Source organism: Bacillus rossius, chromosome 6 (assembly GCF_032445375.1).
Source record: "Bacillus rossius redtenbacheri isolate Brsri chromosome 6, Brsri_v3, whole genome shotgun sequence".
NCBI classification, from domain to species: Eukaryota; Metazoa; Arthropoda; class Insecta; order Phasmatodea; family Bacillidae; genus Bacillus; species Bacillus rossius.
In genome coordinates, this window is record NC_086334.1 from 66,490,674 (window position 1) to 66,634,852 (window position 144,179).

A 144,179-nucleotide genomic window follows, 5' to 3' on the forward strand; every position below is an offset into this window, starting at 1 on the left:
TCCCTGGCCGCGGTGGCCAGGGAGGCTAGTCAGTCGTCATCGGTGACTCGCCAGGGCCGGCAGCCCCGCGCACGGGAAGCACTCACCTCTCGCGCCAATTCATCATTAACTACAATAGGTAATTATAGTCAAACCATTTCAACAGCTTCCCGGTCGACCCTAACCGAACGTATGAGATTTCGTACGGTTTATAAATATAATGTGTGGCTCGCCACCGAGCCTTTCTTGTGAGACGTAAGTTAAACAGGCGACCCACCGTGGCGCCTGCGCCTCACGCTATCAAAATCCCCATGGGGAATTAGTTCATCGCCCACGCGGGGCGGCACTGCGCCAAACGCGAGAATAAGTTTATGGACGATTCATCAACTGGGACGTGCGACGGTCACGGACGTGATATCCCGCCGGATTCCGCCGTGCCCGTGCCCAGCATAACGTGGCCCTCGCCACCACGCGGAGTATACGCCATTGTGTAACCCCCTGTGTGGGACACCCGGACCTGGTCCGAACCCGGGACTAGCCCTAATGACTTTAGTGTATTGTTTCTGTGTTAGTAACTTTGTGTAACCCGCCGTAAGCGTACTTCATTTCACGCCCCACCCAGACTCTCTCTGGCGCAGAACCAGGCTTGCCGCTCACCAGAGCATTCATCTCGCCTCTCGCCGGGTAACTACCCCTCTTAATGTACTAGCTGCTGGGCCACTGAGCGGCCGTAACGAGTACCGCCAAGAGAGGGTGGTGTAGGTGGAGCATAGGTCGACGATGAAGCGGCCAGTCGCGTGAGCGTGTCAAGTGTAAAGTGTGCGACGGAATAAACCAGTTAAAAGTACGTGTGTGTTTTTACTAATACGGCGTCCTGGGAGGCCATAACAGCCCGGGGAGCCCTTTGCCGACGCATCCCTGCCTGCAGCCACGAGGCCAGGAACCCCCCCCCTTGAGATCAAAATTAATCAAAACATTTCTAATTCACGTAAAATTCAAATCAGGCAGCGGGGACGGCGTCAAATTGTCGCCCAACTTGTGTGGCTAAAACATAATCAAACTCTTTCGACAAACAATCCACGAAAAACGAGACGAAAATTAGCAAACAAAGGGCTCGAGTAGGGATAAGTGCAACAGCGCGCAACGTGGCAACACCGCGCGGCGGAGCGGCGCCGCACCAGCACGATGAGCCGGGCCGAGACCAGACATCACCCTTCCCTCGCCCCTCCACCCTCGCTATCCACTCGCCTACCACCCCCGCTCGACACATCTGCCCCCACCCCCTCATCAGCCTCGCTCTTCACCCCTCACCCGTCCGCACAGCATCCCCGCTCCCCCACCCCGTGCCCCACCTCACCTACCGGCAGTCAACTGTCAACAGACGTCATGCAGCCACGCCGCCACGGGCTACCACGAGGCAGGAAGCGAGCGAGCATGGAAAGGAACTCTGTTGGTGAGGGGAGGCGAACCACCCCTACCTGCTCGCGCCCAGCCATCGACGTCCCCACCCGCCGCTCGGGTCGGACAACCGCGAGCCAAGCACAGTGGAGCAACAAGGTCATAAGTCACCACGAGTCTCTGAAGATGAACGACTTCCAGGAGGCCTACGAGGCATGGGCAAGCTTGGGCTACCCATGCCCAGGGTACAACTGGGAGTACGAGGAACAGGACGAGTGGGAGGATGACGTCACCGCAGAGTACACTGAGGGGCCGGAAGTAGACTGGACGCCGCCACGACTGTACCACATGACACAGCATGCATCGCCGCTTCCACACACGGCCAACAACCACGCCGCTATCGAGGCCAAGATGCCGCCCACTTTACGAACAACCGAGACTTCCATCTGCCACTCATCGCCGCCCCCGACATCGCCACCAACGCCGCCCCCGCCATATGGGGTGGAGACATCACCACAGGCGGAGGGAGCCACACCCTTCCAGCCATTGTGGTACAACTGGCACGCGGGGGTCGGGTGGAAACGTCAGGCAGATGCAGACCCGCCGCCTCCGACGCCGCCCCCTGTTTCCGCTCAGGTGCCAACCGAGACCGCAGAGACCAACGACACAGAGCGGCACAGCAAAGGGGGCGGATATGTGAACTGGGCGGAGCTGACGCGCTCCACCGTTACGCCGCCTACACTGCCACCAGTAATGGGGTGGAGACCTCGCCGCAGACCGGGGATGCCATGCCTGTCCAGCCCCTATGGTACAATTGGCACACTGGGACCGGGTGGACACGTCAGGCCGACACGCCGCCTCCGACGCCACCTCCGATGCCGCCACCTGTTGCCGCACAGGTGATAATTGGGCCAAACAAAACGACCACTTTGCGACTCAGTCGGCCAGATCACCAGGTAGCGGATCACACGCAGCGCCACTGCAGATCCTGAGCACCGCCTCCAGCACCACCGACGACGCCGCCCCCAGCCACTGAAGGAGCAACTGGCGCGGCCGCAAGCCTCAAAACGGCCACTTTGCGACACAGTCGGCCGGATCACCAGGTGGCGGATCACACGCAGCGCCACTGCGGATCCCGAGCACCACCTCCGGCACCACCGAAGATGCCGCCCCCAGCCACTAAAGGAGCAACTGGCGCGGCCGCAAGCCTCAAAACGGCCACTTTGCGACTCAGTCGGCCGGATCACCAGGTGGCGGATCACACGCAACGCCACTGCGGATCCCCAGCACCACCTCCGGCACCACCGACGCCGCCGCCCCCAGCCACTGCAAGAGCAACTGGCACGGCCGCAAGCCTCAAAACGGCCACTTTGCGACACAGTCGGCCGGATCACCAGGTGGCGGATCACACGCAGCGCCACTGCGGATCCCGAGCACCACCTCCGGCACCACCTACGACGCCGCCCCCAGCCACCGAGATCGCAGCTGGTGCGGCCGCGTGTCGCAAACCACCACATCGCGACCTAGTCCGGCAGATAACCAGGTGGTGGATCACACGCAGCGCTAAAGCGGATCCCGAATACCACCTCCGACACCTCCGACGTCACCGCCCCTAGCCACTGAGGGAGCAACTGGGGCGGCCGCAAGTCTCAAAACGGCCACTTCGCGACAACGTCGGCCGGATCACCAGGTGGCGGATCACACGCAGCGCCACTGCGGATCCCGAACACCACCTCCGGCACCACCGACGACGCCGTCCCCAGCCACCGAGAAAGAATATGGCGCGGCCGCTCGTCTCAATAACGCAACATTTCGACCTAGTTTGGCAGACCACCAAGTTGTCAACACCGTGCCACAAGGCACCGAGGCGGAATTGACAGCCACGCCGCCGCCCCCGATGCCGCCCCCAACTGCCGTGAAGGCTCATGGGGGGTGGGCGCGGTGCAAACCGGCCGTGCTGCCACTCGCGCCGCTGAGGGCGCCACCACGCGCGCCACCTCGGGTGTGCTGCCGCCTGCCGCTGAGGGCGCCACCACGTGCACCACCTGGGGCACGCAGCCGCCTGCCGCTGAGGGCGCCACCACGCGCGCCACCTCGGGCGCGCCGCCGCTTACCGCTGAGGGCGCCACCATGCGCTCCACCTCGGGCGCGCCGCCGCCTGCCACTGAGGGCGCCACCAGGCGCGCCACCTCGGCCGCGCCGCCGCCTGCCGCTGAGGGCGCCAACACGCACGCCACCTCGAATGTGCCGCCGCCTGCCACCGAAGGTGCCGCCACGCCGCCGCTGCCCACCTCGGCCGCTGCTGAAGCTGACGCACAGGTACCCGACGCCGCCCCATGGACAGCCGCCCCGGGTCTACCAGGTCAGTGTGCCGGCATATCTTTAAGTGTGTGCGTAAGGTGTTGAGGCACAGAACGGCCTCGTCGAGGGGGGGGGGGGCATTTGACGCTGTCGTCGGTGCTCCCTCTGAGAGCACAGGCCGTTATGTGTCCTCAACACCTGATCAGTGCCGTGCCTCGAACACGCCCGTGCGTGCAACATAGTGCAGTGCCCGAACGGCGTGACGTCAGTCACGGCCTCCTACGTGTGCAAAGCGCCTGGCCGGGTGTGGCACTGCGCAACTAAATAATTTGTTCATGCATTCGATAAAACAAACAAAAACTAATACTTTTAAAAATAACTAATAATTAATGTTAATTCAATAATCATTTTGTAAACTAGTATCATTCACAAAACTGGCCAAAATCATCTACCCGCGCTCCGCTGTTTCCCGCGTAATTTCCCCCCTCAGTCGTCATCGGTGACTCGCCAGGGCCGGCAGCGACGCGCACGGGAAGCACTCACCTCTCGTGCCAATTCATCATTAACTACAATAGGTAATTATAGTCAAACCATTTCAACAGCTTCCCGGTCGACCTTAACCGGCCGTATGAGATTTCGTACGGTCTTTAAATATAATGTGTGGCTCGCCACCGAGCCTTTCTTGTGAGACGTAAGTTAAATAGGTGACCCACCGTGGCGCCTGCGCCTCACGCTATCAAAATCCCCACGGGGAATTAGTTCATCGCCCACGCAGGGCGGCACTGCGCCAAACGCGAGAATAAGTTTACGGACGATTCATCAACTGGGACGTGCGACGGTCATGGACGTGATATCCCGCCGGATTCCGCCGTGCCCGTGCCGAGCATAATGTGGCCCTCGCCACCACGCGGAGTATACGCCATTGTGTAACCCCCTGTGTGGGACACCCGGACCTGGTCCGAACCCGGGACTAGCCCTAGTGACTTTAGTGTATTGTTTCTGTGTTAGTAACTTTGTGTAACCCGCCGTAAGCGTACTTCATTTCACTCCCCACCGAGACTCTCTCGGGCGCAGAACCAGGCTTGCCGCTCACCAGAGCATTCATCTCGCCTCTCGCCTGGTAACTACCCCTCTTAATGTACTAGCCGCTGGGCCACTGAGCGGCCGTAACGAATACCGCCAAGAGAGGGTGGTGTAGGTGGAGCATAGGTCGACGATGAAGCGGCCAGTCGCGTGAGCGTGTCAAGTGTAAAGTGTGCGACGGAATAAACCAGTTAAAAGTAAGTGTGTGTTTTTACTAATACGGCGTCCTGGGAGGCCATAACAGCCCGGGGAGCCCTTTGCCGACGCGTCCCTGCCTGCAGCCACGAGGCCAGGAACCCCCCCCTTGAGATCAAAATTAATCAAAACATTTCTAATTCACGTAAAATTCAAATCAGGCAGCGGGGACGGCGTCAAACTCTACTTTGATAATTATGGAGTAGAAGGGCACCATAGAAATAAAATAATCATTTGAAAACATTTATTACTGAGTTACATTATATCTAATCATTCTGCAAAAATGCATTTCAATATTTCTGGTAGTTTGCATATAATTACATTTTTAACGAGTCTACAGTATAAGTTAGCTAAATTTGAAATAGTGATAAATCGTGTGAATAATTGGTTTGGTTAGGTTAGCTACATTAATAAAATATTGAAATCATGTGGACAGTTGATTAAACTAGGTTAGTTATATTTAAAAAAAACTTTAATATTGTGTGGACAGTTGGTTTTCAGATTGTTTTACTTATTAGTGGTGCTTCTCTTCTCCATATTTACCTCCACTTTCCTATATAGTACCAACTTTTGTTTTTTATTGTTTGCCGTCTGCTAGGGTCTCGGGTTCGAGTCCCGTGGCGAGTCTAAGGGGCTGGTGGTGCTTTAGGGTGTGTTTTTCCGGGAGAGCGCCAGGTTAAATTGTACGTCTAACCAATGGGGTGGGTCGATTGGCCCCAGCGTGCTTCCCTAGACTCGGTGGTATTAACTGCTAGTAGACAATGGTGACACTCCCTGTTCAGCATAAGGTGGCTGGTACCTAACTACAGATGTAATACATGCACTGGAACTGAAAATGTGTGGTACACGTATTTATTAATAGACATATTTGGGTACACGTTATTGCACGAAACTACTCTTGGTTGATAATTTTGACATAATTGATACACGATATTACACGACACTACTCTTGATTAATTATGATTGTCTCTCCCTAAGACAGTCCGTTAGAGGGGGGAGTTCGTTGGTTGTCCTGGAGTCGGCCAGGTCCGTAAAGTGACTGACCTTAAGGCGGCCCTGTAGTCCGTGGCCTTAAGGCAGGAATTACGATGGCTGGGTTAAGCCCTGCACCGTAAAAACCGACCCGGTGTTGTGTAGGGAATTGATGTTACAAAGGATTTGGTTCATGACTATATTTACCAGAGTTAAGAATCGGTGAGTTACTAATTTGAAGGATCCCCACGGAACGAAAACACGAACACATAAACCCCGGGCTGCGAGCTCATCTGGACTGCCGAAGGGGGCTTTTGCACGGGGGCAAAACATTTCCGCCGCACGCCAAACCACGAGTCAAGAAAAGAAATTACAGTTATTCGGTTTTTAATTTGAAAACATATTTGTTAATTGTACATGACCCTTGTATGATTATTAATGCTGACATTAGATGTATAATGATATATTGATTAAAGCTTTAGTTTAAGAAATTGAACAAATATTATTTAAAAAGATGAGTCAACTTAAAGACTACTGACAATTTGGTAAAAACCACTGGTTATGTTTATGTTTGTGGGTTTGTTCTGGATATTGTTTCAGCACCTTGTTTCTTACTTAAATTAAGGCTCTAGGCCGCAATGAGAATTAAGGGCGTTCATTAAACACTGTGCCCAGAGGCAGGGCCGCCGAGAGGGGGGGGGGGGGGGGGGGGGCAAAAGGAGCAAATGCCCAGGTGCCCGGTAGCCTTAGGGGCCCGAGTGCCAGGCTGGGAAGTGGAAAATAAATGGTTGGAAAAATATTTTCCCCCTGCTATTAAAACATCTTGTACACACACACACACATATATACATATATATATATATATATATATATATATATATATATATATATATATATACATATATACATATATATATAAAAAAAATTGTTTTGTGTGTTCCTAAAACTACAGTCGATAACCAATAACCTAACCGAGCAGAAGGTACTTGTAACATTCAGTTCACACCAAAATAGTAGCAGAAATGGGAACGTTACAGGGACGTCGAAACAGGGGAAGGGGGGGGGCAGCAGGGGCGAGTCGCCCCCGTGCTGTTATGCATGGGGGGGGGGGGGGCGATAGTAGCATTTCGCCCCCCCCCCTCCTTTACCCAGAATAAATGTTTGGTCCTAGTAGTATTTTTCTCAACCAGTAGTTACAAACGTTGCATTGGTGATCACATTGATTAGAAAATAAAATTTATTATTGTCAATATACTGTAAAATGATTGCAAATTCCTAGATGGTATTTTATTTAAATTGTACTACACTTACTGTCAGAGTAGTATTTAATACATACTACGTCATCAAATTCTTGGAATGGTATATTTAATATTTTGGTTCTGTAACTCATTAAATAGCACAATTTTGCATCTAAAATTCCAAATTTTTCCGGGGGAGGGCTCCCGGACTCCACGCTCTATGACTGAGGTAAGTGTGATACATCTTTTCGCCCCTCCCCTCCCCGACTCATGAAAACGTTCCGACGTCCCTGGAACGTTATAAATAATTAATATGTATTACAAATTTTTCAATGTAATGAACGTGGTTCAGTGTGTTTGATGTTTTCGAAGTAATAAAATTGATTATTACTTTACATTATTTTAATAATAATTACATTCAGAATAAATTATTATACTTATGTATTTTAAACACTCATATAATAATGCAAATTCTGATTACTGATTTTTTGTTTTTTTTAGCAATATATACATCAAAATTAATTATTATTTGTATTTTGATGGATTAACAATGTAAAAGTGCACTGAGATAATACATGCAAATGCTCTCTTTTTTTGCCTAACTAGGAAATCGTTATGTATGTTCAAATGAAGGATGCAATTTTACGATACCATATATATTTATGGCATAGGCCTACGTAGTAGTGGTATGCAAAAAAAAAAGGAAGGGGGCCTACTACCCCAGCTGCCCAGGGGCCCACAAATTCTCTCAGCGGCCCTGCCCAGAGGGGGCTAACACCCGTGCTCTACGATGCACATGTTAATTTAAGGGGATTGCTTGATGAGCTTACTCCTTGAATTATTATCGGTTGTTTGCTCAGGTGCATTTCTGTGACAAAATTTATACACTGGGAGTACTTGCGTATCTACTCCGCGTTTGACCCAGGTTGAGTTTGCGAGGGGTGCGTTCCACCAGCGGGAGCCAATACTGGCGGGTCGAGGCCGGGCTTAATGGCCTCCGGTCGGTACGATGTCAAGTTTGTCATGTTTACCACTTTAGGCTTGGCCGACACGACATCACTGGCACCGAGTAGGCCTCATCTGCCTCCCTTATCTATGGGAGGGATAGTGTTACAGCTGTCAACAGATGACCTGTCCAAACAATATATATTATGCAGTCTCATAACTTCACCTGTGAACATCTAGGGTAAATGTTATAAGTATTAGTACTATTATAATGTAGGATATATATTTGTCGAGATGCACAAGACCTAAAACCCTTTCTGTGAACATACAGTATAAATAATATCCCATACAGCACACAATGTTTCAGTAACTTGTCTGTGATATTGCAGTAACATTACTATGTTTCGAATAGATTACATTTCATCTGTCATGTTTCTGGAATATTTCATAAACATTTCATTGGAAACATAGTACTCATGTTTATAAATGAAGTTTCAGATACATTTCAGCAAGATTCGTTTGGCAATATTACATTGTGGTTGATTCTGAAATGTATCTGAGACATTATATTGAAACTTCCCATCATGCTTGTTGGCACTGAAGTTTAGAAATCTTTGTCTTTGTGTATTATTTCTTGTTTTGGCGCAGTATTTTGGTACTTGGATTTTTATATGTGGTGAATAAATTGTAAGTTTTAACATTATTTATTTCATGTTAGTTTACTTTTTTTTTGTTTTTACTTTCGCACTTAAGCAAGTACCGGTATAGAAACATTCTTTTATGCGTCTTCGAAATGTGTAAAGCTGTAGGTTAAGGAATTATTATTATTACTTATTAACCTGCAATTGGGCTTTCACCCGGTGGCAAGAACTCCCACTCACTCCCCTCCCCCCCCCCCTCCATCAGCTTTCTCCTCAGCTCCCTCCCATCCCTGACCTCCACCATTTCCTCCCCCAGCCCATTCCACTCCCTCCCCGTCCTCACCAGGAAGGTGTTCCGCCCTCTCTCTGTCCGCCTCCACACCCTCTGGAGCTTACATCTGTGGTCTCTTCGTCCTCTGTACTCCCCTCTATGTACTTTGCTTCCCAATTGCCCCCATCCCCCTTCCCCCTTCAGCACCTTGAACAACCTGACCAACCTTTCCACTCTTCTTCTCCTCTGTAACGTTTCCCACCCCAACTCCTTAATCATTTCCGTTGGGCTATGCAGTTTCCCATCCTGCCCCTCCCTCCTTCTCCACATTCCCATCACCCACCTAGCCGCTCTGCGCTGCACCCCTTCCAGCTCCTTCACCTCAGTCACCAGGTAGGGGTCCCAGACCGCCGCCGCATACTCCAACATTGGCCTGACCAATGTGGAGTATGCCTTCTCCTTTGTCCTCCTCCCAGCTCCCTGCAGGGTCCTACCAAGCAACCCCAGCGCCTGCCTTCCCCTCCTGACCACCCCCTCTATGTGCTCCGCCCATCCTAGGTCATTTTTCAGTGTCACCCCCAGGTACTTATATCCTGCTGCCTCTCTTATCTCCTGCCCCTTCCAGTAATATACATTTCGTGTGACTTTCCTCCTCTTTGTAAATCTGACAACTTTTGTCTTACCAACATTCAAGGACATTCCATTTTTCTCCGTCCATTGCTCCAACCTTATCAAGTCCTCTGCTAACCATCCCCCTTCCCCCACAACCTCATACACTACACAGTCATCTGCAAATAGCCTCCATCTGGCTTTCATGCCCTCCCCCAGATCGTTTATCATAATTGTGAACAACAGAGGCCCCAGCACACTCCCCTGTGGCACCCCCGACGTCACTTCCCCCTCCTCGGAGCTTTCCTCACCCACTCTCACTCTTTGTCTCCTATTCCTCAGGAAATCACCCACCCAGTTTACCACCCTTCCATCCCTCACCAGCAACTCAACCTTTTCCATTAACCTCCTATGGGGGACCTTATCAAACGCCTTTTCAAAATCTATAAAGATTGCATCTATCTGCTTCCCCCCGTCCACCGCTTCCACCAGGTCTTCCAACAGCCCAGCCATCTGGGTCTCGCATGAGAACCCCATCCTGAATCCATGCTGCCTGTTATCCACCCACCCCAGATCTTCCATTTCCCCCTTTACGTACCTTCCTACCAACCTCTCCATCACTTTTCCTACACAGGACGTCAAACTGACCGGCCTGTAACTTCCTGGCTCCGCCTTATCATTTCCCCCCTTGTAGATGGGAACTACCACTGCCTCCTTCCATTCCATTGGTAGTTTCCCCTCCTCCAGAGACTGCTTGAAAACCTCCAACAGGTACTTCCCAATCTCTCTATCACCCAACTTCAAATGACTATTCCCTATCGGTATGCTTAACATTCCCGTGCCATATTTATATGTGCGCTGTTTTCAGTCTGATTTTTTAATTTATGTGATGCATTAACAGGATATTCGCGATTTAATAAAATTGCGAAAGCATCTAACAAGTTTTCTACTTACTGTAGCTATATATGGTCGTTGACTGTAGAACACGAATGCTAATGTATGGGTTATTTATTATCTTTAGTTAAAAATCACACAAATATAGGCTTATAGGTTCCTAAATATTTTGGTTTTAATAGCATTTGATTAAACCAATTTATTTTATTCAGTTATCACCTTCGGGCTTTTATAATATACTTAAGTAAATATATTTCATAACCAATAATATGTAGTTAAGGGTAATTAATGTTTATTTACTGTGCACAACACATAAATTAATTATGTTGTGTTTATTTTAATATAAATATTGAAGTGTTTCATTTTAAATAATTTACATTTCTGCTGGTTAAGTAATTATTTTTATTATTTTCTGCACTATGTAGTAGTACTTATTGTATGTTGTAGGCGTACGTATTACTATTAATGGAAATTTAATAAAGCCTTCTATTATATCTGGCTTGTCATAAATGTAATTTATTGTAAGTGAATGCACTAGGCCTACACATATAATTAAACAGCGGTTTCATTAATTGCCATTTCGTTTTAACAAAGTTATTTCTGCAATCTGGCCTTCATGTTATTGGTGGGCTGGGATTACAGCGCAAAATAATTGAAATAAATTTTATCCTTTCCCGCAGAGAAGGTACAAGTCTTCGAGTTGTGTTGTACTAAGCATAAGCATCATTGGTATTTCTATTTAAATTAGTTTTTCTTATGCTAAATTATAGTAGTAACAAATTATGTTTGATTTGGAGAGTTTGACAAAACCTAATTCCATCCATTATATGACAATAAAGGAAACACATTAAATGATGATTTATTAGATTACATGTGTATAGTTCTGTAGTGGTAGCAATTTAAATAATGAAAATAAACATTAAATGTGCACTACAAAGGATAATATTGAGAATCTGCTCAAAAAATTACTAGAAATTTTAGAGTATTATTGCACAAAAACATGGGCTGAATTGTAATGATGTAACATCACAGGCACTATTTACACACACACTTATTAGGAAATCATTAGGATTTAAATTTAAGTTTTCTTTTAAAACTTTGCTTAAAATGTGTTATTATACAATGTCATGGGCCTCTTTGCATTAACCAGACACCATTAAATTGATTATTAGAAATGTAAATAGCATGTTAAGAAATTCCCAGTGAAGAAGTATTCCTGCTTAATAAGTTTGAAAAAAAAAAAATGTATAGGTTGCAATACCAATTTGTCAATTTGCCGTCGTCCGGGGTCTCGGGCTCGAGTCCCGGTGTGGCTCCTAGTGGGAAAAGGCGGTTCTTGATCTGTGTTGTCCGGGTGGGCGCCAGACTAGCTCGTTTCTAGTCGTGAATTTGGGGTCGTGGATGTATGTGCCCCTGCGTGGCCCACTAGGGCCGGCGGCGGTGTTGCGTGAGATGATTTTAAATAAGAGACGTGGAGTTGAGGTGGCGGTGTCGTACCTTTTATTCAGAGGAGCGAGTCGTACACAATACAACACTCTACAGAGGTCCCCGGGGGGTTTTTACTTGTTATTCCGTGGCGCCGTATTGTTTGTGTTCCGCGTTACGTGGCCTCGGATGCTGTTATGTCTCAGACGTCTCACTGGGAACGCAGGTAACGTAATTTCGTAACACAAAGGCGGGACACAAAATACACTGAATTAAGGGGGCGCGCACAAGTTACGTGGCACTCGTTACTCGGGTAACGTAAGTTAGCAGTACAAAATACGGGATACAAAAATATACTGAATTAAGGGGGCGGGCGATTGGAGACGGCCAATCCCGTATGCAAATGTCTCGGCGCGGGTGTTGTGCCCACTGTGGTGAAACACGCACCGCAATTAAGTTTGTCCAAGTTCCCTTGCGGGTTTGTGGTCAGCGCCGTGCGCGTGACCTTAAATAAAGTTCTGTACGTTGCGGGAGACGGCCCGTGCCGTATGCTGAAGAGCAGCCCCGTTGACCAAGTGTGGTGCGGGGTGTCCTTAAGTTGATGCGGCCGGATTAGGTCCTGACCGAAAAAAGGGACCGGGTACTCACGGAGAGGTTAATTAATAAAAGGGGTTTGGTTAATTAGTGACTATATCTACCGGACGTTACTTTCAATGTAGACAAAGGATGTTGCCTCTCCGTGGGACGTAGGTCCGCCCCGGTCCGTGAGCTGCTCTGAACTGCCGAACTGGCATGGCGTCCGAGGGAGGCTCGGCCTCTCTCGCGCCAGGCGTGACCTCATTACGCTAGACTCCAAACGGGTGTGTCTGGAAGAGATTTTATTGTCGCTAAAATCCTAATTTAATGTTTCAGGAGGAATGGGTACGGTTCTTCTCTTGTCTACTCAGGTTTCCGCGGTTTTGCCTTTAATTGCTGTTCGGCTCGCCTGACTCGGGTGGGCCATGGCCAGGGGTGTGTTCCGTTAACGGGAGCGTATACTGGCGGGTGCAGGTCGGGCTCTGGGGTGGTCGTCGGCCAGACGACGTCAAACGCCCCCCCCCTGTGAAGCCCGACCTTGCGCCGCTTATGGTCCCGCTAACATGGGGCCACCCCTAGCTCCGGCTGCTCCATCCCGGCGTGGTTCGCGGCTCAGCAGCTGGTTGGCTCCGCGTACTGGACCTGGTGATCGTAGCCGACTGGGCTAGCGTGCGCGCCGCCCCGGTTGCCGTCGTGGCAGGCGTGCCGGGGGCGGCGTCGCGGCGCCTGTGCGGGGTCCGCGGCTGATAGGGTCAGCGCACTGGACCTGGTGATCGTGGCCGACTGGGCCAACGTGCGTGCCGCCCCGGTTGCCGTCGTGGCAGGCGTGCCGGGGGCGGCGTCGTGGCGCCTGGGCGGGGTCAGCGGCTGATAGGGTCAGCGCACTGGACCTGGTGATCGTGGCCGACTGGGCCAGCGTGCGCGCCGCCCCGGTTGCCGTCGTGGCAGGCGTGCCGGGGGCGGCATCGTGGCGCCGGTGTGGGGTCAGCTGCTGATAGGGTCAGCGCACTGGACCTGGTGATTGTGGCCGACTGGGCCAGCGTGCGCGCCGCCCCGGTTGCCGTCGTGGCAGGTGTGCCGGGGGCGGCGTCGCGGCGCCTGTGTGGGGTCAGCGGCTGGTAGGGTCAGCGCACTGGACCTGGTGATCGTGGCCGACTGTGTCCCTCAGCGTCTGGTACGGCGTGGATGGGTACAGCCTCCTCTCCCGTTCCGGTGTGCCGGGCGGGTTTGGAGTAGAGGCCTCCTCGTCCCCGTCGCCCAGTTCCATCATCATGAGGGTGGTGTCGGCATGGTCGTTGTGCGGTTGTGCCCTAAGCCCCTCCCCGGACTCATTCGCGGGGGGTGACGGTGGTTCCGAGTGTGGCTGCGGTGTCTCGCAGCGTGCGGCGGTGCGGTGGTGGCCAGGGTACCGGCCGGCAGGGGCGGCGGCGACCAAGGTCAGGCGGCTCTCGGCTGGCGGGCAGCAAGCGCGGGCGGCGCTCGGCACGTCCCGGCTCAGCCATGTCGACATGCGGGCGTTTCGCGGCCCGTCGTGCCATACGGATGACAGGCGTCATCGTCTGAGTGACGGTCACGTGCGGTGGTGGGGCGGTCGGGGGTCCAGGTGCCGTGGCGTCGACCTGCATTGCGTCAGGCAGATGCTCGGGCGACCCGGTAGCCGCGGTGTCGTCACGGTGTGGCGTCGTGGCGCCTCTTGAGGGCGGAGTGCGCGTCGCCTCGGCAGCTGCTGTGGCAGGCCGGCCGAGGGGCGGCGTCGTGGCGCCTCTTGAGGGCAGAGTGCGCGTCGCCTCGGTGGCTGCTGTGGCAGACTGTCCGAGGGGCGGTGTCCTGGCGCCTCTTGAGGGCAGAGTGCGCGTCGCCTCGGTGGCTGCTGTGGCAGGCTGTCCGAGGGGCGGCGTCGTGGCGCCTCTTGAGGGCAGAGTGCGCGTCGCCTCGGTAGCTGCTGTGGCAGGCTGTCCGAGGGGCGGCGTCGTGGCGCCTCTTGAGGGCAGTGTGCGCGTCGCCTCGGCAGCTGCTGTGGCAGGCTGTCCGAGGGGCGGCGTCGTGGCGCCTCTTGAGGGCAGATTGCGCGTCGCCTCGGTGGCTGCTGTGGCAGGCTGTCCGAGGGGCGGCGTCGTGGCGCCTCTTGAGGGCAGTGTGCGCGTCGCCTCGGCAGCTGCTGTGGCAGGCTGTCCGAGGGGCGGCATCGTGGCGCCTCTTGAGGGCAGAGTGCGCGTCGCCTCGGTGGCTGCTGTGGCAGGCTGGCCGAGGGGTGGCGTCGTGGCGCCTCTTGAGGGCAGATTGCGCGTCGCCTCGGTGGCTGCTGTGGCAGGCTGGCCGAGGGGCGGCGTCGTGGCACCTTTTGAGGGCAGTGTGCGCGTCGCCTCGGCAGCTGCTGTGGCAGGCGGTCCGAGGGGCGGCGTCGTGGCGCCTCTTGAGGGCAGAGTGCGCGTCGCCTCGGCAGCTGCTGTGGCAGGCCGGCCGAGGGGCGGCGTCGTGGCGCCTCCTGAGGGCAGAGTGCGCGTCGCCTCGGCAGCTGCTGTGGCAGGCCGGCCGAGGGGCAGCGTCGTGGCGCCTCTTGAGGGCAGATTGCGCGTCGCCTCGGTGGCTGCTGTGGCAGGCTGTCCGAGGGGCGGCGTCGTGGCGCCTCTTGAGGGCAGATTGCGCGTCGCCTCGGTGGCTACTGTGGCAGGCTGGCCGAGGGGCGGCGTCGTGGCGCCTCTTGAGGGCCGAGTGCGCGTCGCCTCGGCAGCTGCTGTGGCAGGCTGTCCGAGGGGCGGCATCGTGGCGCCTCTTGAGGGCAGATTGCGCGTCGCCTCGGTGGCTGCTGTGGCAGGCCGGCCGAGGGGCGGCGTCGTGGCGCCTCTAGCGTTTTTGATGTTTCAGGTGGTGCCGAAGACGGCATCGACGTCGATGTCGTGCGCGTCTGTCTCGTTTTGGTGGGCTCCATCCCCTGTGCCTCGAAGCCAGGCGGGCACCGCGGGGCGAGTCCCGGTGGCGGGGCCTCGCACAGGCGTCTCGGCGTCGTGGCCCTGGGCATTCCGTTTTCCAGCGTCCCTTTTGAGACCGCGCGCTCATGTGGCAGTGACGACGGCTGCATGTAATTGAAGCTAGGCGGTGGCGACGGTGTGGCGCGACGTGTCGGTGCCGAGTCTGGTGGCGTCCCGGATGAGGCGTGTGTCGTAGACGACGCGGGTTGCGTCGGAACGGTCCTTCGCGGCACTGTGACAGTGGTCAGGTGCGGTGGCGAGGCCATCCCGGCGTCGTGAGGTGTCTCCGACACGCTGCGGATTCGGGTCGTCGTGGCAGACTGCGGTGGGACGGTCGGCGTCGTGCGTCGTTCGGTCGGCTTTGGCGGGTCAAGCGTCGTCGCAGTCATGTTGAGTGGCGTCAGGTCTGCGAGGGGTGTTGAGGCTGGTGGCGTTGGGCCCGGAGGCGGAGGGAGCAGAATTGGCGGCGAGAGGGTGACGAGCGTCGGCGTCGGGACGGAAGGCGTCCTTGGTGAGGCGTAGTGCGTCGGCGTGAGTGGCGTCAGGTCGATGAAGCGTGGACCCGCTGGTGACTGTGTTTCCAGACTTGGTTCGGGAGGCGTCAGGTCTACAAGGGACGTCGAGGTTGGTGGCTCCGGGACAGGAGGCGGTGGGAGCGGGATTGCTGGCGTCAGGAAGCCGAGCGTCGGCATCGGGACGGAAGGTGGCGGGAACATGGTACGTGACGGTGCGGATGTCGTCGGGACGTGCGTTCGTGGTACGTCGTGCGTCGGCGTGGGTGGTGTCCGAATGTCGTGGATCGTCGCGGCGTATCGTCGGGGAGGAATTATTAGCGTCGCTGCCCTGTACTGCACCTGGGTGGCTCGTTCTGCGGTACATCGCGTGCACGTGAACGTGAAGGACTCGCGCCTCAAAGTCCCTTCACGCTCGTTGGTGCAGTCACGATGCCACAGGCGGTCACATTCGTCGCAGTGGTAGCCCCCGCTACTTCCTCCGGGACACGACCGGCTTCCACACATCGTCATCCCGTATGTGCGGTACTCTTCACAATAGCCGCACTCGTACCCAGCGGCGGTCCTGCCGTATAAGTACCCACTCGGGCAGGGGTGGTAACACCCGATGCATCTGTCCGCATCCATCTCTGCGCACTTGGTGCTCCTGTTATCGTGCGTGTTCAGCTGTGTCGATGCGTGTTTTTCACTCGCGGCTCTGTGCGCGCTGTGCAAGTATGTGCGCGGGGTCGCGTTCTCCAGCTGGGCAGGTGCCCGGATAGCCGCACAAAACGGAGGCGAAAACGGTCCGCGCGGAGTGGGGGTATCAGGATGGTTGCCCGAAGCGGAGAGCGGGAAGAGGGGTGGCGAGGTGGGGGCAGGTGCCCGGACAGCCGCACAAAGAGGAGGCGAAAACGGTCCGCGCGGAGTGGGGGTGGTGACGTCGCTCCGTTGCTCGCCTCGCCGTGATGACGTGCGGGGGTGAGGGTGGTTGGAGTGTCCTTTGTCCGCTTGCCTCGTCGCGCCGGTCTGTCTGGCCTTCGACCCTTCCTGTGTCCAAAATGGCTGTTTCGTGTCTCCGCTGTCGCCTGTTGGTGAATTTATCTCGAAAATGTCCAGAAGGGGGAAAAAAAAATTTTTCACGTTATTTTCTGCCCCACGCAGCGGGCGCCAAATGCCGTCGTCCGGGGTCTCGGGCTCGAGTCCCGGTGTGGCTCCTAGTGGGAAAAGGCGGTTCTTGATCTGTGTTGTCCGGGTGGGCGCCAGACTAGCTCGTTTCTAGTCGTGAATTTGGGGTCGTGGATGTATGTGCCCCTGCGTGGCCCACTAGGGCCGGCGGCGGTGTTGCGTGAGATGATTTTAAATAAGAGACGTGGAGTTGAGGTGGCGGTGTCGTACCTTTTATTCAGAGGAGCGAGTCGTACACAATACAACACTCTACAGAGGTCCCCGGGGGGTTTTTACTTGTTATTCCGTGGCGCCGTATTGTTTGTGTTCCGCGTTACGTGGCCTCGGATGCTGTTATGTCTCAGACGTCTCACTGGGTACGCAGGTAACGTAATTTCGTAACACAAAGGCGGGACACAAAATACACTGAATTAAGGGGGCGCGCACAAGTTACGTGGCACTCGTTACTCGGGTAACGTAAGTTAGCAGTACAAAATACGGGATACAAAAATATACTGAATTAAGGGGGCGGGCGATTGGAGACGGCCAATCCCGTATGCAAATGTCTCGGCGCGGGTGTTGTGCCCACTGTGGTGAAACACGCACCGCAATTAAGTTTGTCCAAGTTCCCTTGCGGGTTTGTGGTCAGCGCCGTGCGTGTGACCTTAAATAAAGTTCTGTACGTTGCGGGAGACGGCCCGTGCCGTATGCTGAAGAGCAGCCCCGTTGACCAAGTGTGGTGCGGGGTGTCCTTAAGTTGATGCGGCCGGATTAGGTCCTGGACCGAAAAAAGGGACCGGGTACTCACGGAGAGGTTAATTAATAAAAGGGGTTTGGTTAATTAGTGACTATATTTACCGGACGTTACTTTCAATGTAGACAAAGGATGTTGCCTCTCCGTGGGACGTAGGTCCGCCCCGGTCCGTGAGCTGCTCTGAACTGCCGAACTGGCATGGCGTCCGAGGGAGGCTCGGCCTCTCTCGCGCCAGGCGTGACCTCATTACGCTAGACTCCAAACGGGTGTGTCTGGAAGAGATTTTATTGTCGCTAAAATCCTAATTTAATGTTTCAGGAGGAATGGGTACGGTTCTTCTCTTGTCTACTCAGGTTTCCGCGGTTTTGCCTTTAATTGCTGTTCGGCTCGCCTGACTCGGGTGGGCCATGGCCAGGGGTGTGTTCCGTTAGCGGGAGCGTATACTGGCGGGTGCAGGTCGGGCTCTGGGGTGGTCGTCGGCCAGACGACGTCAAATTTTAAGATGCTTTCAGTTTTGAAATTTATCATTGGCATCAGAAACTTTTTTTTTCTGTTTGCATGGTAATTTAAAAATAAATAATGTAACAACTTAGTGTCTACATGTTTAAAAATCTCACATACATGTCATAATTGACCTAAAACAAGTTAAAAATAATTGTTTTTTCTTCTTTTTTTTTCCAGCAAAAATCTCCAAGAACATCTGCATAGAGAGTCAGTTAAAAGTTTCATGTATTGTATATATTATTTATATATATATATATATATATATATATATATATATATATATATATATATATATAGTTTTTTTTTTATTAAAGTCTACTTCTCAGACTACGTTGTTATTTGTTATTGAAAATACCCCTTTGCATCTTTGCCTCTATTGTTAAGTATTCAAATGGAAAGAACCTGGTTTGACCTGGTGTGGCTTTCTGATTATGGTTATACATGGTTCTTAACTTACTTCAGGTGCATTCTTGGCTGGTTTCATAACATAGATCATAGAAGTTACAATCCAAAACCCTATTGTCTGTTTGAATAAGTTTCTCTATCTCTAATGACTTCATTGTTGACGAGTTAGGCCAAACTAGCTACCTTCTATTTTGTACAAAGTATAACTCGCCATTCATATTATTTTAAAATTTTGTACTGCATATTATAAAATTATTTATATTATTTGTTTACAATAAATTTGTGATCTCATTTGAATATAGTTTGTGTGGAAGTACTGTTGTGTTTATATTATTTTGTGTATTTACTTTGAAAATTTGGATTTTAGAGACCCTATATACTATTGCCATATTGTATTTGTTGTTTTATCCTTAGGCTATTTAGTCAATTTGGTAGTATTAAAATACAAATATAAAACCTAGCTTAATCCACGAACTTTAGGTAGATTAACATGCTATCTATAGAAAAAATTAAGGAAACCAGATTTTTTATGGACTGCCACTATTTATCTTCAGCAAGTCACTGGCCACTCAATGTTAGGGAAGCTGGATCAATTTGAGCTCTTGTCTGATACAATAAGTCTTTCAATTAGGGAAAGTGACATTGCAATGTTAAAGAGTATTTCTCATTGCACATTTGTTTCATTCCCATTTATATTCCACTACTACACCACCATCTCACTTCATTTAGGCTGGTCAGACAAGTTTTTTGTTTAGTGAGGACAGCCGATTCTAGTCCCGTCTCATTTATGTTGATCTTGTGTGAAATGGAAAACAATATGTCGATTATAAAGCTATATAATGAAATTGTATTAAGACTGCATTGTTTCATATTTAGACCCTCTGTAAATTAGTATATGTGTGTTTAAGAAGAAAAAGACATTAATTATAACATAAAATTGTTACATGTCTTTTGAGGGTTTTCAAGCGCACATTTTTTTCTTGCAAATGTCCAAAAAACAAGCACCAGCCATATATACTTACTATAGCATTAAATAAGGAGAAAAGTACATCACAATACGAGCACAGGTCAAGTCTCATGGCTGTTCATTATGTTAATACCGGTTTCCTGTGCAACATACAAGTAGGAATTTTCTATTATAATATGTTAGTGTATTGTATATAGGTATATTATTTTTTTATTTCTATAACATTTGTTTGAGGTTGAATGCGATTTTTTTTCTTGTGTGTATCAAGTATTTTAAGTTAATGTAATACCACATGATTATCTAGACCACTGATACCGTACACAATAACAGTGTCGTGATTTTTGAGAATGTCAACATCTGGAATGCAATAGAAAACCATACCCAAATTCTCAAGACATTGTTCAAATACAGATAAAGACATCGATGGACAAGTGCTCATTTATGATACTCAAAAACAAACTTGAAGTGGCCATAACACATTGGGTTGTGAAAATTATATTTTAAAATTCTCAGTAATCATGTCTCCTATGCAAGTGGGGTTTGGTTGTTATGGATTAAGTAAATATTAGCATACTTTCTGTGCTGAGCATAAGGAGATCACATCCAGATAGCTTGGGGAGCCTCAATTTAATTTATTCATTACAAGATGACATTGTCATTGTATTTAATAATGGAACCTTTGTGCATTAGCTTGTCCCTTTTTCCCCATGTACTGATGTAGATGCATGCCTGCCTGCCACTATATCACATTCAAATTCCCCATTAAAATAAAATGCAATGGACAGGAACCATGGACACCAATGCTGGGCTACCTATTACATTCATGTAAGTTTCATTCACTTTGCAAGCATACTGAAGACTTATTTAAATTTTACTTTTATAACCATAATTTGTTTTTAGAATAATAAAATAGTTTGTAAAATTAATGTTAGGCAAGTCTGGTATGCTGACCTGGGAAAACATCTGATGTCTTTATTAATTAAATTATTTCTTTAACTTGGTTCATATATATATATATATATATATATATATATATATATATATATATATATATATAAATTATAAATTAAGCTCAGTAGGGTAAAGAATATGGTTTCATTAATTTACCTGAATTGTTGGATTTTGTCGGCAGGCCTTTTTAATCTTACATTAGAAATTATAAGTAAATTTTTAATTATTGTACAAGCCAAATTATTAAGTAATATAATCAATTATCATTACATTAAAAACGACAAAAATTTACATTCTATGCCCTACCAGAGCACATCTTTAAAATAATTTCAAACAAAATAATATTACAATATCTATTTTTTTATATAATCAAAAAATGACACATTACTATGGACAAGCAAAACTTGACGATAACAAGAAGATACGAACAAGATCATATCAATCCACCGATTAACACTTTCTAAGGGTGTGGTCAAGGGGCATTATGCAAAAAGTGATCAAGAGGAAGTGTACGAGGGAATGCTGTGATGAATTGGAACACAGTCACTGCACTTCACTGCAAATAGCTGACCAATGCAGCTGTAACATTATGGTATCTGTTAAAGTGCAATACTCTTTTAAATTATAAATATACCCTCAGTCATCCTAATTTCCAGAGGTATTTTGGGTCACATGATACATTTTATATGTATTTCAGAACATTTATGGAAATATTTCGGTTAAATGTTTCAGAAATATTGATGGGACATTAGTGGAAACATTTCAGAAACATTACCATTTGATGTTGCAGGGAGGTTTCATTGAAACATTTCAGAAACATTACCATTTGATGTTGCAGGGAGGTTTCATTGAAATATTTCACAGGGCGGACATTTGGACGTTTCTGAAATATATCCGAGATGTTTCAGGTAGGTTGCGAAATGTTTCAAACATGTTACAATGTTTCAAAAGTTATATTTCTGAAACATATCTGTAACATTTTGTGCTGTATGGGATATGTATACATATCCATGAGGTATGGCCAACATCTTTCATTATTCTTACTTAATGCTTTATTCGTCTCAATAGCAAATTTATAATATAATCTGTAAGTGTATGAAAGTTTAGTAAGAGTGAAAAAGTAAGATTATAAAAGTGTGCTTTAGTATGCGGGCTAGTTTGTATCGTGCTGTAGTTCTGGTGTAGTGCTGCAGGGTTAATGTTCTGGGGTGGTAATTATTTTAACGATAAGAATAAACAATATATCACTCTGGAACATGCAACATATAATTGGCAGTGAGAAAAGCATGGATTTTCTCTATCTAAGCCCAAATCGTCAAAGTTTGACATTGTGACTTATTAATAGTCTGGCTGCACGCACGAAAAATTGTCCCACTACGGATGTCCCACTACGGAGGTATCCTGTTTACGCATGCGTGGCATCTCTCTGGTATTTTGCGGACGGTACAGAGAACTCGGCCAGGGCTCGAGGTTATTGTTGTGCACCCCGCCACGGGAGTATATTCGCAAAGAAATGGCGTTCTTACAAGTACGTATTATTATAATTACTATTGTAGATCAGTATATTTAAACAGTGCTGTATGAGTATTGTTTTAGCTGTGTAACTAAATATTTATTGCTGGTATGATACTTTTCACGCTTTAGTTTGACATTGGTAATTATTTGTCATGAGTTATTATTTGATCAACTAAATCACACACCGTATTATAGTTATGAGCCCACGAGCGTGTAAATATTTCGAGTCCAACAGAGAATATGCTAGTTAAAAGAAATTCTAACACATATCGTGCGTGGAATATTATTAATTTTTACCATGTGAAAGACTTATTCTCAATATGGTCTCGTGGCAGTGTGACTAGCATGGATGACTTCCAGTTCAAAGGATATCGATTCGAATCCTGGCAGCTGCGAATTTCTTTTTGTACTTGTAAAAATAAATACGGCGGACGCAACATTTCAAATGTAATAAATATATTTGAATTAATGAATGCAAATAAAAGTTAATTTATGAATTAAATTGTACATTTCATTTCAATCCTTTGTATCCATAAAAAATAGTGATAATTCAATAAAATTGATTCAATTTTATTCATAAAAGTATGCAGAGGTAGATTTTATCATACAAAAGATAGAAAAATTTAAAAAAATTTGGTTTGGTTGCAAAAACCTATTACGGCAGAGTCTCAGGCCGAATATGATATTTCCTTTTCTTCTGGATCAATCATTTCATCAATGTTTTGTTATGACATTGTCACGTTAAACTATCGTCCGTAAACCGACTTTACAGACAACCAATTATTTTTTATGAACAATCGCGTGCCATTACACAATTTTGGTGAATCCAAATTTCGAAGCAAAATTATAGGTGAGCCATTCTTCAATCGCAAGTTATGTGGTGGCAATCCAGGTAAATCCAGTGAATTTAAATCTCTACAGAATAGTTGACAACTTCATCAGGATCAACAACAGTGTAAATAGATTTAATTGTAATTTCATTACCAGGCAATGACTGTTGTATTTTGAAATTGATGGCATCAAAATCTAATTTTTTTGCACCTTAAATAGCATGCTCACGTATCCATGCATGATTAGTATAATTCTGTCGTAAATCTGGAAAGATACTTTTTATTAACTTGCCGTCGTCCGGGTTCTCGCGTTCGAGACCGGGCATGTATCCTAGCAGGAAATTGGCTCTTATTGAAATTATGTTCCGGGAGGGCGCCAGGTTATCTCAGCGTCTAACCAAATTGGGGTCTCGTGGGTGCGTTGCCCCTGCGTGGCCCGCTAGGACCGTCGGCGCAGCTCGTGGTTGGAGGGGTCTCTAGCTGGTATCACATCACAGGCCCTGTGCAGCATAATACACTGGTTCCTAGCTGGGATAGGGAGACTCAATACAATAACAAACACGAACTCGAGATTTAGATGGTCGGGGGCACGTCGCGCACGGAGGGTGCGGAGTGGCCGTTTAATTAGATAAATGATTACAGTCGCAAATTACACTTACATTACACTTGCACGTCGCACAAAGAATTACCATACAAAGTTACAATTAGTTCAATATGAGTGTTCTGTCGCATTATCCCTAGTTAAACCCTCACGCCAATCGAGGTTAAGGGGGAGGTTGATTGGAGGCGGCCAATCCGGAAAATTGTTAACTGGGTGGCGTCTGGATTCACTTGTGGGAATCGCGGCCCGCAGTTAAATTAGATACAAAGTTTACTCGTGGTTGTAGTTGGTGCCTGTGCACTCGACATTAAAGAATGTTCACTGTTAGTGGGAGTCGGCCCGTGCCGTAAAGTGGACTACCCCGTGTAATGTCTCTTGTGGGGAGTTTACAAATTAAGTGGCTGGGTTAGGCCCTACACCGTAAAAGGACCGGGGACGCACGGGGAGTTAACTTAACGAAGAAAAGAGGTTTGGGTTGAATGACTATATTTACCAGAAATACTGTTCGGTGTGGACAAAGAATGATGGCTCCCCGTGGAACGCACGTCCGCCCTGGAATGCGAGTCGCTCGGTACTGGCGTTTGCCCTTGGCGCGAGGGAAGGTCTCAGCGTTCTCTCGCGCCGAAGTTGCTAAAGTTCCGTTATTCGGAAATTATTTTAATAATAAGAAGCTGAGAGCAGCTCTTAATTCACACATTAATTATTAATAATTAATCTGATTGGCAGATACTCTTTAATAATTATGGTTAACAAATTTACGTAAATTAAGTTTAAATATTAAGAGTCACACCAGAGAATGTTCGTCACTTACTGACTGCTCCAGTGGCTAGTTACACATAAAAAACAGGAAGGTAATATTAACATTAACACAACACTATAATTAATTAAGGCTGAAGGCCGCAAAGAAGGCACTCAAAAACTTATTAAAGTAAGTTCACACATGAGTGACTCGGGCACTCCTGCGTCGAACTTTCCTTAGGCGGGGGTTTTAATTAATAGTGGAGTTATTATTAATTTATGTTTGATTGTTAGTGTACTGGGGTCGAGGTGTTTAATTATTAGACACGGCCCTTGAATCTACCTTGGCATCGAAGGCTCGCCTGACTCGGGTGGGCCATGGCTAGGGGTGTGTTCTGTTAGCGGGGTCGGATACTGGAGGGTGCAGGTTGGGCTTTGGGGTGGCCTTCGGCTGGACGACATCAAACTCATCTTCGGTAGCCACCATGTATTGCAAAAAATTTCTGGGAATCGAATATATTGTGTATTTTCATACAATTGAATTTTACCTTGCCAATGTTTAGCAATTTTTCATAGAATCCCGACGCGAATGGATCGTTTTGAAGTTGAAAATGCATATTTATGGTGAGGCATACTTTACTGACACTTCGCCATGGAAATGATTCTTTCAAACATGATTTTATTTCGTCCGCATATGTAGCACGTGGAATGACGGGCAATGTCTGTCTGAAATAACCAGACAGCAGCAGTAAAGCACCAAGAAAAGCCTAGAATTATTTTTGATGTCTTTCAGAGACCTGTCGAGAGCTTCAAGTAAATGCTTGTGAGCCATTGTGCATTCATCCCAGATAATAATTTTGCATTTTCTCAAAACTTCAGCCATGCAAGAATGCTTCTTTATGTTACACATTGTGTCGGATTTGTATGAATATTCAAAGGTTATTTAAGTGCTGAATGCATAAAATCTAATTGTGAATAATCTGTTTAGTTTGTTAATGGGGGAATTTCCTAAAAATAAGGGGATGAATGCAATAAAACGGGACATACGAAATTGCACAATTAATCCACAATAAAATTTACCAGTGTTAAAATTCCAACTTTGCATAGTTTTATAAGGAATAAAACCTTATACATATACACTTGACATTTTATTGCACGTATTGCAAGTATATGATATAACTAATTGCCTTAAGCTTCAGTTCATGTTTAAATAATGTATTGAATACTTACATTAAAAAATGTTTATCGTAAGGAGATAATTTTTAATGAGGTATTATGCATGAAATCAGCACTATCAAGGAATTCATTGCAGTATTTTAATTGCTATTATTTACAGTACAGAAAATTGAAATCAGAAACTTTTCACCGTATATACATATTCCATGTACGTGCCATATTCAAGTCATAAATAACAATAAAAAACTGAAATATTTAAAACTACGAAGTTTCATCTTTCTTGCAATTTTTGCATTCCTCACATTTATCACGCTGTCGCTCGCAGTACACAGAAGATGCGTTCCTCTGGCAATCTTCCTTCCACCCGTAACACGTGCTCAGACATTTACCACACCCTCCCTTCTCTTTGCTGTCTTCTTCCTCAGTGCTGCAGACAGAGATCATGGCCACAGTGACGAGCACCACACACACAATCCACGCACGCATCTGGAACAGAGAACATGTTAATTTAGTCATACCTAAGTACGCATAGGTTTCACTTTGTACCATCCACAGTCTAACCAAGTGACAACATTTTGCAACCGAGCGGTCATCATCTGCAAGAAAGTCAAGAGTTTCCACTTTTTTTTTCTCAGCCCAAAGTTTAAATCCTTATACAGAATATTAATATGATATCTTAACTTCCTTTTTACAATTATGTATCACGGAGTCAAACAACATGTACATTTTTATATGAAATATAGTTGTCAGTATATATATTATGTACATTTTTCGCCCTTATGTATTGGTATTAGAACACTCATACTGTTATATTCAAATTGAAATTTTAATATTTTATTTGAATTTTTTTACATTTTTTTGTTAATAAAGAAATTTAAGAGTAATACGTTAAAGTTTCATAAAGAAATACCTTATACTGGCGAAGAATCCTGTAAATAAATAAAGTTGAATAAAATCAAAAAAATTATATTCTGAAAAGTAACCTTTTTTTGTGACACTGTATCCTGGACCATTGTGTTACTGAAATTATTTTAATTTTACATTAATGGATAGGCTATTAAAGAAACACAACTCTTGGATAATGGGAAATCAGTGGGCGATGGCTTGTTGCAAGTAGTGGTCTCGGGAAAAACAGAAGAAAGCTGACACCAGGATCTCCTCGACAGATAGCTTAGTTTCTACACCACTGTGCCAGCTCGCCCAACAGTGCCAGAGAGCACTCACTAGCAGAGGACAGCTGGCCTTCGTCATCCATGAAACGAGGCTGTGTGACGGTCGTACTCCGAAGTAGCTTGGCTTCTGGGTTGTAGCAGCCGCGTCCTTGGCGAATAATTTACTAGACGTTTCGGTCGACATTGCAGTCGCCATCTTCAGACAACATATACCTATTTAGTTTCTTACAAGTTATCCTGCCTTTATTATAATCTCGCCTGAGGAGAAGCGTGAGTAGTATCGGATAGTTACCAGTAAGTATTTATGACAGTTCCTGGCTGCAGCTGTAGGCCAATCAGACCCTTTCTTTCTTCTGGTTGGCTGGGCTGTTTTGCCAATCAGGGGCGATCTGTTTGATGTTGGATGTGGAGCTATGTATTGAGGATTTCTAAAGAGTGGGATCCATATTTTGCTTAATTTGTAGCCATCTTCTCTATTAATGTTTGCGGGGTGTTTGAATATTTGTACATACTGATTCTCGAATGTATCTTTTCTTATATTGTCGGATGTTGGATATGGTGTGGCATTGGTCGTACTGCGATTCAAACTTATAACAAACATTCTGGCTGGCTACCGAAAATAGGGATTTTTGAAGTTATACTTCATTAGGCGCATTATGAATAAAATTATGAGATTGAATTTTCACGATGCGCACGCACCATGCCACGAAATATTTACAGGATAAAGAAAAAGACTACATACAAAAAAAAAACTGCATTAAAATAAATATTATATATGTTTTTTATATCTTATGCTTTAGTGATTTATATTGCACCTTGTTCACATGATTAAAAAATTTATTTATTGTAAATACTAGTGATAGAGATTGTGTTTATAATCATTTTTAAGTATATTTATATAAATGATATTATATTCTTGTATGTATGATTTATATGCGTTATAAATTTTAGGTACATATTTATTTAATAAATAATTCAAATTAACAAATCAGAATAAACATATAAAATATTTAATGATTTTCAATATTAATAAAATTTTGTCTCGATTATTTTTCTAAATTAAATATTTTTTTCATACAACTGTTTATATTTATATTGAATTCTGAGTATTAATTTTATTATTTTTAATTTGATTTAATTTTTGCTTTGCCAACCGTTTTTATATTATATTACTCCAGAAAATGTATTATTCTATTTAAATTATTTTCTTGCATGCAAAATTAAAGTTAGTTTTTTACCACGCCATGTACGTATAACATCTAACGCGCGTACATAAATAAGTACAAGTAAGTTACCCTTTTTTTCTTAGTTGTTACAACCAGTGCTGACCAGTGAAATGGGAACACGTCTCTTAACAGACTTATTGGATTTGGTCCTGGGTGAGATAGGTTTGGGAGCAACGTTAAAATACGAGAAGTTCGGACTTTGATCCGCCTCAGAGGACCAACTATCGAAATGAGTGGTGTGAGTATTGGGATTGAACAACCGCGCAAACTTCCCCAGAATAAATCAAATCAAGAACTGTAGATAAAGTACTGACTGATTTTGCAATACCTCTGCAACATTAGTTAAATCATTTATTTTAATACATATATTTTATTAGATGTTACAAAAATAACTATACAATTGCATACTTCTCCTACGGACCCTAAAATTATGTTTGGGGGAACAGGAAACGGCTCAGGGTTAAACATTCTTAAATAATGTTTATTAATATGTTGAATTTTTAAAATATTTTCGTTACTTGTGCGTTCTCACTACGTTAAGCATACGTTATAATGTAGGGAAAACAAATTATAGGTGCTATTAATTTTTTTTTCACTTTGGAGAACTTAGATACTTTACCTAAGTTGCTACATACGATAAATCGTCATGAAAATTTAGTGATAACTTGCATTAAAAAGCTATATATATATTTGAGTGTAAAAATTATGTGCAATCATATGATAATGTCTACATGTCTTACATAATATAGCCTATAGTTTTAAGAAAATGGAATTTAACTTTCTAATCCTTATTCCCATTTATTCTGTGACAGTTAAATTTACTTGTAACTGTAATAATCCGAAAAGCTTGAAACTTTTCGAAGCATAAATTGGAAAACAGTTTTTCATATCCATTATATTTCTTATTACTTATACCTATACGAACCTAGCAGTAAGTTATTGTCTTTGAACTAACGAGTTAAATTCACAGTATGTTTTATTCATGCATATAATTACATTAATATATAATCATACATATACACACATATATATTTACTACATACATAAACTTCGTTTTTATACAGTCCCGAACGGTAATTTTAAACTTACTTTCTAGCTGGTTTCGGCACAAGCTCTTCGTGTATGAATCTCCTCTAGTACTATGCTTTTGTACTTGGCTGCGTAGCCTTTATATATTTCACACGGAGGTAAAAAATGTGAAAGTTTATTTCGACATTTGGACGCCGACAGTTAAATGATAAGTTCTGCAACAACAACGGTGCAAGTTTATGACATTTTCCTTGGTACGTCAATCACTTCATAATTGCGCAACATAGTTTATGTGGTGTACATTGTACAAATAATGAATATTTTTTTCAAATAAAACATATTCTAAGCATTTAAGAAAATCTAAATATGTTTTAGGTTCGCAACCATGTGCAAAACTATTATTCTGAATAAATATTTTGCGATAGCAAAGGTGTAAAAAAGTAAATTTCTGCTTGCCAATTAAAGTATATTTTTTTGTTTCTTAACACTTAAACCAAGGATTTTTTAATAAACCAATTTACACAGAAGTGTAACATTTTTACTGCAAAATTTTATGTTAAAATGTTATCAAATTACTATACGCTAAAACATGTACATCTCAGCAGGGGCGAAACAACTAAATTTCCTAAAGGGGGGGGGGGGGCAATATACCTCTTTATAAAGAATAATGATCCCCCTATTGAAGCGGGGGGTCCGGGGGTTCTCCCCGGGAAAATGTGTATTTCAAGGTGGAAAATGGTGCTATTTAAGCAGTTTTATTATCCAAATATTGATTACACTGCATTTTATTTGCCCCCATTTGCCCCCACTTCAAGGTTTCAGGGGGAGGGGGGGGGCTAAATACCCTTGGCCCCCCCCTTTTGTTGCGCCCCTGCATCTCAGTATAAGTTAAAATATAAAACTACAAAGTAATTAAGGTATATGTAATTATTTATCATAATCACGTATTAATTTCACTGGTTAATGAAAAGAACAATATATTGATTTTAATGTGTTTTTCCTAGTTTATAAATAACTCTGAATGCACTTAAATTCAATTTATAATATTGCCACACATAATTTATGTTTAAAATAAACAGGCGTAAGGTAAGAGCAGAAGTAGTTGACACTTTAAGGAGCAAAATTCTGAAGGAAAAAAAATTGTAAAAAATAAAAAACTTTACTAAAAAAATGTATGGTATGAGTCATATTTGTTGATACTTGACGAAAGTATGTATATGGTTAAATCAGACATTGCATACTATTTTATATATTTTTTAATGATATTATGTTGATGCATGTAAATGCACCAGTAGTTGACAATAGCGAGACTGCTGAATTTTAGCAGTTGACATATAGTTGCACTAGTAGTTGACATCCTTTACAAACACTATGAATTATGTATTTAAAGTCATGTTACAGACAGAAATGACTAAATGTAAGTTTCATTTCATATATAGTTTACACATCGCATGACACAGAACAGTGAAATTCATATTTTACTAGGTCATCAGACCCAAAACACCGTGGTTGAGGTAAGGAAGAGGTATATATCTTTTTTGCACGAGAAAGGGATGGAAAAAAGTTTGTGATGAATTCAAAGAAAAAAGGAGCAGTCATCCAACCAGTCTCAGATTTTCCAATTCCCCAGTGTTTTAGAACACTGTCAGCTAATTCATGAGGCACTCTTTCATACTTGAAAACCACCAGTGTAGGCGCCAAATCTCCATTTGAATTTCCAGTAACCAACACAGTTAAACATTTTTTTTTCATCAGAATTCACTTGTTGGTATGTTTGGATGACGTTTCAAAAATGCTAGAAACCATGTTCGTCCTGGCCGATTGTCTACAAATGGGTTTTTACGGTTAAGTTCCTGAATTATGTGCTGTACACAATCTAAAAGCTCAGTTTTCGTTATTGCAAACCCTGCTTTTGCCACTGTAGTTATCCATTTCACTAAAACATCTTCCTATTCTCTTGTGAGCACTGATTGTGGACCCATCTGGCGTTTTCTAGGAGTCTTCCCTGTCACTTTGTAGAGCAAAGTGACTCGAGGTACAGAGTGGCGCTTGGCTGCTGTAGCAACTGCAGTTCCCCTAAGGTCATCATCCATTGCAGCATTCATTTGTTGCTCACTGTAATTAAGCATTTTTCCTTTCACAGGAGGCATTGTGGTATCCTGAATCCAAACATGAAACACAAAAAGATTCCAGTTCTAGTAGTTAACATGTAATGTGTTAGTGGTTAACAAGGGGTGTCAACTACTAGTTACAGATTAAATACAGCCATTTTGACCATTTTAATGAGAAACACTACTTACAATTTGTATACATAATATTAGTGTATCTTAGGGTGATGCTTAAAAATGAAGGTTAAAAAAATTAATGGTTCACCCTCTCATTTTATTCTCCCACATGTAAAATGGTCTAGAATTTTTTTTGGCTGTATTTAAAGCGAATTTAGGGGTCGCTACCAGCATTTAAAGTTTATAAAATTACCAATATTGCAGCACATGAACTTTTAATATAAGGAAATAAGTAATTTTAAAATACTTAAGCAACCAACCACCACTTTACACGTTAAAGGGAACATTGTCGTGCTGAGACTCCCCTCCAAGCAACCTCACCCCTCACCCCTCCCCCCTCCACAACCCCCCCCTCCCCTTTACACCCCTCCAACCAACCCACAGCCGAGGTCATGTTGTGTGAGTTGCCTGTCAGTACCTGTCTGGGCAGCGTGCCTGTCTGATCTGTGCAGTTGTTCATGTAGCTTATCCAGAGTGTTTTTAAAAGTAATTATGATTGTGAGTGTGGTTAAAGTTGGTTATTGAAAGTGATTTTGGTTGGTGAATTCATAGTAAGTGTTTTTGTATTCATTGTTCAAATAGTAAACCAAATAATTACACAACAAACTAAAAAATATTATTTACTTGAAAAGTTTTTATCTATGTAGGCTGCAAATTTATGAATTTAAACTGAAAAGTCATATAATTTATGGTTACTAATTTTATAACTATTAGTATTTACCATGGCACATAGTAAAAACTCTTCTGCAATTTCTACAAGGAAAAAGACAGAAATATGGTTGGTCGGACAGATGTCTGAAACGTTCATACATACCAAACTTCCATCTAAACGGGAAGTACTGTCCGTATTTTTTTATTATAAAGAACAAGTAAAGCAAAAGATTCGTGAAGCTGCTTATTCGACCTCTAAAGATTTGCTAGCCGTTTGGAATAAGGCTAGGATACCTACCAGACAGCAAATACATGTTGTTGATAAAGTAGAAAAGTTATTCAAAGAGTGGCAGAATCTGAAGAAAAATAAAGAGAACAAATCTAAAAGATCAGCAGTATTAAGGCTAAAAGAAGAAACATGGAATTACAATTTAGATTACTTATTTGATGTAGCGCATGCAAAGGCACTGGAAATGATTCAAATTCAAGAAGATAGAGACTTTTTAGTGTTGCAGCGTGAAAAAGGACGTCCAGGGAAAATAGGTGGCATTGACAAGAAACTATCCAAGAAGGAAGAAGAGCAAGAGCGTAAAAAGGCTCGAATGGAAGTGCTTAAGGCAAAAGAAAGTGACAGTATTAAGGCAATCATGTGTAAATCAGAAATTCCTAGCATTTCTTCCGATGATGAATCCTCACATGATTACGACAGTGACTTTGAGGGGCCTTCAACATCTAAATCTGGAGAAATACAAAACATAGGACTAAAGAAAAGAGGAAGAAAAAAGCTGCTTAACAGAGAATTGACTACAAGCTTGGATGTTGCAAAAATAAGTGATCGCAAAGCAGCTCTTGTCCTTACATCCACTTTAAATCGGCTGGGATGTGATCCTGCAAAATATAATCTAAATTTTTCTTCTATACGCCGCCAGCGAGTTGAATGCAGACAGAGCATAGCAGAATATATGAAAAAGGAGTTTTCAGCTGCTGTACCTTTAACTGTGAACTGGGATGGGAAAATGTTAGAAGATATTACAGGACAGGAAGTAGTCGATTGTCTTCCAGTTTTAGTTTCAGGGAAAGGAGTGGATCAGCTCCTTTGCATACCAAAACTTGAATCTGGAGAGGGTGAAAAAACAGCATCAGCAGTTTATGACTCTCTCGTTTCCTGGGGTATAATTGATAAAGTGAAGAGTATGTGTTTTGATACAACTGCATCTAATACTGGATCACGCAAAGGGGCTTGTATTTTACTTGAACATAAAATGGATAAAGAAATGCTTTGGCTACCATGTAGGCACCATATTATGGAAATAATGCTCGAATCCATCGTACAAAACCAATTAGGACCTTCTTCAGGGCCAGATAATTTGTTATTCAAGAGATTCCAGAAATGTTGGTCATCGCTCAATAAAGAAGAATATCTAACAATTGAAAATGATGTAGAATCTATGGGCAGGATAAAGAATCTTAAAGATGAAATAATTGCCTTTTCTCAAAAACAACTAAGTGAATATCAGCCAAGAGATGACTACAAGGAACTGTTGCAGCTAAGCATAATATTTCTAGGAGGAGCTCCAGAAAAAGGTGTATCATTTAAGAAGCCTGCAGGTCTTCACCGTGCTCGATGGATGGCCAAATCAATTTATTCTCTGAAAATATTCTTATTTAGAGAACAATTTAAATTAACGAAGCTCGAAGAAAAAGGATTGCTTGAGATCTGTATGTTCTCGGTCATTATTTACATAAAGTTTTGGTTCCAAGTTCCATCAGCATGTTCGGCACCAAGAAACGATTTAGAGCTCCTTAAAGAGCTGAAGAAATATGAGGAAGTCAACAGTGTTTTAGCAAAAAAGGCATTGAACAAAATTTGTGGCCATTTATGGTACATTTCTGAAGAACTGATTGCTCTATCTTTTTTTGATGATAACGTTGCAAATGCAACAAAGGAAAAAATGGTGGAAGCATTGAATAAAGAAGGAGCTGAATTCTCTCCAAAGCGCATCACTGTTGACCTGGACACTATTAATAAGAAAGGGCTGGAGGATTTTGTCAGCAGTAATACAAAACGATTCTTTTCCATCGCCGGAATCGATTCAAAGTTTATTGGAAAAAAAGTTGAAGATTGGAATAAAGACGAAGAATATGTCAATATGAAAGAAATAGTGAAGTCATTCAAGGTAGTAAATGATACTGCAGAGAGAGGTGTGTCCCTTATACAAGAATATAATAAAATTCTTACTCTTAATGAAGACCAGAAACAGTACATTTTATTACTTGTAAAATCATTCAGGCAGAAGTATCCAGACTACAAAAAATCCACATTGTTGTCTGCCTAGTGGACTATAGCAGTTGGTTAGGTTTGATTTGAATAGTTTTTAAAATACTCTGTGTCTGTACGTATTTTTATTGCATCATTACATTAAAACAAAAATTTATACTGTTCGTTAAGAATCTAAATATATATATATGTATATATAATTTCAGAAACTTTATCACAGTATTACAAGACCATGTTTGATATCTATTTGTAAGGAAATGAAAATAAAAATAATTATTTGCCAAATTGTGTTTTTTTACCATTTACCAGTTATTTTATTATGTAATTAAAAACCAAATAGAGATAATTTTAGCATTTAAATTAGGTTTTAATAACATTTTTATACTGAAAAACCACAAACAACTAGGTTGTAATAAAAAAATATTATTTCCCTACAAAAAAATTTTTTTTTGAAAAATTTTAATTTTGCAATATTTTTTATAACTTCAAAGCTTGGTAGCAACCCCTAAAAATTGTCCAAAAAAATTGAAAAAAATATATTTTGTTTCTCTCATCAGGTAGAACAAAATGGTAGGGTGAACTACAGCAAAAATAAAAATAATTTTTTTTTGGTCTTTTAAGCATCACCCTAGTGTATCTATTAATACAACATCATATAGTTGCACTAGTATTTGACATGGTTTGTCAAATACTAAAAATTTGCAAAATTTTTGTATTAGTAGCTACTTGACACCCCCATTAGTTTATATAACATAACCTAAAATCACTTATGCAGTATGCTATGTTATGTAGAATTTCATATAAAACATAATGTAATTATTAAACATGGGTAACATTAATAACAAAACATCATACATCATTTCATGTACCATTACCTGCTTAACTAATTTGTTAAGGAAATAAGATTTGGTCACAACACACACATGACTTAGTGGCAACAACTCATACTCAAAATGGTGGCAAGGTTGTAAAAGTACTGATGCCAACTTTCATGGGAGACCTAAGATGCACATAAAGTTCTGCCATCCCTGATTACACCCGAATAATTCACCTTCGGCCAACTTCGGGATTTGTTTTATTTTTGCGGAGGAAAAATGAATTCAAATATTAAAAGTGGTCGGTTAGGTTAGCTACATTAAAACCCTTTATAACACTATGGACGGTTAGTTAGGTTAGTATAGCTACATTAAAGTGAACAGAGAAATATAAATATATATAAATAAACCCGAGGTTGGTCGACGGTGAATTGTTCGGGTGTAATCGGGAATGGCAGAACTTTATGTGCATCTTAGGCATCCTAAGTTTCATACCAGATGACCTTAGCAATATTTTTACATAGGTAGCCAGAAACTTGTTAAAATATATTTGGCTTATTATTAAGAATTAAAAATGAAAGTGTCTACTACTAAAGCACTGTCAACTACTGGTGCTCTTACCTTACGCATTAACAATTTAGAAATTCCAATACGAAATTATTGTCATGTCAAAGAATTCCTATTGGACCTGACATTTAATTATGTCTATATTATGTTATATTATGTTTAAAACTGTTCACATACTATTTTTTTTACAATGTTCGCTTCGATATCAGCACTAGGTATTAAGAAATGTTCTGTAGTAAACCTGCGGAGTTTAATTGTATTTAATTATTTAGTCATCACAATTATTAATGAAATTTGTTCTGCTTGTGCGAATATACCAGATGATATTATTTCATTCCCATTACGTAGTACGACAATTAATATTGCCGAATTTTAAAAGTTCAGTAGTCTACTTTACAACCAAGCAGATTTAATAAATTATAATGGCTATTTATAAATGATTTATGTTTCAGAACCACTACCCTTGGCCGCGCCTCAGAGATCAGTGTCATATCCACAAATCAATATCAGTCACTGGTAAAGGTCGCCGGGTTTGAACCATTGAATTTGCGATTTTTTAAATTAAAGTTTATAATTTTTATTTTTATAATTAAAAAAAACTGTTTAAATCGGATAATATTTACGAATTTTCAATATGGCGGACAATTTTCAAAATGAATAGAATCATTTTATTTTAAAATTTTTTTATAAATTTAAAAAATTCCAATTATAATCAGTAGTATAGGAAAGTATGTCCGGGCGCACGGGTTCTGGGTGAGGAGCCTGAGGAGACGGTCCGCCATCTTGGATTGTGACGTCACGGCGGCCATCTTGGATGGTTGTGACCTTGACCTTTGACCTTGACCTTGAATTTGATCCTCAAAATGTGTCAAAATCCGCCAAAATTGGGCAAAATTTGCCCAAAATTCCTCAAAATTTCAATTTCTGTGAAAAAAAATTCCGCCAAAAAATCTCAAAAAATTCCACAATTCAAAAATTCCCGTTTTCGAGAGAAAAATTCCCGTTTCGAGGGAAAATTTCCCGTTTTTAGTCCTTAAAAATCCCAGCGGCTAGAAATGTCCATATGTAGGCTTAAGCATCCATGTCTACAGCCTACGATAAGCCTCTGACGTCATCATGGATTATGACGTCACCGTTGCAATTTACGTTACGGCCGCCATCTTTAACTTTTTTATTTATTATCCGATTTTAATGAAATTTTTTTTTAAATTATAAAAATATTCATTTAATAAAATTTCAATAAAATATTTATAAAAAACAAACATGTACGACACGGACCTCGGAGTCCTCGGTTCAAACCCGGTGAGGGCAAAAAAAAATAAAAATGACGACCGATCCTTCCCCCGTGGTGGCTGCTGACATACTGACTCCCAACACTTTTTTTCAAAAGCATATATATCGTCATCTAGTATGACGTCATGTCCGCCATCTTGTCTTAGATGCTGGAAGCCATCATCAATGTATCGTCGGCTAGAGTGCGCTGACGCCATGTTAGTTTAATTCTTACCCGCTAGAGTGCAGTAATCATTTATTACTGTGACACCCGACATCTTGTCATTTGGCCGCCATCTTGAAAATCCGTAATTATTTAGCTAGAAATTCGGGAAAAATTCCAAAATTCATTAAATAAATTTGTAATCTATATACTGATTGATTAGGTCGACTAAGGTCCTTGGTACGATCTAGGACGATGCAAAAAAAAAAGGAAATATAACATCAATTTAACATAATAGTAACAGGTTCGAAAATAAAAACACTGCAAGTTCTTTTACAAACATAATATTTATTACATAATTTCTATTTTACTACAGGATCACCTGCGAAGGTTAGCAATCTTACAAACATTTAGGTCCGCATAGGCGTGAAATGACTAATTCTTAGCTCCAATCGGTTTATACAAGACAGAGTCCAGCCAGATCCTTTACAGACATAGTCCTCCTCTTCTTGACAGAGTTTCTGGATACCTTGTTTAACAGTTTGCTTGATATCGTTAGAACTGTAAATTACTGCAGCCGATGTCTTGAATGCACACTTCTTCACTTTGTCATCGAACGGATAAGGCTTTCCATATATACAGTCCAACCACAAGTTATATTTCAAAGGTCCGTTTGTTGCTACGTCATCAGTAAGCTGATTGATTATGTCCTGTCTGATATCATCAAGAAAATTACAAATGTCCTTTGACTCACTTAACGTACTTGGATAATAGTAGTCTTTCAATGTTCCACGAAATGCAGACTGCGCCAAGTAGAAGCCATTATCGTTCACTTGTAATGCTCCGATCACAGTCTTATGTTTATTTTCATGTTCAGATGCCACAGCAATCGGTTGCTGCACATCAGTTTTTTTACTTGTACGCTCACGAGTCACCAATCTAAACTCAGGAGTCGTAATTGCTGCAGGTAGTTCAGCAGTAGGCGCACTGACTTCACCTTTACAGTTTATCGAATGTTGGCGTAAATTATCAATTCGAGTAAACCATTTATGACACTCGTCACAGCGAAACTTCATGCGAGAAGGATTCTTCGTACATTTACTCCTCTCATGTCTCCGTACATCATGTGCAAATGCAAACGTCATGTCGCAGTAGCCACAAGGATGCCTAGTTGAAGACAAACCCGAACCAGATGTCGCTGTTACTGCAACTGAATCATTTCCAGGCATACTCTTATGCACATCAATGCATCGCTGTTGTATAGAAACCTTTACTTTCTGCCGCACTGCAGGTCCTTTACATGTCTCCAAGTGATGCTTCAAATTAGCATTTCTTGTAAATTGCTTGCGACACTTAATACAACCAAACATTTTACGATAAGGGTTCTTGGCACATTCTCTCTTCTCGTGTCGACGAGCATTGCTGATGTTTGAGAAAATCTTGTCACAGTAACGACATCGATGTTCGTTAGTTGACGATTCGCCATCCATTGAAGTCTCCATCGAGGGCGAAACAGCGTTCGTCGAGGTTTCCTGTACAGTCAGCACTACCGGCATTAAAGTCTCTTCTGCTGGTGGTATCACATCTGTTGAAATCCCCTCCAATGTTGACGTCATCGTTACCAACGGGATCTGCTCCTTCTCCGTCGTAGCTGTCGATAAGGTTCCCGTAGTCGATGGTACAACCTCCGAGTTCAACGTTAAAGACGGTAAAGATGCCATCGAGTTCGCAAGATCAGGTAATTACGCGATTTATGCACCAGATTAAACAATCTAGGTGATCCTTACACCGCCGTCGTCAGAAACAAACTGAGCGTCCTGCTGTCTAGGACTCGCTTATATACATGCACCGGATGGAATAATACGCTAGTCAAATCAAGAACAATTTATTATAATACTAGAGTCAAAACAACATTAAAAAAATAGAAGCACCATCAAAAAAAAAGGAAGCACACTTGGAAGCACCGACAACGAAAAGGCAGCACATTTGGAAGCACCGACAACGAAAAAGGCAGCACCATCATCGAAAAGGCCGCACATTTGTCATTGGCTCCAATATTCATTGGCTCCAATATTCATTGGCTCCAATATTCATTGGCTCCAATATTCATTGGCTTCAATATTCATTGGTTCCATCAGTCTATTGATTCTATCAGTCTAGTGACTCCAACAGTCATTGACACCAACGGTCTTTTTCTTCATCAGCTCCAATGATATTTGGCTAGAATGCTACGAGTCTAAGAGACCATGAGACTACAATTCTACGAGTGTACAAGACTCCTCCAACTACCTTCAAGTGTATAAAGCTCCAAATGCTCCAACAGCTCCAACACGCAATGTACGCGCAATACATGCAATTTACACGCAATAAATGTAATGATTACACAGTACACACACAGGAAACGGAACGTACACACAGTACACACAGGAAACGGAACGTACACACAGTACACACAGGAAATGGAACGTACACACAGTACACACACAGGGAACGGAACGTACACACAGTACACACAGGAAACGGAACGTACACACAGTACACACAGGGAACGGAACGTACACACAGTACACACAGGAAACGGAACGTACACACAGTACACACAGGAAACGGAACGTACACACAGTACACACAGGAAACGGAACGAACACGTAATATTCACGCAATTGACACACAGTACACGCAGAGTACACGCAATTTACGCAAAGTACACCCAATGTACGCAATGTACGCAATATATATGTAATGTACACACAATGACTATGCTTCGTTCGCGCAGGACAAGCATTTAATGAAAACGAAGCACGTTTGGACGCTAATTCTATAAAACGAAAGCTCATTTAACGAAAAGGAGGCGCATTCTCTCGTTCATTTAACTTGGTAGGATACGATCTTCAATGATAAGTTAGGATATAATCTCTCCAACAGTCTATGAATCCAACAGTTTATATTTCCATTAGCCATCGACTCCAACAGTCATTGACTCCAACAGTCATTGACTCCAACAGTCATTGCCTCCAACAGACATTGTCTCCAACGGCCTTTTGGTTCATCAGCTCCAATGATATTTGGTTAGAAAGCTACGACTCTAAGAGACTATGAGACTACAATTCTACGAGTGTACAAGACTCCTCCAACTACCTTCAAGCGTACAAAGCTCCAACTACTTCAGCAGCATTATGTTATAATAGTACAAGGCTACTTGACTACGAAGCTACAAGTCTACATGGCTCCAATTGCGGCATCTGTCTTCGTCTGAATTTTCTCTTTGACTCCAACTCCGCCCGCCAGCATCTCTTCGATCTGCACCTCGATTATGTTATAATAGTACAAGGCTACTTGACTACGAAGCTACAAGTCTACATGGCTCCAATTACGGCATCTGTCTTCGGCTGAATTTTCTCTTTGGCTCCAACTGCTACAGCAGCATTATGTTATAATAGTACACGGCTACTTGACTACGAAGCTACACATCTACAAGGCTCCAATTATCACATCTGTCTTCGTCAGCATTTTCTCTTTTGCTCCCACTGCTCCAACAGCATTATGTTATATGATTCCATGGATACTTTGTTACATAGCTACAGGTCTACGAGGTTCCAATGCATCATGTTTACGAAGCTTCCAGAACACAGGGTTACGAGACTGCGAGGCTACAGGACTACGAAGCTTCCAGGACACGAGGCTACATGGCTACGAGACTACATGACTCTAACTGATTACAATAGCACCACTCAGTGGTGAGAGTTAGGTTATCTCATGCAAAAGTACTTTATGCATGTAGTTCTGCTTTTCAACAACAGATGTCGCCACATGTTGCTTGCAGGTAAATAATATTTAGTTCTTTTATGCGAGATGCGGGATGCTCACTAACGATCGCAAAAGAAGGATGGCTTCGCTAGACTCCAAGGAAAAGGAAGTTCGTCTTACATGTTGGTGCTCCACAGATGTCTCATGGCGTAATATTAATTTGACTGAGTAATGATATTTGTCAATTCCACCTGACAAAAATATTGCAAGTTTTGATTTAGTAGCAGAAATTATCGAATTAAATGTAACTCCAATTAAAATGACATGTCTCAATAGACAAAAAAAAAAAAACCATGCAGAGAGTGGTTCCTCAGAATAGTCAGAAACACTTGAAGAAACCACAGGAATGATTGCAAGAACACGGGAAAAACCATCAAATTATTGACATTAATAATCAGGAGCACACGGAGAAAACCATCATAATATTGGCAAGAATAATCAGGAGCACACGGAGAAAACCATCATAATATTGACCAGATTAATCAGAAGTACTCGGAGAAAACCACCACATGTTTTCCTTGATATCATAAAATTACAGGAAAAAAATATTTAAAAAAAATAAAAATAAATTAATAAAAAAATTAAAAAAATAAAAAAATGCATAAACAGTTTCTGCTAGCTTGTAAACTTATTATTGTTGAGCAAAGAAAACATGTGGTGGTTTTCTCTGTGTGCTTCTGATTAATCTGGTCAATATTATGATGGTTTTCTCCGTGTGCTCCTGATTATTCTTGCCAATATTATGATGGTTTTCTCCGTGTGCTCCTGATTATTAATGTCAATAATTTGATGGTTTTTCCCGTGTTCTTGCAATCATTCCTGTGGTTTCTTCAAGTGTTTCTGACTATTCTGAGGAACCACTCTCTGCATGGATTTTTTTTTGTCTATTGAGACATGTCATTTTAATTGGAGTTACATTTAATTCGATAATTTCTGCTACTAAATCAAAACTTGCAATATTTTTGTCAGGTGGAATTGACAAATATCATTACTCAGTCAAATTAATATTACGCCATGAGACATCTGTGGAGCACCAACATGTAAGACGACCTTCCTTTTCCTTGGAGTCTAGCGAAGCCATCCTTCTTTTGCGATCGTTAGTGAGCATCCCGCATCTCGCATAAAAGAACTAAATATTATTTACCTGCAAGCAACATGTGGCGACATCTGTTGATGAAAAGCAGAACTACATGCATAAAGTACTTTTGCATGAGATAACCTAACTCTCACCACTGAGTGGTGCTATTGTAATCAGTTAGAGTCATGTAGTCTCGTAGCCATGTAGCCTCGTGTCCTGGAAGCTTCGTAGTCCTGTAGCCTCGCAGTCTCGTAACCCTGTGTTCTGGAAGCTTCGTAAACATGATGCATTGGAACCTCGTAGACCTGTAGCTATGTAACAAAGTATCCATGGAATCATATAACATAATGCTGTTGGAGCAGTGGGAGCAAAAGAGAAAATGCTGACGAAGACAGATGTGATAATTGGAGCCTTGTAGATGTGTAGCTTCGTAGTCAAGTAGCCTTGTACTATTATAACATAATGCTGCTGTAGCAGTTGGAGCCAAAGAGAAAATTCAGCCGAAGACAGATGCCGTAATTGGAGCCATGTAGATTTGTAGCTTCGTAGTCAAGTAGCCTTGTACTATTATAACATAATCGAGGTGCAGATCGAAGAGATGCTGGCGGGCGGAGTTGGAGTCAAAGAGAAAATTCAGACGAAGACAGATGCCGCAATTGGAGCCATGTAGACTTGTAGCTTCGTAGTCAAGTAGCCTTGTACTATTATAACATAATGCTGCTGAAGTAGTTGGAGCTTTGTACGCTTGAAGGTAGTTGGAGGAGTCTTGTACACTCGTAGAATTGTAGTCTCATAGTCTCTTAGAGTCGTAGCTTTCTAACCAAATATCATTGGAGCTGATGAACCAAAAGGCCGTTGGAGACAATGTCTGTTGGAGGCAATGACTGTTGGAGTCAATGACTGTTGGAGTCAATGACTGTTGGAGTCGATGGCTAATGGAAATATAAACTGTTGGATTCATAGACTGTTGGAGAGATTATATCCTAACTTATCATTGAAGATCGTATCCTACCAAGTTAAATGAACGAGAGAATGCGCCTCCTTTTCGTTAAATGAGCTTTCGTTTTATAGAATTTCCGTCCAAACGTGCTTCGTTTTCATTAAATGCTTGTCCTGCGCGAACGAAGCGTAGTCATTGTGTGTACATTACATATATATTGCGTACATTGCGTACATTGGGTGTACTTTGCGTAAATTGCGTGTACTCTGCGTGTACTGTGTGTCAATTGCGTGAATATTACGTGTTCGTTCCGTTTCCTGTGTGTACTGTGTGTACGTTCCGTTTCCTGTGTGTACTGTGTGTACGTTCCGTTTCCTGTGTGTACTGTGTGTACGTTCCGTTCCCTGTGTGTACTGTGTGTACGTTCCGTTTCCTGTGTGTACTGTGTGTACGTTCCGTTCCCTGTGTGTGTACTGTGTGTACGTTCCATTTCCTGTGTGTACTGTGTGTACGTTCCGTTTCCTGTGTGTACTGTGTGTACGTTCCGTTTCCTGTGTGTGTACTGTGTAATCATTACATTTATTGCGTGTAAATTGCATGTATTGCGCGTACATTGCGTGTTGGAGCTGTTGGAGCATTTGGAGCTTTATACACTTGAAGGTAGTTGGAGGAGTCTTGTACACTCGTAGAATTGTAGTCTCATGGTCTCTTAGACTCGTAGCATTCTAGCCAAATATCATTGGAGCTGATGAAGAAAAAGACCGTTGGTGTCAATGACTGTTGGAGTCACTAGACTGATAGAATCAATAGACTGATGGAACCAATGAATATTGAAGCCAATGAATATTGGAGCCAATGAATATTGGAGCCAATGAATATTGGAGCCAATGAATATTGGAGCCAATGACAAATGTGCGGCCTTTTCGATGATGGTGCTGCCTTTTTCGTTGTCGGTGCTTCCAAATGTGCTGCCTTTTCGTTGTCGGTGCTTCCAAGTGTGCTTCCTTTTTTTTTGATGGTGCTTCTATTTTTTTAATGTTGTTTTGACTCTAGTATTATAATAAATTGTTCTTGATTTGACTAGCGTATTATTCCATCCGGTGCATGTATATAAGCGAGTCCTAGACAGCAGGACGCTCAGTTTGTTTCTGACGACGGCGGTGTAAGGATCACCTAGATTGTTTAATCTGGTGCATAAATCGCGTAATTACCTGATCTTGCGAACTCGATGGCATCTTTACCGTCTTTAACGTTGAACTCGGAGGTTGTACCATCGACTACGGGAACCTTATCGACAGCTACGACGGAGAAGGAGCAGATCCCGTTGGTAACGATGACGTCAACATTGGAGGGGATTTCAACAGATGTGATACCACCAGCAGAAGAGACTTTAATGCCGGTAGTGCTGACTGTACAGGAAACCTCGACGAACGCTGTTTCGCCCTCGATGGAGACTTCAATGGATGGCGAATCGTCAACTAACGAACATCGATGTCGTTACTGTGACAAGATTTTCTCAAACATCAGCAATGCTCGTCGACACGAGAAGAGAGAATGTGCCAAGAACCCTTATCGTAAAATGTTTGGTTGTATTAAGTGTCGCAAGCAATTTACAAGAAATGCTAATTTGAAGCATCACTTGGAGACATGTAAAGGACCTGCAGTGCGGCAGAAAGTAAAGGTTTCTATACAACAGCGATGCATTGATGTGCATAAGAGTATGCCTGGAAATGATTCAGTTGCAGTAACAGCGACATCTGGTTCGGGTTTGTCTTCAACTAGGCATCCTTGTGGCTACTGCGACATGACGTTTGCATTTGCACATGATGTACGGAGACATGAGAGGAGTAAATGTACGAAGAATCCTTCTCGCATGAAGTTTCGCTGTGACGAGTGTCATAAATGGTTTACTCGAATTGATAATTTACGCCAACATTCGATAAACTGTAAAGGTGAAGTCAGTGCGCCTACTGCTGAACTACCTGCAGCAATTACGACTCCTGAGTTTAGATTGGTGACTCGTGAGCGTACAAGTAAAAAAACTGATGTGCAGCAACCGATTGCTGTGGCATCTGAACATGAAAATAAACATAAGACTGTGATCGGAGCATTACAAGTGAACGATAATGGCTTCTACTTGGCGCAGTCTGCATTTCGTGGAACATTGAAAGACTACTATTATCCAAGTACGTTAAGTGAGTCAAAGGACATTTGTAATTTTCTTGATGATATCAGACAGGACATAATCAATCAGCTTACTGATGACGTAGCAACAAACGGACCTTTGAAATATAACTTGTGGTTGGACTGTATATATGGAAAGCCTTATCCGTTCGATGACAAAGTGAAGAAGTGTGCATTCAAGACATCGGCTGCAGTAATTTACAGTTCTAACGATATCAAGCAAACTGTTAAACAAGGTATCCAGAAACTCTGTCAAGAAGAGGAGGACTATGTCTGTAAAGGATCTGGCTGGACTCTGTCTTGTATAAACCGATTGGAGCTAAGAATTAGTCATTTCACGCCTATGCGGACCTAAATGTTTGTAAGATTGCTAACCTTCGCAGGTGATCCTGTAGTAAAATAGAAATTATGTAATAAATATTATGTTTGTAAAAGAACTTGCAGTGTTTTTATTTTCGAACCTGTTACTATTATGTTAAATTGATGTTATATTTCCTTTTTTTTTTGCATCGTCCTAGATCGTACCAAGGACCTTAGTCGACCTAATCAATCAGTATATAGATTACAAATTTATTTAATGAATTTTGGAATTTTTCCCGAATTTCTAGCTAAATAATTACGGATTTTCAAGATGGCGGCCAAATGACAAGATGTCGGGTGTCACAGTAATAAATGATTACTGCACTCTAGCGGGTAAGAATTAAACTAACATGGCGTCAGCGCACTCTAGCCGACGATACATTGATGATGGCTTCCAGCATCTAAGACAAGATGGCGGACATGACGTCATACTAGATGACGATATATATGCTTTTGAAAAAAAGTGTTGGGAGTCAGTATGTCAGCAGCCACCACGGGGGAAGGATCGGTCGTCATTTTTATTTTTTTTTGCCCTCACCGGGTTTGAACCGAGGACTCCGAGGTCCGTGTCGTACATGTTTGTTTTTTATAAATATTTTATTGAAATTTTATTAAATGAATATTTTTATAATTTAAAAAAAAATTTCATTAAAATCGGATAATAAATAAAAAAGTTAAAGATGGCGGCCGTAACGTAAATTGCAACGGTGACGTCATAATCCATGATGACGTCAGAGGCTTATCGTAGGCTGTAGACATGGATGCTTAAGCCTACATATGGACATTTCTAGCCGCTGGGATTTTTAAGGACTAAAAACGGGAAATTTTCCCTCGAAACGGGAATTTTTCTCTCGAAAACGGGAATTTTTGAATTGTGGAATTTTTTGAGATTTTTTGGCGGAATTTTTTTTCACAGAAATTGAAATTTTGAGGAATTTTGGGCAAATTTTGCCCAATTTTGGCGGATTTTGACACATTTTGAGGATCAAATTCAAGGTCAAGGTCAAAGGTCAAGGTCACAACCATCCAAGATGGCCGCCGTGACGTCACAATCCAAGATGGCGGACCGTCTCCTCAGGCTCCTCACCCAGAACCCGTGCGCCCGGACATACTTTCCTATACTACTATAATCAGATAAAAATTACGGATTTTAAAAATGGCCACTGTGACGAAAATTGCAACGTTTCTAGAATATAAATTGGCAACTGTAACGAAAATGGCAATGTTAGAGATTGGAACATTCTATTCCAAGATGGCGGAATATTCTATGAAAACTAAATGGCTGAAAGTTCTATAAACCAAAATAGTGAAAAACAAAATGGTGGATCCTAGAAGGCCACCGGGGTCAAGGTCAAGGTCATCCAAGAGAATACAGCTGTGACATTACAATTCAATATGGTGGCCGACAATCCTCAATTCTCGAACCAGAACCATTGCCCTAAGCCCCATTCCTTTAGGGTAAACCGAGGTAAACTGGTGAGAGAGGTAATTCGGTGATATTTCTACCATCGCTGCTCGCTAACAAACCTGTAGAGGAAAAGCTTCCAAATTTTGTCGCTAGATAGGGTATAAGTCTAGCTTCGCAGGTCACTGCGGGCAGAGTGCTCTGTTGAACGCTTTCGAAGACACAATTAAAAATATGTTAGTACCATCCAAATATTGGCTTGTTGTGACGCGCAAGCAAAGTGATTTCTTATGTTTAGTTTTTTTCAGCAGAAATAAAGGTATTTTTTCGATGCAGCAACATGGAAACGTTTAGGTACATATTAATCTTGTTTTTCAGTGCAAAAACTTTTGATGATTGATGTTTACATTTTCACAAAACATTAAGTTTTAAGAACATTTTCTTAGCATTTGAAGCTCCATTTTATACCCATGCTAAAATAATAGTTATGAAATGTAGCTACGTAAGCAGGCCAGACTAATACTAAGTATTTTATTTAAATATCATGTGTATTCTTGCTTACATTTTTTAAATGTGAATGCATTTTTGCGATCAGTCTTATCACCAAATTACCTGTTACCACCAAATTACCTATATCGTCAAATAAACTTAGCTAAAGAAATGCCTCCAGTACTAAGCAAATCAGTGTACAAACATAAAACAAAGGTAAAGTCTGTTTCTGGAATTCAAGTGTATTGATCATACAACCACAGAGACCTTATTGAAGCAGTTGAACTTGTGACTGAAAACAATTTTACAATTTACAAAGCAGCAAAAGAAAAAAATGTCCCTTGGTCCACACTCAAAAGGTTTTTAAAAGCAAAGCCCAACCCAAAGTTGGTCGTTAGTTTGCCTAAAATGGGAAGACCTCATGCGCTTTCCGTTGAATTAGAACAAAAAAAATTATCACCACATCATTGAAATGCAAGAAATAGGGTTCGGACTAACTGTGAAATAAGTAAGAGATGTTTCTTACCGAATGGCAGAAGTGTATGGTCGTGAACATTTTTTCAACCCACAGAAAAAGAGTGCAAGTTTGTGGTGGTGGGTAAACTTTAAAACAAGATATGGACTTACTTTACGTGTACCTGAAAATTTATCTGCATACAGAGCATCCATGGGAAACCGTAAAATGATCGATGACTTTTTCTCGAAGCTTGATTTGGTGCTGACAAAATTAGGAATCAAGAACATGAAAAATTTCATCTGGAATTGTGATGAAACGGGACTAATGTTCGTTGTTAAACCTAAAAAAAAAAAATTGTCGCTGCTGTTGGAAAAAGATACATTTATAAAAGGACATTTGCTGATAAAGGTGAAACTCATACTGTTTTGGGATGTGCGTGTGCTGATGGTTCTTGGATTCTTCCCATGGTTATTTTTAAGGGTGTTCGATGGAATTATGACTTAAAACAAGATGCTCTTCCCAACACACAAGTGCGGCTATCACCTAAAGGTTGGATAACTTCAGAACTGTTTTATGACTGGATGAAGCACTTCATCAACTGTATCCCGCCTTAAAGACCAGTGTTACTACTTATGGACTCTCAAACCTCCCACATCTCACCAGAAGTAATATCTTTGGCCAAACAAAATGACATTTGTTTGTTTACATTCACAGCACATACCAGCCACCTCCTTCAGCCACTAGACGTGGGAGTTAAAATGCACTTAAGGTAGCTTGGGCTGAAAGTGTCGACGAATTTATGAGGGAATCATCAACAAAACCAAACCGTACTTTGTTTCATCGAATGATGACCCCTGCTTTTGTAAAAGCCTTCTCATGTAAGAACATCAGAGCAGGTTTCAGAAAATCGGGAATTGTGCCACTAAATCCTGATGCCATAACACATGCAGCACTCGCTCCAGCCAATTACACCGAACGTGCTCAAAATGATGAAGTTTCCCATTCTGAGGCAACTGATACAACTTCAAGCGGACAAGAAGCTTCATGTTCAGGGGAGAAAGTGCTGGTTCGCTCGATGAATGCGAGCCAGGCATCATTGGAAGAAGCTGTCACTGGCATTTTGAAAAAGACTGTCTTTAACCTCAAGGATCAGCAGACAACCCGAAAAACAAAGAAAAGGGATTCTTCAGCTAAACGTTTAACACCCCCAGGTGAAGATGAGGAATTCAAAAAGAAAAAGTAAGTTGGGAATGAAACAATAAGAAGGAACACGAAACTAAATTCAGCAACACCTAAAACTACGAACATTTAGCCAGAAAGTGATTGGTTGTGTGGGGTTTGTGAGAAAAGTTATTCCTCCGATTGCAAACAAAGAAATGGTGCTAAATGGGTCCAGTGTTGTTTTTGTTTAGTACCATACCACGAGATGTGTCAAATTTCTGTTGATAACACAACCTGTTATATGTGTGACAACTGTGCCCAGTAAATAATGTAGAAATTGGCTAAAACTTTTTTTTTAAAAAGTTTCTTTACGATTGTTTTCTATATAAATATTTTGATACAACGATGATAATTATGACGTTTTATGAGGCGGAGGGGGCGGGGGTTATATTTTCTAATTAATATAACAATATTTTTAGTAATTATGTCCAATTATGAATGTTAATTATTTAAATCCTTGACTGTGTATGTACATGTATGCTTTATAAATGTCAATTTAATAGTGTGCTTATAAAAATTTATATATATTTTTTAATGTCATAGCAATATTTAGTTGGAAGTTTATGTACTACTGTGTGTATATTATGTAACATAAATATGATTTGGCTACTTTAGATAATTATATTTCTATAATATGTTTTGTCACCTAATTACCTTAACTATATCACCAAATTAAATATGTATCACCAAATTATATCAAAAAAGTGTAAATATAAAAAATTCATTTTCAAATTCATTGTGTAGAGTATTAATTATCCATAAGGTTTAACATACGAACGAAAGTCTATATTAAGACATCCTGTTGATAAACAATTTATTTTTCAACATAGATTACAGCCATTTATCAATAACTGTGAAATATCACCAAATTACCTCGGTTTACCCTACGATGTACTTAAGTTAACTAAATATAAGGTGTCCCACAACTCGTCAAGCCGAGAAAATTTGATATGCCAGTAAATTATTACAGTTCTTATTTTTCTTAAATGACAAATTTTCGTAGTTTCCGAATTATATAGAATATTTTTAAAAAAAATTTTAATCTCCACACTTCACCCAATTTTTTATATATTGTATCAAAAAAATTTTGCTTCACAGTCATAAATAACCATAATATTAATAACCATTCAAAATGAAATTAAACATGCTATACTTTAAGGGAAAATAAAAAAGAAAATATTTGGAAGACTTATGCGGCTAAACATTTTTAATAGTGTTAATATGACTGGTCGTACCGTAAAAAAGATTACTTGGCTAACTTAGCAAGTTATTTGAAAATATGGCTAGTTTACCTTTTCACTTTTACAAGAATAGTCTCTGGAAACTTAGTTGCACGTAAATTACAACGTAAAATTGCAAGGCAGAGCTTTGTAAAATTTCAAATGGCACAAAACTCTGCCTTGCAACTTTACAAGTGATATCATTGGAAATTGAGTTTCCGTGTAAAAGTACAAAAAAATATCTACAGTGTACTAAAATTTCACCATCAAAGTTCCTAAAAAGAAATTACTTCGTAGATATTAATTGAAGAGGGGAAATATGGAGGGTTTACCTATTCAAATTTACACAAAAACTTTCTATTTTATTGCAGCATATCGTGTGTTTTAACATATCCTTAGTGAGAAAAATCTCACCGGTCATTCTGGACAGCTTGTCACAACCTAGCAAATTTCGAAAAAAATTTCAAATGCATCAAAAATATCTCTGAGAGGAAAGTTTTCAATTACAAAAATATATTGTTTAACAAATAACATATTCACATATTTAATTGTAATATGGTCTAATAGGTTTTTGATATAAACGAGACCACAATCTACTCCAAAGATTTACTCTTATAGAAATTTAATTTTATAAATCTTCACTATTCCAGCGCTTACGTTCCAAAGAACCTTTCAGAGCAAAGTACACTCACTTTGTTCCCCTAACGCCTTTCATTTTTCTTTTTCAAATAAACAAAGTAATCTCTTCGTAATACTTGACATTTGTGACTTCAAAATAATTTACGGGAAAGAGTGGGATATTTAACAGTTTGGTAGGTAACTCAAATTTTACTAGCCTAATTAATACAAGGGATACTTTTAAAACATATTGTTGTTATTGGTAAATATGTTTTGAAATTAGATGACTGATAATCACTGAATGCATAAAAAAATTATTTTAACATAAAAACAATGCTGCCTGAAATTTAAGTTATATATTTGTTTAACAGTGCTTACTCGATTGCCTGTGCAGTTAGACAACTACGCAATAATAATCTGGACAGACGACAAGATATCGTGACAGGTTTCAGACTTAAAGTCGCAAGTCCTTTTCCTGAATGTGTCCCCGTCAAAGTGTCGCAAAGAGACAGTGAGTAACGACGTACTAGTTAGTACGGTTTTCTATTCCATTGAAGTTATTGAAACCACTGGTAAAACACTTCGAATTAGAATTTCCCGCTTAAGGCATCTCATTCAGCACTACAACAAATTTAAGGTGAAGTAAAGTTTAACGTGTTTTAGCAGCACGTACTTAGATCTCATACAAGAAAGATTTTAAGTGATTTTTAACGAACTTTGCAGGTATGGAGACAAAAGAGTGAAAACAACGTGGGGAAGGTAGGATAGATAATTGTAGCAAAATAGTCATTACGGCCATATGATATAAAAAGTTATCCATTTACATAAAACATATATATTTTTATAAAAAATATTTGTATTTAAAACTCAATGTGGTTTAGCCAGGGTTTGAAATAGGAATAACCTGTAGTTGAAATGATGTAGCTATCAAAAGTGAAATTTAAAGGATCAAAAATAATTTTTTTCAAATATTTCAAAAACATTTACACAGATTTAATTGAATCTAGAATACTTCATTCAATAACCATAACATATACTTGTGATGTATTAAGTTTATTATAATGTTAGTGTAGTATTTTTTTAAGACCATAAGGAAGTAAATTAAAGTGGTTCCATAGAGAAAGTCGTCCATAAATGGACTACCACTTTTATTTTGTTACCTACCGATTTACCTGTTCACTTATAATGGCAAATTTTTGTGTCTCTTCTAAAAGCTTTCAAAATGCAAATAATCAGATTTAGTTTTCCAAAACCATATGTTACTAAATCAAGTTAAAATGTAAATTTTATAATGGTGGTCCAAATATGGGCTATTTGTATAAAAAATAATTAATCACATAATTAATAAAAACTCAAATCTTTGTTCAAAAACTTTATTAACTACTGACTTAAATTTTATATTAAATAAAGCAATTTTCTTTTATTTTTGACTTGCAGAAGTCACATTCCGGCACATTCGGAATATGCCCAGCCTGCGCACTTGTAGCACTGAATCAACACCTCCCCTCTAACATCATCTGAAAATAATCCATCACAGAAAATGAATGATGTATTGTCATCACCAGGTTTATCCCCCAGAGGAACTACTAACTGGTAATCGTCACTGTTGTCATCAAGAGGAGGGTCCCTAAGGTCTTCTTCAGAGTCCGACTCCTCTCGCTAAGCTATACAACTTGGTTTTTTTGGGTTGAACTCTTTATTTTTACTCTAACACCCGATTCCACATATACCACATTTTTGAAATTATTATTATTTACTAAAATGAAATATTTTCGAATAGTCAAGTATTGAATCAAAAAAAGGAATCGACAGAATAAATCAGTATATAAATTTTAGATTTTGGTGATGAAGTTTGGAATTCACCCCATATTTCTAACTTAATAAATACAGATTTCCAAGATGGCAGGCACCAAAGTAATAAATGATTAGTGCACTCTAGTGGGTGAAAATTATACTAGTATGGTGATAGCGCTTTCTATCAGACGAAAACAATATGATGCCCCCAGGAGACGAAAACAATATGATGCCCCCAGCAGACGAAAACAAGATGGCGGATGTGACATCATACTAGCCAGAGATATATATACCTTGGTATTAGTAGTCGGAGGTCTGTCTGTTGGTAGCTTCCTTGGAGGAAGGATCTGTCACCATTTTTATTCATTCCTCACCACGTTCGAACTAAAGACTCTATGTTTAAGTGCGTTTTTAAATTAAAATTTTATTAAAATTTGATTGATTAAATTTTTATATATTTGAAAATTGTGCTCTAATTTTTTTTTGGGTAGTAATTACGGATTTGCAATTTGACGGCCTTGATGTCATAATCTAAGATTGTGGAATGTTTTTAGTTAAAAATTTAATTAATTAAGTTTTATAAAATTTAAAATGTTTCCCATTGATCAGGCATAATAACGGATTTTCAAGATGGCGACCGTAACGATAATTATAACCGTTACATAACAATTCAAAATGGCGGCCATGGCATCCTAATTGTTAAAATCACGACCTCGCAGGCTTATAGCGGCTTGTGGATGTGGACTTTATGTCGCTTTGCGGACTTTTCCATCCACTGGCATTTTCGAGAACTAAAAGTGGGAAATTTTCCTTTAAAACGGGAATATTTCCCTCGAAGTATGAACATATTAATTTTTCTAATTTTTTTGAGATTTAATGGCGGAATCTTTTTTTTTTTTTTCCAAAAAATTGAAAATTTTGGTGAATTTTTGGTAATTTTTGAGTAAATTTCGGCAAATTTTGAAGGTCAAGGTCATACAATATGGCCGTGTGAAGTCACAATAAAGTAAGGCCCCAACCGGCCAATCTATACTCCTGGTAAAAATTATAATATGTATTTACAAAAAATTTGAACGGATTCGATAGTGTACATACAAATGGAGTTAAGAATTTTTTTCGTATCAAAACATATTCAGACAAAAGTGTTTGGCATTGCTCCTACGAGTTATAAAACGTTCAAATGGATGTGATATTTTCCATATTACGAGAGTTAGAACGATATTCTGTTTTTTTAAATACTTCCCCATTTCTACTTTGGTCGGATCTCGCTCATCAACGAATTCGACCGAGATTTTCCAATTATAGATTTTATATATCAGTTTGGAAGTGATTTGAGAAAAATTGCGACAGTAATCGTGTTCACAAAATTTTGATAGGGGCCTATATGTATGTGTGTGTATGTATGTATGTATGTAGGTATGTATGTATATATATATATATATATATATATATATATATATACATACCTACATACATACATACATACATATATTAAAAAGCGACATTATGTCTTTCTATTGTTATTATTTCTACCTCTTGTAGTAATGATTAGTGATGTAAAATTTACTTTGACAAAAGTTTTTAACAATATTTAAAAAGTTAAACAAAAAATCTATTTATTATATTGTACAGAAGTTTTAGTTATTTTCTTATTTCAACCCCAGGTTCTTTCAAAGCTTGCAGTAATGGTTTGTATTATAAAAAATTGTTTCACAACAAATTTTTAGGTAAAAATTATAATAAAACAATTCAAACGAATATGATGGTGTGCCTACGAAGGGAGTTATGAATTTTTTTTTTATTCAATCCCTGTTTATTCCACCCCTTGCAGCAATGGTTGGTCGTACAAAAAATTATTTTAGACGAAAGTCGAAGAAAAAATTATAGTTTTACAATAAAACAGAACAGATTTAATAGAATACGTGGTAGGGAAATTATGAAATTATTAAATTTTACTCCTTTATATTTTCAACCCTTTGCAACAATGGTTTGTTTTATCATAAATTTTTTCCGACAAAATTTTACGATAAAAATTAAAAGATTTACAAACAATTTGAACGAATTTTATAATGCACCTGGTAAGAGAGTTGTGATGTTTTAAGTAGATTTCAAAGAAATACTTTCTATTGTAGCCGTTACCGTGTTGCGAATTCCGAAAAATGTTTATATAGTTTTTCGTTTCATGGCTCATAGACCACAAAACCATCGTCTAATCAAAAGTATATATGTATATATATATATATATATATATATATATATACATATATACATATATATACATATATACATATATACTTTTGATTAGACGATGGTTTTGTGGTCTATGAGCCATGAAACGAAAAACTATATAAACATTTTTCGGAATTCGCAACACGGTAACGGCTACAATAGAAAGTATTTCTTTGAAATCTACTTAAAACATCACAACTCTCTTACCAGGTGCATTATAAAATTCGTTCAAATTGTTTGTAAATCTTTTAATTTTTATCGTAAAATTTTGTCGGAAAAAATTTATGATAAAACAAACCATTGTTGCAAAGGGTTGAAAATATAAAGGAGTAAAATTTAATAATTTCATAATTTCCCTACCACGTATTCTATTAAATCTGTTCTGTTTTATTGTAAAACTATAATTTTTTCTTCGACTTTCGTCTAAAATAATTTTTTGTACGACCAACCATTGCTGCAAGGGGTGGAATAAACAGGGATTGAATAAAAAAAAAATTCATAACTCCCTTCGTAGGCACACCATCATATTCGTTTGAATTGTTTTATTATAATTTTTACCTAAAAATTTGTTGTGAAACAATTTTTTATAATACAAACCATTACTGCAAGCTTTGAAAGAACCTGGGGTTGAAATAAGAAAATAACTAAAACTTCTGTACAATATAATAAATAGATTTTTTGTTTAACTTTTTAAATATTGTTAAAAACTTTTGTCAAAGTAAATTTTACATCACTAATCATTACTACAAGAGGTAGAAATAATAACAATAGAAAGACATAATGTCGCTTTTTAATATATATCCTATCAAATCCCTTATAATATATTTGTAAAACTTCTAAACTTTATTTATAACCTTTGGCAGAAATAACTTTTGAGGAAACTAACTATTACAGTAAAAACAGGAATTTAAAATATAAAAATTAAAACTCTATTTGTATCAAATACGTCGGAATTTATTAATAACCATCTTATTATATTACTTAAACCTTAGTCTAAAATTGTTTTTATACTATCACATATTAGTGGAATGGATGAAAAATAGTGTATGGAGGTAAAAAATAATTGAAAATTTACTTTAGTAGGCATAATATGATATTCGTTAAGATATTCATTGCTGGATACATTAAATTAAAAAGTCAAAATATTTTCACTGCATGGAATATGAGGAAATGTTAAATCTTTTATTTTTTAATATTGGTGATGATGTGTAGGCTACATTAAGTTCTTAAAATCTTCCAGGAGTTTATTAAAGTTTCCAAAATATTTCCAGAAGAAATAGGGCCTAAGTACTTACTTCGAATTATCTACGCCTGTAGGCTGTGCGGAAAGATAATTTTTTTAAAAATATAGAACTCATAAATGGTAATAATTTGGTTTACAGAAACTCTGGAAAACTCTCGCTTAAAGAAATCTGGAAAAATCAAATTTGTATTGATTTATAAATTATATAAAAAATATGATTTGTATGTAGCCTTTGCTACATAAAATCGGTCAAATATAACTTACAATCCACACGAATTCACACTTTCAATTCCTGCTAGGATTAAACATATATATTTTGGTCTAAGTTTCTAAATTTCATAAAATAAACATTTATATGATTGATAAAATATTTTACAAACAATCAACGCGAATTATATATTGATATTATTTTTTAAAAAAATTAGTAAACATTCAGTTAGAGAGGCGTTACCCCCATAACATTTTGCATTTAGACTAACTGGATTAATAGTATGTAGGTTTCATTTGTTTATTTTTATACACGCAAAAGGACATGGAGAAGTAGTTGGAAGAAGAGGAAACTAACTAATTTCTTATTACATTTCTTCGTTTTTCTGTCGCCAATATTCAAAGAAGGAAAAACGTTTCAATGGACAGACAGAATCAGAGAATGTCTCCAATGGCAGACTAATCATTAGCGTGTTCCGCTTGCTCAAGGTAACAGTGCCATCTTGGCAGTTGTCCGAATGACTGCCAAAAAATCTGGACGCAGGGCCTGAATCTCGTCGACCTTGCGTTGGTCGCAGAGGAAATTACTAATAAATGAGCTGACATTATTCAGTTTAGGAAAAACTGCTTGTCATTGTTGCTTCATTGTGCTGAGACTGACCACGAAGTTATCTTTGAAGCACACAGCCGAGGATACATTTTTTTTAACGAGCTGTTCATGTAACAGGATCATTATTTTTAGATAAGTGTATGAATGTGCAGAACCGTCTACACGATTATTCCACACGGAGTTGGCACACCGCTCAGTAATTGCGACGTAATATTCGTGGGCGTCGACTTTGAAACTCGGCTACTCTTAAACATGAATACCGCGGAACGTAAGTTTTCAAAGAAACAACGAACTGTATCGAAAAACTGGTTAAGTGGCAGAGATTATCGGGGTGAAATTTAACAAATTGGCCAAGCCAGTGAGTAAAGAATGCCCACGCTGCCAGATTCTCCCGCTAGATCGCAGCAGCTGTCATACAGAAGGAAGCAAAAAATTGCTACACGATGGCTCATAAATCGCTGCTTGAAATTACTTTATGATACCTCACACAACAGCAGTGGATGGCACTAGGTCTTCCTAAAGAAGTGGGCTTTTATGAGTTTGACATATTCGTGCGTTAGCAAGGATCTTCCTAATATATTACTGTGAAGGAGGGGAAATGAATGGGAAAATGTGTCTAATATTGTACTCATTTTGATATTGAAATTTCATAACAATATTTTATGTTAACAAAGTATGACTGAAGATTTTCTTGCCAAAAATGACCAAAAATTCGTCAAAATTCGTCAAAATTTCCCGTTTTTTATGATCAATTTTCTCAAAAAATCTTAAAAGATCTGAAAATTCAAAAAATACCATTTCCGGGAGAACATCCCGCATAAAAAAATACAAAATTCTAAATTCTGGACTTCTCAAAGTGTTTTTTATTTGTAAGAACTAAATGCACCCAAAGAGGCTTAAATTCTGCATCTACCAATCACCAGTAAATCTGTGGGGACCTGTGTCTTTAACTTTTGACCTTGGGCTTCAACCCAGCCGCCATATTGTATGACCTGATTCCAACCGCCATTTTGGATGATTTTGACCCTAGGGGCCATCTTGGATTCCGCTATTTATAATATATGATGTCTCAGCCACCATATTGGATTACAGAACTTAAAACCATATATAATTATGAAGACACACCCACCATTTTGTTTCTAGAAATTTCCGCTATCATGGATTTCAACATTTTGTATTATTAGATACATATAGTGCACCATGTTTAAAACACCTAATTATTATCCGAAAGAATCGGAAACAAATTACAATTTATAAAACCTAATTTAATTACAATTTTAATAAAAAATATACATCATGAACCTTGGAGTCCTCACTTCGAACCCAGCGAGGACAAAAACAAAATTGGCATCCTGGGAGGCTTCTGGCAGACTGACCCACTGTCATTAATAACATTGTAATAACTACACATATACATATATTTTTTTTTACGTTTTTCAAGCTTTAAAGGTGGTTACAATCATGTTACACAGTTTTGCAGACCATGTTGTGGAGAGAGATTCCCTCGGTGAATCACCAGCCAGAGCAGTCAGGCGCCGTGCCAGCGCGGGCACGACACTGTTATTATTGTTGCTGGCGGCGAGCGGACTGCAGCCGCCTGGCTGTCGAAACAATGCGGGCCTATCATCGCCGAGAATACCGCGGCGGGCGTATTTCCGTGGCGGCGTCACGACGCCCAGGTGCCTGACTGCCCCCGGGGCGTCTCGAGGGGGCACTTGCCCCCCTCCCCCCTCGGAGCGGCCGTTAGTCACTCTAATTTACGAGCCCGAGTCTGCTCCCGCGAAGCTCGTGCCACCCATTCATCTTGGACGCTCGTGTGTTCACAAGAAGCCTGGTTCAAGAGTGCGGTGTTACCACGACGTAGATGACATTGCTCGCTTCAAATACACCATATTTAATTGTAGTTATTTGTAGTCACAAAAACCTAATTTCCAGATTGTTGTTTATTTTACACGAGAAATAATTAATATAACTCAATCTGAGCCTTCTTGAGAATTCTGTATCACGCAATGAGCACTGTTTCACTATATTATTGTGCGTAATTAAACATACAAAAGGAAAACATTTATGCAAAATGTAGGGTGCCTATCTTCTTTGGCGAGTTGCTTCTGGTTTGCAACGGAATTTCGCCTTCCCAATGTGCTGTCCTCAGAGTAATTACTCATACAGGAATTTTTCATATCACTATTGTTGCGTATCGGTCATAGCCTGTTGCAAGGAACCATTCGGGTATTCTCCTAAGTTATTTCGGGAAAGCGTGGAAAACCAAGTCGGGATGAGCGGACCTGAATTAAAACCTGCGTCCTCTGAGATGTGAATGTAGTGCCTCATCTCTGGACTGCATCGCTGTATTGATTCACAGATGCACGTAGTAAAGGTCTGCTTGTAAATATACTTTATTAGACTGTGTAAGGTTAAGTGGTTTTGTTTTTGATACGGTGTTCAGGAAAACAGGCGACATGGACGCAAATAGGCTTGCGACATCTCCCCGGTTGCTGACTTGTTATAGCACCTGGCTGTGTCGCCACCGGGCCGTGCAGTGGGCGATGCAACTCGCGTGACGTCACAGCCCCTGCGCAGTGCCACGCAAGCCTCAGCCGGCCGTATGGACTCACCTGTTTCCTACCGCCACGAAGATACGTTTCAAAATAACACTAAACATACTTATAAAATATCTGTGCTTGTTGCGTAAGTCAAAATATGTGATATTGAACTATTTACTTTTAAAATTTATAAGGGAGATTAGAGACTTTATTTTAAAACAATTACTGAGTTTCCAAAGTTCTAAAGCAGTTAATAAAGCTAAAAAAAAAAAAAAAAAAAAAAAAAAAAAAACTGACTTCAAGAAACCTGATAATTTTCAATCGCGATTTTCTCAAAACTATGATTTTGAACATAACCCCTTTTACGCAACAAGCACAGATATATCCATTGAAAAGAAATATGCTGAATTTGGCATATATTATGGCATACATTATTGTGTATGTTTAGGATGGCGTAGTTTGTTTATTTGGAACTGCTGCATTACACCCACTGTCCTAGCTAATTACGACCGGGTTAAAAGTTTCTTACTGTTTGTTATTGTTTGATGGTACTTTAAAGAGAGTCAAACAAGAAACCATATAAATGACAGAGTTTTCCCAAAATACAAAACAGTTTGCATTCGCACTTATTGTCAAATAATAACGTGAATCCGATGGCAGATTTCTAACAAGTAAAAAACTTTGGGTTGTAAACAATTGGTTGTGTGCGTATTGAGGTTTGTATTCACTAATTAGCAGTTACAAAGCAATGGCTCTGCAATTCGTAAACTTAGTTGTCAGCAAGCTCATGGAGTGTTCGCAAGGGTTGCTGACAGTATCGAGTCAGACAATGTTTCGGCCTCTGCATGAGTGAATCAATGCGCCAGCTGAACATTTTTAACATTTGATGCAAAGTAATGGCGTCTTTGCTGGCAGTTTGCTATCACTACAGTAATGTGAATATGTGAGTACTGAGCAGGTTTATCAACAGCCCAGACATAATTCAGGAGGTTCCTATTCGTGGAAACTATCCAACAAAGAACGTAAGTTGGTTTATAATATAAGCCCAACACCTATAGCTTACATCTTTTTATAAACATTATCACAACTTTACCTTCCTGAATCACTGTAATGTTTATGTAACTTAGTGTAATAATAAAAGTTAGTTAAATTCAATTTTTTTAAATATTGTGCAAATAAAAATTATTTCTGATATATATAATGATAAAAATATATTTTACAAAAAAAGCTTTTTAATGAAGAACCTCTTGAAAAACTACATTGCATGTTAACTGTATCTGGCTATTCAATAATATTCCTTGCTGTGGATAATATTCAATATACACCAGGATGGCAACCATATTGGCAGTGCGATTTGTATGAAAGTGCTTGATTGAATAAAGTTCACAACATAAGCATGCTACAGTTGAAATATGCCTTAACATTTGAGATGATTTTAATAATTTTTTTAATCAGCGCCGGAAATTTGGTGGTTGGTAGATTATTTGAAAGTTGAAGCCAACAACTTGAATTGTATTGAACATATATGCGGGTTTCAAAACGCGGAAAACTAAGACACGGCTCGCTACTTTATCACTGAATAATGCTAAAGCTATCGGCCTCGTCAAAATATGACACTATGCCCCATGCATTTTATCTTTGCGCCACGGTCTCTGCAGCAATGCTATGAGGAATAGGTTAGCGAAGAGCAACGAAAGTATCACAATGTAACTCATGAAAACGAAATTTATGCAGCGTTACAGTCAGTCAGATAGTAAACGATGAGTGTATTATTTTATATTTTATATTTTATGTGAGAGCTCAAGCTCTATTGATGGTAGATTACGTATTTTAAATGAGCGATTGAAACATTGCTGTCTTTTAATGTGTGTATTAAGGCCCGTCTACAATAGCAATGTCCTAAATTGTGTCCGAAGGACACTCGTCGCTGATTGGTCCACGTGACCCTCTGACGTCATGCGTCAAGTGGGCGAAGGTCCGAACCTACCTGGTCCGAAGACATTCGTCAATTTGAACTTTTTGTCCCAACCTGTGTACTTCGGACACAGAAAAAGAACAGAACACTCACGATATTTGAATTTCCGGTACCCGTTTGAAAACGTGATGTTTGTTTTTGTTATTGAAGGAAATGGAAGGTGTTGTAATTCAAGACGAGCAAGACGACAGTTTAATTAGTGCTGTTCGATTGCTGTGATATGAGTTCATTTTTTAGCATTTACATTTGCCACTTTGCATTACTGAATAAATATATAAAATTGAACTACCACAACTTTTAAAAGTTCAATCTCAAACTACAAAGCATCAAAACAGTAAACAAAAAACATTTAGTTTGGCACATTTACTGCGCTCTGGTATCAACTTTAGAAATCAATACATTCGGACATCGGACATCGCAATTGTGCACAGGGCAGTTTTCCGTGAGACAATGTGACGTTACTCACATTCGGATAAGGACACGGACCACGCACAGGTTCGGACTATAGTAGACGGGCCTTTAAACGCCTACAGATAGACTACTCGCAGTGAATATTAGTATGCGGGTAATTCACTCAAATTTAAAGAGGTAACCTCGTAAGGATAAGCCCCCGCCAGTAGCTTAATCGGGTAACCTTTGAATGAGTGATATGGTGCAATGGTAAAACAATTGTGCTTGAATTTGGAAGGCCGCGGTTACGAATGCAAGTCCGGCTATGGCATCCATAAATCACACCAAGAAAATTATAGAACGGTTTCTTACCGTAGCCTTCCTCTATGGTCCTTGTCCTTTATCGGGTTATACGGTTATTTACCATGTCTGAAGAAACAGCTGTCAACGAGAAGAAATTATTTTTACTCTAGGCCTATTCTAAAACAACTACATTCCCTGACAAGAGCTTAACACCACAAATAATTTCATATAGTAGTTTCTCGTTTAAAATTTTGTAAGCATTGTTTTACTATTTTGGAACTGTTTGGAAAATGATACATTGTCTGTTTACATAACTTATTGTTATACAAAACTCTTATTTTGGCCAAACGTTTGTACATTTTCGACTTTATGCAAAAAAAATATGATTACCTACCTATAGAATATTTTATGCTCACTAATACACTTAGTTTATTTTAATAACATTTTCTGACATCACTAAGATAAGAGTAGGATAATTTTGTGAAATTAAAACCAACCCTAAAAGATTAATTTCAAAATTATTTTACATGTTTTGCAAAATATAAAGTGGAGGAAAAAATAAGTATTGATAGAACCGGTACTGAATGAGTCAGAGCAACCGAAGGAGCGACCGTTGGCAGTTATCATGTTTCTCCGCAGATGGCAGCACTATTTCAGGCCGGTCCGTGCTGCAGCGTCGAGGAACCGCAGTTTCCCGCGCGCGGGGTCAGTCCTGACCGCACTGCTGCCCTCTTCCGGCGCGAGCCCGCACTTCCCCGCGTGACGTCATGCAGGAGTCTGTTTCCTTGGCGGTTTCCACGTCCCGCCGAGTCCGCGGGGAAGCCTTCTGTTCACAGACGAGACAGCCAAACTCCCGATCGTGCATCTTCGGTTCTTTTTTGTTCATTGTAAAAGTTTAGGTTAGCTACATTATAAATACTTTAAAACATTGTGGACGGTTGATTTGGTTAGGATAGCTACATTAAAGGTACTGTGAAATCATGTAAACAGTTTCCTAGCCCTGGATCAGTGGCGGTTATTGCATTAGAGCACACTCGCACGTGAACCCCCTCGTCTCATTTAAATAGGTGCCTACTGTAATACTTAAATATCATACACATCGAATAATAAATAAATGCAACCCATTTGGTCTTATAACCATTAGCAATATTTTCCAAAACCGCCGCTATAGAGTAAGCGCAGCTATGCTGGGATCGCACGTGCGATGGTGGCTAGGCGGGCGACGGCGCGCCGCTCGGCTCGGAGCGACGTGGTGGGGGTAGCTCCCCATAAGCCAGCCTAGGAGCACAGTCCAGGCGTGCGCAACGCTATCCTGTGCGCGGTGCGACGTTTCTTGTCCTGTTTCTCCCATTTTTGCTCGCTCTTCGAGAATGATGACGGCGCTGTTTGTCACGTGTTATTGTTCTACTTTAGTGCGTTTAGTGCGACGTTTAAAAAGTTTGCTTTAACTACTAAGTTAAGTTACTCGTTATGGCCTTGAGTAAGTTAACAGTCTCGTACATAAAAACACTGGTGTTCTCTAATTTGTCATTGGAAAGGAAAATCTAAATTAAACAAGCAGGCAGGCCAATGCCTAAACTTACTATAGTGCAAGTGACTAAGTCAAAAAATAGGGAGTTCAGGAGAGAATTTAAGCAGGACATTTACGAGAAAAACTCGTGGATCTGTGGATGCGAAGAAACCAACTGGCTCTATTGTTTTCCCTGCCTGCTCTTCGCGAAACGAAGTGGTGAATCTAGTTCTGTAAGTTTTGGCGTCTCACATTTGTCTCACTTAAGTCAAAAAATAAAGAAGCATGAGAGTGCAGAAACACATTGGAATTCCGTCCGGGAGTTTCATCTTTTGGGGAAATTAGACATTCGCCAACAACTTGATTGTGCCTACCGTTTGAACATTAAACAACATAACGAGCAAGTTACAAAAAATCGTTGTCTCTTGTCTAAAATTATAGATTGTATAAACATTTGCGGGGCGTTTGAACTCGCGCTGCGAGGTCACGACGTGACACAAGAATCTGCTAATCCTGGAATTTTTAGAGGGTTAGTTAATTTTTCAGCATAGTTAGACAAATCTTTGAAAGAACACCTTGCAATTGCAACTGTTTTCAAAGGGACTTGTAAAGAAATCCAAAACGATTTGCTAGATTGTATGCTTAAAGTCTGCCAAGAATACATCAAAAAAGAAATTTCATGTGGAAGTTTTGTTTCAGTGATTGCAGACGAAACGACAAACATATCATCTTTATTCCAATTGGTTATAGTTTTTCGCTATGTGTTACCTAACGGGCAAGCAGTATAACGATTCTGGCAGTTTGTAAATCCTCCAGGACATGATGCTGCGTCAATCGTAGAATGTATTCGCATTGTTTTGGAAAGTATTGTTGACAAATCCGAGAAATTGATATCTCAGAGTTATGATGGGGCTAGTGTAATGAGTGGGCATCACAATGGTGTTCAGGCCATTATTCAACAAAATTATATATATGCGCATTACGTGCATTGTTATGCGCATCAGTTGAATTTAATTGTGGCACAATCTACAAGCCAAAACCAACAAGTCCGTGTATTCTTTTCCAATTTGAGTGATATAACTAACTTCTTTAGCCACTCACACAGAGAATTGCTGTTCTTGATGGCGTTGTTGGCAGGAGAATTCCTCGTGCTTCTTCTATAAGATGGAATTTTAAGAGTCTTACTGTTAACACGGTGTACGAGTACAGAAAACAACTGATTGAATGCATGAAAAAAATTGAGTCGTCATGCAAGCAGTCAACAACAATAAATCAGTCGGGAGCTATTCGGCGTATGTTGAATGATCCAGTGTTTGTATTATGGCTGACAGTTTTTCACAATATAATGGCGCATGTAGATATTTTGTTTAATCAGCTACAAAAAAGGAGCATCGATGCCGATAAAGTCAGGAAACATGTTGACAGTTTTCGACTTTCATTTGAGAAAGAAAGAGAGAATATGGATAAAGTGAGAATGCAAACTGAAATGTCGGTGCCAGAGCAGCATTATAAAAAAAATAAAGTGGAAGATGTTCATGTAAATAGAACTGTTGCAGCCAAGGTAGAATGTGATGTGATTACTAATCAAGTAAAGGAGAGGTTTTCTTTCACAAAATATTATTCTGCGGTATGCCTTTTTGATCACGTCCGGACCACACGCTTCACAAGGGCCGGGGGGGGGGGGGGGGGGTTCGGTGATTCTTTATAAAAAGAGCCTAATGCTGTGAACCCCCATTTTAAAAAGGCACCAGCCGCCACTGCCCTGGATAGCTACATATTAAAAAGTTATTTCCTAAGCGACCATAAAATGATTTTACAGTATTTTTGATGTAGCTACACTTACCTATTATAACCTACCATCCACAATGTTTTAAAGTATTTATAATGTAGCTAACCTATCCTAATCGACCGCAAAATTTAATGCCACACCGGTTTATACAATGAGATAGAACGGAAAATAAAAGCGAGCATGAACTTCGGGGAACTTCGGGTGTGGCTCTCTCGTCTGTGAAAAGAAGACATCCCGTCCGCGGGCCGTCTCCATGCGGCTTCTGGCTGTGGAAGATCCACTACGAGGTGGACACTGTCACTGGGCCGTACGGGGCCGGATTTACTGCCCGTGGGCCCCTAGGCTGAGTCTGCGGTGCGGGCACTCTCATGGGGAAGGGGGGGGGGGGGTATATTGAGTATCCCCTTCCAGTGAAACAGTGGGTGCCTCTTGCCTGGGTCTCGGGGGGGGGGGGGGGGGGTAGTTTTGTTTTAATTGACCTACAAAACTCATATTTTTGATCAATTTTCTTTTTTGAAAACATTAGTTTATTATTAAACTAGACAGTTTAACCAAACAGTATTTAGAGGTGATGGAATTAAGTGACACCAAAACCAATGAAAATAATCGAAAATTATTTATGCAGAAGAGTTTAGTTGGGCGCAATTAATCCACACAAAACAACTGGACACTATTTCGACGCGTATTTTCAGAATATAAGAAGATACAAATCTCAGCATAATTTTTTTTTCGTGTCGTGTGGTGCGGGCCCCCATTTGTGGTGCGGGCCCATAGGCTACAGCCTAGATAGCCTGCGCGTAAATACGGCCCTGGGGCCGTACCTCATTTCAAGAGATCGCTCACCTTCTATGTGGTCCAACTCTCAAGCACTTGGAGACGTTCGCTCGCGGCTAACCGCAGATGTGTGATCACAGTATTTATGCTACAACTAACACTGTCAGTAATACAGATATACAGTTAAAGGTTGGTTAATGATTATAAGTCAAAGGTTGTTGCCAAAAAAACTGCTGGAATGTTCGGTGGATGTACACTTACTCACTCACTCTCCTTTTCGAATTCTTTCCTTCGTGTGGTGAAGGCGAGAAGCCTACTCTGTGACTTCAGGACTGCGTCATAGAGTGCTCTGCAGGTAGAGCAGGGTGCCTGGCTGCCAATAAAAGAAAACGAAAATAAAATACCACTTTTTACTGACTAGATATTATTCCTACCAATAAAATATATATGTTTATTGAAATATTTTTTCAAGTTATTTAAGTGATGATTCTGTCTTTTTTATAATCGACAGTTTTACTTTTGAAATCAATATACATTACGTGTAGAAATATATGTTTTTAAAATAATGTACTGAAAAAGCAAAAAAAAAAAAAAAAATTATAAATTCACAATTGAGGTGTTAATACTTTCAAAAATTTTAATACAGTGTTTTAGGGTCGAAACTATTAAAAATCATAACAATTAGTTGAAAAGCGTTATGAGGAATCAGTAATGATAAAAATATATCTGAGTATTTGAATATTTGCGTGGTATTTCTCTTTAATAAAACAAATACTTATATATATTTTAAATAAATGGTTTGATTAATATTTTTTTTAAATAGTTAATAATTTCTAAAATAAAAAAACTTTATAAATATATTTTCAGCCAACTCTTAAATTATTTATTCTGACCTAATGAAATTACAGTGGCCTGAATTTTGATGAGTTGGAATTGGAAATTTCGTTTGCTGTACATTTGCACTCTTGTATGTACGCAATTTGACACTTTACAATTGGCTATTATTTTAATTTCAATCTTAAGAGAAAACTTGTAATTAAAGAAACATAATATTAATAAGAAAACAAGGTGCATGGCCAACATGTGTGTAAGAAGTGAAACATTAATCTTTAATTACCCACTTGAATAATAAATCAAAACATTTAATTATTCACTTGAACGTTAAAGTACGCAATGTATGTTCTGAATCTCTTATTTAGTATTCGTTATTCCCTCTCTTCCATCACACAGCAAGCGAGTACATGTACGGCACTGCTAGGCGCCGAACTTCTGGTTGTTTCGTCGCGCTGTGATCGCTGCGGTCCTACGGGCTGTGAGGAGACGCGCTGGTGCCGGACCGCGCCGCTATTCCTGTCCGGACGAAGGTCGCCGCGTGGGGTGGCGGGCTGCAGCGACCTCGCGCTGAGCCCACGAGGCCTGGGCTACTGAGCCGTGCTCTGCGCCGCGACTCAGTGGCATCACAAACAACACGTTTTCTTATCAACAATAATAACATATTATTATGCTTATTGACTTTTTGACGTGACAACATCTAATAAATCGATGAACGCCGGCTGCACGCACGAAAAACGTGTCCCCTGACGCACATTGACCCGTTTGCTGTGTCCCGTTACGCTCATTGTACGCTTGCGCCGCATCTATCTCTCTTCCACTCGATTGGAACAACCATCGATTTGACTTTTTCGATGCACATTAAACTTGAAACACTCCCATTCGTTTCCTACTTTTCCTATCATCGTCCTATCCTTAACAAATAACACAGATAGGAAGAAGTTAAATAGCAAACATGTATAAAAGTTAAAGTTAAAATAATCTCTTCGTTAAAGTAATAAACATATTTGAATTAATGAGTGCTAATAAAAGTAAATTTATCAATTAAATTGTAGATTTAATTTCACTCCTTCTTTGTATCCATCAAAATAGTGATATTTCAATAAAAATGATTCAATTTTATTCATTAAGGTATGCAATAAATTCATCAATGTTTTGTTATGACGTTGTCACGTTAAACTATCGTCCGTAAACCGACTTTACAGACAACAAATTTTTATTTAATTTTTTTTCTTGGAAAAATTGCAATTCTGGGTTTCGGATTTCACTCTGAGCATTAAATTATGCATGATTTATTTATTTAAGTTTTCTTTTCGTGTTTCGGTGGTACATATAGTAAGTTAAGTAAGTTATTCCATTGAATGTTTTTTTTCTGAGCTGCATTGCCATTTTCCAGACTTATTATAAATAAAGTTTATTATATAAATTTATTGTTTGAAACCTTCAGTCCTAAGTAGGGGGAGCATGCATTTTCTGTATCAACTAAGTGTTTGCATAATTTGGTAAATAATCATTGTCACCTCTCCCCCTTACCCTCTCCCGCCCTAATCCCATCCACTGTCAGTCATCGATTTTTTTTTTCCATTGTTCGATTGTTCTCTCCTTCCCCCCTTCCCCACTACCCCTATTTTGACCACAGTATTTTAAAATAAAATGTTGGGTCTTATTATATAATGCTATGAATGATAATCTATGTGTTGAGTTTCTGCACACATTCTATCTTATACGTTCTTTCAAGGGGGTGAGAGGTTTCTTTAAATGAATGTTTTATAAATATCAAACTGTGACTAAGATTTTGGGCCTGTGCATTTGAATGATCCCAAGGTACGTCGAAAATGGTAATGTTGCCCGTGTTTTGCTTGTTTCCGAATATAATTTTTTTATTTATAAAAACATGATTTCTAAATAGAATATTGATATTTTTATGATTTAATGTTTTGGCTATTATAAAAAAAATTGAACAATTTCAAAATTTTATTGCATAAATATTTAATTCACCGACGTTTATAATTCAACATTGTTGTAAATAAATAAATCTTTCGCCAATAAATTCTGTATTATAATTAATACAATATTTTCTAGCAGGTATTTACAGAAAAATTTCTGTAAAGATAAAAAATGAAGGCATATTAATATACATGTATATATATATACTACATGTAAATGTCTTTATATAAACCAAGCTTTATAATATCTCCCCAAGATATAATCAGCAGTTCCCTACACCCCACACACCTATGAGCACGACGACCCTGATGTCTCCTGCTGTTATGGCGAAGCTCCGACGAGAAACTGGCCTCCGCTTCTTGGCTTCCAGTGCTCTGGCGCCAGTGACCGCTCAGGATCCCTGAACACTGTTGTCGGGACCACTGACGACTCCAGCGCCTCTTGAGTGCGACCGCGCATGCGCACAGCCACGCAGACCCCACGTGACACAGCGAGGTGTCAGACGCAGGTTCGTCAACTAAGTCGAAAACTTAAATACGGCTTATGGTAATTCCCAAGGCTGGCATACACCTTCGAACAAAAAAAAATTTTTAAGTGGAACCCTAAACTTTTGAACAGTGTTTGACTGAACAAATTTCTACAGCGACCAACATTTTTTGTTGATATAGTAATTTTATTCATTTTTAAATAATAGGTATTATCAGTTAGAAAAATTTACGAAAAATAAAGGATTTGCTTCCAGCTATTTCAATTAAATAATTTTACGACTATAACAAAACTTTGTGGCGGCGAGATGCTTAGTGTTTCATCTCAAAGAATTTATCTTTTATTTGCAGCAAAAATGTTCTTCAAAAACGTTTAACAGCCTCGAGGAAAATTTTTATATCTAATGTCGTACGTATTGTTTTGAACTTTTTTGACGTGACAACGTATAATAAAGCTATGAACGCCGGCTGCACGCACGAAAAAGTGTCCCGTTACGCACATTGTCCAGTTACGCTGTGTCCCGTTACGCTCATTGTACTATTCCACCGCATCTATCATTTCCACTCCATTGGAACAACCATCGATTTGACTTTTTCGAGGCCCATTAAACTTGAAATCCTCTCATTCGTTTCCTACTTTTCCTATCATCGTCCTATCCTTAAAGGCCTGGGCAGACAGAGCGCGTCCTACCGCGGCGTCCTGCGATCTCTGACCGAGAGTGAGCAATCGCTGTGATCTGCGATCAGCTTGGCCAGACAGACAGCGATAGGACGCTTCGCTATATTCTGTTCGATTTCAGAATTCCTTCAGCATAGTTCGTTCGAAAATGTCAAGCTCGTATGAAGAAGAACTTCTCCTTTTAGCGTTAGTTCGCAACAGAAAAAAAACGTAGGCTATTTTGGGTGCACGCAATAAACCGAAAAAGGGAACAGTTAGGTGAATTTCATCGTGTATGTATAGAACTGTAAGAACATGAAGATCGGTTCTTCAAATATTTTAGAATGTAAAGAGCGTTCTTCGAAGAACTTCATGAACTGATTGAGCCAACAATCACGAAATCCACCACAAACTGGAGAAGACCTATTCATTCAAGGGAAAGATTATTCATTTGTCTAAGGTAAGAAAAACCACATTTTAAAGATTCAATTTTATTAGTAATATTTTTGAAAAAAAAAATGACGTACAAAAACTTTTGTCTCCAACTAATTGTTTACAATACAAACATAATAAATACATTTCACAATTATGATAATACATAGCATGCATTTTCGTATGCGCTCCTCAGCTGTAAGAGCGTGTTGTGGCCGCTGGTTTGTTGTGCGATTTTCCCAGCGAAGAAATCTGTCGACTCTGACTGGTCTTGCGAAATATGTGTCCCGGAGCCGGAGTCTGTTTCTTGTGGTAAACTCACCACGCTGTCTGGAGCCTGAGTATGTGCCAAGTTCATCTCAGCCTCTGCGAATAGTGTTGCCATATGAATTTTCAGTTTGGCTTGAGTTGCTCGTGGAAACTCTTTAAATGTTTTCGCATAACTCATAAACAAATGATCCACAGAGTCCAAATTATTTTTAATTTTATTTCTACGGTCGAAGTAGGCAATAATTTTGTTCACATCATCTGTCGGTTCATTCACTTTCCTTTTCCGGTTTACTGATGTTGGCTTTAGTGAAGGGCCAGTGCTGATGGGTTCTTGCTCTCCTCTTGCAGTTCAAAATGATTTCCCTCCAGAGATGAGGTGTCTGATATTTGAGAGACGTCTGAAGAAATATTAGAGGTGGTTTGGTGTGGTGCATTAATATCAGCTAGGAACTCCATATGAGCACTCCATGGTCATTTTTCATATTTCTTGGCTGCTTGCCCTGTATTACCAGCAATGCTCTTCTTATGTTTAATGTAGCAGTCTCTAAGGTTTTTCCACTTCTGCTTTAGTGCTTCACCTGAAACAGAAAGGAACGCAACAATCAGTCACACTGCGTAGCGTACAGTAAAGTTTAAAATGTAATGTTTTAGAAAACAATTAATGAAGTTTCGAAAATTCCACAACATGAAAATTACTATCTTGTAAATAGTCTTCAGTCACAATGATGAATATCTGAATAAAATTTTTCAACATGTGGCACACTTGTGCTGATTTTGGCTAGTGCAGTAGTCCAATTTTGCACGAAAATTTGCCAATAATAATTAGTGTGGACAACTTTTCAAACATTAAATTAAGCACTCTTATGATCTTTCTCTTTCAGATATTTGAGTACTGGTGATACGCATCAGACCATCCCTTTTTCTTTTCGAGTTGGACGGTCAACTGTCTCAGAAATTGTGAAAGAGGTCTGCCAACAACTGTGGGTGGTTTTACAACCATTATATTTGCCCACACCTTCAGAGGAAACTTGGAAGCGTGCTGTTACAGGATTCGAACAAGTTGGGGACTTTTGTTTGGGTAGCGTCAGGCTCAAATGTCCTGCAAAAAGCGGCTCAAATTTTTTCAACTACAAACATTTTTTTTTCTATTGTCCTGATATCTATAGTTGATCCATATTACAAGCTTATCGTTGTAGATATTGGCAGTTACGGAAGGCATAGTGACAGTGGTATTTTTGAATGTTCAACTTTCTGTAGAGAATTCGTTAATGGAAAAACTATTCTGCAACCAAAACCACTTCCAGGAACTATCAGTCCACCTATTACCCACGTTTTCATAGGTGACTAAGGTTTTGCTTTGCAGAAGTATTAAATGCGTCCTTTTCCAAGAGATACAATTGCTGGTATGCCAAAAAAATAATTCAATCAACGTCTTAGCAGAGCACGGCGCGTAGTCGAAAATGCCTTCGGCATACCTACTAGCTCAGAAGTGGAGAGTATTTTTTAGGCATAATAAAACAGACTTAAACACTGCTGTGCACGTTGTCAAAGCCACTTGCTGCTTGCATAATTACATTCTGAGGAACAGTTTGGAACTTGCAGCTCCCAACATTAATAACTATATGGACCAGCAACCTATTCGCGGATTGTCAGACATAACACCAACTAACAGAAGATCACATAGTGCAGCATTCCAAGTGAGCGAAAGATTTGTCGACTATTTCACCAATAATTAGGTAGATATAAGTAAACATATATTTATGTTTTCATGTTTTGTATGTTACAATGTGCAAGTGTACAGATGATTATTAAAATGTTATACGAAATAAATATGTTGTTTGTTTAGAGACCCTTAATTTAAACAAAATGTACAATAGATACCGCAGTTGCAAACCATTGAAAAAAAATCGAAACTATTTATAAAACTACTAGCTGCCCGACCCGGCTTCGCACGGCTATACTAATGGAAAAAAAATTAAGCCACATCTCCCATTTACAGTAATGGAAAATAAAAAAAATTCAGTGAAAATTTATTACAATGCTGTATAATGTACCGGAGAGAAAATGAATAGCACCGTGGTTTCCCGACTCGTGCACGCAACGTACAACTGATGTACCCGTACTTCGCTACGGCAGTCTACAGGCAGATCACTCTTGCGCCGCTCATTATACATGCCCCTCCTTGTGGGTACGCCACTGCCGCACGATGCCCGTTGCCATGGAGACGCAGAAGGCATGAACAATGCAAAATCCTGTTCTCATGCAGACAAAGTACCCACTGTTCCTTGTTTTAACCACCTATGGGATCTAATTTTCGGAAAATGTCATCCTGCGTAACATAAGGAACATTACTGTGCAGTTTCAAGTCTGTAAAATATATATACTTGAAAAAAAGGGCAATAAAAAAACAAATTAAACACACAGAGAGGAAAAAAAACAATAGTTTAGGTTTGCGATTTAAAGTGATAAAAAGTATTTAAATACTAATTGAACTCTTATGAGGGTACTGATTGCTTCGTTGTTAATATCACACGGGCGTCTTCTACTTGTATCGGAAAATTAAAAATGATAAGGCATCTAGTGCGTGGCAACAATGTTAATAGGCAATAGGAAATAAACTTCTAGCGCCTGCGGCATTGTCAACACATACTTCGTACGTGTACTGCATGTTGTATCTAACCCCCTCCAACGCATTTGATTCTAAATTGGACTTTTATTAAGGATCCCTAATGTTATTCATAATATAATATAGCCTAGAGCCTTCCTCGATAAATGTACTATCCAACAATGAAAACAAATTTCAAATCGGACCAGTGGTTCCTGAGATTAGCGCTATCAAACAAACAAACAAACAAACTCTTCAGATTTATAATATTAGAATAGATTCCGACAGGCGAAAAGCTGTAGGTACGCGTGCATATTAATTCAAAAAACATCTCTATGCTGTTAAAAAAATGATAGATTTAAAACATTTAATTGCAAAGGACATTGAAGATTCCACTTTAACGGGAATGCCTGAAAAGGAACGGCATACAAACTTACTTATTCTAAAAAAAAACACAGGAATGACCCAAGCCCGAATAGATTCCAAAACCTCAGAATTAAATATCAGTTACGTTGAGCCCCAGAAGAATGAGTTTGGTAACAGTGATATATGGGTTTTGTAGAGCCCAATTAGTATGAAGACATATTACAAAACATATGTAGTGAAAGGTATTTTGTGGTTAGTTATTCTTTTCTTGCTTAATTCTTAGTTCTATCCGATATAATTTTTTAAAACTTTGGAATTTACAGTCATCTAGGCATCAATAATATAACTGTATCCAGCAATGCATGGGTTGGTGAAGGAGCGTAATTTCTCGCCAATCTCTTCTGTAGAGCAGAACCAGTCTGTGACTTCCTGACGAGATTCTCTGGCAATGTGTTCTGTCACGATCCTCCACGCCCAGCGGGGGGACATTTCCTGCTTCGTCAGCCAGCGCCCGGCAAGGCCACTTCCACGAGCTGATTGGGTAATGACCGACGACCTTGTGATCAATTGCTAAAGGGTCAGACTATATTTGAAAATCTGTGTTGATATTGGCACGCCTCTGCCTGGGTTGTTTGAAGTGGGACTTAGGCCCCAGATATACTAACACCGCCATCACCTCTGTACCCTCTCTTGCACACGTAACAATATCGTTTAACGACATATAACTGCACACTTCAGTCTAATGTATATATTTATTTGCTTTAAATGTAAATCTAAAGAAAGAACACGCAAATTATGAAACTATTAAGTAGCTTGGTTGTAGCCGTGTCCTTGGCGAATAATTCATCTATGTTTCGGTTGAAATTGCAGTCGCCATCATCAGGGAGCAGTTACCTACTGATCCCTGATGATGGCGACAGCAGTGTCGACCGAAACGTCGGTGAATTATTCGCCAAGGACACAGCTGCAATACAGAAGCCAAGCTACTTCAGAGAATGGCCGTGAAATCCTGTGAACATTATTATGAAACTATAAATTAAAGCTGGGTTTCTTATGTCATAACAGAGCACCAGACAACTAATGCTGATCTCCCCCCAAAGCAGAAGTACAGATCACAGCTAATGAACACGTGCACCTCGGAGTCTTGCTCGGGTAAAAGGCAGTCTCGTGCATGTACCGCGAGCCACAGTGTCGCTTGTGTGTTCCCTTGGACTTCACGCGCCGTCCCCGACGAGGCCTCCGGATGTTGAGACACAGCAGTCGCCGAGCACCTGGCGCTGCAGTTGGGTCTTTTTCCTCGAGTGATTTCAGGGAGAAGTTACACTTTTACAAGTTACAGCAAGTTTACGCACTTTCCATCAAAGAATTCACCTCAAATAAACGAATTTCTTCGTGATTTCAGATAACTGAGTCTTCGTAGAATCTTCGACGTGTTTCGGTTTCCGAGTTTAGTGTTTTTGGGTAAACACAACTCGCGGAAGAAGTAAGTGTTTTTGCAGGGGTCTTAACATGTTTTTGAATGTTTTGCTAGCATAGAAAAAAATTATCTTCATGGATTCATGTTGAAAGTCAATAAAGGATCGTCGTATCGGCACCATGACAGGATAATGTCATCACACAGCTAGAAGGACACTAGGAACCGACTAAGCACCGAAAATTGAGTACTAAGATAAAAGTTCTATGAGGTTGGGTGACCAATTTGTTCCTTTCCTCTCCATAACCCACGTTGCCAACTGTTATACATTACCGCAACCAATAGGAATGTGTAGTGTTCCACAAATTAACTTAAACTTCATCGAAGGTAGCTCCAGTTGCCTTCAGGAACTTAAGCAAGTCAAGAAGATTTCCGGAGGCGATGGCTATATCCAGACTGAGATTTCCTAAGTTACTAACAAAAACACAGCAACACTTAAATTGGGATCTCAGAAATTTGGCAGTGCTACTATTCATCAAGGTAACAACGGAACGGCTATTCAGAGTGCTATAAAAAGATTAAAAGCGTTCAGAGGACATTCAATAAATTGAAGTTTTATCTAGGCGTGATGGAACCTAACAGGTGTAGAATGAGGCGCGCTATTGATGCCATGTTCTTTGTTTTGAAGTGTCCCTCGTGCAGTCAGCCACGAAATGCAACATTGAGAGAAACGTTTGCCGGGCTTAGGAACATATTTGATAGTAAATGGTAAAATAAACAAATAAATTTGATTGAAATAAATATTCTTTTTAAGAGAGATATGGTTGACTGAACAAGATGGTTTCGTGAGCTCAGCTGTTTATTTTGGGAAGTATACAAAGTAAGTTTTATTGCACGTGAAGTTTGGTTCGCCTGATAAGAAAATTAGGTTTAGGAAGTAAATAATTAATTTTAAAGTCTCTTTATTTAGTTTTCCGAAGTTTTTAAATATTGGTATAAAATACTCATACCCAATATAAATGATTTGGTGCAATTTTATGTTAAATGACCCAAAAAAATAAATTGGAAACATTGAAACATAAACAAAATCCTGTTACATTGTTTATAAAACAAACAGAAATCTAAGTAGTTTGATTTGTTTTCTGTTGTCATTTAACTATGATTACAGAGCCAGGCATTATATTTAATTGCTTGTTTTTTTAAAATTGTAAATGAAGTAAATGGTTGTAATTATAATTTTTTCGTTTAAAATTAAGTATATTTTACATTTTAAAATAAGCTCAATTCATTTAAAAATTTCTACACGTTCATAATCTTAAAATTTTTAAAAATTAATCATGTTATAATTTATTTTATAAGCTAACGTTGAAAACCTTGATATAAGGAATTGATTAAGTAAGCCTCTCTCAAATTACCTGAATTGAATTTTAGTATGTCCTTTCTTAAATTAAATGGTTTGCATTTCTGTAACATGTTTTTACCATAAATTAATTGACTAATATTAATGAACAAAAATATTTCTCGCAAGAACGTTTCATAAAGTAAGCAAAATTTGGTACCAGAATAGTTTTTCTGATGGTGCTCCTGTTGTTTTCAATAAATATATTCCAAATTTTGGACTGGTTCCCGTCCACAATAACAGGACGAAATTTACTTATAATATAACAGGAGCTGTTGCAAAAACGATTTAGCTACCGTTTTCTCACTGTTAACTATTTTCCTTTTGTTACTGATGTAAAATGCATTCAAATATAAATTTATAATAGACTTTCTTACTGATGGGTTCTCACTTGGCGGTTTACAATCGCACATCAACCTTCAAGTTTACCTCTGCATTGCTAATGTTGTTCAAAATTAGTTTGTCAATATGTCACTCTTTCCTAAGTCATCACCTCTCACCCCGACCCACCACCCCCTGTTTTACGCCTAACAACGACTCCTGCTGTGAGACCTTGATGATTGACGTACTTAAACTAAAAAACCCCAGTAGCAAGAGGATAACCTAGGCCAGTTAGATTAAAAAAAAACCAACTATTAAGGCCGTTACCATGGTGCAACATTCGAAAAAAAATACATATATTACAATTTTATGGACATGATAACTGTCACTTTCAAAAATCACTTCCAAACTGATATATAAAAACTAGTAGTGGAAAATTTCGTTCAAGTTCGTTAATGGGCAAAATCCGACCAAATAAGTAAAAGGGGGAAAGGTTTTTTTTAGAAAAACAGAAAAATTGCTATAACTGTCATTATATGTTAGACTAGCTGCAATACCCGGCGTTGCCCGGGCTGAACACAGGGTGTAGTTAGTAATTGTCTTCTTAATTTGAATGTCAAGTATGAAAATTAATTTATATCACTTTCAGATCCCGACAGACGTTGTTCTGCCAGTTTATAGTTATTTACCTGGTCTGTATGTAATTTAGACTTTATAAAGCAATATAGAAAAAAGCAGAAAAATAAGAGATTACTAATATTGAAAAGATTCCATTATCTAGCTAATGCTCGGCCTGCATTGCAATGCCTCATTCAGTTTTGTTTTGTAATATGTTTGAAGTAGTTCCCCATATACAAATCATCTATCCATCCTTCTATATATATTTATCTCTATCTACATCTATAAACATCTATGTATCTCTCTATCTCTATTTATCTCTTTATATCTACATATATACTTCCCACTATCTCTATATATTCTATATATAAGTCTCTATATAGCTCTATACATCTTTAGGTATATCTATTTATCTAACCCATTTCATTCTCTATACCTCACTCTATCTCAACTTATCTCTCCGTCTCTATCTCACTCTATATATATCACCCTATCTCTGTCTCTCTTTTATATTTAAATACATTGTGTCATGCGTGCGCACTTATACAACAAAAACAGACGAAGTGCCGCTATATAAAATGAAATAAACACATTTTTTGACACGATTCATGCTCGAACTATTGAAAAATAGTTATACCGTCTCAGTAACCTTCATGGGCATGCGCATAACAAAACACCGAAATTTTATCGCAATCGGATGAATGGTATAGGAACGCATACGGCACAAACAAACGACAATTAAAGAAATGACAAACGCATAAAACGATGGTGTGTTTAAAATTAAAGGCAACTCTATCTATTGACGAAGTTAAGAACAAAACTTTTATTAGCGCCTTTATTTTGCTAGCCGCTGTGAGCTCCACTAAGCGGACTGGTCTCACCTGGGAGAAAAATATTAATTTGCCAGAACTTACTATGTGTATGATCGTGTGTCAGACATAGAGAAATGACACTCACTCACTATTTGTATGTCTATGACGTATGATTTTATCTGTTATAAAATTAAATTATCACTTTTTCACTCCCTTAGGGATCGAATATCATATTAATATGGGGTCTATGTGTTAATCCAGGTTATAAGCTAGCTGTAGGCCAAATTTCATTCAAATCCATTCAGTAGTTTTTACACGAAAGAGTAACTTACATCCATCCATCCATACTTACAATCTTTCGCGTTTATAATATTAGTAGGATAACACATTCGTATGAACGTGTTATAATTTGTATGAGTAATACCAAAATTTTTTGTTGTCTGAATAAGTTTTTGATACGACTAATTATAACTTCAGGGGTTAAAAAACAAAGGTTGAATTCGTTCGTATATTTTGTAAATATTAATTTTTTTTCTAAAACTTTTGCCTGAAACATGTTTTCATTAGATGAACCATTGCTGGAAGGGATTGAAAAAATGAGGAGTATAATTGAAATATATATATATATATTCATAACTCCCTTAATAAGTACAACATTGTACTCGTACAAAATGTTTGTAAATCTTATAACTTCTACTTAAATTTTTTGTCCAAAACAAGTTTTGATAATCTAAACCATCACCACGAGGGATGGAAATAAAACAGGAAAAATACAAAATGTCATGACATTTATTTTAAATAGATATGTTATTTAATCTATACTAATATTATTAAGCTGAAGAATTTGTTTGCTTGTTTGTTTGTTTGAACGCGCTAATCTCAGGAACACTGGTCCGATTTGAAAAATTCTTTCAGTGTTGGATAGTACATTTATCGAGGAAGGCTATAGGCTATATTATATTATGAATAACATTAGGGATCCTTACTAAAAGTCCAATTTAGAATCAAATGCGTTGGAGGGGGTTAAATACAACATGCAGTACACGTACGAAGTGTGTGTTGACAATGCCGCAGGCGCTAGAAGTTTATTTCCTATTGCCTATTAACATTGTTGCCACGCACTAGATGCCTTATCATTCTTAATTTTCCCATACAAGTAAAAAACACCCGTGTGATATTAACAACGAAGCAATCAGTACCCTCATAAGAGTTCTATTAGTATTTAAATACTTTTTATCACTTTAAATCGCAAACCTAAACTATTGTTTTTTTTCCTCACTCTGTTGTGCTGTTACTATTTTCATAATGCACAGAAAGTTATGACTTATTTTAATGATACTATTATTTATAAAGTCTTATTATTTTGATTGTTATTATTATTATTATGAAATTTTATTATTTAATTTGTATATTGTTCGCCCGCAAAAGTTATTTAAATATATTTTTATTAATTATGTATATCTACGAGAGCTATGCTCTATGACCTGAAATGGACTTATATGGACAGTCAATTGAGTATACCCCTCTAAGGACTAATGAACTTAACGAATTAACGATGATTTTATTCGGGGTATTACTTAAAGAAATTTTCATTGTTGGAAATTTTCGTTTTAAATTTACCGCAATTTTGTGTTTCCAATTGTATTAATAAGTGTTATTTACAGTATTTATATTGTAAATTACGCTAACCGATTTTGGTTTCGGCCAATGAGAGGCCGTGTTTTAGATGTGAGGCGTCTAGAACGTCTTAATTAAAAAGAATGGTTGTATGAAGGCGTCTGATGCCGACGCAAAGGCGCGAGGCCTATTTTAAATTTGAAAGTTAGCTAGCTAGATTATGCCATCCGACACTCAGGATGAGCTTAAACGACGTATAAATAAATAATGTGTAAGATTATAAGGGCATATTCTGACGGATATGTTATTAGGAGTGAAAATCTGTAAGTAAAGATCTTGCATTTTGTATCGCCCATAGACATACCCAGCTGTATGTAATTTCGTCGTAAATAACTCCGATTTGACGACAAACTGATTTATTTTCACGTAAAAGGTGTCAATTATCCTGAACTACGTCATGAATTGTTAGTTCCAAGATTTAAATTATTATTTTTATTTTGTGATACCCAGAGGTGAAATGGGAGTACAAGTTTCGTGTCTCTACCATATAAACTGAGTTAAGCCAAGGCAAATACGAACCCAAATATAAACATAAATAGTAATCATACTAATTATTAAGTGTGCTATGATTTCAAACATTTTCTGTTATGTAAGAATGCGTCCGTAAAAACATCATTTGATTTATTTTCTGAACTTACACTAACGAACTTATGTGAACGATTCATGTGTGCTACGTATTTTCCTGATGTTTAATTTACATAAGCGCATATCCATGAGTCATGTTCAGTATCGTTAGGATTGTTTTTCTGTGATTTTTATCTAATTATATTAATATTGATTTTTATCTCTACACCTATGTTAGTTGTCCCTGATGAATAGCAATTTTATTATTAATAAAAATCTAAATTCTATCCCTATGTATTGATATATGTTACCTAGCTACCTGTGTCCTAGAGTGTGTGTTTTATGATAGATAACATTTTATGCATGTTTCTCAGGGTCAGAGTACAAGAGTATAACAGTACCATTGACATATATATGTATATATATATATTTTTTTTTGAAAAAATAGTGACAGCCAGTGTATATCGTCCCGACAACACACACACAACAAAAGGGTCTATTTATAAATCAACGAGTACTATTAATGGTACTGGCGCCAGCAGTAAGCATACACCAACAAGTTTAGCAGCAGTACAGTATAGAAAGTGGCGCCCAACGTGGGGCCCGAGTGTGTTGACACTGAGTTGTCACATCTTATTTCAAGTTGTTATTTGATCCTGCATAGTGTATCTAATCCATTATAATAACATGGCACACAACCACCCCACATACTCGCTCAGGAGTCGGCGTGACAGTATGTGTGAAGACTGCGATAACACAGGGAATTCAGGAAGTGACACGGCGACTACATCATCAGCAGGGGGTTCACCAGGGAACACTTGTGTGGAGGGACCTAGTGATCACTCTACCACCGTGACTGAGAGGTTAGGGCGGCCCATGTCACCAGCAACAGGGGAGCAGGAGGAAAGGGAGGCCACTGTCCCTAACATAACACCATTGCCAGATAATACTGCTACATCACCTGTGACACTGGAAGCACTCATGCAGTTATTACGGCAGAATAATACTCAAATGGAGCAGCATAATGCATCGCTAAATGCGAAATTTGAACAGAGTAATACTCAAATGGAGAAGCATAATGCATCCCTAAATGCAAAATTAGAACAGAACAATACTCAAATGGGGCGGCTTACGGCTGAGTTGGGAGCGCTGAGGGGTCAGACCAACTCAGGATTAAAGAGCCTGGAACACAGCATTGAGGTTAGGCTGGCCCAGCAACACGAACAGGTCCAGCAGATATCTGAGCAGGTATCGCAGAACAGTAGTCGTGTGGACAGTCTGGAGACTCATGTAACATCCATACGAAACATGATCTCAAATGAACACCAGGGACAAGCTAGTGCTAGGGAGGAGGTGCGAGGACATCTCCAGCATCTCGAACATAGACTGGAGGACATGGAGGTGGCTACTGCCACACTACGAGATAGAATCGAGCACCTTAGTGTACACCCCAGTCCCAGGAGTGAGTCAGCTGACCGCCAAGCTCATGTACCGTCACACACAGCCCCTGTGTCAACTGTACCGACTGCCCCAGTAGACAGGCAACCGTACCCCAGTGAGATGTACACAATTCCACTGCTACCCATCCACAATCATCCTACCGTTCAAATGGATCTGCCCAGAGAAACCCCTGTATTGAGCCCATCCAACATTGATGCGGCCACGCTCATGCACCATCCAGCTAAGCATTGGGCAGAAGCTATGCCCACGTTTGCTGGCAGAGCTACAGAGAACCCCATCCGTTTTCTGAAAAGATTTGAGGAATACACCTCAACCTTTCATTTGAGGGATACAGAGATACTGAAGTGTCTCAACAGCGCCCTGAAAGGACCGGCATTTTACTGGTGGGAGATGCTGAGTGCATCAACACATAGTTACGCCCAGTTCCAGTCCCTGTTCCACAACCAGTATTGGAACATCCGAATACAGAGTCACCTCCGTGCACAGCTTCACACGGAGAAGTATGACCCAAGGAAGTGCGCGTCCTTGGAAGCGCATCTATCAGCAATGTTTGAGAAGACACACTACTTGGATCAGCCCATGACGGATGATGAATTCATCGCGGCCATCCTCACGCAGCTCCCACTCAAGTATCAGAAGCAGTTATCAGGCCTGCCGTATCGTGATGTGACAGAGTTCCGCGAGCGCCTTCTCAATTATGATAAACTTGAGAAAATGGACAGAGCACCCAATACCAAGGAGGAGAGTGAGAGGGTACCACAGCCCCACCGACAACAGCCCGTCCACAACTACTGGCAGAATCGCGAGGGAAAACCCAAGGAGCTCAGACAGGCAGCGGTGAACACAATGAACTGGCAGCCAAGAGGAGGAGGACCTAGCCGGAACGATCAATACCAGACAGGCTACAGGAAGACCCCCTATTACAAGAGAAAGACGTGGTGGTCCAACTCCAGAAATTACCACAGCGATGACGAAGCAAACCACCGCCGGAGGCAGGGGGACTACCGAGACAGCAAGCGAAGATCCTTCTCGCCAGAGTCACGGCCACCCAGGGAGTCAGCAGACCGCCGCCGGAGAGCATCGTCAGAAGACGAGCTGGAGTACTGCAAGAAGTACCGCCGTACCGACGAGCCCCGCTACAACGGCAAACCTGAGGACTACCGCCCGCCATATCACTATGCCCCCAGGACTCACGAGACGAGTGGCGGCCATGCCCAGAACAGCCACCTCTCGTACAACCGGAACACACAGATGACAGCATTCCCACCACCATTTGCTGCACCGTCTACATCTCAGCAGACGACGTACTACAACCAGGGACCAGCAAATCAGGTGGCAGCAGAATTCAAAGCTGCTGTGTCTGAAGCAGCAGGGAACCGACAGTGGAATCGTTAAGAATGAAGCTCACAGCAGAAGCTGATTAACGAAGAAGAAGGAAACCAGCATCCAAATTGTCTAAATTTACTATCGGCGACCTTGTGCTCAAGAAAACATCTCCTGTCAGCAAGGCATGGGAGGATGTCACCAGGAAATTATTTTTGCTTTTCGACGGACCATATGTCATAACTGACATAGTTCAAGAGAACTGTTATGCTCTGGAAGACCCATCTACAGGCCGACCAGTAGGCCGGTATAATATTTCGCAGTTGAGAGCCTACAAGAAACCTGTGTCCCAGTGAACAAGTTCGACACAAGCTAGTAAAACACCTGTATAGTACGAGTATAGGTACTATAACAGCTGAGCGCAATCGGAATGTCTAGGTCAGAGCCAGGACCTGACCAGTATGAATGTGAAAGGTATTAAATGGTTACTGTGTAATTTGATATGCCATGTGAGGCGTATTGCAACCACTGACAGGTACCTAATGTGTAGCGGAAGTGTGATACCCGCTTGGTACATTATCGTCGCGTCGATGCGGAAGTGCAATTCCCGCTTATTATTGCCTGTAGTGAGGTGAAGTGAAATGCCACCCACACAGATTTAATGAATCTTCGAATTTAATAGTGTATTATGTGTATAATATTGTTTGTCAGTTGGTCTGCATTATTCTTCGTGTGAGTATAAGTTCACTAACAGTAATACCTGAATCCATGTAATGAGATGCGCCTATCTGTAAGTACTATCATACTAACTAGCAAAAAGAAATGTCAAGCTTGTGTGTTGTCGACTAACTGGTGTGAGAGAAGTATGGCCTAGCTGTGTAAACATGGGTGAGCACTGTTCTACAAAGCATCTAAGAAGCACATTAACACTTTGCAACTACTAGCATAATAATAATAATAATAATAAAGTTACCTTGAATTACTGATGTGGTTACTCCAATTTTTCCGAAGCACAACACATCACTGAAGTTACGAACAATCGCCGAGATTTTTTTTTATTAAACCCTGCTGCAGAAGAAGAAAATATATATATATATATTTTTTGCAAATTTAATACTTTTGTTTTACATGAATTCTATGATTGAAGTAGGGCTTTGCAAATGATCTCATAGGGTTGCATTCTGCCCTGAATGCAGAGTAGAAAAGTATGCATTCCTTTCGCATACAAATCCACTCAGTATTAGAAAGCTATTTCTTTAAATTAACTTGATTTGGTTATTTTAAATAATGATATTTATGAAATGATAACGAGATATATACGAACGACTGTGTTATTTATTGTGAAAAAAAAAACTATACAAAAGACTTTAATTTCATTCAACGTGGCACTTGAGATTTTGTTTGTTTATATTTGCAATCGTCGAGTAGGCGAATATGATGTCAAACGAAGACCTGAAAAACTCAATGTCTAACAACTATGTCGCGGACTTAGTACACTGTTGCAGTAAATGTCAGCAGGCTGTATTATAAACAAGTACTAAGTTACTGCAAAATTGAGCCAGCCAGAAAAGAAAAACAAAATTTTTTTTTGCAAGCTATCATAAAAGCATTTTTTTTTGTTTCACATAGCTTTGTCAGGATAGAATTATCCTTTGCATCGAGATCATGAATCTCAAGTGATTTTAACAAGAAACAATTCCTATCAGAGAAATTTCTGAATGATATGAATACACAGTCAGGATCCTGCGAAGCCCGCATCGGATGCCTGAAAACGAAACTAATGGTTGAGATGAGAGGGAAACTGCTATACACTTTCCAAACAGCTGTTTGCGTTATATGAGAACCCAGCTGATTACAGAAAAAAAAAAAACTACCTTGCGAGAAGTGGTAGAAATAAAAGTTCACCAGACACTCGAGTAAAATAAAAGAAAGAAAAATAAAGGCCGCCTTCGCCGAGCGGTAAGCTGCGATAAAAGAGAGATAAAAGAGAAGGAAACACTGTGCGTTCCCTTTCCAAGCACAAGTTACACATGATGCGTGTACTTAAACGAAATCAAAACTATTGTTGATTTGTTTGCTAACATAAACAAATGCTTTTAATGATGTAATATATTAAATGTTCCTTGAAGTGATATTGTAAATATGATTTTATGTATATGATATGAGATGTTAGTGAGAATTATTAATTTTATCAATTGTTGATATTATGAAGTTATGAAAGATTGTGAGATGATGCTTATGGAAATGCACGAGATGCATAATGAAATTGTACATAGAATAAAACAGGTACAACCTGACGGCATAAGGATGCCTAACAATGATGTTAACAGAAAATCAGTTTAGTTAAAGTTATGCTTGAATGTTATCTAGCTAATGATACCTATTGTTAAGAAGTAACAATTTCACTTTGAAAGTTATTGAATGGTTAGCCTAAGTTACTATACTTATTATTTAATATCTGATGTTATTTGATCCCATTAATTACTATTTGTTTTAATAGAGTTAGTTTATACTGAACTGGCTTGTGGATAGGCTACATTAAGCACAGAAGATGTCTTAGCCTGCCGACATTCGTGCGTTACAAGTGCACGATTCACACATGAGTGAAGAGTTTTAAGACTGTTTAATGACCGGGACACGTGTTAGTTAAAATGTACACAATACGGTTCGCAACGGCTGTGTACCTATCAGTGATGGGACCCGACGAGTGCGTCCTTGTGAGAAGTGGCGGTTCCGCCGACACGAGCAGCACCGCAGACGTCCCGACGCCGCCTCTCACGTGTTCGTGGGGTAGGGCGGCAGCTGCAGCCGCAGTCCGCCGCTGCAGATGTTCGCCGCGGAGCCAGGAGCCGTGTTGTCCGGTACTGCGAGCCGCCACACGCCAATCCCGCCGACGTGAGGTGTGGAGCAGGTGTTGGTGTTGGCCGCTTTGAGGTCGGGCGCTGTCCCGATGCCTCCTCAGCCGCCGCCGGGAATGTCGTTTGCACCGCGGGTGGACGTTGATCCACTGCCGTGACGTGTCTTGGAGAACGTCACATTGTTGACTCACATGTACATACACCCGTTACAGCCATATGAGATTGCTACTTACAGTAAGTATGTCCTCCCACGTCCCTCTCAACAGGAGCGGCTCAAGGGAGTAGACGCCGTCGGAGAGCTGCAGCAGGTCCAGCAGAGAAGATTTTGCGCGGGAAAACCCGTGGACCATTCGAGCGCAGGTCTGCTAGCGGCGACGACCCGATGCAAAGTGATTAAAATTGCGCGAATTGTCTGGTGTAACGGGCGAAATGACGATAGAAAAAAAAATAAAAAGGAGGAGAAGAAGAAACTCAGTCGCTCCAAGTTTTTTTTTTTTTATGTGTGGTGCGCGCGCCGCTAGGCGACAAGGCTATTCGTTGTACACAGTGCGAGAGAGACGGTAAACTGCCAATCACATTGTACTGTTTTGAACAGGTCAACGATTGCAGTTCAATATGATTGACAAGGGCGGCAATTCTGTGCTGTTACTATTTTCATAATGCACAGAAAGTTATGACTTATTTTAATGATACTATTATTTATAAGTCTTATTATTTTGATTGTTATTATTATTATTATGAAATTTTATTATTTAATTTGTATATTGTTCGCCCGCAAAAGTTATATAAATATATTTTTATTAATTATGTATATCTACGAAAGCTATGCTCTATGACCTGAAATGGACTTATATGGACAGTCAATTGAGTATACCCCTCTAAGGACTAATGAACTTAACGAATTAACGATGATTTTATTCGGGGTATTACTTAAAGAAATTTTCATTGTTGGAAATTTTCGTTTTAAATTTACCGCAATTTTGTGTTTTCAATTGTATTAATAAGTGTTATTTACAGTATTTATATTGTAAATTACGCTAACCGATTTTGGTTTCGGCCAATGAGAGGCCGTGTTTTAGATGTGAGGCGTCTAGAACGTCTTAATTAAAAAGAATGGTTGTATGAAGGCGTCTGATGCCGACGCAAAGGCGCGAGGCCTATTTTAAATTTGAAAGTTAGCTAGCTAGATTATGCCATCCGACACTCAGGATGAGCTTAAACGACGTATAAATAAATAATGTGTAAGATTATAAGGGCATATTCTGACGGATATGTTATTAGGAGTGAAAATCTGTAAGTAAAGATCTTGCATTTTGTATCGCCCATAGACATACCCAGCTGTATGTAATTTCGTCGTAAATAACTCCGATTTGACGACAAACTGATTTATTTTCACGTAAAAGGTGTCAATTATCCTGAACTACGTCATGAATTGTTAGTTCCAAGATTTAAATTATTATTTTTATTTTGTGATACCCAGAGGTGAAATGGGAGTACAAGTTTCGTGTCTCTACCATATAAACTGAGTTAAGCCAAGGCAAATACGAACCCAAATATAAACATAAATAGTAATCATACTAATTATTAATTGTGCTATGATTTCAAACATTTTCTGTTATGTAAGAATGCGTCCGTAAAAACATCATTTGATTTATTTTCTGAACTTACACTAATGAACTTTTGTGAACGATTCATGTGTGCTACGTATTTTCCTGATGTTTAATTTACATAAGCGCATATCCATGAGTCATGTTCAGTATCGTTAGGATTGTTTTTCTGTGATTTTTATCTAATTATATTAATATTGATTTTTATCTCTACACCTATGTTAGTTGTCCCTGATGAATAGCAATTTTATTATTAATAAAAATCTAAATTCTATCCCTATGTATTGATATATGTTACCTAGCTACCTGTGTCCTAGAGTGTGTGTTTTATGATAGATAACATTTTATGCATGTTTCTCAGGGTCAGAGTACAAGAGTATAACAGTACCATTGACATATATATATGTATATATATATATTTTTTTTTGAAAAAATAGTGACAGCCAGTGTATATCGTCCCGACAAGACACACACAACAAAAGGGTCTATTTATAAATCAACGAGTACTATTAATGGTACTGGCGCCAGCAGTAAGCATACACCAACAAGTTTAGCAGCAGTACAGTATAGAAAGTGGCACCCAACGTGGGGCCCGAGTGTGTTGACACTGAGTTGTCACATCTTATTTCAAGTTGTTATTTGATCCTGCATAGTGTATCTAATCCATTATAATAACATGGCACACAATCACCCCACATACTCGCTCAGGAGTAGGCGTGACAGTATGTGTGAAGACGGCGATAACACAGGGAATTCAGGAAGTGACACGGCGACATCATCAGCAGGGGGTTCACCAGGGAACACTTGTGTGGAGGGACCTAGTGATCACTCTACCACCGTGACTGAGAGGTTAGGGCGGCCCATGTCACCAGCAACAGGGGAGCAGGAGGAAAGGGAGGCCACTGTCCCTAACATCACACCATTGCCAGATAATACTGCTACATCACCTGTGACACTGGAAGCACTCATGCAGTTATTACGGCAGAATAATACTCAAATGGAGCAGCATAATGCATCGCTAAATGCGAAATTTGAACAGAGTAATACTCAAATGGAGCAGCATAATGCATCCCTAAATGCAAAATTAGAACAGAACAATACTCAAATGGGGCAGCTTACCGCTGAGTTGGGAGCGCTGAGGGATCAGACCAACTCAGGATTAAAGAGCCTGGAACACAGCATTGAGGTTAGGCTGGCCCAGCAACACGAACAGGTCCAGCAGATATCTGAGCAGGTATCGCAGAACAGTAGTCGTGTGGACAGTCTGGAGACTCATGTAACATCCATACGAAACATGATCTCAAATGAACACCAGGGACAAGCTAGTGCTAGGGAGGAGGTGCGAGGACATCTCCAGCATCTCGAACATAGACTGGAGGACATGGAGGTGGCTACTGCCACACTACGAGATAGAATCGAGCACCTTAGTGTACACCCCAGTCCCAGGAGTGAGTCAGCTGACCGCCAAGCTCATGTACCGTCACACACAGCCCCTGTGTCAACTGTACCGACTGCCCCAGTAGACAGGCAACCGTACCCCAGTGAGATGTACACAATTCCACTGCTACCCATCCACAATCATCCTACCGTTCAAATGGATCTGCCCAGAGAAACCCCTGTATTGAGACCATCCAACATTGATGCGGCCACGCTCATGCACCATCCAGCTAAGCATTGGGCAGAAGCTATGCCCACGTTTGCTGGCAGAGCTACAGAGAACCCCATCCGTTTTCTGAAAAGATTTGAGGAATACACCTCAACCTTTCATTTGAGGGATACAGAGATACTGAAGTGTCTCAACAGCGCCCTGAAAGGACCGGCATTTTACTGGTGGGAGATGCTGAGTGCATCAACACATAGTTACGCCCAGTTCCAGTCCCTGTTCCACAACCAGTATTGGAACATCCGAATACAGAGTCACCTCCGTGCACAGCTTCACACGGAGAAGTATGACCCAAGGAAGTGCGCGTCCTTGGAAGCGCATCTATCAGCAATGTTTGAGAAGACACACTACTTGGATCAGCCCATGACGGATGATGAATTCATCGCGGCCATCCTCACGCAGCTCCCACTCAAGTATCAGAAGCAGTTATCAGGCCTGCCGTATCGTGATGTGACAGAGTTCCGCGAGCGCCTTCTCAATTATGATAAACTTGAGAAAATGGACAGAGCACCCAATACCAAGGAGGAGAGTGAGAGGGTACCACAGCCCCACCGACAACAGCCCGTCCACAACTACTGGCAGAATCGCGAGGGAAAACCCAAGGAGCTCAGACAGGCAGCGGTGAACACAATGAACTGGCAGCCAAGAGGAGGAGGACCTAGCCGGAACGATCAATACCAGACAGGCTACAGGAAGACCCCCTATTACAAGAGAAAGACGTGGTGGTCCAACTCCAGAAATTACCACAGCGATGACGAAGCAAACCACCGCCGGAGGCAGGGGGACTACCGAGACAGCAAGCGAAGATCCTTCTCGCCAGAGTCACGGCCACCCAGGGAGTCAGCAGACCGCCGCCGGAGAGCATCGTCAGAAAACGAGCTGGAGTACTGCAAGAAGTACCGCCGTACCGACGAGCCCCGCTACAACGGCAAACCTGAGGACTACCGCCCGCCATATCACTATGCCCCCAGGACTCACGAGACGAGTGGCGGCCATGCCCAGAACAGCCACCTCTCGTACAACCGGAACACACAGATGACAGCATTCCCACCACCATTTGCTGCACCGTCTACATCTCAGCAGACGACGTACTACAACCAGGGACCAGCAAATCAGGTGGCAGCAGAATTCAAAGCTGCTGTGTCTGAAGCAGCAGGGAACCGACAGTGGAATCGTTAAGAATGAAGCTCACAGCAGAAGCTGATTTACGAAGAAGAAGGAAACCAGCATCCAAATTGTCTAAATTTACTATCGGCGACCTTGTGCTCAAGAAAACATCTCCTGTCAGCAAGGCATGGGAGGATGTCACCAGGAAATTATTTTTGCTTTTCGACGGACCATATGTCATAACTGACATAGTTCAAGAGAACTGTTATGCTCTGGAAGACCCATCTACAGGCCGACCAGTAGGCCGGTATAATATTTCGCAATTGAGAGCCTACAAGAAACCTGTGTCCCAGTGAACAAGTTCGACACAAGCTAGTAAAACACCTGTATAGTACGAGTATAGGTACTATAACAGCTGAGCGCAATCGGAATGTCTAGGTCAGAGCCAGGACCTGACCAGTATGAATGTGAAAGGTATTAAATGGTTACTGTGTAATTTGATATGCCATGTGAGGCGTATTGCAACCACTGACAGGTACCTAATGTGTAGCGGAAGTGTGATACCCGCTTGGTACATTATCGTCGCGTCGATGCGGAAGTGCAATTCCCGCTTATTATTGCCTGTAGTGAGGTGAAGTGAAATGCCACCCACACAGATTTAATGAATCTTCGAATTTAATAGTGTATTATGTGTATAATATTGTTTGTCAGTTGGTCTGCATTATTCTTCGTGTGAGTATAAGTTCACTAACAGTAATACCTGAATCCATGTAATGAGATGCGCCTATCTGTAAGTACTATCATACTAACTAGCAAAAAGAAATGTCAAGCTTGTGTGTTGTCGACTAACTGGTGTGAGAGAAGTATTGCCTAGCTGTGTAAACATGGGTGAGCACTGTTCTACAAAGCATCTAAGAAGCACATGAACACTTTGCAACTACTAGCATAATAATAATAATAATAAAGTTACCTTGAATTACTGATGTGGTTACTCCAATTTTTCCGAAGCACAACACATCACTGAAGTTACGAACAATCGCCGAGATTTTTTTTTATTAAACCCTGCTGCAGAAGAAGAAAATATATATATATATATTTTTTGCAAATTTAATACTTTTGTTTTACATGAATTCTATGATTGAAGTAGGGCTTTGCAAATGATCTCATAGGGTTGCATTCTGCCCTGAATGCAGAGTAGAAAAGTATGCATTCCTTTCGCATACAAATCCACTCAGTATTAGAAAGCTATTTCTTTAAATTAACTTGATTTGGTTATTTTAAATAATGATATTTATGAAATGATAACGAGATATATACGAACGACTGTGTTATTTATTGTGAAAAAAAAAAACTATACAAAAGACTTTAATTTCATTCAACGTGGCACTTGAGATTTTGTTTGTTTATATTTGCAATCGTCGAGTAGGCGAATATGATGTCAAACGAAGACCTGAAAAACTCAATGTCTAACAACTATGTCGCGGACTTAGTACACTGTTGCAGTAAATGTCAGCAGGCTGTATTATAAACAAGTACTAAGTTACTGCAAAATTGAGCCAGCCAGAAAAGAAAAAAAAAATTTTTTTTTGCAAGCTATCATGAAAGCATTTTTTTTTGTTTCACATAGCTTTGTCAGGATAGAATTATCCTTTGCATCGAGATCATGAATCTCAAGTGATTTTAACAAGAAACAATTCCTATCAGAGAAATTTCTGAATGATATGAATACACAGTCAGGATCCTGCGAAGCCCGCATCGGATGCCTGAAAACGAAACTAATGGTTGAGATGAGAGGGAAACTGCTATACACTTTCCAAACAGCTGTTTGCGTTATATGAGAACCCAGCTGATTACAGAAAAAAAAAAAACTACCTTGCGAGAAGTGGTAGAAATAAAAGTTCACCAGACACTCGAGTAAAATAAAAGAAAGAAAAATAAAGGCCGCCTTCGCCGAGCGGTAAGCTGCGATAAAAGAGAGATAAAAGAGAAGGAAACACTGTGCGTTCCTTTTCCAAGCACAAGTTACACATGATGCGTGTACTTAAACGAAATCAAAACTATTGTTGATTTGTTTGCTAACATAAACAAATGCTTTTAATGATGTAATATATTAAATGTTCCTTGAAGTGATATTGTAAATATGATTTTATGTATATGATATGAGATGTTAGTGAGAATTATTAATTTTATCAATTGTTGATATTATGAAGTTATGAAAGATTGTGAGATGATGCTTATGGAAATGCACGAGATGCATAATGAAATTGTACATAGAATAAAACAGGTACAACCTGACGGCATAAGGATGCCTAACAATGATGTTAACAGAAAATCAGTTTAGTTAAAGTTATGCTTGAATGTTATCTAGCTAATGATACCTATTGTTAAGAAGTAACAATTTCACTTTGAAAGTTATTGAATGGTTAGCCTAAGTTACTATACTTATTATTTAATATCTGATGTTATTTGATCCCATTAATTACTATTTGTTTTAATAGAGTTAGTTTATACTGAACTGGCTTGTGGATAGGCTACATTAAGCACAGAAGATGTCTTAGCCTGCCGACATTCGTGCGTTACAAGTGCACGATTCACACATGAGTGAAGAGTTTTAAGACTGTTTAATGACCGGGACACGTGTTAGTTAAAATGTACACAATACGGTTCGCAACGGCTGTGTACCTATCAGTGATGGGACCCGACGAGTGCGTCCTTGTGAGAAGTGGCGGTTCCGCCGACACGAGCAGCACCGCAGACGTCCCGACGCCGCCTCTCACGTGTTCGTGGGGTAGGGCGGCAGCTGCAGCCGCAGTCCGCCGCTGCAGATGTTCGCCGCGGAGCCAGGAGCCGTGTTGTCCGGTACTGCGAGCCGCCACACGCCAATCCCGCCGACGTGAGGTGTGGAGCAGGTGTTGGTGTTGGCCGCTTTGAGGTCGGGCGCTGTCCCGATGCCTCCTCAGCCGCCGCCGGGGATGTCGTTTGCACCGCGGGTGGACGTTGATCCACTGCCGTGACGTGTCTTGGAGAACGTCACATTGTTGACTCACATGTACATACACCCGTTACAGCCATATGAGATTGCTACTTACAGTAAGTATGTCCTCCCACGTCCCTCTCAACAGGAGCGGCTCAAGGGAGTAGACGCCGTCGGAGAGCTGCAGCAGGTCCAGCAGAGAAGATTTTGCGCGGGAAAACCCGTGGACCATTCGAGCGCAGGTCTGCTAGCAGCGACGACCCGATGCAAAGTGATTAAAATTGCGCGAATTGTCTGGTGTAACGGGCGAAATGACGATAGAAAAAAAAAATAAAAAGGAGGAGAAGAAGAAACTCAGTCGCTCCAAGTTTTTTTTTTATGTGTGGTGCGCGCGCCGCTAGGCGACAAGGCTATTCGTTGTACACAGTGCGAGAGAGACGGTAAACTGCCAATCACATTGTACTGTTTTGAACAGGTCAACGATTGCAGTTCAATATGATTGACAAGGGCGGCAATTCTGTGCTGTTACTATTTTCATAATGCACAGAAAGTTATGACTTATTTTAATGATACTATTATTTATAAGTCTTATTATTTTGATTGTTATTATTATTATTATGAAATTTTATTATTTAATTTGTATATTGTTCGCCCGCAAAAGTTATTTAAATATATTTTTATTAATTATGTATATCTACGAAAGCTATGCTCTATGACCTGAAATGGACTTATATGGACAGTCAATTGAGTATACCCCTCTAAGGACTAATGAACTTAACGAATTAACGATGATTTTATTCGGGGTATTACTTAAAGAAATTTTCATTGTTGGAAATTTTCGTTTTAAATTTACCGCAATTTTGTGTTTTCAATTGTATTAATAAGTGTTATTTACAGTATTTATATTGTAAATTACGCTAACCGATTTTGGTTTCGGCCAATGAGAGGCCGTGTTTTAGATGTGAGGCGTCTAGAACGTCTTAATTAAAAAGAATGGTTGTATGAAGGCGTCTGATGCCGACGCAAAGGCGCGAGGCCTATTTTAAATTTGAAAGTTAGCTAGCTAGATTATGCCATCCGACACTCAGGATGAGCTTAAACGACGTATAAATAAATAATGTGTAAGATTATAAGGGCATATTCTGACGGATATGTTATTAGGAGTGAAAATCTGTAAGTAAAGATCTTGCATTTTGTATCGCCCATAGACATACCCAGCTGTATGTAATTTCGTCGTAAATAACTCCGATTTGACGACAAACTGATTTATTTTCACGTAAAAGGTGTCAATTATCCTGAACTACGTCATGAATTGTTAGTTCCAAGATTTAAATTATTATTTTTATTTTGTGATACCCAGAGGTGAAATGGGAGTACAAGTTTCGTGTCTCTACCATATAAACTGAGTTAAGCCAAGGCAAATACGAACCCAAATATAAACATAAATAGTAATCATACTAATTATTAATTGTGCTATGATTTCAAACATTTTCTGTTATGTAAAAATGCGTTCGTAAAAACATCATTTGATTTATTTTCTGAACTTACACTAACGAACTTTTGTGAACGATTCATGTGTGCTACGTATTTTCCTGATGTTTAATTTACATAAGCGCATATCCACGAGTCATGTTCAGTATCGTTAGGATTGTTTTTCTGTGATTTTTATCTAATTATATTAATATTGATTTTTATCTCTACACCTATGTTAGTTGTCCCTGATGAATAGCAATTTTATTATTAATAAAAATCTGGATTCTATCCCTATGTATTGATATATGTTACCTAGCTACCTGTGTCCTAGAGTGTGTGTTTTATGATAGATAACATTTTATGCATGTTTCTAAGGGTCAGAGTACAAGAGTATAACAGTACCATTGACATATATATATGTATATATATATTTTTTTTTTGAAAAAATAGTGACAGCCAGTGTATATCGTCCCGACAACACACACACAACAAAAGGGTCTATTTATAAATCAACGAGTACTATTAATGGTACTGGCGCCAGCAGTAAGCATACACCAACAAGTTTAGCAGCAGTACAGTATACTGTGTTTAATTTGTTTTTTATTGCCCTTTTTTTTCAAGTCTATATTTTACAGACTTGAAACTTCACAGTAATGTTCCTTATGTTACGCAGGAAGACATTTTCCGAAAATTAGATCCCATGGGAGGTTAAAACCAGGCAACAGTGGGTACTTTGACTGCACGAGAACAGGATTTTGCATTGTTCATGGCTTCTGCGTCTCCATGACAACAGGCATCACGTGGCAGTGGCGTACCCACAAGGAGGGGCATGTATAATGAGCGGCGCAAGAGTGATCTGCCTGTAGACTGCCGTAGCGAAGTACGGGTACATCAGTTGTACGTTGCGTGCACGAGTCGGGAAACCATCGGTGCTATTCATTTTCTCTCCAGTACATTATACAGCATTGTAATAAATTTTCACTGAATTTTTTTTATTTACCATTACTGTAAATGGGAGATGTGGGTTAATTTTTTTCCATTAGTATAGCCGTGCGAAGCCGGGTCGGTCAGCTAGTTCTTTATAATTCAATGTAAAACGAATAAACATTATCTAAAACCTTTGGTTGAAACCATTTTTGATGAAAGGAACTATTATCGTAAAAACCAGGTTTGAAATTTGAAAAAAAAAGTTCTTCGTAATATATTAATAAGCATCTATTGTTGCTTAAAAAAATTTCCAAAATTTTTTTTATTACTATGTATTAGTGTGCAAGGGATGAAAAATAGTGTTTGAAGATGTTGCATAACTGCCTTAGTAGGCATAATATGAAATTCATTAATACATTCAATGCTAAGATATTCAATGTTAAGACATTAATTGAAATAAGATAAAAACATTCAAAAATATTTACGCTGCATGGAATATGAGAAAATGTTAAATCGATATTTTTTTGATAATTGGCGAACATACAGGATGTTATGCTGGCTACAATAAATTCTTAAAATGTTCTAATATTTTATAGAAATTTCAAAATATTTCCAGAAGAAATATGTTCCACGAAATCTACCTATGTTTGTAAGCTGTGCCGAAAGGGATTTAAGGTAGATTTAAAGAAATACTACCTATTGTAGACGTGACGAAAGTGCGACTTTCGGAAAATTTTTATATAGTTTTTTCATGGTCCATAGACGACAAAACCCTCATTAGCTAAAAAGTTATTATTTTATATACTTATTTATATATCACAATTTTGTGGACACGATAACTGTCACAATTTTTCACAAATCACTTCCAAACTTTTACCTAAAATCTAGTAGTGGAAAATTTCGGTCGAGTTCGTTAAGGGGTAATAACCGACCAAAGGGGTAGAAATTGGGAAGGTTTATTAAAAAAACAAACAGAATAATTGCTCTAACTCCCATAATATAAATACCATATTATAACTCGCAGGAGTGATTCCAAATTCTTTTGTCTGAATAAGTTTTTGATACGACCAATCATAACTGCAAGGGGTTAAAAAAACAAGGGTTGGAGGGCAATAAACTATAACTCCCTTATTAGATACACTATCAAATCCGTTAGAATTGTTTGTAAATCTTATAATTTTTACCTACAATTTTGTCTGAAACAATTTTCGATAATGCAGAGCATTACTTCGAGGGGTGGAAATAACTAGGGTAGAAAGACAAAATGCCATTACTTTTTAAATATACATACTATCAAATATATTATAAATTGTTGTAAAACAACTTAACTTTATCGAAAAACTTTGGCTGAAACTATTTTTGACGAAACGAACTATTACTGTAAAAACCAGGGTTGAAGTTTTAAACAATTAAAACATTCTTAGTATCAAATTCTTTGGAATTTATTAATAACCATTTTAATGTTACCTTAAATTTTTGTCCATAATAATTTATAGGACCACGTATTAGTGCAAGGGATTAAAAATAGTGTTTAAATATAAAAAAATAATTGCATAACTACCTTTTTAGGCATAATACGAAATTCGTTAAGACATTCAATGCTGGATGAATTAAGTTAAAAACATTCAAAATATTTTCTCTGAATGGAATATTATAAAACGTTAAATCAATATTTCTTGAACATTGGCGAACATATAGGATGTTATATAGGCTACATTAAATTCTTAAAATGTTCCAGGAGGTTATAGAAGTGTATAAAATATTTCCATAAGAAACAGGTTTTTTTGAAATCTACCTACGCCTGTAGGCTGTGTCAAAAGGGATTTTTTTTTAATTTAATGTGCTAATGCAAAAGTATTTGATACCAACTTGCTGAACGTAAAGCTTTAGCGGTTGTTATATTGCTCGTCTACTGGAGTTGAAAGTTCCTTGGGGTGGATGAAAGCCAAACGCCCTTTAGTACACAATTGTCAAGTATACTGCAGATAGTTCATTTTGACGGTAACTTCTGAAGTGTACCTAATCCAGGTTGGAATTAAAACGGCGACCCGCAGTGAGCAAGCGCCCAGCGGTGGTGAGTCGCACACTCAACAACTATATTTTATCATAGAATATTGGATCTAGTACCTTATTCAATAAGCAAGTGAATATAATTTTTTTTCTTAATTTAAAGAGACGCTAAACAAGAACAGGCTTAACTTCAACACTTACTAAAAACACTGTTTTTATTTTAAAAATCTATAATTATTTTTTTGATGAAAAAAAGAAAACCTTTTAAACCTCTCCGATATCATAATAATTTTAACATTAAAAGTTTTTTCCTTCAAGAATAAATATTTTTTGGTGTTAAATGCATTACACACTTTTTTATATTCTATACAAGTATTTCGAAGCCCACTGTTATTTTGGAGTGGACATTTCTTTCAGTGTTCGTAACCATAATAAGTGTACCACTATCTCGAATATTTTTTTTAGAGATTTTACCAGTTTTTAAATATATTTTACTTACAGCCTGCCCCTTAAAAATGTTTCCTCCTCTCGTTGTGTGACTGGTACATGTTTTGTGTGACCCGCCATGAAGACCTTCAAACAATAGCGAACATTTGCGAGCTCTAGGTGTCATGGGAGACAAGCTTGCGTATTGCACAAGTGGGAGCATCACTTTGTGGAGTTTAGTTTCGTAGTCACATTTACCGCGAAAAATAAAATCTTCATTTGTTACATGCTTTTTAAAGTTTTTAATTTTACTGCTGGTTAAGGGGGTGCATCCCATTTCAAGTCATGATTTTATATTTATATTAATCACTGATAAACTTTTATACTTTTTCAATCGTTTAACTTTCACGAAATGAAAAATATATACAGTGCATACTTTTTGTATAATTAGCTGCCGAAGTTACATTTTTAACGTTCTTTGGGTTGTACAAATAAGGAGAATTTAATTTATTGCAGAACTGAAACTTTTGAGGTTTAACTGCATTGTCACTGGCTACTTCAGGATATGGTTTGCATTTCTATCACGAAAACTCATTTCACTTTTCTTGGCTGTCAAAATCGTAACAAATTTGAAAATTTTGAAATTCCAGGTCAAATAAGTTATTATATTCTGAAAGAAATTCAAACCATTTCTTGAAGTAGCCAGTGGCATTGCAGTTAAACATCAAAAGTTTCAGTTCTGCAATAAATTAAATTCTCATTATTTTTAAACCCAAAAACGTTAAAAACGTAACTGGCAGTTAATTATGCAAAAAGTATGCGCTGTATATATTTTTCATTTAGTGAAAGTTAAACAATTGAAAAAGTCTACAAGTTTATCTGTAATTACTGTAAATATAAAATCTTCACCTGGAATGGGAGACACCCCCTTAGGCTATTTGTTCATTTGTTTAAAACACTGTATTGAAATATTTACACGTGAGTTCGTTATCTTGTGTGTTACACTTAAAACATGTGGTATTATTGTCCGCCTTGTAAAAAGAAAACATTAATAAAGCAGCGACCAATCATTGGTAGATGAAAATGATGTCTAGAATAAAGATCCATTAAAACTGCATCCAAGGATATTCATAACATGGTTGAGAGCAGAACCAAGGAGAGATACGTTGCGAAACTGTTCGCATTCCGCTCGCTTCCTAGTGATGTCACTTCGTCATATTTACCCTTTCCTCGTGGCGAGTGGGGCAAGTTCGCCAACACTGACTTGTGAACTAATTGAACTCATTCTTCTCCCCGGCCTTGACTCGCGCCGGCAGCCAGGGTCGCCTAGCTGCTCGCTGAACTCGCTTCATTGCCCCCTCACTTTTGCAAACTCTCCAGAAAACAACCAGGGTCGCCTAGCTGCTCGCTGAACGCGCTTCATACCCCCCCCCCCCCCTTTTGCAAACTCTCCAGAAAACAACATTTAAAAAAATCATATCAATTCTTATACAGCTCGCGAAAAGCCTTGGTGAAGGATGTCTATTTTTGTACATGTTCATCCAAGAACCATTAAGGATTTAACTCTGCAATTCTAATGTTTATTTATACAAGTGTTACGTTGGATAGGCATGCGCAATAATGTAAAATTGATATATTTATTTATGAGGTGCATATTGTGAGCATTTAAGCATTTAAGGGCTGGGCTACATTACAAATTTGCGTTTTCTCGACGTGAAATCATCAATATTAAAGATAAAAAGTAATTTAAAATTTAATACACAAATTTTCACGACGAAAATCCCTACATTGAAAGTGTGTCCATCGAGTAGTAATTTCATATAAAAATATTTTTCCAGGGAAAAACTTTATTCTGAATTAAAGTGCGTGTAACTCAGTATATGATAGAAGTGAAACTTATTTGGCAATTCAAACCTTGACTCGTAAGTATATCGTAAGGGTTAAACGGCAGAGAGAGAGAGAGAGAGAGAGAGCGGGCGTAATGATAAGTGTAACTTTTCTAGAATCGAAGATGATAACCGTAACGCAATGTGCATCGACATTTTTAAAATGATATTTTTATAATAATTTTTTACTAATTTTAAAGTTTTTGCAGGATTTCTAGCATAAAAGTAACAGATTTTCAAGATGGTGGCCGTAACGATGATTGCAACGTTTACACAACAATTCAATATGGAGGTCATTACATCCTAACTGACGAGGTCAAAACCTCGGCGCCTTAGAGCGGCTTGTCGCTGGGGAATTTAGGCCACTTTGGAGAATTTTGAAGCCATTGACATTTTTGAGGACTCAAACGTGAAAGATTCCCTAAAAGCGGGAATTTTCCCTTCGAAGTAAAGATATTTTTTATATTGTAGATTTATTGAGATTTTTTGGCGGATTTTTTTTTCAAACAACTGGAAATTTTGGCTTATTTTGGAGAATTTAGATCAAATTTGGTAAAAATTTGGGGCATTTTTTGGAAAATTTAGAAGGTCAAGGTCATTTAATATCGCCACCATGACGTCACAATCCACAGACTGAATCCCGGCACAAAGCACTACATACAGCCTGAAGGCTGGGCTAGGAGGAACTATTTCGCTGGTTCAGTAAAATATTATTTACAGATAAATAAAGAGTTTAACATGCAATGGCGGCTTCAGGATGACTTTTCGGGAGAGGCCATCGCACGAAGAAAGGTCGTAGTTGCAAAAAATGAAAGTGGTCAGATATTGGCCTTGGAATATTATTTACAAATTACAGGTTTCAAATACAGAACCTTAGTAGCTCCATGCAACTTTTAAAAGTTTAACATATGAAATTAAACATTTAAGTAAACATAAATATACACTAATCAATAAAATTGGTCTCGGGAGGGGCTATCGCCCCCACCGCCCCCCTTCTTGAGCCGCGCTTGTTAACATGAATGTGTTTTGCTTGGCGCCCACGGAAGCGCGTGAGGCACTTGAAGGAGCAGTGAGTGGATGCCTCTTGCCCGCGGATCACAGCACACGAGTGGCGAGCGACAGCACAAAGGATCGCGAGCAAGGAGTTTCGCGGTGTACATCAGGCCCTGTCGTAATGGCGAAGCATAACGCAGGAGTGCCGAGCGGCAGGGACACACAAACAAGCATGTCGACGCCAGGGCGCAGCTGCTAGCTCTCCGCCTTGGAGCTGAGGGTAGCGACGAGCGGCCTCCGACAATCCTCGGGGCCACACGCAGACAAACCGAGTGTTTGAACTTTGCAGCGTTTATCGTGGTCGGCTGGGGTTATTTCAGGTGCATTCCTACTGTCAGATCTCCAGTCACAGCCGTGCAGGAGCAAGCGTGTTCTGACTGGCCCGGCCAAACGGGGCAGTGGCTTCTCTTGCAGATGGCCACCAATCACAGGGAAACAATCGCTAAACGCGGACATAAGTTATTGCAGTATAATGAGCGTACAAACGTTTTTTTTTTTAAAAAAAAAGGCCCCTTAGAATCGGTTAACCAATTTTTAAAGAGAAAAATCACGTTCCCTCTTTCATACGCAACAGCTGTACCACATCGAATTTTGTTTTTACTTTTAGCAAAGGGGCCCAAAATTATAACCTATATAATTTCGCTTCCTGGGAAAGACGTTTTGTAAATTGATGTGCCCACTAATCATAAATTCGTTAAAGAAGATACCAATGAGTTGGTTTCCAATGAAAGATTGAGCAGGTATAAGAGGTTATAATTATTTAGTGGTCATATGAAACAATGCAACACATAAATGAGGTCATCTGAGTTAAAGTGATTGCTTCATTTCACCGGGTAGCGTCCTGACGTCTGTCTGTGGTCAGGTGGCAGTGCTGGTCTCAGCCTCGCGTCTTCGCTCTTCTTTGTGTCATGTCTCATTGCATCAACAGCGAGGCCATAAGCCAGATACACGTCTGAATAGCGTAATGCAGGAATATTGTTGACTGAGTCAGCAACGGCGTATGGGAAGAAAAGCTCCCAGTATTTTCCTGGCGTCATTCTGGATAGCTATGAAAAACCTAAATCTGAGTTCTTCGACCGAGTCCCGCAGCAGGTGTGGAAAACAAATTAAACTATTATTAATAAATAAATAATTTGAGGTGTAAAATCACTACATATCAAGTTCAAAACGATGAGATAGAATAGTAACAGAAATATTCCATACGTGGGACGAGAGGAAGCACCCGGAGAAAACAAACTGACTCACAGGAACGTCCACCTGTTTCCCACATGCTAAAAATCCGGATTCGAAACCGTGGCGAATAAAACCCATATTTCTTTATTGACACTTGTCATTTACTCTATGAGAGAGCTTCGATATCATACATTTATCCTTTATAGGTTGTCTTTCATAGTTATAGATCTATACATCTTATAACATTAAATGATAACAGTAGTATAGGAATGTATGTCCGGGCACACGGGTTCTGGGTGTGGTGCCAGTGGTGCCAATCGCCATCTCTGATTCTGACGCCACTGCGGCCATCTTGGATGAGTATAACGGGACACAGCGTAACGGGACAAGTAGGACATTGACCTTTGACCCTCAAAAACATGCCAAAATTGTGCAAAAATTGTCCAAAATTCCTCAAAAACCGCCAAAATTTCCATTTCTGTGGAAAAAAAATCCGCCAAAAAATCTCTAAAAATTTCTCTTTTCGAGGGAAAAATTTCCCGTTTAGAGGGAAAATTTCCCGTTTTAGACCATAAAAAATCCCAGCGGCTGAAAATTCCTAAAACTGGCTTAAGCATCCATGTCTACAGCCTCCGATAAGCCATTTATAGGAATAAGGATACCATGACCGCCATTTTGAATTATGACGTCACCGTTGCAATTTTCGTTACGGTTGCCATCTTTAACTTTTTTATTTATTATCCGATTTTAATGAATTTTTTTTTAAAAATTAAAAAAAATTCAATTAATAAAATTTTAATGAAAACTATTTTAAAAACATACATTTACGACACGGAGCTCGGAGTCCTCGGTTCGAACCCGGTGTGGGCAAAAAAAAAAAATTACGACCGATCCTTACCCCCGGGGTGGCTCCTGGAATACTGACTCCCACCACTTATGTCAAAGCATATAAATATCACCAGTGAGCATGACGTCATTTCCGCCATCTTGAAAATCCGTAATTTTAATGCTAGAGATTCGGGAAAAAATTTAAAAATCATTAAAAAAATAATCAACCTAATTAAATAATAAAAAAATCCCTAAAACCACCGTTGCACATTTCGTGACGGCCGCTATCTTGAAATCACCTGCTGGAGATCACCATCTTGTTTTCGTCAGCTAGAGTGTGCTGATACCATGTTAGTATAATTATCTGGTCACCACACCTATGACCATGACCTTGAAATTTGACCTTGACTTTGACCTTGACCTTGACCTTGAAATTTGCCATTGACATTGACCTTGAAATTTGTATTTGTCCTTGTCGACCATCATTGATTCGACATTTTATGTTCAGTACATGCTACCAGGAGCTACCACCTGCCGGAGTACACCATCTTGTGTGTGTGTAATCGTATTAGCGTACATTTCCATCTGGATAATTTTATTATTACCCGCTACAGTGCAGTAACAATTTATTACCGAGTTGCCCCCGCCATCTTGAAATTCGGCCGCCATCTTGAAATCATGTAATAATGTAGCTAGAAAAGCGGGAAAAAATCCAAAATTCATTAAAATGAATTGACAATAAATATACTGATTGAATCGATCCGCTCCTGTCCTTGTTTCGATACTCGATCGATGCAATAATGTTTAATTTCATGAAAAAAATAATTTCAATAAACTATGTTCAAAATTCTTAAAGAGACTTTAAATCCTCTACTACCATCATCCTATCAGACATCAAGACCACCATATTGGAAATTCGTTATTGTAATGCTAGAGATTCGGGAAAAAGTTCAAAATTCATTAAATAAATTTGTAATCTATATACTGATTGATTATATCGACTAAGGTCCTTGGTTCGATCCCTGGCCGATACAAAACAACTTTAATTTTAAAAAAGTACCAGAAAAGTGTAAGGTTCGAGAAATAAAACACCACAAAGTCTTTTACAAACATAATATTTATTACACAATCTCTATCCTACTACAGAATCACTTGCGAAAGCCAGTAATCTTATAAACATTTAGCAATGCATAGACGTGCAACGACTACTTCTTAGCTCCAACAGCTCCAAATGCTCCAAATGGCTCCAACAGCTCCAAATGGCTCCAAATGCTCCAAACGGCCTCCAAATGTCTACAACAGCTCCAACAGCCTCCAAATGCGTAACACAGCTCCAAATAGCTACAAATGCTCCAAACGGCCTCCAAATGCTTGACAGCTCTAAATGCTTCAAAAGGCTCCAAATGCTCCCAATGACTCCAAAAGGCTCCAAATGCTTCAAAAGGCTCCAAAAACACCAAATTCTCCAACAGCCTCCAAATGCCCCAACAGCCTCCAAATGCTTAAGACAGCTCCAAATGCTCCAAATGGCTCCAACAGCTCCAAATGCTCCAAAAGGCTCCAAATTCTACAACAGCCTCCAAATGCTCCAAAGGCTCCAAATGCTCCAAATGGCTCCAACAGCTCCAAAAGGCACCAAATGCTTCAAAAGGCTCCAATTGCTCCAACAGCTCCATCTACAATTGGTTCCAACTGATTCCAATTACTTTTCTTATCGAACTTGGCATGATTACTAACATGTCCTTATTAGTATACATTTTGACTGGCAGTGGTAACGTATTTTGCACCTTTAAGTTATAAGTTTTATTTAGAAATCAGATTTCGATAAATGGTAGATACCATTTGGAAAGAAACTATATTAATTTATCTTCAAGTTTATACACATACATTTAATTTAAGCCATTATTGTATGTAGCCAGCTTCCCTCAGTTCCTTGAGTATGAAGGATAGTTCTTTAATGTTCGAATAGTTTCCTGCACAAAGCGATCCATGTAGTAGTCGTAGCCTGTCAACCAATATGTTAGGATCTTCCCATGAGGTATAATCAATCTCTTCTGCTGCGTTCATCATCATCCTTGCATGTTTATAATAAATATTATTATATCTGGTGTCTATCGTTTTAACACCAACCACAAGGTCACTTTCGTCATCGTGCCAGTGATTATCACAAGCTTGATCAGGATAATTTATTTTATTACGACGTTTCCATCGTTTTGGTCTCAAACCGCCATCACAGTCTTTGCTCTTGCATGCTTTTGGTGATTCAGCACAGTACTCAATCATGTCAGCCTTAGATGTGTCAGCACAGTCTTCGTTCATGCCAGCTTCTGATGTGTCACCACAGTCTTCAATCATGTCAGCATCACAAACTTGATCAGGAAAATTTATTTTATTACGTCGTTTCCATCGTTTTGGTCTCAGACCACCATCACAGTCTTCGATCTTGCTTGCTTTAGGTGCTTCAGTACAGTACTCAATCATGTCAGCCTCAGATGTGTCACCACAATCTTCAATCATGCCCGCTTCAGATGATTCATCAAAGTCTTCGACCTTGTAAGCTCCAGGTGGTTTTCTATCTTTCACATTTTAATGGAGACGACTAGATATTGGAGTAAATATTTTTTTCATTTCTAATGTGGTTACAACTTCCTTCGTTTGTTTTAAATTTTAAATTATTATCTTTATCTAGATCAGTAATTTTAGCATTAGCTTATTCGCCTTCGTTCCTCTTCCGCGATGTTGTAGCCCAGTCTTCGATATCTTTATTCATCTTAATTGTACAGGTCTTGAAATGTCTATCCAAGTAATATCTTCTACCAAAGTATTTCTGACACTGACTGCAATGAAATGGTTTTTGACAAGGACCCAAATTACACTCGCTTCTCTCATGTCGTTTAGCATTCTTTCTCAAGGTAAACACCTTGCTACAGTATCTACAGTGATGACGTTTTGATACAGCAACAAATCCCGAATCAGGATTCATATTAGTTACTGAGACTAATGCCAGACGCAAACTAAGAGTTTTAAATTAGATATATTACTTAATTAGAATTTTATATTATTTCATCAGCGTGAATTAAATTTATCTCATTCAAAGGTACTTGATGCATGTAGTTCTGCTTTTCAACAACAGATGTCGCCACATGTTGCTTGCAGCTAAATAATTTTAGTTCTTTTATGCGGGATGCGGGATGCTCTCTAACGATCACAAAAGAAGGATGGCTTCGCTAGACTCCAAGGAGAAGGAAGTTCATCCTTCCTGTTAGTGCTTCTTAGATTTCTCAGAGATTATTATTATTTTACTGAGTAATGATATTTTTTTTTTAATTTTCACCTGATAAAAATATTACAAGTGTTGATTAAGTAGCATAAATTCACTAAGTAAATGTAACCTTAAATAAATTAACATGAGTCATTAAGTAAAAAAATCCTTCATGCAGGGATCAATTGCTCATCTGTAACTAGAAGCACTTGCAGAAAACCATCAAAATATTGTCGAGTATAATTAGGAGCACACGGAGAAAACCACCATAATAAGGTCAACAATATTCAGGAGCACACGGAGAAAACCACCATAATATTGACAAGAACAATCGAAAGCACACGGAGAAAACCGCCACAAGTTTTCTTTTATATCATAAAAATACAATAAAAATTAATAAAAATTAAAAATATAAAACGAAAAAAATTCAAAAACTGATTCTGGTTTGTACTAGAACTCTAACTTTACACATCAAAGAGATGTTCACAAGCTAGCAGAATATTTGAATTTTTCTCGTTTTTATTTTTTATTTTTATTAATTTTTATTGTATTTTTATGATATAAAAGAAAACTTGTGGCGGTTTTCTCCGTGTGCTTCCGATTGTTCTTGTCAATATTATGGTGGTTTTCTCCGTGTGCTCCTGAATATTGTTGACCTTATTATGGTGGTTTTCTCCGTGTGCTTCTAATTATACTTGACAATATTTTGATGGTTTTCTGCAAGTGCTTCTAGTTACAGATGAGCAATTGATCCCTGCATGAAGGATTTTTTTACTTAATGAGTCATGTTAATTTATTTAAGGTTACATTTACTTAGTGAACTTATGCTACTTAATCAACACTTGTAATATTTTTATCAGGTGAAAATTAAAAAAAAAATATCATTTCTCAGTAAAATAATAATAATCTCTGAGAAATCTAAGAAGCACTAACAGGAAGGATGAACTTCCTTCTCCTTGGAGTCTAGCGAAGCCATCCTTCTTTTGTGATCGTTAGTGAGCATCCCGCATCCCGCATAAAAGAACTAAAATTATTTAGCTGCAAGCAACATGTGGCGACATCTGTTGTTGAAAAGCAGAACTACTTGCAACAAGTACCTTTAAATGAGATAAATTAATTCTCGCTGATGAAATAATTAAAAAATTCTATTTAAGTAATATATCTAATTTAAAACTCTTAGTTTGCGTCCGGCATTAGTCTCAGTAACTAATATGAATCCTGATTCGGGATTTGTTGCTGTATCAAAACGTCATCACTGTAGATACTGTAGCAAGGTGTTTACCTTGAGAAAGAATGCTAAACGACATGAGAGAAGCGAGTGTAATTTGGGTCCTTGTCAAAAACCATTTCATTGCAGTCAGTGTCAGAAATACTTTGGTAGAAGATATTACTTGGATAGACATTTCAAGACCTGTACAATTAAGATGAATAAAGATAACGAAGACTGGGCTACATCATCGCGGAAGAGGAACGAAGGCGAATAAGCTAATGCTAAAATTACTGATCTAGATAAAGATAATAATTTAAAATTTAAAACAAACGAAGGAAGTTGTAACCACATTAGAAATGAAAAAATATTTACTCCAATATCTAGTCGTCTCCATGAAAATGTGAAAGATGGAGAACCACCTGGAGCTTACAAGGTCGAATGATGAATCATCTGAAGCGGGCATGATTGAAGATTGTGGTGACACATCTGAGGCTGACATGATTGAGTACTGTACTGAAGCACCTAAAGCAAGCAAGATCGAAGACTGTGATGGTGGTCTGAGACCAAAACGATGGAAACGACGTAATAAAATAAATTTTCCTGATCAAGTTTGTGATGCTGACATGACTGAAGACTGTGGTGACACATCAGAAGCTGTCATGAACGAAGACTGTGCTGACACATCTAAGGCTGACATGATTGAGTACTGTGCTGAATCACCAAAAGCATGCAAGAGCGAAGACTGTGATGGCGGTTTGAAACTAAAACGATAGAAACGTAATAAAATAAATTATCCTGATCAAGCTTGTGATTATCACTGGCACAATGACGAAAGTGACCTTGTGGTTGGTGTTAAAACGATAGACACCAGATATAATAATATTTATTATAAACATGCAAGGATGATGATGAACGCAGCAGAAGAGATTGATTATACCTCATGGGAAGATCCTAACATATTGGTTGACAGGCTACGACTACTACATGGATCGCTTTGTGCAGGTAACTATTCGAACATTAAAGAAATATCCTTCATACTCAAGGAACTGAGGCAAGGGCGCCCATATGATAATTTGTAGGGGGGGGCCAGACTTAGGGGTATGAAGTATTTTTAATATTTTGGAAGACAACTGCGGCTTGTTACTAGCCATAAAATAGTTCCAGTTCTGACCCTATTAAAATTTTTTGTCCTGTTACTAAAATACTAGACTACAGTACTCATTCGCCATAAAAAATCTATATTGGCTACTTTATTAATTAATTATTAACTATTTTATTGAAACAAATGAATTTTTAGCAACAAAAATGCAGGAATACAGTCCTTATACTTTTGCAGCGTCTCGGGTACACGGATATCAAGAATACAGTCCTTCAACTAATTGCTCTCTTTACCCATAAATAAATGTCGCGTACAAATTAAATTAAAATAATTATAAAGTTTAAAAAGTGTTGGTCAAAAGATTCAACTTTGGGAGAGAAGCGATTTAAATATGTTATCACAGTCAGAAAACAGTTGTTTTTAAATGTAACACCTGAACTACGCTTATAATTATAGTCAAAAATTGTTTCACAATTAAATGTATATTACTATGTTTAGATATGAATCATAATTGCTTATCATTTAGAATTAGCACAGATGGATTCAGTAGTCGAGGACTATAAGTTTATTTAGTGATAGAAAAGCGCAGAAAAAATTAGTTTATTATTTAACTAGACAATTTAACCAAACAGTATTTAGAGGTTAAGGAATTAAGTGACACCAAAACCAATGAAAATAATCGAAAATTTCTAAATGCTGACATAACTCATATATCAGCTTTCCACAGAAGAGTTTAGTTCGGCGCAATTAATCCACACAAAACAACTGGACACTATGTCGACGCATATTTTAAGAATATAAGAAGATCCACGTCGCAGTATAATTTTTTTTTCGTGTCGTGTGGTGCGGGCCCCCATTTGTGGTGCGGGCCCATAGGCTACAGCCTAGATAGCCTGCGCGTAAATACGGCCCTGATAAACCCTTAAATAACATGTTCAGTACTTAACTTCAGAATTAAGAGTACATTAGAACCTCGATTTTACGGAGCCCGGACTCAACGAAGCCGCGATTTTACGAATACATTTTTCAGGAACCATCTAAAATTCGGAAAATTTGACACCAAAATATATTTAATAAAAAATTTAAAAAACTATGAAAACATATAAAAATATTAATTTTAATGCACAGCGTATTCATATTTTTAAGCTAATACTACATACATTTACCGTTAGTGAATATTGTATACGTTATTGCGTCATCAAACTCAAAATCGAAAAGAAAAAAATGGACTAGGTACACTATTTGTCGCAAAGTTCGAAATTTCTTCGATTGAAAAATTATGTCAAGGCTGTAAAAATATTAATTTTACTGCAAATGAACTATACTCAACATTCCTTACCCATTCCAACATTTCCAGCTCGTGAGCATAGCAACTGAGCTTGAAACCTTGTGAAGCGTGAGAGAAAGAAACGATATTGAGTACCTAGCTACTTCCTATCCTTTCCGCTAATATCCAGCAACCCATGCCATTAGGCATTATCTTGACATGTGTCGCATTCATTACCTTCGCTGCATCGGTTTCCCAGTAAAAAACGCTCAAAAATGGTATAAGTGACGCAGCAAGTAGACGTGACGAGCGGGTTTTTAACTAAGCTTTTTTTAACTTACTATACAAACAAATAATTCCCTATGGCTATCACAAATTCAAGGGCTTCTCGCACTAAAATGTACTGTGTTTTTAATGGATGTCTGTCGTTACAGAGCAGCGTTTTTCTTCACCAAATAAGCCTATGATTAGAGACCGTAAATATTCGTGGATTCCTTTCGAGACAGGCTGGAATCCAAACTCGTTTAGCTTAATGCTGCGTCAGTGATTGGACCGCAATTTACCTGAAGGACTCTGAGCCAATGGCAAACACTCAACAAAAGAAGTATCGAATCATAATAATCGCAATAAACAGGTGTCCCGAGTCGGTAGCCAATAGCCAGGTGATATTTGCCCGAGTACATAGAGAATCGTGGAGTATATCCTAGTGGTCATTGAAACCGCGAATTTTTCCAATCCCTACCTATGATCACTTTTATGAAACAATACAGGTGTACACTGAACTGTGTGCTTGTTCTCCTCGATTATGTTACTAAAAGTGCGTTCATTAATATTTTTCAAGCCGATCTGTTAAAGATTAACTGATAAATATGATAAGGTGAAGTCCATAAAAATGCAAGGCAGGGAATTCTTCCAGCCATGGGCGTAGATCCCGGGGGGGCCAGGGGGGCCCGGGCCCCCCCTGGAATTAATGGGCCCCTCCTTGGGGGGGCCCACTTCGTGATTTTAAAGTTAATGGTGTACACAACATATATATATTATTTATATATATATTTATATATATTTTTATATATATTTATATATATTTATATATATTATTATTATTTACAACGACGACAGACACTTTGACATGCTTTGCATTCCTACCTTCGAGTTCCGTAGTTATTTTCCCCTACCCCTTCTGCGAAAGCCATGGTATGGAGTTTTCCAGTGAGAACTTTGAAACCCTTAATTCCCAGAAAACGTTCATTCCAAAGGAAGAAGCTAGGGTAGGGTTCCGTTAGCTTTTCCTCCCTATTGTTACCCACACTACCTTGTCATCTGAAACGACAGTATTATAGGTTTCAGGTAGTCTGTTTTTAAAGTGGTTTTGCTCTCGTGTGCCCCAGTCTTCTGCTTTCTTGGCAAACATCAACATGGATAAGTTCGTGACGCGGAAGAAATGGAAAACATAATCTGATTCTCACCTGATAAGCTTGATTGTTTTATAAGTAATGACTATTATTTAGGTAATATATATTTTATTTAAGTGATTATGTAACGTTATTTTTTCCAGTAAATAAACAACTTAATACTTTAACAGTAATTATAGCAGAATTTAGTTTATTTACGAACTGAAACTTATATACCATTTTCTGGAATTTTTTAGCTCATCTCCATTCTGTAAGGCTAGCTGCTCTGTACGTTACATGTGAATATACATGGAATAATTTTTTTCCTCGTCAATATGGAATTTAAAATCACTCCCCTTTTATTATAAAACGATAATTTTCACAATTCATGGCCGATAATCACTTTATAACATTTGTTATTTGATAACTGCAACACTGCACGAGTAAACAGAAGTAAGAGTGAGAAAGAAGTATTTAAACGTTACACATCCGTATTTAAGTTAATAAGGAAGCAAACGCGTCTCTTTAATAACTAATCAAGAGGCATATTTTAACTAAATAATTCACTGCCAAAATTCTGATTATACTAAATATAAGCCGAGAAATGTATGTGGTTCAATTAGCTGTAGGATAAATTTCATAGTTCTATCTCCGAGATTTTTCATTTGTGTCATTAAATTTTTTTTTTCTTTTTTACCTGGTTGATGCCTTTACTAAATAAAATAGTCTTTAAGAGTTTTAATATGATTCGATCGTTCATTTGATGTTGATCCGTTTATTAGCTGTGGCGCTTTGGGTTTTTAGGGCGCAGTGTTATAGCGGCAACAGAAATACATCATTTGTGAAATTTTATTCTGTTTTCACGTTTGTTGTATGGGAGCCCCCCTTAAATATTTGTTTTATTTTAATTTAATCATTTATTTTTAAATTGAAATTAGAATAAACACTTTTGGAAAATGGTAATGTATGGGTGGGGTGTTATCTATTTGCATTATATTCACGTATATTATTTTTATAGATTTTTTCATGGATATTTTATGTATTTAGGTTAGCAAATTATTCAAACATGTTTGAGAGATCACTTCTATAGTCATTAATTGATAATTACTAAAACATATGTTGCTCTGCTTTATTGTTAATATCACTTACGTAAAAATAAAGTGTATAACATACGAGCTTAATATCCAGAGAAGACTTGTTTCGGTTGACCTCTAGCGCAAAATTCTTAAATTAAATTCACGGGCCCCCCCTGGAAATCCTACAGATTTGCGCCCATGCTTCCAGCTCATCAACCCTACCCTGGATAGTCTCGTCTGTGTTCAGTCGTCTCTGGCAAGGAGTGGACAAGTTTGCAAACTCAAATATAAATTTATTTTAGTAGCACGCGTCTTACGAAAAGGAAATATATCCAAGAAAGGCATGTCGGACAACCTACTGTCACCACACAAAAGTTAACATGATGCAATGCGTGGTGAAACTGTGTTTAGTCGCTGTGATGTCACTTTTATATCACTCGTGCAATGAGGCAAGTTGTGGAATGCTAAAAAAATAAGGGGAACGCAGGGGAGGGTAGAGGGAAGACGGCAGTCATTGTTTTTACTATTTTATATTATATATATATATTCCGTTCAATAAATTATAACATGTATCTTCACGGGGTGGGGTGTTTAAAATTTTATGAAGATAACGATTTTACGAATGCAATCCAAGCGACCGTGAGCGTACGTAAAATCGAGATTCCAGTGTAAATTGCTTCCGAGTCTACTGAAGGTAGCGGAATCCTTATCCCTTTAAACACTTTTGAAGGGGAAAAAGTGGTTTTCCTCTAAATTCAAAATTCCAACATAAATTTTACGTTGTAGACTTTTCTGAACAATAATTCTTATTTGAGTAACTTTAAAGGTGTTAGCTTACCTTAAAATTTGTGAATATTCTGAGCGGATGTGACGAATGAGGAAAACTAAGAAACACTACATAATAACAATGGTTTTTATCTTTACACTTTTCACTGATTTATTTACACTTAAGTTATCTTTACTGACTGAATACACTAAACTAAATCTAGACCAGATGCATAAAACTGTAGACCTAAAGACTATTGAAAAATCTGTTTTGAGATGTTATTTGTGAACATACACATTAATTATTATGACGAAAAAGTAGCAAAACATTTCGCCGTCTACAAGTACATATCAACTGTCGCGTCGTATAACTCTGACTTGTCTAAATCTGTTGCGTTGTGTTATCGAGTGAGCTTGGGCAGGATTACGAAGGGGAATGACTCGCCACGGGCGTTGCGCTTGAACAGCGTTTTCTCCCTGTTCACAACACCTTATATCGCAGCAGCAGAAACTAATGCTTCAACTAACATAAAAAATGAAGTAGACATGTAAAAAACGATATACAATAATATCTTCGTGTTGAACCACTTCTACATAATACCGAATTTAAATAATTTTCTTTAAAGTAAAACACCTGACTACACTATATTTTTTTTCCTTCCCTGAAAGCTAGGGGGGGGCCACGGCCCCCCCCTGCCCCCGGGTATGGGCGCCCTTGAACTGAGGGAATCTGGCTACATACAATAATGGCTTAAATTAAATGTATGTGTATAAACTTGAAGATAAATTAATATATTTTCTTTCCAAACGGTATCTACCATTATCGAAATCTGATTTATAAATTAAACTTATAACTTAAAGGTGCAAAATACGTTACCACTGCCAGTCAAAATGTATACTAATAAGGACATGTTAGTAATCATGCCAAGTTCGATAAGAAAAGTAATTGGAATCAGTTGGAACCAATTGAAGATGGAGCTGTTGGAGCAATTGGAGCCTTTTGAAGCATTTGGTGCCTTTTGGAGCTGTTGGAGTCATTTGGAGCATTTTGAGCCTTTGGAGCATTTAGAGCATTTGGAGCCTTTGGAGCATTTGGAGGCTGTTGTAGCATTTGGAGCCTTTTGGAGCATTTGGAGCTGTTAGAGCCATTTGGAGAATTTGGAGCTGTCTTAAGCATTTGGAAACTGTTGGGGCATTTTGAAGCTGTTGGAGCATCTGGAGCCTTTTGAAGCATTTGGAGCTGTGTTAAGCATTTGGAGGCTCTTGGAGCATTTGGAGCCTTTTGGAGTTATTTGGAACATTTGGACCCTTTTGAAGCATTTGGAGCTGTCAAGCATTTGGAGCATTTGGAGGCCGTTTGGAGCATTTGGAGCCATTTGAAGCATTTGGAGCTGTCAAGCATTTGGAGGCTGTTTGGAGCATTTGTAGCTATTTGGAGCTGTGTTACGCATTTGGAGGCTGTTGGAGCTGTTGGAGACATTTGGAGGCCATTTGGAGCATTTGGAGCCATTTGGAGCTGTTGGAGCCATTTGGATCATTTGGAGCTGTTGGAGCTAGAAGTAGTCGTTGCACGTCTATGCAGGGCTAAATGTTTAAAAGATTTCTGGCTTTCGCAAGTGATTCTGTAGTATGATAGAGATTGTGTTATGAATATTATGTTTGTAAAAGATTTTGTGGTGTTTTATTTCTCGAACCTTACACTTTTCTGGTACTTTTTTTAAAATTAAAGTAGTTTTGTATCGGCCAGGGATCGAACCAAGGACCTTAGTCGATCTAATCAATCAGTATATAGATTACAAATTTATTTAATGAATTTTGAACTTTTTCCCGAATCTCTAGCATTACGATTACGAATTTCCAATATGGTGGTCTTGATGTCTGATAGGATGATGGTAGTAGAGGATTTAAAGTCTCTTTAAGAATTTTGAACATGGTTTATTGAAATTATTTTTTTCATGAAATTAAATATTATTGCATCGATCGAGTATCGAACCAAGGACAGGAGCGGATCGATTCAATTAGTATATATATTGTCAATTCATTTAATGAATTTTGGATTTTTTCCCTCTTTTCTAGCTACATTATTACATGATTTCAAGATGGCTGCCGAATTTAAAGATGGCGGGGCACCTCGGTAATAAATGATTACTGCACTGTAGCGGGTAAGAATAAAATTATCCAGATGGAAATGTACTTTTATACGAGTACACACACACAAGATGGTGTACTCCAGCAGGTGGTAGCTCCTGGTAGCATGTACTGAACTTAAAATGTCGAATCCATGATGGTCGACAAGGACAAAGTCAAATTTCAAGGTCAAGGTCAAATTTCAAGGTCAAGGTCAAAGTTCAAGGTCAAGGGCAAAGTTCAAGGTCAAAGTTCAAAGTCAAGGTCAAATTTCAAGGTCAATGTTCAAGGTCAAGGTCAAATTTCAAGGTCAAGGTCAAAGGTGTGGTGACCAGATAATTATACTAACATGGTATCAGCTCACTCTAGCAGACGAAAACAAGATGGTGATCTCCAGCGGGTGATTTTAAGATGGCGGCCGTCACGAAAAGTGCAACGGTGGTTTTAAGGATTTTTTATTATTTAATTAGGTTGATTAATTTTTTTAATGATTTTTAAATTTTTTCCCGAATATCTAGCATTATAATTACGGATTTTCAAGATGGTGGACATGACATCATGCTCACTGGCGATATATATGCTTTGACATAAGTGGCGGAAGTCAGTATGCCAGCAGCCACCACGGGGAGAAGGATCGGTCGTAATTTTTATTTCTTTTTGCCCTCACAGGGTTCGAACCGAGGACTCCGAGCTCCGTGTCGTGAATGTATGTTTTTAAAATAGTTTTTATTAAAATTTTATTAATTGAATTTTTTTAATTTTTAAAAAAAAATTCATTAAAATCGGATAATAAATAAAAAAGTTAAAGATGGCGACCGTAACGAAAATTGCAACGGTGACGTCATGATTCAAAATGGTGGTCATGGTATCCTTATTCCTAGAAATGGCTTATCGGAGGCTGTATACATGGATGCTTAAGCCAGTTTTAGGAATTTTCAGCCGCTGGGATTTTTTATGTACTAAAACGGGAAATATTCCTTCTAAACGGGAAATGTTTCCCTCGAAAAGAGAAATTTTTAATTTGTGGAATTTTTCGAGATTTTTTGGCGGAATTTTTTTCCACAGAAATGGAAATTTTGGCGATTTTTGAGGAATTTTGGGCAATTTTTGCCCAATTTTGTCAATTTTTGAGGATCAAAGGTCAATTTCCTACTTATCCCGTTACGCTGTGTCCCGTTACACTCATCTAAGATGGCCGCCGTGGCGTTAGAATCAAAGATGGCGGTCGGCACCACCGGCACCACACCCAGAACCCGTGTGCCCGGACATACATTCCTATACTACTGATAACAAGACTTCCATTAATACAGTTGCCTCAATTAATACATAATTTATTACATATATACGCTGGTTTATTCGCGGGAACTTTGTGGCATAAAATAAAACAAAATTTAAAAATATGTAATAAACCCTTAACGATTAACGTTGCGAATAGGTTATCATGGCACAGTCATTGTCTATAAAGTACGAATTAATTCTAAGACTTTCAATGATTGATTTGGAAATCTTTGGATACAGAATATAGTATGTTAATACAAGATTTTACCACTGATCCATGATGCTTGGCTGTTCTGACCGTAAAACCCCCTTTCCAAAAAGTTTTAACATAACTGAAGTAGCATTGTGAGAGACGCCTTCACAGTTTATTAAAAAAAGCCAATAAAAATTAAATAAATATGTATTCACAGTGTAAATGCAAATTTTGTTACTTAACGATATTTTGAATAAAGAATGCTCTTTGCTTTATAGAATAACATTTTGTCAAAATTTGGAGTTATTTTTTTACGAATATAATATAAATTTAATTTTTTTAAAGTAAGATATTTCCTGTGTTCTTAATTCAATATACTATTTTTTAATAGCTGATCACTATAATTATAAACTTTTTACTTAATATTTTGTCTGGACATCCACACAGAGAAAACAGGCTAATACATGGGGCTTGGATATGAGATAAGTTGTATAGAAAAGTATTTTCTGGTCCAGGCTTCAAGGCTGTGTAGCGTGGAGCCGACCAGCAACTTAGATTGTGACGTCACGACGGCCATATTTGGTATCAAATTTCCTCAAAATTGGCCAAAAGTGATACAAAATGACTGAAAATTCCTAAAAATTTCTCTATTTTGAGGGAAATTTCCCGTTTTGAGGGAAAATTTCCCGTTTTATTTCTCAAATATTCAAAACATAGGAATTCGAAGAACCTTAAAAGACTTAATGCCTTAAAAAGACCACAAATTCCTTAAAATTTCTTAAGACTCCTAAAAGCAACCCGCCATAAGCCACTGATATCAGGACCTTGACCTTGAACTTAACCATAAAATTCAAATTCTTTCATTTTTGAACCAAAAAAATTTATAAAAACAAATTGCCCACTTCAAAAATTTATTTACCTACTTAATCAATTTCGGTTGGTGGTTCGATTCCTAGCGAGAGTAAACAAGTATTTATTAATAATATACTAAACATTTCTAAATAAAAATTTAAAAAAAATTAATAAAACTTTCTTTTATCACACCCGCCATCTTCAATTTTGACCTAACCACTACAATTATCGTTACGGCGGCCATATTGGTTTTTTATGATGTCATTGTTGCACTTTTTGTTACGGCTGCCATCTTGGATCCTAGAACGTTGCAATTTTCGCTATGGTCGCCATCTTGAAAATCCATAATTTTTATGCTTGAAAATTGTGAAAAATATTTCAATTTATAAAACAAAAAATTTAAAGAAAAACCCACGCTGCTATATAGGATTATGGCGTCACGGCCGCCATCTTGACGATCAGTTATTATTTTCAGAAAACTTTGAAAAAAAAAATTAAAATATTTTTAATTAATCAAAATTTTAATAAAATATTATTTAAAAACGCACGTACGTCATGGAGTCCAAAGGTCAAACCCGGTGAGGGTATAAATAAAAATTGCGACGTATCCTCCCTCCGCAGAAGTCGCCGACAGATTGACCTCCCACCACTAATTCCAGGGTGTGTGTTAATATATATATATATATATATATATATATATATATATATATATAACCAGCTAGTATGTAATGATAACCGCCATCTTGTTTTCATCCGCAGGAGGCCACTATCTTGTTTTCGCCTGCTAGAGTGCACTGCCACCATGTTTGTTTCATTTTAACCTGCTAGAGTGCAGTAATCATTTATTATTACTGTAGAGCCTCCCATCGTGAAATTCAGAAGCCATCTTGGGGATTCGTAATTATTTAGCTATAAATTCGAGAAAAATTCCAAAATTCATCAAAAAAATCACTTATTAAAATAATGATTGACGCGATAGATTTCCGTCCTTGGTTTGGTTTTCAGCCAGTGATAAGGCTTACTAAAGATTAAAATAATTTTTTAAATTCTGTTTAATAATATTTCATGGAGTTCATTAATCAACAGCTTATGGCAGGTTGTTTTTAGGAGTAGTCTTAACCATTTATAGGAATTTATGTTCTTTCTAAGGCAAAAGTCTTTTGAGGTTCTTAGAATTCCTGATTTTTTAATTTTTGAAAAATAGGGAAATTTTTAGTAATCTTGAGTCATTTTCTGTCATTTTTAGCCAATTTTGAGAAATTTGACACCAAATTTATGGCCGTCATGCCGTCACAATCTAAGCTGGCGGTCGGCTCCACACTCCACAGCTTTGAAGCCTGGGCCAGATAATAGTTTTCTATACTACTTAGATATTATTTTTAGAAATCATTATAATTAATAATTTCGGCGTATACGAGACTACGAAGCTTTCCTCCATAGTCCTATATAAACTCGAAATATGGTAATATTTTCGTTGTATTGATCCCTATCTGCGGTTCGCTTATCCACTCTGAGGCGCCTAAATAACTGGCTACTAGCAAATGTCGTAATACGACAATATGGGAAACTCTGGCCAAATATCACTGGCGAAGCGAGGACACTTTCTAGCTGTGTTACACTCCACGCCGCCAGATGCCAGGTTCGTTTCAGTCACCAGTAGAGACCGGAAACATTCACGAATTACTTTCGAGACAGGCTGGAATCCAAACTCGTTTAGCTTCATGCTGCGTCAGTGATTGGACCGCAATTTACCTGAAGGACTTTGAGCCAATGGCAAACACTCAACAAACGAAGTATCGAATCATAAGAATCGCAGTAAACAGGTGTCCCGAGTCGGTAGCCAATGACCAGGTGATAGTTGCCCGAGTACATAGAGAATCGTGGAGTCTATCCTAAAGGTCATTGAAACCGCGAATTTTTTCAGTCCCTTGTCACCAGTCTCACCATTGTCGCTATGACGTATTGGCTACAGTAGGTGCTGGGTTGGATCGGGGAGGGGGGAGGGGGCTGCACTGGGCGGAGGAATGCGGACGGGCGGCCAATGAGACGTGGGATCCGCTAATGGCCGCCAATCCGGGAAGCGCGGGATCAGCAAGGCCAAGGCCGCCTATCTCCCTCCGAAACGGGTCACGGCTCTTATCAGCGCAGCCACTGTTATCAGGCTCCAGCCAGGCCATGTGGAGGAGTCTGTAAACGTCACGAAGCGGAAGAATGCCAGGGAAAGTTAGCGGATGGAAACTTAGCTATGTGGATAGATTACAAATGAAAATAAGCAGACTCTGCTGTCTGAATGAATAGTCTGCATAATCGTTATCTGACTAAGCGGGAAATGTGATAATTGTGTGATTTTACTTGTAGTATAATTTCAATAAATATAATTTGTAAGAATGTGTTGTTTCATTGTTTGTAATGTCACAAAGAATGTTTAAAATGAGTCAGGTATATCAACTGTGTGCTGCCTGATAGCGAACCAAGGGCACGAATCGATTATGAAAATTTATGTATACAATTAATTAAACACTTTAATAATAAATAATCTTCGACTAGGTAGTGCTTGCAAGCAGACTACAAGAGAATCCAAGATGGTGGATCCAAGATGGCTGTCGTGAAGTTGCACTAACGGAAGTAATACATGTCTTGGTAGAAGTGTTTGGGGGTCAGTTGGCTGGCAAATATTGTGGAAGTAGAATGTATTCACAATATTTTTACAAATAAGTTTAGACCGGAAATCGAACCGAGCACTCCGAAATGTATAACGTAAGTGCTTTTATTTACATTGTTTATAAAATTTATATTTTGATTTTTTTTTTAATTATTAATTTATTAATTTATCACCTCGTCGGTTTCGAACCGGCGATCCAAAAGTAGCCTACATGTCGTGAGACTTGTCATTTATTTTTCAAATTTGTTTTTAAAGATTGTTTTAATAAGGGAATTTGTTTGGAGTTTTTAAGTAAAAATGAAATCGAGGTGTCAAATTTACTTTCGTGGTTTCACATTTAAATAATATAATAAAAGGTCAAGGTCGAAGGTTCCCTCCGGAGGCTACTAGAGGCTCGAAGATGGAAATTTAAGCCTCTTTTAAGGCATTTCATGCCTCCGACATTTTTGGAAAATTATTCAAGAAAAATTCCCTCGAAAACAGATTTTTCACATCGAAATAGAGAAATTTTTAGTCATGTTGAGGACTTTCGTTTTTAAGGACTTTTTAGGAAGTTTTGATACTAAGATAGCCACCATGACGTCACAGTCCAAGATGGTGGTCGGCAACTCCAACATTTCCTGGTGAATTGTGCGATCGGACCTACATTATAGTCCGGTCGATATACGAAGGTCCGTGCGTTTTTTTAGGGGACCTTCTTTTTATGATTGGAAATCATTTTTGAAATGCGTAGAATGAAATTTAGCATGGGAGTCACCTTTGTAATTTTGGCATTTGGCCGCCATTTTGAAAAACAGAAACTTCTGTGTATGCTATATGATTTTTCAGGTTTATACACCACAGCCTGTGCATTTTTAAACAGGGCCTTTATATTTAGATTGAATTTCATTATTAACATTTAGAGAATGAAATTTAGCATGGGAGTCACCTATGTAATTTTGGCATTTGCCCGCCATTTTGAAAAAAATAAACTAGTGTATGCTATATGCGTTTTTCAGGTTAATACACCACAGCCTGTGCATTTTTAAACACGACCTTTATATTTAGATTGAATTTCATTATTAACATTTAGAGAATAAAATTTAGCATGGGAGTCACCTTTGTAATTTTGGCATTTGCCTGCCATTTAAAAAAAATCTAGTGTATGCTATATGAGCTTTTCAGGTTAATACACCACAGCCTGTGCATTTTTAAACAGGACTTTTTTTTACATATGGAAACGTCTTGAATGTAACATCACATTTTCACTGTATATGAAAATCATCTCACTGATCTTCTACTGAATCACTATACTCTTCATCTGTATCGCTGGTTTCCAATGATGAGTCATAAAGAATTCCACTGACTTGCTCCTTTTCATCTTATAATTCATTGCCACACTCCTCTGAAAGGGTTTCATTGGATTGAGGCAATTGGGTTCCAAATGGAAGTGCGGGTATGGCGTGTGTGACAGGTCGCAATCCATCTTTGTGCCTTTCCCACCCGAAGTTAGTAAGGGGCAACTGCTTTAGAAGTCTCGCATTCTTGTATTCATAAGCTTGCAAATGACTTTGGAGACAGTGTTGTCTAAATGAGTCCTCGTCTTGAGGCAACCTGGCAGAATCATAATGTCGTAACTGCCTCCATTTTCGTTCTCGTGCTTCACACAATCGTTGACTCACAGAGTTATTGTAGATAATCCTAATCGTTAACAGCTCCAGTTGAATGAACATTTAATGGGATAGTTCTTTGCCGACTCCTAGTTGTAGTACTGTCTGTAGGTATGTCAGATTATTTGATTGGAGAATGCGTTTCATTGCTGTCACTTTGCCACAGCCAAAGAAACCTTCTACCGAGTCACAACCGGTAAATGTGTAGAGACCAAGAGCAGCACATGCTTTGTCTTTTTTAGAGAACAATGAGCGAAAGATGTAGAATTCTGCAGAACTTCCCGATTTCATTTTATACATGTACATATCCTGCTCGGTTATGTGACTGATGTATGAAGCAATAACCCATACGTCTGTGTCTTCGAAATCAAGTACAATTGGATGAGGAACATCTAATTGTGCTGCTTGGAAGAACGCCCTGATATCTGCTTCACATGGCAGTGGTGCTTTGAATCGGGGATCACATTCGTTGGATGTGAGATCATAGCAGAGATCTTTCGTGTAATACCAGTTAGTATTGTGCTTATAGGATTTCCACTCATTGAGAAGGAAGTGTTGAAGTCTTAGTTTATTTGCAGGCTTTGAGAGAAATGAATGCCATGCACTTCCTGTAGGCATTTGCTTGTCAGCAATGGGGTAAATGTTCGGCACGAACCTATACGATTGCATACGACGTTTTTGCTCATGATATTTAGTACTGTCAATCAATGTTTCTTCGTTGTAAATATCATTGACTATGTGAAATGCTACTGCTTCAGGATGGCGACTTAGTATGAAGTTGTAGAGGTTGTAGGCGTAAAGACTCCAAGTCTTGCAAGCTGGTATATTGTTCCAGGCCATTCCGAGATCTACTATAGCATGGTAAAGCGGTGGTGCCATCACAGGGTGCAGATCTAGTAATGTCATGAATTTTGACTTAACTGGTTTATGGAACATACCATTAGCTGTAAACAATGATAAACACACAGTTGTTATTCTATACTGCATGATATCCAGTAGTGTCATGGTCGCAGTTTCTCCACTTGTTAACAAATCTACAACTTGCTTTATTGCAGCATGATCTACCAATGTCCTCAGTGTTTGCCTGCTCTTTTCAGTGGAGACAGTCTTCGTCGCAAACGTTTGGCTTTTCCTCTTTGTATTCGGGTTGTGGAGTGATGTAGTTTCTGAAGATAGTCGGTTCAATATTGCTTCTGCCATGGCATTTCCCTCATCATGAGCTGTGTCCAAACTTTTCACTACATGTTCTTGTGCTGGCTGTCCAGTGCAAAGTGAGTGTAGAGTTGGCCGACTTAGATCCCATGGGTTCGCATCCCATTCCTCTAGAGCAAGTTTCACTTCGTGAATCACTCGTAAGTCTTTCTTCATCCTCGATGGACCCAATTATGGGTGGCTGTAAAGAGGCTTCTTCATATCTATGGCTTCTTGCAATTGCTCTCTCAAGTACAACAAAGCAGGCCTGCTTAAAATGTTAATAGCAATCATGGATAGATTCTTGGAAAATCCCACCCAGCTACCACTTCTACGGTTCTTGGATTGTTTGTTCATAGTCATTTCAATGCCCTGGTCAGGAGGCAATTTGCTGTAACTCTTGCCAGTCAATGAAAATGAGTATATTGAAGCCATATGTTTCTTCTCATTATGTCAAGTTGGACATTCGCCAATAATAGAGAGAGAGGAAGCGAATGTAATTTATGTTTCCATATGATGCTAGTAGAGGAAGCATTCTATGACAACTGTTTAAGTATTCATCAAAATTTACTCCCCTCCATAGACAGTGGTAGTGCTGGAACAAGACTTCCACATCAATAATATAAGATAGCCAAAATTTTGCCATATCTGAGTTACTCTCAAAGATATTTTGGAACATCAATTGCACGAATTCATTAAATGAGTGTGATGCAACAAATTCATCAAATTATTTTTCTGTTGAAATATCCACCACCTGTTCTAAGCCTTCAAGTATATCTGGGTGATTTTCAATGTAACTTTGTGTAAGCATATGTATTAAAGCTTCTGCTATCAATTTTTGCAGACGCATTGCCCTGTTGTAATGTTTCCCAGATAATGCTTGACTTAAACTTCCTACAGCTACAACACCTGCAGCAACAGCTAATTCTTCGATACCACTTCCAGAATATCTTTTTCCTACAGCATTAAGGTATGACAATTCTGTGTGAAATCCACCCAACACACCCTTTACGAGAGACCGTCTATCCTCATCCTCACATAGGCATTCTTTAATATGTTTATATATTACTTGGTCACCAACAAAGTGAATAAGAGGCATTTTTTTTGTGTTTGGCAACTCGTTGGCACCAATTCAACACATCTTTGACAACTTCCTTACCTGGTGGCTGTGTATAAGATTTGACATTATGTTTCCCACTTGTCCGTATCACTTGAAAGGTGACAATGGTAACCAGTATATGAAGGCACATTTCCTTCTTTTTGAATCACACGGTGAAGTGAGTGAGCTACCAGTCTGTGTACTGTTACAGTGTTTTCAGCAGGTTTCAATTGATGTGGTTGTGGGTCGCTATGTATGCCATCATTGTGCAAGTTTTTGGTAACAACAGGGCAAACTAGAGCTCTGCTGGCTTCAGGCGTTGGTATAATTAATGTTGTACTATTCGTCTGTGCATCACAAAGAAAAGATTTTGGTTGTGCCATTATGACATTCGTGTAATGACGAGTCTCAGAACCGGTAAGTCTGCCTTCTTTATAATCATCATTATCCATCACTACTGTTCCCGGCTGACCTGATGCTATTTGCTGTGGACATATTAGGATATCTGAACCAGTATTATTAAGTTCTCCGTAGTTGTGTTGCTGTAATGCTAATGCTGACAACTCGTCGAGTACATCATCATATGAAATGCCAATTCTCAATTTTTTGAGAACATTGATAAGCTCCTTGCTGCCCGTCAAGTTGTGTACAGATATTGATAAACTTACTTGCAGTGGTTGGCGTTTTCTTGTAATTAAATGCATTACACCTTCAGATAGGAAACGAACAGCTGACTGCAAACGTTCTTTAACAACTGCACGGTCTTCTTCCAATTTAGCATAAGGGTCAGCAAGCAAGGCTATTAAGTTATGGATGTCATTAGGAGTATTATCATTTTTGAGTTCTTCAACCTGGCATGGCCATGGTATTCCAGGCACTTTTCTATGTTTACCATGTAGAATTTTAGCAATGTTCTGTATCAAGTTTGAAGTGTTCATGCCCCAACTATTCAAATCACTTTCCACATATGGCCCACCATGCTTAGTAAAAAACACTATTGAAGATTCGTTTCGCCGGTATCTCGGCTGAAATCCAATATTGTTTCCAAAATGTGTTTTCAGTTTTTGGCGAAGGGAACGTAGGGCGTATTTGTCGTCACATGTGTTTCTGATTTCTTCATTTCTGATCATCATGTCTCTTTGAATTTGCTCATATTCTGACAATAAGTCTCTCAGAGTATAAACCTCTTTGCGGATGTCCAAGTACTCAACAATATATTCACACAGGCTATTAAATGCTTCAGTTTGTTTTTCTTCCAACCATTTTAATCTCTGTTGCTTATGTTCCTTTTTTATGCCGCTCGCATTCTGGTTGTACACTGGTCTGCAGTATGTCTTCCAACAGTCTTTGTGATATTTAATATCCAACGCAGCCGCTTTCAGTATCCCTCCTTCATTGTCACAGAAAGTAATTATAGACTGCAGTCTATCCTTAGTTTGTTTATCATCAACGTACTCGACTGCTTTGGAGAAAGTTTTCCAAGCATCTTGTGTTTCCAGTCTGTGAACCTTCACTGGTGTTCTTCCACCAACATTGTTTCTAACAGTTTTTCCCTCCAAGGTCTCTGTAAAGAAAACACAAACAGATTTAGAAACAATGCGGCTGCTTCGTATGCGTTGTTCTTTTGTGTGTTCTGCAGAGGTACCAGCAGCTTCTCCCACATTTTCTTCAGGCATAGATTTTCTATAATATGTATCCTGTGCTCGTAATAGCTTATGACCAATGACTTCAAGCCTGCAGACTTTATGAATTTTCCTAGGCAAAGCATTTACCTGTATCTTTTCGTGAATATCATCGAAGCTCGTCCCTAAATCCTTCCATTCTAGTGCTTTTTCTGCAATTTTGTTCCAGGTGTCCTGATTGGGATTCTGTAGTGGATTTCTTTTAGATGTAGTTGATTGCTTACATATCACACAGTCGTCTTCTGCACGTGTTTTCGTTTTCTTGCCAATAGGTTCAGGGGGCGATGCATTCAATAATGCATGTCTTTTTCTTAATTTTGATGTACCAGGATCATCCATTTTCCATTTCTATGGTACTAACTCACTGCAACAAAGAAAAGAAAATATATACAGACTATAGTGCTAACATAACAATCACACATAGGACATTTGAGACTTCCAATTAAAACTGTCATATAGTATATACTTGTTTCTTTTTTTACATTAATAGCACGTAAATGCTAAAATTAAACAAATGTCTACCATGCTAACTGCATTATATAATGCAATGAATGGAATGGAATTATTAAAAAAAGCCCCGACCTAAAAAAAGGTTAGTTTGGTGAATATACCAAGAATTATCATGTAAAAGACAATGGGTTTTGTTTTTCAAAATGGCGGCCAAATGCCAAAATTTCAAAAATGGCTCCCATGCTTAAATACCTCTTTGGCATACCAAAAATGGATTGTAATAATAAAAAAGGCCTCCCTTTAAAAACGCACGGAAATCAATAATTTCTACTGGACATTAATGTACTACTAGTGATATGTTTGATACTAATACGAATGTACCTTGCTATTAATTTCTAAGAACATAACTTCCGAATCTCACACAAATCTGCTGAAAAGGTTTTGAAGTACGATACTAACATGCCATCAATTAGCACATTACAACTTACCGGCAGCCTAACTTCGCAGAATTTCAGGGAATTTCAGTGTTAAAGTAATGAACGAGGGGGCTTATGTTAACTTTCTTAGTTTATAGTCTAAAATTCTTCTGTGCTGATTTTTCTTTTGCTCATGCTAATTGATGCTAAGATACATTCCGTGGGGCAGAAGAAGACACATTTTCCAAAATGCACAAAATATTGCGCCGAATATGAATTAAGGATCCACCATATTGTATCCGCCATCTTGAATGACGTCATTTTGTTTTCTCAAACTTTCCGTCATTTGTTTTCCGACATTTTGAATTATGACGTCATCGTTGCATTTTCCGTTACGCCCGCCATCTTTAAAATCTTTATTTATTATTCCATTTTAATGAAAAAAGATTCAATTAATAAAGTTTTAACAAAAATTATTTAAAAAACATACAACTAATACATGGAGCTCGGAGTTCTCGGTTCGAACCCGGTGAGGGCAAAAAAAATGGCGACCGATCCTTCCCTCACGGTGGCTGCTAGCAGACTGACCCCCCACCAATTTTATCATAGCATATATCTTTTAACCTATCCCCTCCCCCCAACTCATTTTGTTTTCAAAAAAGAAATGATTTTTTATCGTAATAAACCACCCCTCAACCACCACTACTACTGTTGTTCTCCCACCCTTTAAAGAAAAACAATTTCACCCCTCTCTCCTTCCCTCTCTTTACCATCATTACCACCCCTACACCCCCCTCAACCAAATTATTTTAGGGTATAAATACAGCGGAGCTCAGTCGCCCGCTAGCCTTGGGCGCGTGCACACGCGTCAGTAGTATATAATAGGGCATACTGGCGCAGGCTCCAGGAGGTGGATTGTGATTGTCGGTCCGCCATCTTGGATTGTGACGTCACGGCGGCCATCTTGGATGAGCATAACGGGACACAGCGTAACGGGACAAGTTGTACCGTGACCTTGACCTTGACCCCGGCGGCCATTTTGGATCTGTCATCTTGTATCTGCCATTTTGGATGACATAATTGTGTGTTCTCGAACATTATGTGTTGTGTTTTCCGTCATTTTGAATTATGACATCACCGTTGCAATTGTTGTTACGGCCGCCATCTTTAAATTTTTTATTTACTATACGATTTTAATGAAAAAATTTTAAAATTTCCAAAAAAAATCACTTACTAAAATTTAATAATTTTTTTATAAAAAACATACATTTACGACACGGAGCTCGGAGTCCTCGGTTCGAACCCGGTGAGGGCAAAAAAATAAAAATGGCGACCGATCCTTCCCTTGTGATGGGTGCTGGCAGACTGACCCCCACCACTTTTACAAACGCATATATATCGTCAGGTAACATGACATCACGTCCGCCATCTTGTCTTCGATGCTGGAAGCCATCATCATTGTATCGTCGGCTAGAGTGCGCTGATGCCATGTTAGTTTAGTTCTTATCCGCTAGAGTGCAGTAATCATTTATTACTGTGACACCCGATATCTTGTAATTTGGCCGCCATCTTGAAAAACCGTAATTATTTAGCTAGAAATTCGGGAAAAGTTCCAAAATACGTTAAATAAATCACTCATTAATTTACATATTGATCCGATCGATTCCTGTCCTCGGTTAGATACCCGATCGATGCAATAATGTTTAATTTTATGTAAAAAAATTCAATTAACCATGTTCAACATTCTTAAAGAGACTTTAAATCCTTTACTACCATCATCCTATCAGACATCAAGACCACCATATTGGAAATTCGTAATTTTAATGCTAGCGATGCGGGAAAAAGTTCAAAATTCATTAAATAAATTTGTAATCTATATACTGATTGATTAGATCGACTAAGGTTCTTGGTTCGATCCCTGGCCGATACAAAACAACTTTAATATTCTAAAAAAGTACCACTTAAGTGGCAGGTTTGAGAAAATAAAAACACCACAAGTTCTTTTTAAAAAAACTTTTATTACACAAATTCTACACTACTACAAGCACAAAAAAATACACAGACAAATTACTAAGGTCTTGTGGATTTCTCGATTCAAACAGTCTTCGAAATGGTCGAAGTAAGTCTTTTACATGTCCGTAAATGTCTATTCAGTTCATCAGGTCGACATATTGGTACACCACAATTTTCACACAAAGACGAATTATCGACTTCATTAAAAGGACAGTGATATATTTAGTGTCGTTGTGCACTTTGAATATTTGCTGTTTTGTTACAAAATATACAGCTTGATTCCGATGAATGTACAGCCAGTCTATCACAATTCCTGAGGTGCCGTTTTATCTTCCATAGAGTATAAACCTGCTCAAACATCTGGTGCACTGATATCAATTGCGTTCAGAGTTATTACTACAATTGTGTATTACATAAACCCGTAACTTAAAGTTTTTGATCTTCTCACAGTACGTGCAGTCGGGTGATGGAACACCGCTGGATGCTCCTTCCTTCATCAATGGCACTGGAATTGTTGACAACCATTGTAACACTGCTGACATGTTAACTTCTGAAGCCTTTGAGGTCTGCTCTGCAGAAGATGTTGCACGCGTCGAAATCCCCTGCTGTGCTGAGAGAGCAGGTGTAGCTGCAGATGTCGTTGTCATCGAGCTCTGCACTGATGATGGTAGACGTTCGATCCAGGTTGGTGTAGATAGTGGTAATGATGCCATCGAGTTCTCAAGAATAGCTAGATACTGGTCTAATATGTTATACAAGTCTAACTATCCGATCCGTTCATCACGGCAGCCGGAGGCGGACTGAAGTTCATATCACCAGGGTCTCACTTATATATTCTCATTAGCTGGTACAATACATAAGTCAAAACAATAACCATGTTCATTATACTTGAACTTAACTTTCTCGAAGCATTTTTTATAATGCCAATTTAGGTTATCGAGACGTGAAATTAGTTTATTACATTATATACACTGAAACAGTATTCTTTGAGCATTATTCGGACAACCGCTTCTTTCATGTCTGCGCGCATTTGAAGTGAAAGTAAATGATGCGTCACAGTATTTGCACTGACGCAATGAACGTTCTTCATTAATTGAAGTCTGGAATGCAGATGGTGAAACTTCAGCTGATGGTGGAACAGCACGTATCGTTGTCTCCTCTGCAGCAGGTATCGGGATCTCCACCGCTGTCGCAGTCTCCTCTGCAGTCGGTATCGGGATCTCCACCGCTGTCACGGTCTCCTCTGCAATCCGTATCGGGATCTCCGACTCCATCATCGTTGCTGCCATCGAGGTCCCCGCTGCTGACGGTAAACAGTCTATTTGGGTCGACATTGGAACAGTAACTAAATCTCACGAAACTACCTGAAGAGAGCAAGTCCGTACTGCACCGCGGCCAGAGGTGAACTGCGGGTCCAGTCGTCTGTAACTCGCTTGTATACCCGCGGTCTACTGGTATACTACATAAGTCAAAATATTGTCTGTATTTAAAATTAAATTTTTATTAGGTATCTAAAAATTATAGAAATAAAAACACACAAGTTAAAGTTTTTACAAATTTATTTATAAAAATTACACAAATACACATTAGGTTAAGTAATCAAGCAGTTTCACAAGCAAAGTCTTTAATGCCGCACGCACTGTATCATCGACTCCGGTTCCAACTGGTTCGCAGGCCACGGGATCAGGAACACAGGTTTCCAGCTGGTCATCTTCTGCGACGTCGAAAACTCCGTCAAGACATGGTCGATGACGTCTGTGACCACGTCTACGCCTGGGCTTTGGCTCAGTGCTAGTTGGGACACATTCACTGCCTGAACTTCGACGACGAGACGCACACCGTTTGGACGTCTACGTAGAAGCATCACAGGTCGCAACAGGTTGCAACACGTCCATGTTTGGTGTTGCACGTGCAGACGAGGCGACTATCTCAGCGATGCTAGCAGGAAGGATTGTGTGTGGTCTCATGTGATAAACGGCACAGTTTCCAGGTTCGCAACAATCTACCAGCTGCTGAGTCGGTTCGTAGGACACAGGAAAGTGCGCAAACCACCAATGCTGAGCGCCTCCATCACAGGTTTCTGTATATGTACGTAGATACCCGGAATCCCAGTAGCTGTACTCGACACTGCTGAAGCTAGGTCTTGCGCTCACGTACACGTTAGCAGGATGAAACGTAAACATCTTCTTGCAGGTTGAACGACAACTGAAGGCACATACGTATGTACGTCATTTATATATGCAGGCTCCTACTAACACTGTGTGTGCCCTTTCTGCATTAACTGCGAGTTTGTACAGGCACAGACACATTCAAACTTGTCACGTGGCTGCACGTCGTATATTGTACTAAGCTTGCGCAGGGAAGGACAGTCGTAGTCGGTCTGTAGGTCTACAATTACAACTGACGCATCACACAACTTGCTCAGCCATTTCTTCTGTTCAGGTCCGGCAACGTAGATTATTTCGTTTTGAACTAGTAAATCTTCAATAGTGTTTTTCACTTGGTGGTATGGAATTTTTCCTTCGTCCCACTCTAGTGCGTGATAATATTTACATAGCTATTCATTCGACTGTTTACTTTTTTCGTTTAGTATTTTCCACGGATACGAAGGTCGGAAAGTGAGTGTTCGAGTCTTGTCTCCGGAGGTGACGCTAATTTCCTTGAGCACGAATCCATTTTGACTCTGGAAACCTTGCAGGTTGCAGTACATCTTGTCGCTAGCAATGCTCGGTCGTAACTAAATTATCATCGAAAACGAAACACAATTTATGTCAGAATTTTCACAAGTTTGTCTCGACAATTGTACGATGCAAGCCGATCGTGAAGTATCAGACAAAAAGCATAGGTGTTTGCCGGAATATTTCCCGCTAGTCGTTATCTCGATCCTACAGTCGATGATGTTTGAATTTATTCGATCATCCTGTTTGGAAACGTCAAACACCATTAACGGAGTCTTGTTTTTGAAACTGTCGGGACTCAGTATCGGTGACTGTCTCCGCCAATAGTAAGCTTGCTGAAACTTGGCGTACATTTGATATGCGAGAAGAAATCTTCCACTTTCAAAGTCCATGTTCATGTCTACGTACGGATAACTTTCGCTGTTTAAAAATATTTTTACATTACGTATTTGACAGTTATCGAATAAGGAGCGACTTACTCCTGCATTGAGCTGTCTTCCGGTCTGAAGCCCGACGATGATGTATCTTGGTTTTTCCGTAGCGAAGCTGGACTTAACTATCCAATTGATACGCTGACTATGAGGCAAGCCAGGATAAGTTTCCAGGCTCCAGGATCGGAATGGCACATCGAAGTTCTTGCCATTTTCTATGTTCTTCAACATTTTTACTCGTTCAACGGTGCTCAGTTGGATGTGGGGCAGCATCCACTCGATAGACTGCAGTGTTAGCGAGACATCTTGAGGGTTTTCTGCAGCGGCGACAATTGCATTAATGTGCGTGCTGGCTAGAAGCAGCACGAGCTCTTGTTTCGAATTAATGATTATATGCTTGTAGTCCTCGGCGAATCCAAGAAGCATGGACAGCGGAACACAAACTTCGAACTTCCCTTCGGCATAAACCGGAAGCTTATATTCATTCTCGAGAGCCCAACCGGCCATCTTTGCAGCAGACAGTTCATTTGGCGTGAGCGAAAGGTAATTTTTCATAGCAGATGTTATGCCTTCATCTCTCGTCTGGTCTACCTCGACGCCATTGAGTACATATGTAATGCGCTCGATGAGGTGAAGAATACCATTGCAGGATATTGATGTCGTTGTCGGGTGCGTACCATTCGCTTTTGTCAGCGTGCCTTTTATACGTAGAAATGACTGCGAAGGTAAAGTACAAATATCTTGGTGCTGTATTGCAATGCATACTTCCGATGTTAGTGCGTACGGTCCGAGCAGGAAAGGCTGGTACTCGTGCAATTCCATTTTCGTAATGCTGTCTTCAAAAATGACCGGATCTTCCACGTTGAGGATTTCGTCTTCCATATTTATTCGGCACTTGTCCAATACTGAGAAGATACTTTATGCTGTCAGGTGTTAATGCACCGATGTCTGGTAGAGAACTGTTCTTATTAAAGCCAATACGATTTCATTTATAACTGTTCGGTGTTACGAACTTTATGCCCATCGCTTCAAGTGCAGACGTAATGTAATTTCTTCGTCTTGAAAATTCACCAATCGTTCTCGCTGGTCAACGATTCTGACGACGACTTCGTGTACTGTTTTGGCGAGCACAGGGGTGTAAATGAAACTTTGCGGTACTTCTACCAGTTTATATCCTATCGGGACCATTGGTGAAAACTCGTGTAGCATGTTGTTTAGTCTTCCGTTGAGGTACGTTCCACTTGCCAAATTACAGTTTATGCGTATTACATTTGTCGACATGATATTTACAGGTCGCGTGGAGACGTGCAAGGTCTTGGCTGCGTATATTTTCGGTTCGAATCCTAGCATGGTACCTATGGTCCCAGGTTTCGTAAAGTCGACATTTTCACTGCAGTAAAGTTCGCACTGTAGCGTGTTTGGAGTTCGAAAATTCGCAATTCGAAAATTGTGTTTGGAGTCAACGCTTGCTTGATGTAATTTGTAATATCGCTAATTTTGTATGCGCCGGTAGGTATGGCAACTTCCCGAGCTGATGTTCCATCAGTTTTCAAGAAGCACATTTTGCAGTTTTCTTCGTCAATGTTCGGTATGGCATTATACGTTTGAAAATCTACGAGCCCGATGCTTCATTCTCCGTTCAAGTCCAGCGGCGGGTAGAATGTGGCTCGTAGCTGCGAGCTACGACCTGTCAATATGAGTGTTACGGACATGACTGATTGATTTTCGCTACTGTACATTTATTTTATATAAGAAAAAATATACATATATTTCGTACTTAATATTTGGTTAGGAATCTCAAGCACAAGTGTCCGCAATTTGTTTGATTAGGCCTCTGTTCCGTTTCGTAATTGTAAAACAACGTAGTGGTCCGGCCCAGGTACTGTCGCAGTTCGGGCGGAGGTCTCAAATTACCGAAACTGTCGTAGTAAGTGGCTTTTTTTCCAGTCTTTACATAGGCCACCCAGTGCGTGCCGCGACCCGCCGACGTGTCTAAATTAATTATGGCGCGTTCGTGCGTTTTTGGCTTGCTGGGTAAAGTGTCTCGCATAAACACACCGCGGAAATTTGGTATTTTAAGTTTGCGTGCGTACTTTATTAAATCTACGTTGGTGAGCGGTCGTTTCGGTAGGGAACTTAGGATTTTCTCTTTACACGTTTCTTTTTAATGCCTCGGCCTGCCTTGTGTGGCCGTAAGTACAGTCCTGCGCCGTTTTTTTTTTACCGATGGCAATGGCTTCCATGTTGGCGTTGTGTCGTTGTGCTTCCTCCAACTGCTTTCGCTGGTTCTTGCTAGTGTTGACTGCTCTAGCATTATTTGCTGCGGCTGCTGCGATCCCGTCTAGTGCACCTATAGCGGGCACCAGCAGCGGTAAAAATCCGCCCTTTTTCTTATTGGTTCTTTGTAACTTGCGCTTCTTGGTCTTGCGAGACCTGGTCCGGCGACGAGCACCCATTCCTAATTTGGTCTTTCCCTTCATGATTTTAGATACGCCCCAGGCCGTGATTTTCTCTCCTAGTCCCGCGTTCGGAGATTTGCTTTTTACCTCGGCTTCCTGTGCCAATATCTGATATGCTCTGTGCCTAGATTCCAGATCCTTGCTTAATGAATATGAAATATCGTGCTGCTTGCACTTTTCGTCCAGAGAATTAATGCCCACGTCACCGCGAGCTAACCTTTTCGCTAGTTTAGTTCCGGGGTCGCAGAATCTGTAGCCGGGAATGTGTAGCTCGAATGGTAGATTGTTTATCAGCGAGTGTACGAGTCCCGCGCCGGTGTGTTGTTTGTTCCTGCCTCTTCGAGACAATACATGCAACTGACCTAAATTCAATAAATACGATTGTTCTTATAGAATTTTCGTCAGTAGCGATGGATGTAGTCAAGCAAGAAGTGTGTTTGCCCGTGTGCATTACGCAGGACGATGAAACTAGCGGTCGTGAATCACGGCATGGCATATTATTACCGTCTACCGTACGTTGCATCATAGCAGGGCCGTCAAACTGTGGCAAGACGTGTGTTTTACTGAGTTTACTGGAGGAGCCAAACGGTCTTCGGTTCGAGAACGTTTACTTGTATTCCAAGTCGTTGCAACAGCCAAAGTACCAGCGCTTGGCCGCTGTTCTACGCTCGGTGGATGGTCTGGAGTATTTTCCGTTTAGCGATAATACCGATGTGGTGTCTACCGACGAAGCGAAGCATAATTCCGTGTTTGTTTTCGATGATGTGGCTTGTGAGAAGCAAGGCATAATACAAGAGTACTTTTCCATGGGTAGACACGCCAAGGTAGACTGCGTATACCTGTGTCAGACGTACAGTAGAATACCCAAACATTTGCTGCGTGATAATGCTAATGTCGTAGTTTTGTTTCGCATGGACGAACTTAATTTACGCCACGCTTATGATTATCACGTAAACACCGACATGACATTCCAGGAATTCAAAGACTTGTGCAGTTTGTGTTGGAAAGACGAACACGGATTCCTAGTTATAGTCAAAGACTGGCCTCTATATAAGGGCAGGTACAGACGAGGTTTCGATCAGTTTATCGTCAAACATGAGTCATAGCATTTCCAAATTTGGACGCAGCAGCTGACATACCGTATGTCACGACTCCGATATCCGCAAATACATTATACTACTGGCTAAAAAAGTAGAAAGTGTGAAAACGGAATTACTGGAGTATCTAGTTGCCATCGACCAGCTTGTGGAAGCCTCGGATTCTCGCATTCGCGACATGATCTAAGTATCGAATGCACAAAGACGTGACGATCTGAGGACTTTTCAAAGTAGTCTGAAAGCATCACTATCTCACTTGTCAACAAATTCAGATTTAGCCAAACACAAGAAAGAAGTTTCTGCGAACGAATAAAAAAGTATAAAAGGAGGTCTTGCAATAACTTTTCAGCCAGTACAATGTCGGACCTGGCCAGTGACCTTCATCGAGCTATACAGTCTGTTCGTGAAAAATATCTACTTGCTAGACGAACCAGACTTGCACGTGAGATGGCAAATGAGGAGATATTTAAACCAATGACTAGTCGCCTCGACGAACTTAAAAACAAGGAAGAACCATCCATCATTGTGAAGACAGAAGTTGAAGATAAAATGCCAACTGTAAAGAAGAGAAAGTAAGAACCAGATTGAGAAGAAGAGGACTTGACAAGTACAGAGTCCATGCACAAGAAGAAAATACCGAAAAAGGGACACCAAGTTAATGCAATGGTCCGACCATACCTGATATCGTTTACGAGCCGGAATAATGACACGACCTACGGAGTGTACAGAAAACATAATAAGTGGTTCCTCGGTGCTAAAGAAAATGACTTTCTACCAGGAAATATCGTGCGCATAGAAGCGTTCAAAACGCGCGGGACTCCGGGTCTGTACGAATTGCTGTTTCGCAGGGAGCCTAAAGGATATTCTCACAAAGACTTACAAGAGTACAAAAAACTGCTAGAGCTAACCAATGCACATTTTTGCGATAGCGATCCAGATAGTGGTGTATATAAAGACAAAGATCAAGAAAAAATCGACATTCTCGCTAATATCTTCAGTGAACTAACAATACATGGTGAAGGTTTAAAAAAGCTAGAAAGTGGTCAGATATTTGACTATGTATATTGGGACGACCCCAATGAATTAGTTGATCGCCTTAGAATTCTACATGCTTCGCTTAGCGTAGGAAACTATTCGTAAATAAACGAAATAGTCTCCATACTTGAAGAACTGAGGGAAGCCGGCTACATACAATGAGTCGAACCGGAATCGCTCGCGAACTTCATGCTCCTGCTAGACGAAAATACCTTCGTCGCAAAGTCATAGTTCGTGGAATTGATGATTTATTCCAGGTGGACCTTGTTGAGATGATACCATATTCCCGATTGAATAAAGGTTTCAAGTACATGTTGACAGTCATCGATGTTTATAGCAAGTTCGCTTGGGCTAGACCTGTCAAATCAAAGACTGCAACTGAAGTAGCCAAGGCCATGAACAATATTTTGCGTGATGGACTTGTACCGTCGCACCTGCAAACGGACCTCGGGAAAGAATTCTACAATGCAACCTTCAAGGCTTTAATGAAGAAGTATGGCATCAAACACTACTCTACATTTAGTAACGTCAAAGCCTCCGTTGTCGAAAGGTTTAACAGAATTTTGCGTTCAAAGATGTGGCGACATTTCACGGCTAACAGAAATTACAAGTGGCTTGAAATCTTGCAGAAACTAATAAGCGAGTATAATTCCACGGTGCATTCTACCACGAAAATGAAGCCAAAGGATGTAACGGACAATCACCTGCTTCAAACAGTGTTTTCCAACACGAAGAATAAAGATCCACGAAAGCGTAAAGCTAACGTCGGTGACATAGTGCGAATCTCCAAGCAGAAAGGTATCTTCGAGAAAGGTTTCACTGCGAACTGGAGTCCTGAACTTCTCCGTGTGACACATGTTCGTGAATCAGAGCCTAGGACCTACTACCTCGAAGATTTGGACCACAAACCTATCTATGGCGGCTTCTATGCCGAAGAGATTCAGCCTACATTGTATCCCGATACGTACTTGGTGGAGAAGATTATAAAACGAAGAAAAAGGCGGTCCAAAGTAAAGTGGTGGGGCTTTCCACCTCGCTTTAATTCGTGGGTGGCTGATGCAGAAATCGAGGAATCCACAAACCTTTAGTCATTTGTCTGTGTATTTTTTTGTACTTGTAGTAGTGTAGTATTTATGTAATAAAAGTTTTTTTTAAAGAACTTGCGGTGTTTTAATTTTCTCAAACCTGCCACTTTAGTGGTACTTTTTTAAAATATTAAAGTTGTTTTTATTGGCCAGGGATCGAACCAAGGATGTTAGTCGATCTAATCAATCATTATATAGATTACAAATTTATTTAATGAATTTTGAACTTTTTCCCGAATCTCTAGCATTAAAATTACAAATTTCCAATATGGTGGTCTTGATGTCTGATAGGATGATGGTATTAGAGGATTTAGAGTCTCTTTACGAATGTTGAACATGGTTTATTGAAATTATTATTTTTTACATAAAATTAAACATTATTGCATCGATCGGGTATCGAACCGAGGACAGGAATAGATCGAATGAATATGTAAATTAATGAGTGATTTATTTAATGAATTTTGGAATTTTTCCCAAATTTCTAGCTAAATAATTACGGATTTTCAAGATGGCGTCCAAATTTCAAGATGGCGGGTGTCACAGTAATAAATGATTACTGCACTCTAGCGGATAAGAATCAAACTAACATGGCGTCAGCGCACTCTCGCCGACGATACAATGATGATGGCTTCCAGCATCGAAGACAAGATGGCGGACATGACGTCATACTATGTGACGATATATATACTTTGACATAAGTGGTGGAGGTCAGTATGCCAGCAGCCACCATTGAGGAAGGAGCCTGTCGCCATTTTTAATTTTTTTTTGCACTCGCCGGGTTCGAACCGAGGACTCCGAGCTCCGTGTCGTAAATGTTTTTTTTTTTAATTTTTTTATTAAAATTTTATTAAATGAATTTTTTTATAAATTTTAATTTTTTTTATTAAAATCGGATAATAAATAAAGTTTTTAAAGATGGCGACCATAACGGAAACTGCAACGGTGGCATCGTACTTCAAAATGGCGGATAACACAACGCCGGAATTTTCGAGAAAACGAAATGACGTCATCCGAAATGGCGGATCCAAAAAGGCCGCCAGGGTCAAGGTCAAGGTCACGGTACAACTTGTTCCGTTACGCTGTGTCCCATTACGCTCATCCAAGATGGCCGCCATGACGTCAGAATCCAATATGGCGGACCGACAATCACAATCCACCGCCTGGAGCCTGCGCCAGTATGCCCTATTATATACTACTCGCGTCAAACCCACGCCAGTCCGTAAACGAATAGTTACGGACTGGCGGAAACAAATCTGTCTACGTGCTTTACTCAAAGAAAGGCAGTGTGCGTCCTATTGTACCACGAAATGACGACATGCGCACCACACGCATGTATACTGGCAGCTCATTTAGTTTAAGTTATATTACTATTAAACCTAATTATATTTAATTTAAGGCCCCCCCCCCCCTCACCACCAGCGTCCCTAATATTTTCACACAACCGTAGCCTACGAATGCGTAGATGCTGAGGCTAGGGCCTCGCGATGAAGGACTGGATAATTTTACTAACCGACCTTGGTCAACCTGATGCTCTATCCACTCCTGAGTGCAGGCTCGATGCACCAGCTCGCGAAAAAGCACGATTAATTAAAGCTACCAAACTAAACATATTTTTAAATGTTCATTTTATGTTAATTTAATGTTTCTTTACACTTGCTTAAATTCAACAGTGCAAACGAATTTTTCCCCTTCATAACTTAGTCTAGGCTGGCTGGCAGCCTGGTGGGAAACGACAAAGTCGCCCCCGAAACAACCAGTGCCACCAAAACAAATGCGGAAAAAATGTCCAAGCTCCCGCCAATTTGCATAGTAGTCATTCTACTCTGTCCAACTCTTCTTCCAGAACCATCCTTCTGTTTCCTGTAAACAGCCTGCTTGTAATTAATGCATGAAATTTTGCATCCCGCATGTCAGTGCCCAGGGTTTTCCCTGTGTCTATGCAGGTTTTACCTGGGCCCAACTTATATAGTTTTAACTTAGAATAGTCAGTGAGGTAAGTTAGTCATGGCTAAACGTTGCCATGGCTGGCCAAACCCCTCCTAGCACATGATGCATGCTACCTCTCCTGCATGGTTCATAACCTGCATGCTTAGAGCGTATAGGCTTCAGCCTGAGACGCACTTAGAGTCTTCCCTACCCAGACCCCTTCCAAATACACTTAGTAATTAGTTAGGTTAGGAAAAAAAAAGAAAAAAAAGGGAAGCCTTCAGTTACCTGCAGTTCCTCGCGCGCACCAGTCGTCTACTGAGGGGGTAATGTTTGCCTGCTTTGCGAGCGGAGCCAAGATACTTTTGGCAATCGTGGCGTACGGTAGAGTTCGTACCTTAGGAGGTCTGGACAAGGAGACGGAGTTACCTTATCTACCAAAGGAGTTCCTGCTCGTGTATGCTCCACACGAAATACGAATACTTGCCGGTGTACCTACAGCAAGACCCAGACATCCAAGACTGTCTACCATGCACCGAGTGCGACAGTGCCCGACACGCCCCACATGAGGTCATGGTGTAGTAAGCACCGAGCAGCTAGAAGATCCTGAGTGCCAGGGGTCACACACAGCTGAGAGCATCCAGACGTCCCGGCCTCCGTCAAGGCCAGCCTCGCAGCCTTGCAGTGTCAGCTCTCCGGCCTCGCAGCGCCATCCTTCCATCTTAGTCTCGTCACTCGAGCCTCGTCGTGTGTGTAACTGTTAGTACTGACAATATGACACTCTGTCTTGTCAACGTCCAGTGTCTTACATCCCAAAAGGGGCCCGTAGTGAAGAAACTGTCTTTGACGTCCGTCATCGGAGGTTACCAAGTCAAGACAACGAATACATTTTTAAACCGCCGTGCGACTGGGCTGAGCTAGACAGAAAGTCACAAAGCGAGAATCGATGAAGTGAACGGACTCTCGTGGAATGACGGTGATTTAGACTATGACCAAGTGAAGTCTGTGCTGTGTGCTCTCGTCGAGCCTTAAGACGACGTAGTCTACGTCCTCGGAGGACAACAGAAACATATTGTGAGCGAACTGTGCAGTGCCAAAGTAATTTATTTACGTAAACAAGGAAACTGTCTTTTTTTCAACACACTGTTAAAGATGTACGGAAACCAAATTGAAAAGTGTGATAAATTTTGTAATGGTGTCCACTGTGCACACTGTAATAGTCAGTTACTGAAGCTATGGCTCTACGAGCAACCTTACTACTACAGTGAAGATTAATTCGATTTCTTATAATTGTAAATATTGATTTCTCTGTAAATGGTTGATGTGTGTACAATGATGAATTTTTTTTTGTAAATAAAAAATGTGTATCATTGTATTTGTTTGATATTTTTTTCACCCTAATTTCATTACAGTTTTTGTTTTGTTTTGTAATTGCTATTAATTCTTTTCTTTCAAAAAAAATATGTAAGCAGAAAATAATTATAAATCATAATAACCATTTTACTTTTTTCAGCAATTTAATTTCAAAAATACATTATAATTTTTTTTTTCATCAAGAAAAATAAATCAGTAAATAAAATACCAAGGGTATTAGTACTATAGAAATAAATCTCAAAGTTCAAAAATTACGTCAGCGAGCCCATGACACTGCCCGCACGAAGGAAAGGAAGGCTGTAAGATCAGTCATTGTCTGAGCACCGTGCCGAGAGGTCGTGGTTGGGCGATGGCTCGCATCATTTAACAATGTAATATTGAACTACAACTTAGCGGCTAAGGTGTGAGCGACGCCTAACAACCTTCTTTTTTTTTCTTTGGACATTTAAATAAATTAGAAATTTTTGACCGTAGTCGTAGGCAAAGCTCACAGCGAGGCGACAAAGTGTTTTGTCCAGCCGTCGCTGCCCGGAACTGATCTGGGCACTATAATGTAGTCGTAGTAAGAATCTACGTGTTTTTTTCTCCTTTCTGGAGGTACAGTTAAAATTTTTTTGTGTGCTCTGTTATACGGAATATGATGTGATTTTATCATGAATAAAAGAAACAGGCAATCCATCGAACATGAGCAGTAATTTCTTCGTGAACTGCTTCTAACCTGTATGTTCCACTCATCACCAAATTTGAGCTAGCCGGAGGTGGTGGGTGGTGACACAGTTAATTTTTACTAAATTTTAAAGGTAAAATCTGTTGCACTATAACATAATTAAGATCATTGGTTTCAGAAATATTTGCCACCTGCTGTTGCGGATCTCATCCAGCGATGGAAGAAGGGGCCAACCAGAGAAGCCTATCCTCCAGAGCTGAAGACGTTTACTGTGACACTGAATTTATACTCTCCTAAGGCGTGCAATTATGTTAGGAAAATGTTCATGAAGTGTTTGCCACATCCTGTTACACTGCAGAAGTGGTATTCAACTGTCTATGGAAAGCCAGGCTTCAGTACTGAGGCTGGTACAGCATTGAAACTGAAGACAGCAGAAAATGTTATTGTGGTAAACCTACATTATGTTCTTTGATGTTAGATGAAATGGCCATACGTAAACATATAGAATTTGATGGTCAGAGTTTCATTGGATATACTGACTTCAGTACAGGGTTGGATGATGATTCACTACCTGAAGCAAGGGAAGCATTGGTGTTCATGGCTTTTTCTCTAAATGGTAGCTGGAAGATCCCAGTAGGGTATTTATTGATTGCTGGTCTGCTTGTATAATAGTCCACCTCAGCATGTTAAAAATATTAATAATAAAAAATAGTTTGCAATAGAGTTAAAAAAAAATAGCAGAAGAAATGTTTTTCTATTCCTTCAAAGATGTTGAAGACTTTATAAAAATTAAGAATAATAGTAAAGATTTTATAGGGTAACTAGCTGCAGTACCCGGCTTTGCCCGGGCTGAACACCGGGTGATATATTATCCGCGAGTTACAGCAAAATGGATAGCGATATGTCCAGTGTGGTGGACATTAATAAATGACACATAATTACTGTTTGTGTATCTGTGACCTATGGTTTTCTGTTTACCCATGGCATCGGTTGAAAGGTTTAGAAATTGATGCGCTACAGCGCCATCTAGCGGCGAGTTAAAATAAAATGGTTAGCCTAAAAACCTTCTCCATGATAAAAACACTTCGATGTGCCAACTTTCATTGCGATCGGTCAAACGGTATAAGAGTTTATCGACGTCATACATGCCAACATCCAATTATATATATTCTTATATTTCGAAATTTTGGGGCTTTCACTTTTGCGGAAAGTGGATGTTCAGGACCTCGAATGGTTTGGAACACTCCATCTCGAAAGAATAGATATTTGAAATTCCTGAAATGGTCGAAATTTTGGGGCTTTGTTCCCAGAGGAGGGCGGGGGGTTCGAGGACCCTGAATGGCTCAAAAACGCTTAAAATCGAAAGAGATACATTTTTAAAATTTGTTTAACTTTCGAAATTTTGGGGCTTTAACCACCTGGGGGGATGGGGGGGGGGGGGGTGATTTTGAGGACCCCGAATGGCTCGGAAACACTCCAAATCGAAAGAAATATAAAGGAATATAAGAATGTAGGCATTTACTGTACTCCTATCTACCATAATAACAATATTGGCAAATAGAAAGCTTATTACCTACCTATGAATAATTGTCTAAATAAATTAATAAATAACTGTATGTTTAAGAATTTACGTACATATTAAACTTCAAACTATAAACACCAAAAAAAAAAAAAAACTAAGGATGTTTATAAAACTATTTTTTTATTTGTCATAATGTTTAAAACATTTGTATGATTTGTTTATATGTTAATAGAGATATCACTCCCTGTACACACCACAAAACTTTGAATTAAGTAAAAAAAACATAGTCCAAAATGAAACAAAAAGTATAAATAACTAATTTGACAAAAAAAATTATACAACTGGAATGACAATGTTAACATCCGCCTGAAATTTAAAAGAAGTAGGTAGGTAAGAATATATATAAGAAATTAAATGAAATTAAAACATACATAACTCAACCAAACATAATGTTTAATATGAAATAAAGGAAGATGGCAATTACACGTAACTATTCTAATTATTAAAAAAAATCAACTTTCCTGAAATAGTAAAATTCAAATTTTTTCAACAATATATTACATAATTGATAAATATTTCTGGTCTTCGGTCTCGGCAGCCCTAAGACTCTTGACGCACCAAACTCCTTGCAAATAAGTAGGTACTGTAAACAAATTACAATATTGACAAATAGAAAATATTAGTAGGCCCTACCAACCTATGAATAAATTTCGAAGAAATTTATATGTTTAATAATTTATGTACCTACTTAATATTAAACTTGAAACTATCCACACAATAAAAACCTAAGTGTGTTAGTGAAACTAATTTTTTATATTTGTCATAATACTTAAAATACGTATATTTCCGAAATGAA

The 144,179-nt window shown here is 39.6% G+C and overlaps 1 protein-coding gene and 3 long non-coding RNA genes across 4 annotated transcripts; 2 read left to right on the forward strand and 2 right to left on the reverse strand.

The window, feature by feature from the left end:
• The first annotated feature begins 1,725 nt into the window (after positions 1-1,725).
• On the forward strand, positions 1,726-16,769 carry LOC134533461 (uncharacterized). The gene is made up of 5 exons (XM_063370985.1): positions 1,726-2,127; positions 3,355-3,739; positions 15,393-15,476; positions 16,081-16,242; positions 16,750-16,769. The coding sequence occupies exons 1-5, from the start codon at positions 1,726-1,728 to the stop codon at positions 16,767-16,769; spliced, it is 1,053 nt and encodes a 350-aa protein (XP_063227055.1).
• Positions 16,770-25,721: 8,952 nt separating this feature from the next.
• Positions 25,722-29,172, reverse strand: LOC134533563 (uncharacterized). Its single transcript, XR_010075334.1, has 2 exons — positions 29,083-29,172; positions 25,722-26,081 (listed from the first exon to the last, which is right to left on the reverse strand). It is a non-coding gene; the product is annotated as an uncharacterized LOC134533563 (long non-coding RNA).
• A 3-nt stretch (positions 29,173-29,175) lies between these two features.
• Positions 29,176-69,371, reverse strand: LOC134533564 (uncharacterized). The gene is made up of 3 exons (XR_010075335.1): positions 69,266-69,371; positions 66,461-66,572; positions 29,176-29,237 (listed from the first exon to the last, which is right to left on the reverse strand). It is a non-coding gene; the product is annotated as an uncharacterized LOC134533564 (long non-coding RNA).
• Positions 51,365-60,857, forward strand: LOC134533562 (uncharacterized). Its single transcript, XR_010075333.1, has 2 exons — positions 51,365-51,469; positions 59,425-60,857. It is a non-coding gene; the product is annotated as an uncharacterized LOC134533562 (long non-coding RNA).
• Positions 69,372-144,179: the final 74,808 nt, after the last annotated feature.

Coding starts and splice junctions, on each gene's coding strand:
- LOC134533461 (XM_063370985.1), top strand. CDS start 1,726: ATGACACAGCATGCATCGCCGCTTCCACACACGGCCAACAACCACGCC. Junction 3,740..15,392: donor AGCCGCCCCGGGTCTACCAG/GTCAGTGTGCCG, acceptor TTGATGTTTCAG/GTGGTGCCGAAGACGGCATC. Junction 15,477..16,080: donor CCCCTGTGCCTCGAAGCCAG/GCGGGCACCGCG, acceptor CTGTGTTTCCAG/ACTTGGTTCGGGAGGCGTCA.